This window comes from Hypomesus nipponensis, chromosome 28 (genome assembly GCF_054491055.1).
Source record: "Hypomesus nipponensis isolate SF chromosome 28, ASM5449105v1, whole genome shotgun sequence".
NCBI classification, from domain to species: Eukaryota; Metazoa; Chordata; class Actinopteri; order Osmeriformes; family Osmeridae; genus Hypomesus; species Hypomesus nipponensis.
In genome coordinates, this window is record NC_140388.1 from 2,211,655 (window position 1) to 2,350,570 (window position 138,916).

The window sequence follows — 138,916 nt, forward strand, 5'->3', positions numbered from 1 at the left end:
TTAAAGTTACAGACAAGCTGAAGAACCTAGGAGTTACCCTTCCAAAGGATCCTAAATTAATATTTGAACTGAATTTCCATGAAAAGGTGGACAAACTAAAAGGAGATATTGGCAAGTGGCGCACGCTCCCGCTCTCTATGGTAGGTCGTATAAATGCTATCAAAATGGTTTCACTGGCAAGATTCCTCCTCTTTCAGAACCTTCCTATTTTCCTCAGAAAGTCATTCTTTAAGTTACTAGACTCAATAATCGTGCCTTTTATCTGGGGTTTTAAAGCTCATAGAATATCAAAAACTCATTTACAAAAACCCAGAGAGAAAGGTGGATTTGGGCTGCCATGCTTTCAGCATTACTACTGGGTGGCAAATCTTAGAGCTCTTGCCTTCTGGGGTGATGGCTACAACCTGGAGATTTCAACAAGCACCCCTGCATGGGTAGCCATTGAAAAGAAAGACATCAAAGACAGTTCACTCCCAGCTCTTCTTTTTTCAACACCTGGGCTGCCCAACACAAAAGTGAAAAATCGAATAATTATTAATTGTTTGAAAATATGGCAGCAAATTAAGAAGTGCTGCAAGTTACCTGGTACCTGTATCTATGCTCCAGTGTGTCATAATCATGCATTTCCCCCTGCTCTCTCAGATGCAACTTTTTATAGTTGGAGTCAAAAAGGCATCGTAGTTTTAAAAGATTTGTACATTGACAAACATTTTGCCTCATTTACTCAACTAAAAGACAAGTTTGCCCTTCCACAAACACACTTCTTTAGATACCTTCAGGTTAGAAACTATGTCCGCCAAAACCTGACTAAATTTGAATCCTTCCCTGACACAAATAGGATTTACAGTTTCTGGCATGGCCCGCCGGATTCAAAATGCTTGATTTCAGGGTATTCTCTGAACAAGTGAACAATGCCACCCACTCTTTGAAAAAGGCTTGGTAGGAGGAACTGGGTCTCCAGATTGATGACATGGTTCGGCAGGAGGGCCTCAGCAGAATCCAATATTGTTCTATTAATGCCAGACATCACTTAATCCAGTTTAAGGTTATGTATAGACTCCATTATTCGAAAACCAAACTACATAGAATATATCCTACTGTCTCCCCTTTGTGTGATTGATGTTAAGCTGCTGACGGATCCTTAACCCACCTTTTCTGGACATGTCCAAAGCTGTACGTCTTCTGGTGTGGAATATTTAAGTGGTTTTCTGAAATGTACAACTGTGTTCAAGCCCGCGCCAGAGGTGGCACTGTTTGGCTACTCCCTGTCTCTATTGCCTCAAAGTATCCCAGTACAGAACACCATCATGTACGGAATGTGAATTGCAAAGAGACTGATTCTAATGCTGTGGAAGTCAGAAACAGTGCCACTCTTCAAGACGTGGCTATCAGAACTTACTTCTCTATTACATATGGAGAAAATCCAATACAGTTTGACAAACAATCTTAAACTATTCTACAAGATCAGGCAGCCATTCTTAGACCATCTTGCTCAATTTGATGGAGATCTTGTGCAGCTATGAGACCCACAATAGGCCACTCACCTCTTCTTCGATGTATTTTGTGTACTAGTGATGCATCAATACATTTCATTGTCTTGAGTTGTACGCCCTGTCTGTTAGTTTTGTTTGTTTTTTGTTTTGTTTTTATGCCATTATTTTATTTGATTTCAATTGTCTTATTTTTCTTTCTCTTTTAATTTCATTTTGGTATAATTTCTTACTTACTGCTAGTATTTGTGTGTTTGTACTTAATTACCTGAAAAAAACGAATACATATATTGTAAAAAATAAAATAAAAAATACTGCTCGCTCAACCTACTTCACCACCAGCAAATGCAACTCATTTATATCCTTCTTCAATGACAAAATCACTGAAATTCACAACCAGCTGGCTGCCTCCTCCCTCCCCACTACCCCCCCCCCCCCCCAAGCCCTCAACATGACCCTCCCCTACTCCCAAGCCATACACTCTCATCCTTTAGTTTAATCACTGAAACGGACCTCTCCTCAACATTATCCAGCTTGAAGACCTCCACCTGTGCCCTTGACGCCCTCCCCTCTTCCTTAGTCAAGGCCTGCCTCCCCTCACTCTCACCTCTCATCGTCAACATCGTCAACTCTTCACTGTCCTCTGGTCTTGTACCCCCCCCCCACTCAAGCTCACTGCTGTCACCCCCGCACTGAGAAAACCTGGTCTTGACCCCGACATCCCCAACAACTACCGGCCCATCTCCAACCTCCCCTTCCTGTCCAAAGTCCTTGAGAGAGCTGTTGGCTTACAACTCAAGTCCTACCTCAACCTTCATAACCTCTATGAACCCTTCCAGTCTGGCTTCCGTTCCAAACACAGTACAGAAACTGCCCTACTGAAAGTCACAAACGACATACAGTACTCCTCTCTGCTGACTCTGGCTACCTCACCATCCTCATCCTCCTTGACCTCAGCGCCGCATTTGACACCATCAACCACTCCATCCTCCTCTCGCGTCCTCCAGCACTCCCTTGGCATAACTGGCACTCCCCTCTCCTGGTTCACCTTCTATCTCTCAGACCGACATCAATTCATTTCCATAAACAACTGTAAATCCTCCACCTCCCCAGTCATCCACGGTGTTCCCTAAGGTTCCGTGCTTGGTCCCCTTCTCTTTATCATTAAAATCCTTCCCCTTGGACAAATCATCCGTCGCCACGGTCTCGACATTCACAGCTACGCTGATGAAAACCAACTCTACCTCTCTTCTAAGACCATCACCTCAGTCACCCACTCCACTCTCACCATCTGCCTTGCTGATATAAAATCATGGATGCAACATTTTCTCAAACTAAACTGCAATAAATCTGAAATACTCATTATCGGCCCTAAACACCTCACCCGTTCAGCCCAGACTGTCTCCCTCAACATTGACGGCTCCACCATCATCCCCTCCACCGAGGTCCGTAACCTTGGTATCATTTTAAATCCCACCCTCTCTTTCTTACCCCACGCCAATCACATCACCAAAACTGCCTTTGTCCCTGTCCTTTGCCACCACCCAAACTCTAATTCACGCCCTCATAACCTCCTGACTGGACTACTGCAACAGCATTTTATATGGCTCTCCAAACACTGTCCTCAACAAACTCCAATATGTCCAGAACTCTGCTGCTCGTCTGCTCACCGCCACCCAACGCCACGAACACATCACCCCGCAAACGCCCTAAAAACCATCAGGACTAAGCACCGGACCTGAGGTCACAGGGCTTTCTCTGCTGCCGCACCCTCCCTCTGGAATGACCTCCCTCTCCCTATCCGTCTGGCTCCCAAATAGCACTATTTAAACAATCCCTCAAAACTCACCTTTTTAACCTTGCCTTCAACTGAACATCCCCTGCTCCCTCCCCTCCACTTCAACACATATGTTAGTTTTCTTTATAATATTCTGTTTGTCTGTTTTGTTTAATCCTTTGTCTTTATGTTTTACTGTCTTGTTTTGCTTGTCTTCATCCATGTAAAGCAACTTTGAGTATTAGAAAAGCGCTATAAAAAACGAATTATTATTAACTAAGAAGTTGGAATAATAAGAAAGAGAAACAGGAAAACAATAGTGAGAATGCTTAACAGTAGTGTTGGGTAACGTTACTTTTTAAAGTAACTAATTACAGTTACTAGTTACATTCCTTGTAAAGTAACTAGTTACGTTACTTAGTTACTTGCTGTAGAAAGTAAGACGTTAAGTTACTTTTGCGTTACATTAAGAAAAGTATTTTATTTCTAAGACAATTCACCTTGGTCACTCTTATGCCCAGAAGGCGCATTTAAAGGGTTGAGCTCAGCAATAGCACATATTGTACTAAATATTCAGTGTCACTCGCATATAACATGATCAATCCTCATTATTAGGGTTGCAAAGGGGCGGAAAGCTTCCAGTAAATTTCCGGAAAGCTTCCACTGGAATTTTGGCTCGGAAATTTAGAAAAAACAAAATGTGCCAAAGTTTTTTTTGCAAAACTATAACTTCAATGTATTTGAGAACAAGACTATGCATGCCAAGCTCACCTGGACCCTGAATGCAGCTGGTTGGGAACATTGTCTGCCAGAAACATAAACCTAAACGCATAGGCGGAAATCCCAGGGGGAACAGGGGGACATGAATGCCTGCATCCTGGGAAAAATAGGATTTGTCCCCCTCAATAAATCACTGTAAACATAAGGAAATTTAAATAATAATAATAATAGACATTTAACTTATTACAATGTAGTCTATGTGTTACAGCAGTAATTTTGGTGTCCCCCCTCAGAAATTGCTCTTGAGAAAATGTCTTATAATTGTACCCCCCAAAATTGATAGCAGATTTTGGACACTGCCTACAAGTAAAAAGTTCTGTTGTTTTTGAACGTCTTAGTCATCAGTGTTGCTTCTGAACGTTTTAGCCCTATGCCTGGCAAGTGTGAGAGCACCGAATTGCGTAGAGGCCAAGAGCGGTATTGCAGACAGATAGAGATTTCAGTTATAGCTGCAACATATCATTTTTGGAGCTGTGAATTTAGTTGAAAATGTTGAATTATGGACTGTGAATTTAACTAATTCATTTTAAAATTTGTGAATTATGAACTGAACTAGTTCATGTAGAAAGTGAACTTTCCCAACACTGTTTGTCATTACCTAGCACAGTAGTTCTCAACCCTGGTCATGAAGTACCCCCTGTCCTGCACGTTTTAGATGTTTCCCTGCTCCAACACACCTGATTCAAATGAATGGTTGTTAACAGGCTTCTGCATAACTAGATAACGACCCATTCATTTGAATCCTGTGTGTTGGAGCAGGGAAACAACTAAAACGTGCAGGACAGGGGGTATTTGAGGACCAGGGTTGAGAACCACTGACCGAGCATATTGATTACTTGGTAAACTGAAGCCATGTTCATTTTAATACCACGTTTTTTTGTATACAGTAGACTAACATTTTACAGCAGTGAGAGTAGGATGGATGTATGTCCACACAAAAGTTGTATTGTAAATGTTTGCATGTATTTCTGCTTATGACAAGGTAAATACAGTTAAATTACCCCAAAATGTCCCGTATATTCCCGTGAAATCACGTAAATTCCCATTAATTCCCGTGGAAAGTTTCCAACTTTGAATATTCCCAGAATTTTGCAACCCTACTTATTATACAGCAATACGGATCAAGGTAATAATCCACTATAATAATGAAAAGCAATATTTGCATGAAGTTCTTCAATCAAGAAACTCTTTAATCAATAAAAAATTTCAGGCAGAAGTCTAGTAGTTAACTAGCTCTACAAGGGCTAGCTTTGAATCTAGGAGCAAAATGAAGCTAAGTTATAGCTAGGTATATGGTAGCAAAATGGTGTTCACTAATGTACTGAACCAGACTATTTTACTTACTGTAATATAATCCTAAATCAAAACCACTGAACGATACAGCAACACAAGTACACAAGCTTGAGTTCAATACATTTTTTTAATGTAACATTACGTAGGGCTGTACATGCAAGTCTTAAATAACTATTTAGCTGGTGGGCTCCATGACGCTGGGTAAATTGGGCTTGTGAGACTGCGCACCAAAAGAATGAAGGTAACCCACCTGTCTAGCAGATTAAGACGTTTTCGTAGGTACCTAGCAAAAATTTGCCTCAACTTTCCTAGACTTTTTTAATTGAATTAATCGTTACCTAACAAAAGTAGTCTGACTACTGTACCCTACCCTACTACCCAACACTGCTTAACAGCATTCTCATAATAATAAATATATATGAGAGAGAACAATGGTTTGTGCTCGACGAAGGCAAGCACAATCCAATTACAGAAACTGCATGTGTAATGGTGATAAACGTTGGGGTTGATGTTGGGATTTGAGTTTGGTGGTCGATTGCTTTGGCTTTTGACTAGAATAAATGGGAGCGACATGTAAATATGTTGGACGGAAATTGTGTGTTCAAAAAGAAACTTAAAGTGGTTTGCCTGTAACATTTGATGCATTTGAAATAGCATTTTTGCAATCTTTCTAATTTCCTAAGGTTTACACTTGTTTTCAGTTTTGTATCTGTTTCTGATTGCTAATGCCTCGTTTTGCCTGTAGGATAGACAGCGTGTAGCTTGCGTTCGTCCATTGCAACATTGGACTTGACAAAGCAACATCGTGTCCGTTGTCTGCTTTCTATAATTCTCCTTTACAGGTATGAACGGAGGTTGTGATGTGTTTTGACTTGAATGTTTTATACTGAAATTAATATTTACCGTATTGTTTGTTTGTGTCACAGTTTAAGTATTTTAATTTGTCAGTCCGGAAAAGTTCAGTTGTATATTAGCCTACTTGCTAGCTAAGTCGCGTGAAGCTGTGTTAAACGGAGGTGGCCTACAGTTGTCACGTTTCCGAAATGTGTATCGCTCATTTCTTGTTGGTATGTTTATTACATAATGCTTTCAGTATTAGTATATATAGATTTCAAGTTGAAATGCCAAAAGTTTGAGATGCATTTAAATCCATTGCAACATTGGACTTGACAAAGCAACATCGTGTCCGTTGTCTGCTTTCTATAATTCTCCTTTACAGGGGCACAACATTTGGAGGCTCCGCTGAGATTGTGTGCAGCATGGTCCAGCATCTACCAGAGATGTCCCCAGCCGTCACACATCTCTATTAAACAACTCAGACCAGATCAGGAGCAGGTGGATCAGAGGCAGTGGAGTTTGACTGTTTTGGGGGCAGATTGCATGTGATCTGAGGTATTTCTAAATATTAGGAGCGCTCCTACTACCACCCAAATAGTAAAATATAGAGTCGACAGAGTTAGAAAAACTACAGCTCGAAGTAATAAGAGAATTGTGTCTGCTGCCCAGAGAAGATTTGGTTGAGCTATGTGACTATCTTATCATTGCTGGAGCTAAGTTTGAACATGTAACTTACAAGGGCCGAACGGCTCTCATCACACTGATTTCAAACCACATCCAGAGAGGAGAGTAAGAAGAGCTTGAGGATGAGGGAATGTCTGAATTACTCCACCTTCAAGACAACATTTCTGAACTCCAGGTAGCTTGCAAAGCTGGCACACGAGAACAGGTAGACGAGCAACAGGAAAAACAGAATAAAGAGGAAAAATTAGTGGAAGAAATTGAAGCATTGAAGCTTCGGTTGGAAAACACACAAAAACAGAATAGAGAAATGAAAAGTGCAGCTTCCACAGGGCAGCCACAGCAGAGCACAGTCTACAGTGCGGCACCTCACCCATGGCACAAGGACTTTAAAATCGCTGGCCAAATTGGTGAGCCTGGTCAGAAAGACAAACTGACTTTTTCAAGCCTAGCACGACAAATTGAACATGGTTTAAGCAAGGGTTTTCCTGAACTTGAGATTATAGATGTAGTGATCAGAGCGATATCCCCTGGCATGCAGCTTCGAAGTTATTTAGAGGGCAAAGCCAACTTGACCTTACCCACATTGAGGCGAATACTCGTCACTATCAAGAGAAAAGTGCAACCGAACTTTATAAGCAGCTGACTTCAGAGGTGCAGGGCATTAAAGAAACACCACAGAACTTCCTTATTCGCACTTTTGACCTGAGACAAAAGATCTTGTTCGCTTCACAGGAATCTGAGTCGGGTCTCCAATATGACCCTGGATTAGTGCAGAAAATGTTTCTTCACACTGTTTTAACTGGCCTGCGGAATGACAACATCAGGCAGTATCTTCAGCCTTCTTTGGAGCAAACGGACGTTTCTGATGAACTGTTGCTCGAGCGGATGAATACAGCATGTGCCTATGAGACAGAAAGGCAGAACAAGAAAAAATTGTCGGGACAACATAAGCCGGTGACCACACACTCAGTCCAGTCGAGCGATGCTCCTGCTGAAAAGAAGGAAAAACTGCCAACTCAACATAGTCCTAAAGTTTCCCCAGTTGTTCTTTCCCAGCTTGAGGAAATTAAAGCGGAGATGGCTCTGTTGAAAAATCTTAAAGTTGAAGTGTCTCAAATTAGGGAGTCCATGCAACAGCCAAAACTCATGGCAAGACAGCCACCATCAGCAGGAGTGGCTGATGGTACATTGGGACCACAATTCTCGGGTCAGCAGATGCAGGATCCATCACAGGGATACTGGTTCACTCCAGACCCCAGATACCAAGGAGGAACTGTGCAGTATCAGCAAAGGTTTGCCCCACAACGCAGCTTTTCCCAAGCAAATTGTGGACAAAGGAGAAAATGTTTTGGCTGTCAACAGAGCGGGGCTGGAGATTATTGCACACACTGTTACAGGTGTGGCAGCAGTGAGCATTTCTGGGCGGGCTGTCGAGCAAGGGAACAGAGACAGTTTGGAAGTGAGCATTTAAATGGGGAAAGGTCACTCGCACGGGACAGGGAGTGACTGAAAAAGAAGCGAGGTCCCATCAATGTACATATTGTGGACTAAAGGGGGAAGAAGCAATCTTGAAGCAATGTGCATCTTGTAAGAAAGTACTTTACTGTTCGAGGTCATGTCAAGTTGATAACTGGGCTGAACACAAAATCAAGTGTGAACCTTCCTCATGTATGATCACGAATACCACCCCTAAAAGAGGAAGAATGTCTAACAGGGTGCCGTTGATAGGGGAAAAGCACATTGTTGACTGCTTCATCCAAGAACAAAGGGTTCAGGCTTTGTGGGACTCAGGCTCCCAAGTCACCATAATTGATGAGCTGTGGAAAGAAGCGCACCTCCCAGACGCAAGACTAAGAGACATTTTAGAAATTCTAGACATTACCCCAGATTTTGACATAAAGGCAGCAAATGGGGAAAGCATGCCATATATAGGTTGGGTTGAGGCAACTTTCAGATTGGGTTCAGGGGCTGCATCCAATACAGAAGTTATTGTCCCCATACTTGTAATGAAGGGCGGCCAGCTTATTCAACCAATCATTGGGTCTAATGTAATTAAGATCATCATAGACAGTGAACTGAAACAATTCAACGATACTGACCAAGGACAGCTGAGTAGGACAGTAAGGGCAGCCTTCCCAGGCCAAGCAAGGGCTTTTGTAGAGCAAGTAACTGCTGTTGTAGAGCAAGTCAGTACCAACCAAGTGGATGAGTATGTCTTCAAGACAAAAGGGGAGAGGATCATCATACCCAAACACATGTCTGTCAGGGTTGAGTGTCATGTAAATATGGACTTCCCAAATGAAGATAAAACACTTATCTTCGAGCCTGAGGTGAACCCCAGCTGGACTGAGGGACTTGAACTGTGTAACATGCTCGTAAGAGTAAGTAAGGGTAGCAAAAAACCCTCCATTACTGTTAGTGTGCAGAATCCTACAGCTCATGAGATAGTACTAGCAGGGAGAAGTGTAATCGGGACTGTCCAGCAGGTTCAGGCAATCTACCCGGCCACCACACTGGAGGAGCCCCGCCCTTTATCACCAGCTACAACAATTCACATCAGAATTGAAAAAGATAAAGCTACTGGTAAGGTTTGGGATCCACCTGTGGATCTGAACCACCTCAACGAGTCAAAACGGGAGATTGTTTCCAAGATGTTAAGAGAGGAGTGTACCTCCTTTTCAAGAACAGATGACGATATTGGCTGCATAGAAAACCTGCAACTCCGTATCTCCCTGAAAGACACAGAGCCTGTAGCCAAATCGTATCTCTCCGTGCCTAGGCCTCTTTATCAGGAAATGAAGGATTACTTGAGTGACCTTATCGTTCAAGGTTGGGTGGAGGAGTCTCACTCACCATACGCATCACCAGTCGTGTGTGTACAGAAAAAAGATGGGAGTATGCAGCTTTGTATTGATTTCCGCGAAGTAAACAAAAGGACTCTCCCTGATCGCCAGCCTATACCCAGAGTGCTAGAGATAATGGATGGCCTTGGAGGAAATTCGTGGTTCTCTCTTCTGGATCAAGGGAAGGCCTACCATCAGGGTTTCATGGCAAAGGAGAGTAGACCCATAACCGCTTTTGTGACACCATGGGGTCTCTATGAATGGATCAGAATCCCCTTTGGCCTGATGAACGCTCCAGCTGCCTTTCAGCACTGCATGGAAGAATGTTTCGAGGGGCTAAGAGATTAAATCTGTATTCCATACTTGGATGACACCCTGGTCTTCAGTAGTACCTTCGAGGATCACGTTGAGCATGTGAGGACGGTGCTACAGCGGCTACGACGGCACGGGATGAAATTGAAACCAAGTAAGTGTGGAGTATTTAAGCGTGAAGTCCGCTACTTGGGGCGCATCGTATCGGCTGAGGGCAGTAAAATGGACCCTGCTGATACTACGGCTGTGAGGGCTTTAAAGGAGAAGATGCCACGGACTGTGGGAGAATTGAGGACAGTTATGGGGCTCCTGAGCTACTACCGACAGTACATCAAGGACTTTTCCCGGATCGCCGGCCCTCTTTATGCCCTGTTGGAGTTGGACCCTGGAGCGGACAAGCAGAGGGATCGCAGCTCAATGACAAGGAAATTGAAAGGAAAGTCTAAAGGAACACCTTCACACAGGCCGATCACATGGACCGACAAACATCAAAACATACTGGAGAGATTGATTGAGCCACCGATACTTGGATTTCCAGACTTCAACAAATCATTCATTTTACACACAGACGCTTCACAGCAAGGCTTAGGTGCAGTATTGTATCAGGAGCAGGAGGGTAAGCTTCGTGTAATAGCCTACGCATCTCGCACACTGACCAAAGCAGAAAAAAACTACCATCTTCATTCAGGAAAACTTGAATTTCTGGCTTTGAAGTGGTCAGTTGCTGAGCGCTTCAGAGATTACCTAATCAGCTCATCTTGCACTATATATACGGACAACAACCCACTCACTTGTGTTATCGACGGCTAAGCTCAATGCTACAGGACATAGGTGGGTTGCCGAGTTAGCAGACTTTGACCTGACAATCAAATATCGTCCAGGTAGGGAGAATGGTGATGCTGACGGTCTTTCGAGAATGCCCTGTGATATAGGAACGATGATTGGATTATGCTCAGAGGAAATGTCCTCCCCTTCAGTGCAAACCACGGTACAAGCTGCAGAATTGAATGTTTCACACACAGTGTGGTCTGTGTTGGCTACGGAGTGTGTGGGAACAGATGGAGATCTGCCTATACCCCTTTCGAGAACAGCTATCTGTCAAGCTCAGAGAAATGATCAGGATATTGGCCCAATTATCGCCTGCAAACAGTCAAATGAGAAGCCTGTGGGACAGCAGCTTAAATCATTTGGGGCACGGAGTAAGTGTCTCCTCCGTGACTGGGATAAGCTTAGCTTTGATGAGGATGGAGTACTTCACTGAAAGACTGTACCTAGGACACAACTTGTTCTACCTGAAATATACAAATCAACAGTATTAAAGCAGCTCCACGACAAAATGGGACACCAAGGAGTGGAACGCACAACATCACTGGTTCGGGATCGCTTCTTCTGGCCACACATGCAAAGGGAGATAATGCATTATGTCACTCAAAGCTGTAACTGCCTTAAGCAGAAAAAGCCCTGTCGAGAAACCAAAACTCCACTTACATCAATTGTCACCACTCAGCCATTTGAGTTAATATCCATAGACTTCTTGCATCTCGACAAGTGTAAAGGTGGATATGAATACATCTTGGTGATAGTAGATCATTATACACGTTTTGCCCAAGCCTATCCCACCACATCAAAATCGGCCAAAACTGTTGCGGATAATATATTTAATGATTATGCGCTGAAGTTTGGGTTCCCCCTGAGGATTCATCATGACCAGGGAGGGGAATTTGAGAACCAGTTGTTTGCACAGTTGAAAAAGAACTGTGGGGTGATGGGCTCAAGAACGACGCCGTAACATCCTCAAGGCAACGGTCAGACAGAGCGCCTAAATCGAACAATACTACAAATGCTGAGAACGCTTACTGGGCGGCAGAAGTCGGATTGGCGAGAGTTGTTGCCCAATTTCATTTATGCTTATAACAGCACTCGGTGTGAAGTCACAGGTTTCTCACCCTTCTACCTCCTCTTTGGGAGGTCACCAAGATTACCTGTGGACTTGCTGTTTGGATTGACCCCTGAGACGGGAACTGCTGATCATAAGGAGTACATGAGAAAGTGGAAAGAGCAGATGCAAGAGGCATACGAGATCACAACGGCCAATGCAAATAAATGTGGTGAGAGGAGCAAGAGAAATCATGACAGCAAAGTTAGGAGTTCAGTATTGCATGCGGGTGATCGTGTTCTCGTCAGGAATATGACACCCAGAGGGGGAACAGGGGAGCTCAGAAACCACTGGGAAGATTGCATTCATAAAGTCCTCCGTCAGGTGGGAAAAGACATGCCCATATATGAGGTGATACCAGAGCAAGGCAAGGCAAGAGGACGCAGGATCCTGCACCGGAACCTTCTGTTGCCATGTGACCACCTGCCTCTCGAAATTCAACTGAAACCAGCTAAAGCACAGAGACAGACCACAGCTCGGACTTACAAGGGCAGGGAGCAACCAAACCCTGAAGCAGAAGTTGATAGCGATGATGATGATGATGATGATGATGAGGATGATGGTTATGGATACTATCAGCTCAGAGATCAGCCTCTCCCTGGGATGCAGCCGCATGTGAGCACAGGCAGGGAGGATGCTGACAGGGGTGTCACAAAACTCGCACAAGATGTTCACCCTCAGCAAAAGGACATTCCCCAGCAGGAGCAGGATAGGGAAGAAACACAGACTGAGGGGGACACCTTGGAACAACAGGAGATGATTGCTCAAGAGGAAATTATTTTGGAGAGTACGCCAGTAGCGCCGTCACCTGTTCAGAGTGGAAACAACAGTAGAGAAGAACGATACCATCGACCTGTACAAGAGAGACAACCTCCAAGAGTCTTCACATATGACCAGCTGAGAAATCCTGGTTGTTGTAGCACTGTATTTTCCAGTGACGCCATGCACTGGTGCCCCCCAGCGCCCTATGGAGCCATGCTAGCGACGAGTGCATGGATGACTCGGGCACAGCACTTTGACTACCAGCCTGTTGTTGTTCCAGGATACTGACTGTGATCATCACTTGCATACACACACACACTTCACACAATCACATTTATGACACTCACAACTGGACTGTTGACGAACATAAGTATTCACGCCCATTATACACCCACATGAATGGACTGTTGGACATGTTGAGTGTGAAAACACACGTACATTCATGATACACTCATTGATGGACAGTATGAGTACTGACATGCACGCTGCACAGCCTCCTGGACTCTTGTATGAGTTGAGTGTTTGTGTCTGCACTGTTGCAGTTGTAATGTGATGATATGTCCGCTTTTGAACTGCTTTGCCCATTACCTGCCTGATAGTTGGGATGTCGGGGACGACATCTGTAATGAGGGGGAGTGTGTAATGGTGATAAACGTTGGGGTTGATGTTGGGATTTGAGTTTGGTGGTCGATTGCTTTGGATTTTGGCTAGAATAAATGGGAGCGACATGTAAATATGTTGGATGGAAATTGTGTGTTCAAAAAGAAACTGAAAGTGGTTTGCCTGTAACATTTGAAGCATTTGAAATAGCATTTTTGCAATCTTTCTAATTTCCTCAGGTTTTCACTTGTTTTCTGTTTTGTATCTGTTTCTGATTGCTAATGCCTCGTTTTGCCTGTAGGATAGACAGCGTGTAGCTTGCGTTCGTCCATTGCAACATTGGACTTGACAAAGCAACATCGTGTCCGTTGTCTGCTTTCTATAATTCTCCTTTACAGGGGCACAACACATTACTGTGCAGGTCTCAAAGTATATACATTATAGATTGTGTTTGCAATGCAGTTTCTTTTGAAGCCTCTCTACATTTTAGTTTTGTTGGGTTTTGTCAATGCATGCATTTTGTTTCTTTTGCTGCAGAAATTCAGAACAAAAAAGAATGACCAATCTCAGAGTAGCATAATAGAATGTATGGTTACTGTATTGAAAAAAGAAGACAGAAACATAATTGCTGCAGTAAAGTATTCATTTGCAACAGGACATTACTGCAAGAAATATGCAATATAGCTGCCATTTAGAGTATTACCTTAGCTCTAGCCCTTCTCTGAGTGCCACCACAAATTCTAACTTCTCTCCCTCTCCCATGTTCCACTCCTCTCCCTTGTCCTGGTACTTGTCTCCCTCGTGCAGGCATTACTGTATTCTTACTTTCTTCGTGTTGCTCTATATTGTTCTTTCCACACAAGATCAGCCCAAAGAGGTCCTCTTTATATACCATATGGTTATGCGATTGAAAGACCCTCAATTTTGATTTTGTGTTCACTCAACTCAAAAAGTTTGATCCTTGTGGCAAAAATCCTTTGCCTATGTCTTCGTCTTGCTCGGGATACTGCTGCCATTTCAACAGTAGACATATGCGCATCCTGGTTTACACCTGCTTTTACATTTACATTTAGTCATTTAGCAGACGCTCTTATCCAGAGCGACTTACAGTAAGTACAGGGACATTCCCCCGAGGCAAGTGGGATGAAGTGCCTTGCCCAAGGACACAACGTCATTTGGCTCGGCCAGGAATCGATCTTGATTGGTTACACACATTTTCTGAAAGCATGTCTCATACACTTAAAACTCTACACACAAATCAAAAAACACATACACAGAGGGCAAAACCCCTAAATTCTCCTGCAAAATGAAACAACATGCACATTTTTTTTTCTTTCTCTAAATTGTATTTTGTTTTCAAATGACACACACAAACCATCATATGAATAGACATGCATAAGAACGAGTTGAACACTGATGTGCTCAATGTAAAACACTATGATGAATGGAAAACACTTGTTCATTCATCATAATGACTTAGGCCTTTTTTTGTTCAGTGTTACACTTACTACAGACAGTACATACACAAGTGTGTTGTAAAATACACACAAAGTTGCACATACAGTGGTCTACATACAAAACAACAGAAGTATTTATAGTTACATTAGTTTCACGATTGCTAAAACACATTTCTTGAAACAATCAACCAATTTCTCAAAACTGTAAACACAAAACCAAATATTCAAACTCAATTTCCAAAACCTCTGACTCTTCTGTCAAAATCAAACACTCGCCCCTAAACCATGTAACCTGTGCTCAAAATCAAACTAGGCTGTCAGATCATAAACAGATCACTGGATTTTGGTGTTTCAACACACTTTCCTGATGAATGAATATGTTTAGCCTGTGTTCTGCACCTCTGTTTTGCCAACCGTCTCTGGAGGAGGGGATCCCTCACTCAAATGCTCCTCCCAAGGGTTCTTCAACTTTTTCTCCTCTAGTTAGTTTTTCTAAGAGTTTTCCCCTACCTCCCTTGAGGGATGAGGTTGGCTGGGTGGCAGTTCTATCAGCGTATGTGAAGCCCTCTATGACATTTATTGTAAAAAGGGTTATACAAATATTGTGCATTTGATTTGGTTTGAAAATATTACAGTAACCATCACAACTTACAGTAGTACTGTCAACAAAGAACAACGAAAACCTTTCACCGCCACACAGAGAAAAAGGCTGTATGGTGGAAGGTAAACATTAGTTTTTCACAATTGCTAAAACACGAAACCCCATTATCTGAATCAAATGTTCAGTGAACTAATCCAATTTGTCAAATCAGACACTCTTTTGGCAAAACTCTAAACACATTCTCATTCACTAAACACATTTTGCACTGTGATGCATTTGTGCTGCAAAATGGTAAACACAAGTGGCAAACAGTAAACACAACTACAACACAGTTGTCACCTGTAAAACACAATGACTCAAAATTGTTCACACTTGTTTCTATTGCTGGTTTGGGACAATGTCAGTTTTCACCGTGGTGTCCAAATACAAGAATAGTTCAACATCAACCAGCATTTTTTACTGTAAATGGTTGATTTCCATCATACAGCCCTTTTCTCAACCCAAATGAAGAGTTTTTCTCTGTGGCGGTGGAAGTTGTATGACTGAAACCCATATACCAGGGTAAATATCCTACAGTCAATGGAATTGGCCTGTGGTGACATAGGTGTGGAGTGTTTTCATGGCTGGATCCAGCACACCAGAGGGTTTTTTATTGTTCTTTGTTGACAGTACTAAGTTGTGATTGTTACTGTAATATTTTCAAATCAAACCAAAGGTACAGTATTTGTATAGCCCTTTTTACAAGCAATGTCACAGAGGGCTTCACATACACCGATAGAACTGCCCCTCAACCAACCTCAACCATCAAGGAAAAGTCTCAGAACAACTCACTAGAGGAGAAAAAAATGCAAGAAACCTTGGGAGGAGCAATTCAGTGAGGGATCCCCTCCTCCAGAGATGGTTGGCAAAAGAGAGGTGCAGAACACAGCCTAAACATAGTCATACGTCAGGAAAGTGTCAACGGGTGTTGAAACACCAGAATTTAGTGTTTCACAAATCCTAAATGCATTTTCTTTATTGCTACGTAAATGTATTTACTGTTTATACATGAACAAATTTGTCTTTACAAATAACTACATGGCCTGGATTCTGTGTTCTCCATTTTTTTGTGTTGTGTCTAATGATTGATCCATAGTGTTTATATATTGATTGGTTGTGTTTATGATATGAAAGCATAATTTGATTTTTAACACAGGTTACATGGTTTAGGAGCGAGTGTTTGATTTTGCCAGAAGAGTCAGAGATTTGGGAAATTGAGTTTGAATATTTGGTTTTGTGTTTACAGTTTTGAGAAATTGATTGACTGTTTCAAGAAATGTGTTTTAGCAATCGTGAAAAACTGTAACAGTAAAAAATGCTGGTTAATGTTGAACTATTCTTGTATATAGACACCACGGTGAAAGCTGACATTTTCCCAAACCACCATTAGAAACAAGTGTGAACAATTTTGAGTCATTGTGTTTTACAGATATCAACTGTGTTGTAGTTGTGTTTACTGTTTGCCCCCTGTGTTTACCATTTTGCAGCACAAATGCATCACAGTGCAAAATGTGTTAAGTGAATGAGAATTTGAATGAGTTTTGCTAAAAGAGTGTCTGATTTGACAAATTGGGTTAGTTCAGTAAACGTTTGTTTCAGAGAATGGGGTTTAATGTTTTAGCAATTGAGAAAAACCATCATTATTTTTCTTTGTATTTGCCGTAATGTTATGGCGTTATTTTCTAGGACCATGTTCATGATTTCAGTTTCCTGTTCAGGAGACAGAAGACGTTCCAGACCACCTTGTGTTGCTAATCTTCCAGTTCCACCAAACAAATAGTAAAATACTGTAAATACTGTGTAGGAATACAAGGTAGGAATACATTTCCCAAATACTTGAAACATATTTTATTTTTACAGTACTACAGAACAGTCCACAGTCAATACTGTACTACTGTACTCATTGAGTACTGTATTGATATGTAGTGCTGCAAATTTCAAGTGAAAGTAGATTTCTTACCTATTCTAATTTTGGAAAGTCTGGGTGATGGAGTGTACCTGCTAAGGAGGTTAGTGTGAGGCACTGATGAATTAGTGTGGCATTTTGATTTTGGTTGTGTTTGAAAAAGCATATCAAGATGCTTCCTGTTAGAATTGTGTGTGTTACGTGGAGAATTGTGTGTTGTGTTTTGCAAAAAATGTTTATTGAAATTTAAATATTAAAGGCCAAAAATGTGCGTATGGTTTTGCAGATTTGAGGTTTGGTTCTGGTGTAGGAGTGTCAGGTTTTAGAAATTGTGTGAAAAGTAAGGAATTTGTGTGTAAGCATTTGGAGAAAAGATTTTTTCGCTGTATGTACCTGCCCACCAAAGTAAATTCCTTGTTTGGGACCACTTACTTGATGATTAAACACGATTCTGATTCTGATGATATTACTGACTAGGAACACACAAAATCTATACCAAAACACCTTTACCATGTAAAAACCACTGATAGAAACATGTCAGAGTAATGAGGAACCATTCGGCCATTAGTTAAATACAAAACAATGCAAATGCATTGAAAATGCTATTCAGGAGCTGAAAAGCACTTTAATCAGCCATTGTTTCCATTTATTCCTGCCTGTTAGAAGTGTGAAATCTAAATCTTTTAAGGGCTGCTAGTTGATTTCAAGCTTACCAACATTCAATTAAGCATATCTTCTCCAAATATTTGTTGTGCTAATATATTTAAATGTCTGACAAATCATTTGATTACAATCTGTACTTTTATAATCTGTAAATGACAGATAATTGACCTTGACCTATTTCAGGAACAAAATACCAGCACCTCTCACACACTACACAACCATACACATGCACACAACCACACGCTGACACACAATTACTTTCTCATTCTGGAATTAAAATGTATAACATATTGTATTCATTTAGCATATTTTCATTCAAAGGAACATCATCGAGTATTTGAACCTGCAACCTTTCGATCTGCAGTCAAATGTCCTACCCCTCAACAAAACCCATTTCTATAAAAATGTGATGAATAAAATTTGCTTTCCACAAGGGGGCAGAATTTGTCATTACAGCAGCAGATCATATGGAATCTAAATGTGGTACATAATCTAACTTTAGCCTGACATGATCTAGCCGTAACAACAAATAATTGAACTCTAACCCAACATTACTAATTCCTAACCTTAAACCAACATGATATAACCAACATGATCCTATTTTAACACTAATCCAACATGGATTAACCCTAACCCAACAGGATTCAATCCAAACCCTAATTGAACACCATCTAACCCTAACTCAACATGATCGAACTATAGCCAAACATGATCTAACCCTAAATAAACATGATCAAACCCTCGTCCAACATGATTTACTGTTACCCAACATGATTTACTGTTACCCCAACATGATTTAAAGTCGTGAGTGAATGGATAGATAGATTATTCTAAATGGTGGGAGAGTAAGAGGTTTTCTGACAGTGAAATTATAGATGCGGAAAGTTAAATAACACACACAACGGTTAAAGATGAGGAAGATGACAATCCCTTCTCCTCACTGGACTTCTCATCTCCTATCCTATCCTCCCCCTCTCCTTTCCCCTCATCCTCCCCTCTTATACCTCCTCTGCCCATATCTTTCTTTCCTCTCTTCGCCCCCTCTCCTCCTTTCCGTTCTCTACTCTCCAGGATAAACGTGTTTCAATCCCTGTCCTCTATATTATCGAGTTTATTGACAAGAACAAGGTATATACTTACCATGAAACATACGGCAAGCTTCCCATTAAAGAGAGATGAAACGACAACACAGACAGGACAGAAAGAGAGAGAGAGATAGAGCGAGCTAGAGAGAGATGTCCAGGATCCCATGACGCCCACACTGACATCACTAGGCGCAAAGGAGAAGAGGAGAGGAAAAGCGCTTAGGTTATTAGGCTGATGCTCGCAGTCCGGCTCACTCTTGGAGATGCGTGCGGTGCAACGGGTCCCACCAACATGCACAACGTGTGCGGTGGTTATGCATTGAACTTTTAAGAGATACTACTTTAACGTAGCGCTTATCAAAGAATTTCATGAGAGTTGGAAAGACTGATCGAGGGTCCTCGAGCTCCAACATGACTACACATGAAGAACTCAACTCAGACTCCTCCGACTCTTACATCTGTAAAACCGTCAACTGGACTAACCGAGGATCCTGGTATTCGCTCAAGTAGCCTATAAAAGAGCTGCCTGTGGCAGTAGTTCTGTGTCCTGCCTCCTGACTTCAGAGAGCAACGTTTGCAGCAGTTAAAAACAACAAACAAACAAAGACGTATACATTTGAAGCACACATCGTTGGACGGCTCATGCAACTTCTCCAAGGACAAGATAAGAACATTTTATAAATCTCTGAACTTTTAGCCAACTATTGCGTTGGTGAAGTACAGTGGCTATATGTTCATTGGTCTTCACAGATGGAACTTTTGGGAGCAAGATAGCAAGACCATTATGTAAACAAATCACTTTAAATAGGCTATCTATTTATAAGTAAATGAAAAGAGAGGTGTTGTGCACCAGGAGCTCTTTCGGAAATATAAAAGTAAGGCGCATTCCCGGCCCAGGACGCACAGATGGCGCACACATTTTCCCACCTAACATGGGCAGACTGCTCGTTAGTTTCCCACAATCTCGCCTGTGTGGCCATGTATTAATCTTACATTAGATTAGAGTTTTTGGTGTCTAGTGAGCAGGAACATCCAAAAAGAGAGATGGTTAACTGAGATAATAGAATTAGATGGTCAAGAATGGACCGAACTGTATTTTATTAACAACTAATCTTTTCAATGAAACGTTTTAAAATGATGACCGGCAAGGATTTTTGGGGGAATTGTTTTCTATAATATTTAAAGAAGGCAACCAAACTGACTTAATTGTGAGTTCCTTCTTTCTTCTGAAAGCCAACTGAAGGGGAGAGCAGTTATGTCGTTGCCTGTGGACGGCAGTTGTTCCATCAGACTGGACGGATGGAACAGCAGCACTCACGCAGGCGGGTCTCTGCCTTGCAACCAGAGCCTCAAGCTGACACCTTACTCCCACGAGGCCACAGCGGCCTTTGCCACAGCTATCACTCTCATGGTCATCTTCACAATAGTGGGCAATATCCTGGTCATCATGGCGGTGCTGACCAGCCGGTCTCTCCGAGGGCCACAGAACCTGTTCCTAGTGTCTCTTGCTGCGGCGGACATCCTCGTAGCCACCCTCATCATCCCATTCTCTCTGGCCAATGAGCTGCTGGGCTATTGGTACTTCAAGTCTCTGTGGTGTGAGATCTACCTGGCACTAGACGTTCTCTTCTGCACCTCTTCCATCGTCCACCTGTGTGCCATCTCTCTGGACCGCTACCTGTCCATCTCCCGTGTCACCTATGGCCGTCAGCGCACGCCCATGCGCATCAAGGCGGCCATTGTGGTGGTGTGGCTGATCTCGTCCATCATCTCCTTCCCTCCTCTCCTGTCTCTCAACAAGAGTGAGGGAGGGGCTGAGGGCAGCGAGAAAGGACCCCAGTGCCAGCTGAACGACGAGCGCTGGTACATCCTGTACTCCACTATCGGCTCATTCTTCGCGCCCTGCCTCATCATGATCCTGGTGTACATGAGGATCTACCAGATCGCCAAGCAGAGGACGCGCTGCCCACCAGGCGAGCCCCGTAAGGATGGCCTTGCCACACCCAGCCAGACTCTCTGCCAGGTGCATGCCAACGGGGGGAAGGCGGGAGACAGCACACCATCGACACAGCAGAAAACCTCCAATACCAGACCTCCCACTCTGGCAGTCACCATTTCTCCCTATTCCATTAAACTGGAGAGAGAATCCCCTTCTTCCCCTTCTCCCCCCCCCCTACCCACAACAATCTCCTCCACCCACCTTCTCCTTCTTTAGGTCCCACGCCCACCACCATATCCCCTCCTTCCTCCCCCCTCACCCCTTCTCCCTCCATCACACCCCCTCTCTCCACACCTACCAGACCCAAAGAGAGGGGGGGTAAGAAGGGCAAGAGTCGAGGGGCAAGAAGGCTGACAATAACATCGACACCTCCAGTTCAGAGAGTGACCCGGAGCCTGGGCAGAGAGGGGGTCGAGGGGCCAGTGGGGTGGGGTCACTCATGGGGGGGGCATCCACTCCCCCGCCACCTTGCAGCGCTATAGGGACATGATCACAACCTCCAAAGGGCCCAGGCTGGTGGTGGGGCGAAGGTCCAAGCCCGAAACCACCCCAAGTGCTTCCCGGCGTAAGGCCATGGTGAACCGGGAGAAGAGGTTCACGTTTGTGCTGGCGGTGGTGATTGGCGTGTTTGTGGTGTGCTGGTTCCCCTTCTTCTTCTCCTACTCACTGCAGGCGGTGTGTCCTCAAGCTTGCGCTCTCCCAGAGCCCCTTTTCAAGTTCTTCTTCTGGATTGGCTACTGCAACTCTTGTCTCAACCCTGTCATCTACACCATATTCAACAAGGACTTCCGGAAGGCCTTCAAGAAAATTATTTGTCAGAACTGCAAGGGGACCTTCCTCTAGAGTGGATGCTCCATAAGCAGCCCCCTCCCTACCCCAGTACTCCCCTCTGTTTCAGGAGAGGGCCTTAAATGAGATCTAAACATATTTTTCCAGCCGTATAAACTGAGAAAAGTGAAGTGAACTGAAAAGTAAAGTATTCTTTGTGGACTATGTTCTTTTGGTTTGATTATGGAATCCAGAACATTCATACTTCTTGAATAGTGCATTCCTAGGTCTCATCCCTGTTACATTCAGCACTGTGGTAGAAGCCAGCCATAAAGACACTTTTTAGAACAACGCTGTGCCAATAAAATGTTGACGTGTCATGTGAAGAGTTTTAGGCAAACAGACTAAGAAACCAGACACCTCCCAGAAGCTGAGAGGAACAGAGGTAGAATAACATATTGTTCTTAGTGGCAGAGGGAGAGAGAAAAAGAGAAGGAGGTAGAGAGAGAAATGGAGGGAGAGACAGTGAGAGATCTGTCCTGTTATCACAAGCACATCCAGATATCTGATAGCTCAAGGCAGCACAGCAGACCACAAGGAAGGCACCTGACTGATTCTTGTTAGGGTCTGACTTCCTGCTCAGCCCACTGTCAGCCTGGCCAGCCCTACTCCACCCTGGCTTGCCCCACTCGACCCCTGCTAGCCCTAGCCCCCTGGCAAGCACTACTTCATCCTGGCCAGCCCCATCCTGGCTAGGTCCACCCCAACAGGCTCAACTTGTGTTGCTCACTGTTTGATCCACATGAGAGGGAATGGAGGAGGAGTGGAGGAGGAGAAACAGAACTACGAACATGCAAAAGCATAGACAACAGTTTGGGGGGAGGGGCTACCTTCAGCAGCACCCTCAGCTAGGCATGGACAGTGGGCTTATCTCAACACTGACAAGACCCTTCCTTTCTCCACTCTCTCAACTTTTGATTTTCAGCACAGCAGGAAAGTACACTGTACTTTAAAGTAACCTGATCTGGATTATCAACGATTGTATTTCAAAGAGATTTTTCAGCCAAAAGCACTGTGGGGGCACATACACAAGAAATGCAGATCAGCTGTACACTGGGAGTCAGGATGAACCAGCCAGTACGATGGGCTGTCAGCACAAAACTGACGCCTTGCTGCAACATTGCCTGTGCTCTACATGCTTCAGTACAGATGTGAAAAGGAATCTGACATTTATTTAAAAATGAATTAATTCCTCTGTTTCCATGGTTTGGGGCTTTATAATGAACACTGTACACAGCCAATAGCAAGCCATAGGACCTGATTCCCAGACCCATGAGCTAGGGGGACCTGGACTGAATCAGGTTCTAGTTCTGGTGGACCTGGACTGAGCTGGGTTCTGATGGTCATAGAGCACCCAATTGTGGATATCTCTGGTGGACCTGAAATGAGTTTGGTTCTGGTTATGATGGGCTTCAATGATGGGTTCAAGTTGGATTGGTTGTGGTGGACTTGATTGGTTCTAGTTGACTGAGTCTGGTGTGACTGAGTCTGTTCAAATCAGAAACTGTACTGAGTGAGCAAATTTGAAACAGCAGGACGTCCTGTTTCTAATGTCTGACATGACTGTTTTTGACTGTCTGACTAATGACTGTCTCTTTAGGAACACAGGAATGTGTTTTATTGTATGTGTGGTTAAAGGGGAGGATTCACCAAGGTCTACAGCACAGCAGTGGGTTTGTGTGTGTGTGTGTCTCAGCTGTCTGAACTACCACCTTAGAAAGTGGTCTAGTATGATGGGGCTGTGGGGAAAGCACAGACTACAGACATAGACCAAGGGATGCAGTAAGAGTGTGTGTGACAGTGTGTAATAGAGTGTGTGAGAGAGAGTGTGGAATGTTCTGCAACAGGCCATTTTAAGTACTCTATGGGATCAAAAACGGCTGACCTGTGTTTGTGGGAGTGTGCAAGAGAGTGTGTGAAGTTGTCTGTGTGAGAAGGTGAGAGTGTGTGAAGATGTGAGAGGACGTAAGGAGGACGCTTGAGAGGACGCTGGCGTGGCTTGTTTGCCGCTTCTCTAAACAAAATCCTAATTCCTTTGCAGTTAGCTCTTTGAGATTTCTTTCAAATGTAAAGTGTGTTATAAATAAAATCCATTATTATTATTACATTTTTTTCCAATTGCTTAAGCACAATTTTGAAAACAGGGCTCACTTTGTCAAAACACAACACACGATTCACACAACTAGACACACAAGTAGCAGAAAACCTCTAATCTTTTGCAAAATCATACACTCATTAAAAACTATACAATCATGTATACAAAGACATTTCTGTCACTGTATGCAACACACCTGGTTCATAAATTTGGACTATGTTTGAACCAGTTACACACTGTTGTGCAAAATATAAAACACTTTTACACTAACTATTATTTTCTAATGATATAACCTGCTTGATTTTGTCAGAGATATTGTAACAATAGAGTATGTACAAGTACATGAATATGTTGACCAAACAAAATTCAAGTTCAAGTGTTTTATTGTCAGGTACACAGAACTGTAAATTCTTAAGACAAGACAATGCAAGCACCTGGAATGTACACAGAACATAATTTACATCTATGCTAAGCTTAAATAAGTAAAACTTCCTAAATATACAGATAATAATAAATACTACAGTATACTAACCCTAAATACAAACAATTCCTAAATATACAGATAACAATAAATAATACACTTTACTAACTCAAAATACACATAAAACCTATTGCAACCCTATAACCTATTCTAACCTAGGTGGAGTACAGTGAGTGCAATAGTGCAAAATTACAGATAGACAGAACACACAAGACCAGGGCCCCGTTCGTCGTAAGGGTTGAAGCTAAGTTAATCAATTGTCCCTTTAGTTCATTAACATTAGTGAGCTAACTGAGAACCGCAAATATCGGTTTGTCGACGGCTGATCCGCATCCAAATCATGTGGTTAATTTCAATCAGGCTAAACTTATCAGGGCAAGTGCACGAGCATGTCCTACTTCAAAAGGCAGGAAAGGTCGATCACCAAAACCGCGATTTTCTAACAGTATGATGGCGGAAAAGACGAAAGAGAGAGCGGTGATATTCTCGCCATCCGAGCAAACTATTATAATGAGTCTCTACGAAGACAAGAAGCATATTATCATGGCTAAGTCAAACACCGCTACTGCTGCCAGGGCAAGACAGGCAGCTTGGCAAAAAATTGCAGATAAGCTAAATGCGTATGTTGGTAAAATGTAGGCTATAGGCTCATCTTAAGTGCCTTATTACCCCAATCAATCAGATCACATTTCTTTAAATGTGCCTGCTGGCAGTAGGCTTAATGGAAATTAATCATTGAATGAGATCTTGGCAGTGAAAATAATGATATCAACTCTTTCAGAATAAGTAGGCCTAGTATAAAATTAAGGCCAAAGAGTATCTAATTGATACAAATTCATAGACACTTATGAGGATATATGTAGGCCTACTTAAAGCGCTTATATCATGTACTATTATTGTGTAGGCTATATGCATGTAGGTCTATGTGTAAATCAATCTTTGTTTTTATTGACTGGGACATGGCCAGGGAATATGATGAATTGATTAATCAGCTGGTTAAACGCCAATAGCCTACACTTTTCTTACAGCAACGCATGCTGCGGCTTTGCCAATGTTTTCTGTAGGCTATAAAAATGTACCTGACGTAATAAACCTCAAGGCTATGCAGAGAGTCTGAAGCACAGTAAAGCTTTATTGTCAATTTCTTCACGTCAAGACATAAAAAGGAATAGATATGACGTTTCCCACTCTCCCACAGAGAAACATAAAAAGCACAGGCACAACAGACAAGACATTTCTTAAAACATAGCTTTACATATTCACATACAGCAGCATAAGCTCATAAAGCATAAAGCTTGCTGCGGCGTGTGACATTTGCAATGTACGGCCCAAGAAAGTCTTGCAAATAAATGAGTCCTTTTCGGCTGAATCGATATCGCTCAAACAAGAACTCATCCGTGTGAAATAAAGGATCTTGGCTATTGCGAAGAAATAAGCGCAGCTAGTTCTGGCAGGGCAATCGGGCAGCGCGCGTCAGCCAGTTATAGGGGACGTAAGGCGTCTTACTCCACCTTCCTTACTCCACCCACTACCACACCCATGTAGCAGCGCATATCCATTGGGCCACATCCGATAAGGCGTCTTTAAAAGACGCGCGGATATGCACACACTCACCCCGGTCGTTGTATGATCAGTGCTGCTGCCAATGTGTTTGTATTCCTGCGTTGTCGGTTGTTGCTTTCGCCTGTGTTGCTGTGTCCGGCTCTTGCAATCCGGGGGTGGCCTGTTGTTGTTGGGGGTGTTTGCGGGAGGTTTCGGGCATTCGCCTGGATTCGCAGCCTCTGAGAACCGCCCCGACGGCGGTTGCGACAATACAGGTAGCCAGGCCCGGCGTAACTCGCGTCGGCTCAAAGATCGCCTACTACCAGGATTGGCGGGTCAACGCATCCTGGACTCTACTATGTCTTGGTCGTGTCTCTTTCCTTGAGTGTATCATGATGAACTGCACGTTCGTGGAGTGCTGCAAGGCCGCTCTTTCTCCTTCCTTCTCTTCCCGACCGGTGCCCGCTGAGAATGCTCTGGTCCAGGGAGGAAGACCCGGTCCTGTTGGCCCCTCTGGACGTCGAGGTCTCTGGCGGAAACGAGTGCTCGGGTCGTCGCGCTGGAGGAGGGGTCGACGACAGCGGTGGATCCGCCGATCCCCGGTACTGCTTCGGAGGCGCTCCCGTGGCCTTCGATTTCGCATTGACTGTAGGGGAGGAATGACGTGGTACCGTGTCTTAGGACACCACCGGCTGGTAATCAGGAATGGCGTACCCGAATGAAAGGGTTTGTGTATCTGCGGTTCTTTAACTCGATTGTATTGTTTGATTGCCATGGCATTCAGTAGGCTTAGTATAGCCTACGCTGTGCAAACGGAATACTCGGATTTCGGGAATGTATTAGCCGGTGCTTACGTAACAGCTTGTCAATATTGTTCATTGTAATATTCTTTATTTCAGGGGTGCGCACTGATCAATAGAAAGTGTAAATGAGCAGTCAGCCAGAGACGCTAATTTCGTCTGCTGTCTCCGGGCAGATGTTAGGGCAGCCAAATTAATTCAAACGTCAAATACATCCTTAAGTGAAATATGGTATCCCTATATTATCGGTTAACCAGTTGAGTAGCGTCACAGTATCTGTCTGTCGTCGTGTGTGGGCCCACAGCGTAGACTACCATCTCGGATGTGTGACTTCGGACATTTCAGATGAACGTCCAATAGACATACGGTTATCTAGCTCTATGCACTACGCTGGTGTGGCAAAACATGTACTGGCAAGAGGGTGCCGTAACGGTAAACACCAGCGTCTAGCGTTGCTAGCTAAGAGTGTCATGCTAGGTACTTGACGGAAGGAACAAGCTAGCAAGCTGTGGGCCCCAACCGTACTCATGCTGTGGGAGCGTGGGGATAATTGGACTCACGCATCTAAGTGTGCGGAGTGTGGCTATGCAAATCGTTGCGGGTGTAATTGACGTGTGATGGGCCGTCAGAGTGCCCCTACCCTGTGGCTAGTATAGGCTAGTGGGTCGATGGGTACTCGCATGAAGGTACGTCTATCTGCATACATGCTTCGAAACTTTCAATACAGACATTCCACGTCTCCCGGGAGTTCCGGGTGGGAGAAGCCAATATTTAAATCCACCGCGTGTACAAATGCACTACTATATTGAATTGTATTTGATTTAAAAAACTGAATGAGATTAACCCCACCTTCCTGAGGTAGTTTGGGAAGAACCCTTGGACCAAGTGTTGATTTAGTGTTACTAGTGGTAGTGCTGAAAATAATACGCAAATACCTTGTATAATTCTGGGATTTTTTGGGAGGTAAAACATATATACTGTACATTTAAATTTACAAACTAAGTCGAACCATCTTTTTAGGTGTCTGAATCCAATAGTACTCAATATATTTAGGCAATTCCGATACATAGGGCCTACATTCCACGTCTCCCGGGAGTTCCGGGTGGGAGAAGCACCACCCGGAAATGGGTCTCTGCAGGTTGGGATGACTGACACCATCAGTGTTAATGTGACTGCGTTACATTGGTCATTTAGCAGACGCTTTATTCTGAGTGCCAATATTTAGATTCACCGCAAGTTCATAGGTTATCAGTTACGAGAAGCCAAACGATTGCAACGGTCCCTCTTGTCGTCTGTTCTGAGGGACTGGATTTAACTCTGGCATTCACATCTCAAGTAGACAGCTTTCTCAGGCTGCCTGCATGTCAACGACCGGTGGTCCGCGCATTTTGCTGCATGCCTCTCAGTGGCACCTAATTGGCGTCGGTGGGCAGCAGCTGTAGCCTACTCTCGGTGGTATCGGCCGCCGTAGCGGCCCGCACACATCGACACACTGTCGGTGGCTCCATGTTGGATCCTGGTAATGAGCACCAGTCGGCATCGTGCACCTGCTGGACGATTTGTTGGGATGTTCCGTGATCTCCACCCGCGCTGCCTCTAGGTGTTCGGACGCGTCTGATTGCATGCACATTTCTCTGTCCTTGAGTTGACCGTAGGCCCGTCACCTTGGTTCTCTGCATTTCCTGATAGTGTTTAATGCGGGCGTCGTTACCCTCGGAGTGTGTCCTCTGCGTCGTGGTGGCCGCTCGGGCACCGCTTCTATGCATGCATCGTGCCCCAGAGTTCGTGTCCCGTCTGTTGGACTTCTCAATGCGTGCTAGTTTTCGTGATGGCGTACACGACTGGTGCGGTCGGATATACGTTCTGGGTGGGCTGTGCGGCCTTTGGCGCGGCGTCAGTTCTTCTATCACGGTTCCGTGGAGTCGTCCTCCGCCTCGATTTTCGTACCGACACGGCTGCCTCTTTAGGTTGGGGGGTTATCGAGCTCTCCGGACAAGGCCCTGTGGCCACGGGGCTGCTTCCTGGCTCTTGAGACGTATCTCACGGCTTTACACGAATTGCATTCCATCGTGATGCTTGTTATTGCGTAGGGAAAAGTTTACTGTTGTAATATCGAAGCAAGGTCCACATCATAAGGAGGTCTGTGCATATTAATCTAGTCAGACTGCTCACTTGGACCAGAGTGTGGGAATCTCATTGCGCACCGCAGTCTTTCAGGCTATAGAGACGGTGTGGCGCACTGTCTTGTTCATTTCAGGAGTTCTGATAGGCAAGCATGCCGCCGTTTCTCGGACGGTGCTAGAACATAGGCCCGGGTGCGTGCGCGGTGCACATGTAGGCCTATGTTTGTCTGCCGGCGAATACATGAGGATGGTTTTCAATCCACATTGGTGGATGAAGGATGCAACTTTGTGGTCTAAGCAGAGGCAATGAGCGCACAGCGCAGACGTGTTAAACACGGGTTAGGGGTATTCAATTAAGGTGTTTGGAGCCCTCAGCAAGCTGCTGAACGGGCCAAGAGAGCAGAATTCAGATCAAGATTACGTCTACTATCATCCACCCATCTTGCACATAGGCCACTGAGGGTTAGGTTGGTTGAGGGCCACTTATGTGAGCCCTCTGTGACATTGCTTGTCAAAGGGCTATGCTCTTCAAATTACTGGTGTCCAACTGAACAAGGGTACTCGGGCCTATACAGCGATAATACTCGAGTCAGTGTTTTCACAACCTTTTAATGTTTCACGGTGTGGGGAATTCACCACCATTGTGCAGTGAACGTTTAGTGTCCTGAACATTCCAACCTGATACTTTGCAAGGTGCCTCTATTGTGATTTCTCGATCTAACTGCGTTTTGTCCACTCTCCTATGTCACGCCGTGTCGCCCGGGGTGACGCTTTCCGAGTCCCGCCTTCCGAGTCCCTGTTGTCACCAATGCCGGCAAGGCCATGACGAAATCCTGGTTTGCTCAACGATACACTGTGGGCTGTCCCAGGATTGGTATACATCGCAAAGCTTCCGGATTGGGGCTGCCACCTGGGCATCTTCAAGTGCCTAGCCACGCTGGAATGATGGGGACTGGTCATCCTCGGCTTACGAGCACCATGTACGCCCCAATGCCCTGGACATCGTTAGAGTCCAGAGATCTATGAGCTTGACGTGAACAAGCTTGCGGCCATGTGGTCAAAGGACTAATTGTTGTGTGTCAATACACAAGCCTGCATTACAGATGGTGGCTGGGTCGGCTTGTTAACCCATAACAGTAGAATATCTCTTTAGATCTCGGTTTAGGCGTGGTGATCCGCAGACGTGCTCTGATCTGGTAGCTATCAATCAGAATCCATAGTCTGAATCGAGATATCTCTGGAGATGCCCTGGACTCCAGGGAACGGCGGGTGCTCTGCCGACACATTTGTTTCTCATTCTCACATAGGGACATTGATGGTACACCATGCGCCTCGCGTACATCTTTGGGGTTGCCGACGGGCGCTAGAGGAATGGGTCTCTAGAGACAGCTGTAACTCTGCCCTGTATGGATGAGAGGTTACCGGATCACAAGCATTGTAGAATGTCTCCGTAGATCTTGTCTCAGCACTGGTGATCCGCAGACGTGCTCTGATTCGGTAGCAATCGATCAGAATCCAGCGTCCGAGTCAAGATATCTGCGGAGACACCCTGGATACCGGCCAGGGAACGGCAGGTGCTCTGCTGACACTAGTTATTCTCACTAGATAAGCATATCTTCGTGTTCCGGCGTACATGCTGCCTTTGTGTACATCCTGATGAGTTCGCTGACGGGCGCAAAGAGGGGCAGCTCTCTGGAGGTAGCTATCTGCCCGATGTCGGATTAGAAGGGTACCGGGGAGATGGTCGGTGTATTTGGCTTGTCGCGGGTTCACCTTCCGTCCAGCACTGGGTCTGGACGGGATGTGCGCGTGGGACGGCTCGGTAAACCGCACATCAGATGGTATGTAACACGATGGATATGCACACATAGTCTTAGTCATCGTTAATGCTAGCATGACCCCCGCATCCAGAAAACGCTTGTTTTCGCCACTAGTACGTACGTAGTGGGATGTAAGGGGGTCCTCCTGTGGCTCAGGAGCAGCGGCGCTCCGCTCTACACATAGTCTGCATGGCGGAGTGGTGGCGTGTGTTGGGGGATTATATCTCTATTGCTCCCTGCCTCATATGTCATGTATGTATGTGTTGCATCGAGGAGGCAGGGAGTGCTTCCCTTAGATCATCCACTCCGCCAAAGTAAATCTACATGTCCATGTCATGTAACAATAAATGCTCAAATCTAATACGTGATTGTCTTGACTGAAATAAGCGCAGCTAGTTCTGGCAGGGCAATCGGGCAGCGCGCGTCAGCCAGTTATAGGGGACGTAAGGCGTCTTACTCCACCTTCCTTACTCCACCCACTACCACACCCATGTAGCAGCGCATATCCATTGGGCCACATCCGATAAGGCGTCTTTAAAAGACGCGCGGATATGCACACACTCACCCCGGTCGTTGTATGATCAGTGCTGCTGCCACCCTCCACCGTCCCCTTCTCCCCCATGCTGTCTGTATCTGTCCAACAGGGGGATTATATCTCTATTGCTCCCTGCCTCATATGTCATGTATGTATGTGTTGCATCGAGGAGGCAGGGAGTGCTTCCCTTAGATCATCCACTCCGCCAAAGTAAATCTACATGTCCATGTCATGTAACAATAAATGCTCAAATCTAATACGTGATTGTCTTGACTGAACTCTATTGGTATGGAAAGTGAACTAAGCGGCGATGCATATATGCGACGTTACGCTATGAGACCCGCACTCAAACGATCATATATGTGCGAAAAGTGTTTCTTAGTTGTTTTGTTATAAAAACCTCGTTTTTATTTCTGAAAAATACGTTATGTGTGAAGTGTAAAAATTGTAAAAATAAAAAAGAGAATGTGTGAAATTATGTAAGTTAATGTGTGTGTGACAAAGAGAAAGAGTGTGTATGAGGTCTGATATGTGTATAAAGTGTATCAGGATGTGTGGTAGCTCCTTGTTCCTGGCCTTCACACTGTGACCTCTTATCTCTAAGCTCCTTTTTAAAGGCGGCTCTAATTTGATGGACTATATATAGCAGAAGGCTCTGATTGGATGGACTATGTAAAGCACTGCAATAAAAGATTATGATTGGACAGGTTATTTTATTTATGTGTGAATCGTGTTAAAAAAGTGGTCTTTTCCATATTTATTACCAGTCTTATCCTTTCCTTTCCGACTGTGCGTTTATTTCAAAAGTAAAAGCTGAACTAATTCTAAGGGGCGGGTTGGAATTCATTTCAACATGTTCCAGTATGGTGTTTTTTCTTCAGGTTGCTTAGGGGTGGTACAATGTCCATTCATACTGAAACAAACGTGCAAATACACATAGACGCACACAGATACAAAAAACAATAATGACCACCAAATACTTATATATATTAAAAAATATATTAAAAAATATTTGGTATTTTGTATTGGAATTTGGACAGTGCTTCGTAAAATACCTTTCAGTGAAAGGTGTAAATTACTCATATTGGATAGTAACATTAGCACTCACAGTTTGTAAATATAGTCAGTGAACCATTCTGGATTCCCTCTCCACTATCATTTGATCTTTCCACCTTCCGTCCTCCATACTCCCTTTTCCTTTATGTGGAAATAAAGGTGTTATAGAAGAACAGCATGGTATCACTGTAATCGTGATATGTTTTATAAAGATCAGCAGAAGAACGAGGGCGGAGCTATTTAGCCTGGCACTATCCCCAAGAGACACACTAAGCTGTGGGTCTGTGATGCTGTGGAGTATGTGCATGTGTGGGCTGTAATGCTGTGGAGAGCTTGTGTTCGGTAAGAACAGTGTAGTACCAGCTGGTTAAAGGATAAGTAGGGCACTGTAGAGACCGCTTAACACTCCACACACTGAGATCCTATTTAGCATATTCCCATAAACTCTCCCGTTACAGCACTACAACACACCCACACTAGTAATGACACCTTGTATGAGACCTGTCTATATGCACACTGATTGTGACAAAAGGAGTGAGGGGTTCAGGCTTGGTCAGGGCACCCTTGCCAGAAGGCTTTGGATGTTTGTGTGTTGCCCAAAGCTAGCGCGTGTATGTGTCAAGGGCCTGGATGTGTCAGTGAGAACTTGGAGCGCAAGCGAACTGTGGAGCAAGGGAGACCAGTGTTGTAGTCATGACCACCTAAACCAAGACCAAGTCATGACCAAGACCAGAGTGTATCACGACTGAGACAAGACTTAGACTTTGAGGGGTCGAGATCAAGTTGAAACCAAAACCAAGGCAGGGTGAGACCGGGTTAAGACTAAGACCAAGACCAAGGCAGGGCAAGACTGGGTCAAAACCAGACCACTCAAGATACACAAACAGTATGGTTTGACTATATCATAAATAACCTGTTTTTGAACTCAAAATTAGCACTCGTAATGCTGTGTGCTTATGGCACACAGGGTTTCTTTTCTTCTTTTTCTTAGAGGCGCATTAGTACTTGGTCTCTGATTTCACATCTCTCTCTCACCAAAGTGAAGGAGCGTGGTACCGCAGCGTTTAATTTAACATTATGAAGTCGGGAGAGGTATGCAGCTGACATAAGTTAACGTTGATGTAACATACAGTAACTTTATATTCATCATTAGCTACATTGCTTTAGGTGGCCTGGCTCAGTGTCACAAACCAAATTTGGCAAACAACTGAAACTAATGCCTTGAAACATACAGTATGTTACATAGCTAATACTAGCTAAATCTCTATTTCTGAAGAGTTTTGGTACAGAGACACATTGCAAATGTTAGGTCAGCTTTGCTAGCGTCACTTACGCCTAGTTTACCTTTTAAAATGTTTTCTTTCTAAATTCCGGTAAATGTTTGATTCAGGCCTAGTGCCAGCCGTCTCAGTGAGTCTCTTTACAGAATTATTTTTTCTTTTGGACGTTATTGTAAACTCTTTGTGGTTCAGGTAGCCAAATCTAATTGGGGTGTGCTTGCCTTCAGCAGCACAAACCATTGTTATCTCACATAAATACATTTTTTTTTTTGCCCCCCTAAGGCTCAGTCAATATTTGGACTACATAGACAACGCCTGTGTCAAAATGTTCGTCTTGGTCTCGATTGCGTTGCTTGTATTTGGATTTACGTTCCGTTGCACAGTTTAGGAGGTTACAACGTTTTTGTGGGGACAAAGGGCCTTTTGTCGACAAAGGGTAACCTGTGCTAGCTACGTCACCACGTCAACACACGTTAGCAACGACGCATGGATACAACGTGATAGACTTTCTAGCTCACAAATTGGAGCTTGGATTACGAGTGAAAAATACCACCCCCAAAAAATCACAACCATTTGGTTTTGTAGAAAAAGCGATTTCGAGTGGAACTGCAATCTCACATTTTTTATTTAGGTCGTGACAGTCTTTGAAATTTGAGCGAGTGCAGGTCGCCTGTGAGACCGCCTAGTCTTTTAGTCGGCAGCCATGCTAGAAAGCGTCATAGTAGTATTTTTTGTAGCTAATTTTATAGTTCAATTTAACACGAAAAAACTGAAAGAGGGAAATGTTATGACGATATGACTATTGTGAAAACAGCCAGGTGGTGAGATTTTAATGTAGGTTGCTGTAAAACCGACTCGGTCTTTCTACGAGTCTTTGGATCATTTTTCACGTGACCTGCATAGGCTCTGTAGTTAGAGGAAACGAACGATTTGTTCATTTCCCGACTCGGTCTTTCTACAAGTCTTTGGATCCTATTTTCACGTGACCCGCATTGTATTTTTTAGTAGAGGGAACCGTTTCCTTATTCCCTTTCGCGTGGCCGCTGTTTTAGTAAGATGTGAATGATATTCGCCAAGTCATCATACTGACTGGTTTTGTTATTATCACTCTAATTTACACTTACAGTTTAGTGCAGTGTAATTGTTTGACGTTATAATTAAATGCTAGTGTGATAATACATGACCAAATCATACAAACTCATGATACATCATTTTAATGCAGGAATTTATTTTGAAATAGTATCTGCTGGTGCACATGTCATGCACTAACCTACATGAGAATATGATACGTGTTTGCAGTGGACGTATAACGCCCCCCCCCCCCCCCCCCGGTTGAAATGAACGAATGACTCGAAAAAAGATTCATTCATTTTACTGAACGAGATTCAAAGAACCGAATCAGTAAAATGAACCGAACTTCCCATCACTACTATGATCGTCTCATCTCCACTCACACAGTGCCTGCGCAGCCAGTCTGACTAGATAACAGCAATTGGGTATTAGCATTTTGGATTAGGCTATTGTTCAATAAATACATCGAAACATATTTTAGCTTTTATCTGGCTGACAAATGTGTTGATCACTAAAATCGCATTGACTTGGCATGCAGCTACTAATGTATCAAGCTACTTTTGACAGATTTTTGTAACTTTGCTTGCTACATTTTTAACCCTCGTGCTGCCTTCGGGTCACATGACCAAAAGGTTCATAACGAACCATCGTTGTGCTTACCCAATTTTACCCAATACAAAAGCTTTTTTTTTTTTCTTTTAACCTTCGCAATGTGGGGGGTCTGAGACAGCCCAACGGTTAAAAGAAAATGCTTCACTTTGTTTTTGAATGCAATAAAGTTGTTGCAAACGACGGTGGGTCACAACGACTGATGGGTCAGAATGACCCGAGGAGAACACAAGGGTTAACTGTAGTAGCTTCTGAGTAGTGAAGCTGAATTTATTGTTGAGTAGCTAGTAGCTTAACTCACTACACATATCAAGTAGCTTGCCCATCACTGAGTGTAGTCAACTGTGTTGACACTCAGTCAACTGTCGATCTGCGTCTGGTGAGTATTTTCTTAATTTCGTACCAGGGTCAATTCTACATCTAAATGGACAGCAGTGTTTTAAAGATATGGAGATTGCGAAGACAGCCAGCGGGTCAGCATAGTTTGTTATTTGTGTAAAACTTGGAATTTGAGTGAGACCGCGTCTTGTTTTGATGTTAGCGTAACAGACTCGGCTCGCCCACTGGCAATGTAGTAGTAGGCTACAGTACTGTCTTCAATGCCACAGCTATGGCTAAACTTTATTAACTACTTACTAACCGAGAGTGAGGTCATGCCGTGAAATATCAAACTGAGGCTGGAACGGCAAAGCCGAGGTTTGATATTTCCCGGCATGACCGAACAGTCGAGGTTAGTAAGTAGTTAATTATATGGCCTTTTTAGCTTCTTTTCATTTAGTAAACAAAAATAAATGGTACCTCTAGGGTAATTGTAGCTAGCTCTCAAGTCTTCTCACGGTGTGTTTCATGTGTTGCCTTGCAACTCATTACTTTTGATAGAAAACAGACAACTTTGTTCTGCTAAAATGGCTTTAATTTCAACACAAAATAACGACACAAGTGATTCAAAGAGTCTAGTCTTCATCCTCACTTTTGATGAAATCTTTTCAGCATCATCTGGATATTAAAACTCAGCGCTGACTCGTCGATATCGCTCATTTTGAAGCTGACGTCAGATTGTGATTTTTTTATTTGTCACATACACAATACATTGCAGTGAAATGTTCACAGTCGGCTCCATGCTAAATATACGCATAACAAACATAACCAAAACAGTAAATACATTCAATATGTCAGGGGGTTATTGCACATAGTCTAAAGAGCGGCGGCGGGGGGGGGGGGGGGGGGTTACTTAAATAAATATAGATATATATAGATATATGTAAGTGCAGTTGCTCAAAGTGCTTTAATCAGTGCCATTTAGATACCTGACAGCTTGGGGGTAGAAACTCTTCCCGAGTCTCTCAGTCCTTGCTGCCAGTGAGCGGTATCTCTTTTCAGAGCGGAGCAGAGAGAAAAGTCCGTAGCCTGGATGGCTGGGGTCTTTCAGAATACTGCTGGTCTTGCCTTTGCACCGCTTGCTGTAAATGTCTGCTAGATTAGGGAGTTTCTCCCCTATGGTACGCTCAGCTAAACGCACCACTTTCTGCAGAGCCTTACGGTCCTGAATGGTGGTGTTCCCATACCAAGCGGTGATGTTCCCAGTCAGCATGCTCTCAATGGTGCATGTGTAGAAGCTCTGCAGGACTGGTTTGGAGGCTCTGAATTTCTTCAGCCTCCTGAGATGGAACAGTCTCTGTCTCGCTTTCTTTCCCACGGTGTCCAGGTGGGTTGACCACGTCAGATAATCGGTGATCTGGACACCGAGGTATTTAAATGTATCCACCCTCTCCACAGGGGTCCCATTGATGGATACAGGCGTGTAGTCCCGTACCTGTGTCCTCCCGAAGTCCACCAGCATCTCCTTAGTCTTGCTGGCGTTGAGGTGCAGATTGTTTGTCAGACACCATTTTGTCAGGCACCTCACCTCCTCCAGGTAGGCCTTCTCGTCGTTGTTTTGGATTAGGCCTACCACTACGGTGTCGTCAGCAAACTTTATGATGGTATTTGAGTCTGCGGTGGCTGCACAATCGTGTGTGTACAGGGAGTACAGTAGTGGGGACAGAACACAGCCCTGGGGGGCCCCTGTGTTGAGGGTGAGGGGGGATGAGGTGTGTCGGCCTGCTTTCACCACCTGAGGTCTCTCTGTTAAAAAGTCCAGGATCCACCTGCAGAGGGCGTCGTTCAGCCCCAGGCTCCTGAGCTTTATGATAAGGGTGGAGGGGAGGATGGTATTAAAGGCTGAACTATAGTCAACAAATAAGTCTCACATAGTTCAACACTTTCCCCTTACTCTTGTCCAGGTGTGATAGGACAGTGTGTAACATATGAGCAATGGCATCCTCAGTGGATCTGTTGGGCCGGTACGCGAATTGTAGAGGGTCCACGGATCCATATTGACCAAGCCCCCACCCCTCGGCTTGAAGCAACGACCCCGGTGGATGTAGGTGGTATTGCATTTCCGATTTGCTATCCGACTCGTCCGATCGTTTTTATTCTATTAACTCCATTCAACACATCTAAAACTATCTCCCTCAATACATTTCTTTCGATTCTCGAACCTGGCTCACACTACTAGCTTTTTCATAGAATCATTTTTCCTGATTTTTGCTAAGTTTGAAACCAATCCGAAATGGGTAAACTAGTGCCCCATTTATTTGCTTACGTCAAGAAAAGTTGCCTGGAAACGTGATCGCGGATATAAACAGGGGACGAGCACAAAAAGGAACATCAACAAATCTCTGATTTACCTGAGCTGAATGAGAAGAACATGGAGAAATGACTTGATAATCTACAGGTGCTTGGCTTTAATGTAGCACGTTTTACAAATGGTTGCACACATACGTGACGGTTGTTTGTTGAGTTTATTTCGAAGATGAATAAATCATGTCTGATAATCCTATTGTTACGGTTGTTATATTGTTAGACCTTTATGTAACCCAGGTAAAATAATGGACCAATTAAAAGTAAAACTATATAAAAGTAAATATGTACATAACGGGTAAAAATATTATAAATTTGTCCAAATTGATAAATTAGTAATAATATTAAATTTGAATAAAATACAGAAAACGGACAGGTTCACCGGAAGTCATGTGACTGATCTGTGGTGTGTCTGAACTGACGTGCAGACACCTGTCAGAGATTGATTGAGAGAACCAAGAGAGGCACGCAAGACGGTGATCTCTGAAACATTTGGAAAATTAACAAAAATACTTAATAAATTGTTTAAGAACATCAAAAAACTATTAAGTTTTAAATGAATATCAATCGTAGAGTAACAATCCATGTTGGTTACTTTTATTGATGTGGATGGACCGGATTACAGAAATTGTTGCCATGCGGACTTTAGTGTTGTAGCCTAATTATCCAACTTGGTGAGTCAACATACATATGTATTTTATTTTTCAAATTAATGTACTTTGTTTTGGTTGAAAATATTGTAATTGGTGTTAGAAATAACGTTTCAATTGTTTAGTGAAATGTAAATCTGTGAACATGTGGAGTTTAGCTACACAGCTAATTTAATGTGTTCTAAGCTAGCGGGTGAATGTCTGAAATCAGAAACTTATTATTTCGATTGGAAAGTTTAATACATTTTTATGGTTTAAATAAATAACAGGCCAGGTTTTGGATCTTGGATCGAAATAGAAGAAAAGCTTCTTAAAACATCGAATGAAGACCTTGCTAGAAACCAACGGTTTCTTTGAACCTGAGATGGCGAGCCTAGCCTGGTCCTAACCAGACCCTCGTACGTTTCATTTGTACAGAGGGTCTGGGATGGCTCCATTGACAAACGTTAACTTCCTTAAGGGCGGGTACTCGGTGGAAGTTTAAAACTATTGGATCTGCCCAAAGCCACTCAGGATCTGCCATAACCAATCGCTAACGTTTGGTTGTGACGCAAGTTATGCGCCCGAACCGGCCTGAAACCACGTAGGAGCGCAGGCTGTAAACAACCATCCCCCATTGGAATGAGCATAGGAGTACGTAAAGATGTCTGTTAACGACAGCTGCAGGTTATGTTTTTTTCGAATTTAAGTATTAATGGAACAATTATGCATTCTAAATGTATATTTGACACTAAGAGCAGTGATAACATATACAGTCAACTGTCGAAGCTGGGTATAATAATTCACAATACGCCGCTTCGGTCGTTTCGGATCTGCCACAAATGCTGTGCAATGATTACCAGGCTACAGCGCGATACGGACATTTTTCAGAAGTGGAAGAACGAGGAGACGACGGAGACGACGAAAACATGCCAAGGGGAAGATACCAGTTCCACTGACAAGAGAGAAAGAGACCCCACTCCTTCTAAAACTCCAAGGCTCGTAAAAAAGTCCAGGAAGTCCACTGAAATGCCATCGAGAAGCAGTGTGACCAAGGTAGGGAAAAAATGTTGTTTAGCTATCTGTAACTTTTTGTCATGCTGTACTGTCTTTCGATGTATTGCTTCAGATAAGCATCCATGTACATTTACATTTACATTTATTCATTTAGCAGACGCTTTTATCCAAAGCGACTTCCAAGAGAGAGCTTTACAAAAGAGCATAGGTCACTGATCATAACAACGAGATTGTCCCAAACATTGCAAGTAGCCAAAAACATGAAGCATACATTGTGAAAAAGCTAAACAAGTGCCAAAAGGGAAGACCCATAAGAGAATGCAGTTATACAAGTTACAAATTAAAACAACATGAACCAAAAAAGTGCAGGACTGTACCTGTAGAAGACAATCAACAGTAACATATTTCACAGGAAGTACAAGACATAGCTTCGTTGTATCTAACCTAAAAGAGCAATGAGTCACTTAATAAGAGTCATTGTGATCCTGGAGGAAACTAACTAACAAGTCCAGCCAAGCATTCTTAAGTGCCGTTGTACTCCCGGAACAAGTGCGTCTTGAGCCTTTTCTTGAAGGTGGGGAGACAGTCAGTGTCCCTGATGGAGGTGGGGAGCTGGTTCCACCATTGGGGGGCCAGGCAGGAGAAGAGCTTGTGTTGGGACGGGGCAGTCTTTTTTTTAATTTATATATATATAATTCTTTTTATTTGGAAATGTTTATGAACACATTCAGATTCTGAGCGTACATTTTAGCAGACATTTCTATAGTGTTTTGTTGTTTTTGTTTACATACACATACAAACAACAGTATCCCACCCACCCCACCCACTTGAACATGTAGTACACACACTTAGACTAACAAAAAGAAAATAGAAAAATAGATACAGTAAAAATAAATAAAACAGTAAGCAAGGTCATCATACTTAGTCGCGCCAAATGTCACCATGTACTTGTTCACATGCATATTCACGAACACTCTACATTGTAGGCTGATATGCCAGCATCAATCCACATCGTAATTACACAGACAATGCATCATGCATACATATGCTACACTATACATGATATAGGGCCCTGATGCAAGAAATATTGCTATGGGGTGTCAGGTATAGTTTTGAGTTTCCCTATGTATTTCAAAACCGGATCCCAGGTGGAGTAGAATTTGTCCCTTGACCCCCTAAGCGAGTATTTAATTTTCTGTAATTGTATAAAGTGCATCAGGTCACACATCCACAAAGACGCTTTGGGAGGGTTTTTTGATGTCCAATGTAATAATATTCTTCTGCGTGCAAGCAGAGTCACAAAGGCCAATATGTTTTTATAACTATTTCTTACTTTAGAATGTCTACGATCCGTGATACCAAATATAGCTGCTGCTGCATTTGGTTGGAAATCAGTATCGAGCGCCTCAGATAATGTTTTAAAAATCATAGACCAGTAAGTGACCAGAGCAGGGCATGACCAGAACATATGGGTTAAATTGGCAGGGGTGTGTTGGCATCTGTTACAACTAGCATCAGAACCAGGATATATTTTAGCTAATCTTGCTTTGGAAAAGTGAGACCGGTGTAAAATTTTAAATTGTATTATACTTAATTTTGCACAAGAAGTGCTGTCATTCACTCTTAGTAAAGCACAGTTCCACATGTCATCTTCCATGTCTTCCCCCAATTCATCCGCCCAGTCCGCCCTTATCTTCGCGATGGTTATGGTTTTAAGAGAAGCTATACAATCATGTATTCTAGAAATTAGCCTTTTCAAATTGAATGGGGATTCTAGCAGATCATCTAAGCCTGACACTGAAGATATGTTTGGAAAGTTGGGGTCCTGGCTCATAAGGAAGTGGCGTACTTGAAAATATCGAAACAGGCTAGATCGAGGAAGACCACATTTTTGTGATAAGCAATTAAAGCTGGCAAATACACAATTTATGTACTTATCTTTAAATTTAGAAATGCCTCGTCTCCGCCAAAAAGAGAATGTAGCATCTAATTTAGCTGGGGGGAAAAGATGGTTGTTGCACATAGGGCTTAAGCTAAGAGTTTGTTTGAAATCAAAGAACCGTCTCATTTGAAACCAGATCTTCAACGTATTGATGACAATTGGGTTGTTTGTGAACTGGGTAGTAGAAACGGGAAGACTGGAAGTGACCAGAGCCGTGAGAGATGTTGAGATGCATGATGTAGCTTCATACTGGCACCAGTCTGTATCCGGAGTATGAAGCCAAAACATTATTTTTTGAACATTTGCAGCCCAGTAGTAGAAGAGAAGATTAGGAAGAGCTAGGCCTCCCTGCAATTTAGGCCTCTGTAGAAGCTCTAAACGTACCCTAGGGTTCTTGCCATTCCAAATAAAAGAAATAAAAGCGCTATCAATACCTTTAAAGAAAGACCTAGGAAGGTAAAGTGGGATGCATTGAAACAGGTAGAGGAATTTTGGGAGCACACTCATCTTGATGCAATTCACTTTACCTGCTAAGGACAAGTGGAGTTTTCTCAATTTCTTTAGATCTAGTTTGACTTTATCAAGTAGAGGAGCAAAGTTTTCCTGGTAAAGGTTGTCCATATCTCTTGTGATGTTAATGCCCAAATATTTAAAACCTTTTCTAGACATTTTAAACGGTAAAACATTATCCTGGATTTGAAGAGCCAAGTTGTTAACAGGGTAGCATTCACTTTTACTAAAGTTCAGTTAATACCCGGAAAATTTACCAAATCTTAACAGAGCTTGGATGATATGAGGTACATTAAGAATAGGGTCCGAAACAAATAATAAAAAATCATCGGCAAATAACTTAGTCTACGCTCATCTCCCCATTCCAGGCCCATTTAAGCCATTTAAGTTCCATCTAATAAACCTTACATCAGCCTTTCTTACATTAGTTCTTTGTTCCATGTTCAGATCGGAAAAAGGATAAAATTGTTATGATAACTGTAAAGCAAATAAATGGTCGCAACAAATGTGTACAGCTCCATGGATAACCTCATTAAGAAGGAGTGAGAAAGAAATAAAAAACATAAAAAATAAAAAGTAAATTCTAGTGGTGTACCATCCCATAACCCTGTCCCATACCCCAGACATAGACACAGAAATAACTAACACTAAGCCTATACTTGTTCCTCTCCCTGAGGCAAGCTGCAGGCACAACACTATTTCCAAAAACTTCTGGTAGAACATCATCTTCTTGCTTCTAGCTAAGAAGGCTCCCAGTAATAATATATAAACAAGCTTTACACAAGGGCCATGAAGGCAAAAGCAGGCCGGAGGGGACAAAAATATTATGAAGTAATAATCGGGTAGAAAGACTGGAGGGCTGTAACAATTTAATCAGTTACTTGCCTGCTTTGTAATGGTCAAGCTATGTCATAGAATGCCTACTTGGAATGTTATTTGTATAGTTTATCGTTGTATGTACAGACAATGGGTCAATATTTAAATAACGTCTATACACATTGTACATGTATATAATGATGTTAGTACTTTTTGGTAAAATTGAGTTTGTAATTAATATTCTTACAACATTTGCAGAGATATAATAAACACATGTTTATAGTATGTCTTATGGCTTCTTTTATACCTTAATTATGGTCTTACAAGTATCTGATTACACACTTTTATGTACAGTTTTGTAGAAAAGCACAAATAACAAACACATTTACAACAATATGTACAACTAACACACCAACCATGTACACAAAGGGCTTCAAAGTGTTCAGTTAATCACAACTGAATTTACAGTTCGGACTCTGAGCTACTGACATGCCTTCTGAGTACATCTTCAACAACAACAGCATCATCGTCAAAGAAATTACTGTAATAGAGATCTGGTTCAGTTAAATACCCCCCTGAATCATATTGCAGATCCACATCAATATCCCCAAAAACATCACTAATGATCATTAAAATCTCCTTTGCATGGTCCAATCTAAACACAGGAAGGTTAGCAATAATGTAAGACAGGTCAAATATGTATTGACAATGGGTCAACACTGCATCCACCAGTTGCTGACTGAATCCAGTGGAAGCTGCATGTCAGGTGTACAGTCGATTCGTGGAATTTATCAGACTACCACTGTAGTCATTCAGCAAATCTGCAATCAAAGATTTGTCATTTGCATCCACATGCCTAGATCTCTGATTAATTGGTTCATCTTCAATCCGTTCATAATTTGGCGTGGGTTCTGTACATGTGCCAGATGAACAAGAGCACACAGTCTGACAGTATGTACAACAGAGATGGCGTGGCTCTACATGGCTGGGTTCTGCTTCAAAATGTGCATAGAGAGATTTCCTAAAACATGTGTCGTTTCCAACATCAAGCAGTTGTTTTACCTCATCTTCCACCATGAAATAATGTCCAGTGTTGTAGAGGATGGCATGTGAGGGCTGACCATGCCTTCCAGCCCTGCCCACCTGTTGTACAATAGCCTCTAAGTCCCCTGGAGCCCCGTACATTACCACATGTGAAACATTAGGGAAATTCTACCCCATCCCCAAAGCTGTAGTTGCAACAACTACCCGACACTTTCCTTCCCCCCTCAGTGAAGCCAACACTCTCTCCTTGTTTTGGGGGAGGGTTTTGCTGTGGAACATGCCAATCAGGAGGTTGTCACTTCTACAGTCTGGATCACAGCCTACCCAGGCATGTCCTTGCAGTTCTGCCTGTAGGTATGAGAAAACTCTTCCCACCGATTTCAGCGTTTGGCAGTAAATTAATACAGGTTGCATGGTTGAGCCCTTGTCTTTTGCATGTTGAACTATCCAGTCCAGGCAGTTCATATTATGGCTGGGCACCTTGCACAAGCCAAGACGGATGTTTGTCTTGTTGGGACTAGCGATGACTTGAACGGCATTGTCCATATGGAATAGTCTGATGACTCTGCTTCTAGACTTGATGTCAGCTGAGGCAGTGAGCGCCAAAATAGGTGTACCTGGGAGTATGAAAAATTAACAAAATAAACACTTGGCCCATTTTATAACATACTGAACAAGTTGTCAAGTGTTTGTGTTATAGGCTATGGCAGGGAGGACTTAATGAACAGCACCATGAACATGAATGCACTAAATCCAGGTAATCACGCAATTATGTTCCATGATAGGGACAGTAACTAATCCTTGCAACAGATATAATCTATCCAGAATATTGACGTTATAATAGCATACAATTAAAATATTCCACAACACGTTAGGTAGGAGGAACACCGACGACAGTGCATTCAACTTACCCTCCTTGGTGATAGATCTCAGCTCTCCGAGCTTGGCAAAACTGTCTCTGAATGCCGACTCGCTTTTGGAAGCCTCACCCCTGAGTGAAAAGACATGGGGGAGTACAATATTCCTCATGAATCTTAGCTATATCATAAATTCGAATGACAAATTACAACATTAGCCTAAGATATCGAATATGCAAAATAGCCCCTACTTATGTTGTTTAACCGTATTAAGTGCTAACTTACCATTTGTATGTAACATGGACCTCGTCCACAACGATACCAATGAGGTTGTCCTGGTATATGGTCGAGGCTAGCATTCGTCGTCATTTGTTGTTTAGCAGCCAGGACTCAGGGCTCCCAAACACCAGGCTCAAGCGTCCATCCAAATGTCACGGTCATCGTGCACGCCGAGCTGCCCAGCACAAACTCCCAAATTTTCAGCCTCCCTTACTTGGTCCTCCATTAGTGCAACAAGAGGGGAGACGACAACAACTATCGGCTTAGCATCGCTAGCGTTCGCCTTACCCAACTCCTTCACCACTAACGGAGCTAGCTGGAAAATCAAACTTTTCCCGAACCCTGTGGGGAGGAGGGCCACAACGTTATGGCCACCAACAAAACTCAGCAAGGATTGTTCTTGCTCCGACTTTAATTTATGGATATTCGGCAGCTTTGCCACAAAGGACCGAATAGCTTCGCTCACATCTTTCTCCGCCGCCATGACTGAACTACAACTCAAACTAGCGCACGACATCAACGTCATCGTTCTCAGCCACTCCCTAGTTCGCTGATTGGACCTACAAAAAATGTGCTTCTAGAAACCGACTTCAGAGCCGACGTCCCAGACCTAGTACAGAAGCGAAATCCAAATTGAGCGGAAGTACGTAGGAGGGCAGAGCCAGGCTATGGCGAGCCACCCACGCGAGTGAAATCTTCTGGAGCAAGAGAGCAAACTAGACGACGATAAGTGAACTTTGTGCCAGAACCAATCATACAGAAAAGAAGGTGGTTTGATGGTTGATGGTTTTGAGGACCAGTTGGTTGATGTAATGTTTTTTATTTTTTATATTGTATATTCTACTGTGTACCTTTAAGGGAAACTAAATACAGTAGTGTGGTTTAAACATATTCCAGGGTTTACTGAATAACCAAGCTAAACCAAACAATCTTAATTGAAGTAAGATTTAAAAAATAAATAGGAAATCTACATTTAAAATTAATTTCTTTGATGAATAAATGATAAGTAAACTAAAAGTATACAGTTAAATATCATTCTAAATTAGGAAAACCATGGTAAATAAATAGATATCAAATTAAGAAATTCCAAGTTAATTTACATTCATAACTTAACAGATATATAGCAGGATATAAAAAAATAACCACATTTACTTTAAACAAAATTCATTGGATTTATAATTTTTATTTTTCAAAGTACTAAGTTGTAGTAAATTTCAGAGTATTTGGTTTGCTACAGAAAATAAATCTTTAATCATCCACTGTATCAAATCTGTTCTCTCAGGAACCTAGAGACCTGGTCCTTCTACTTGTTACATTTATGTCATGTAACACCATAACGATGGCATTAACAATAAACTAGTAATAGTAAGCAACACTCATCATCATTATAACATATGCTTAATTTAGCTTGTTTTGCCGTCCGAGCTAGAACAACGACGGAGCCAGATATTCAAGTTTACAGTTTCTTTAATCAGACACAATACTTAAGCAGTCAAACTAAAAACACAAAGCAAATAGAACAACGTATAGGCAGTGCACGTATAGCTAATACTTCAGTACTAATAGTATTCATTTTCGTAAAGTTCACATGTATCTGCTTCTTGATCGGACCACATTCTGACAGTTTTCTGCAATGCCTTAGCTCCAGTTCACAAGCTCGCGACTGGTTGTCGCAAAGTATGATGTGTACAGCTAGATGCAAGCATGCACGAGTTTCGGAGGTAGGAACAAGCTTCTGCGCAAGACTGGACGAGTCGGTCTGGAAAGATGGCGCGGTCCATTTGGTGCTCCGCTTGCCTCACTGCGCCACTGAGCACTTTTCATAGAAATGAATGGGGACGCCATCTTGGAAGACAGAAGTAGCTGTCTTTAGTTTTATTAACTCAATGGTATTGAATGGCGAGGAGGGCAATACGCGGCTGGTATGACTACCCATTAGCCAATCAGAAAGCTTGTATCGTCGTTGCCATATAATAATATGTCTTATTACACGGCTGTTCTTAATGCTGTAGAATGCTCCATTCACTTGAATGGGGCTTCCCAACGTTGTGCGGTGAACAATTTTCTCATATTTGACCGTTGCTATGCATATTTGACCACTGTCAAGCAAAGTGGCCTTTTTTGCCTCAGATTCACGTCTTTCATAGCACTCCGCAAGTAGTCCGGTAACTTTTCAACCCCAGCGTACTCTGTTGCTTAGCGACGTCAGCTGATTTCAAGCCTAAATAATGCTCAAAGTCTATGAAGTTCAACGTCTTTGGCGAACTATTTCTCTGCTGATCAACAATACGAATGGTAACAAATACATTTCTCCGACGCTCCGCCTTCCCACAATGCCCTACGCGAGCGTCAACGCCTGGTTTAATTGAAAATGAATTGGAAGACGACGCTCTGAGCGTCACACGACGCTCGGCTACTGCCGCTGCAGTGTGAACGCACCGTTACAGTAGCTTGTTTCAAAGGGGGTTCTTTATTTCAAAGGGTGTTCTTAATGAATTATGCAATATGAGTGGGCTAAATGCTTGAAATATCACTAGAAGGGAAAACGGACCCACCTGCAACTGAAGCAAGCAAGCACACCCTACAATTTCCCCAGAAATTGTACCCTCTCTAGTTATAGCTGATTTTGCTAACAACTTCTGACAGCCACTGTTTTGCCTATCTTCCTTATTCACTTTTTGGGTGCGAGGAGGGGTGACGGGTAATTTCAATTATTGCTGTTCGTTTTCTGGCTATTTTTCAGAAGCTTCCCTTCTAATGCCGACTACAGCTAGTCTAGCTAGAGTCATTTGATGTGTGTAGAAACTTATTTAGCATTCTACCTGGTATGCTATATTATACAGGAAACGTTAGCATTGCTAATAACTGTTAGCACAACATCATACTGTCCTTATAGGCGGTTGCAATGAGCATGCGGTCGGAACAGCACCTCTTTCCAGGTTCAGCTTCCTAGCAAATCCTGCTTGCAATTGTCCAAGGTTGTCAAAACTGTCTTGGGTGAAATGTTCAGAGCAAATGAATGATTAAGTGTCGAACTTCGCCGGGATCTTCTCATAAGACAACAGTAGCCATGCCTGTTGAATGTTTGGCTCCTTGGGAAGACTGTGAGTGTTAGCCTGGAACACAGCATTTATGACCATGGTCCATTTTCAATATCCTTGTTATAATTCAAAAGGTTCTTCTTTGTAATTCCTTAAGTAGCTTACACAGAGCAGGGCGCAGCTAAACAAGTATCGGAGATGGACGCTACCTCGGGCTGGTCTGGATGTAAATTCTGGGGCGTGACAAAGATACAGACCAGAGCCAATAAGAGGGCGATCACCGGTCCTACGTAGGACCGGTAGCTTTGTTGAAAAGCTAGCGTTTTACAGCCAATTTTTTTCTTTTTGAGATTTGAATAGGAAAGAGGTGTCAATGGACTTTGATATTCACGGTATGTTCATTTTACCCACCGAACTGTTGTTATTCAACTATGACAAGGTAAAATCGGTTTTGCAGTCAATTGCCCCTTTAAGAAACTCACTAAAACGCTCCGAACAAATTTGAACTGTTTTAGAATGACAAGGCATCATATACCTGTTAAGGCAGCCTTACTGTTTTTTCATGCCATGATACTGTCTCACTTGTCTTACTGCATCACCGTATGGAGCCAAGCCTCCCAGACATCAATTAAACCTATTTTATCATTATACAAACAGGCATTAAAGATATTGGATCAGAAACCAATAAGGTGGCACCACTGCCTCATAGTAAAGAAATATAATCTCTTGAGGTTTGAGAATTATATGAAGTTCTCTTCTCTTAAACTAATTTTTTAATGCGCAAATAATCTTGGTCCTGCTGTATTATGTCCGTTTGTAACAAAAATAAGTACAAGAAGGGTGGCCACCAGAGGAGCAGTGAACGGCAACTGCATAGCAGAGGTGCGCAAAACTTCTTTTGGCCAGTCGAGTTTCTCAGTTATTGGAACTCAAATGTGGAACAATTTACCAACTATAATAAAAACTGAGTTTAAAACATTTAACAGACAACTGAAACACTGGCTGAAGGAAAACCAAAAATGTAATCATGACAACACACAATAGATAACACACATACATGCACACACAACATATATAGGTCACGCTGTTCATACTGTTTCTTCTTTCTGCACAAGGTTTTAATGTTATAGGAAGTATGTTTTAAGATGGCATATATATTTGTATAATTGTATACTGTAGGCCTATATATTGTTAAATTGTATAATTGTATATTTTAGATGACTTATATATTTTATTAGAATAGGTAGCCTGATCAGGGAGGTTGCAAATTAGTTATCTAGCTACAAACCTTTTATGTATTCACATGCAAGTTGTGTCATGGCCTTGCCATGTCATATTTGTAATAATGTGCACTGCTTTGTCCCTGCTAAATAAACTACAAACAACAAAAGATTTGGCAGAGCCAAGGATTGAACATACGACTTTTGACTTGGGGTGCTTTTACACCTATAGTCTGTTTGCTTGGTTCCGAACAATGAATGTAAAAAGAATGGACATCCCCTCAAAATTGAAGCAAAAACATCTTGATCGCCCCCTGGTGGCTGACTGTAGTATAGGTCATAAGTCCCGCCCCCTCCAAGTTAGCGGAGCATGAGCTTAACTAAAAAGTGCACGATTAATATTATTGGTGGCCAAGCCGCTAAGCGTTCAGTGCCGCCGCTCCCATAACGCGCACTACGCGCTGTGCGTAGGGCACAAAGGCCTGAGGGGGCACCAAAAAATTGCCAACTGAAAAATCATCATAGTTATTATAATTATAATGCCGATATTATTTCAGTAGGCCTATATAAATACTACGCACCTTTTAGGCATGTATATCACAAAACATACAAAACAAGAGATATATTTAATTGCTCAAAAAACGTTACGATGGTGCCCCCCCCCCTCCACCCACCCCATAAAAAAAAAATACACACTCAACTTTCCAAGCTCGCCGTGGGTGCCCTTTCCTATCTCAGTGGCCTGACGAACTTTGACAGTAGGCTAGGTAAACCTTTCGAAAATGGCCTCAAAAAGACAACAGGAGTCAGGGGCAGAAAAAGAAATCAACTGCAAGATGATGCCCGTGCATCACTTTCAGGTAAGTCCATGTTTAATTATTGTTAAATACGGGAAATGTGCTGCTAACTTATAGTTAGCCTATGCATACACCTCGAACTAGCTGACGTTATTGCTAATTTTAGCACACTCAAATATGTTAGGTGCAAACTAAATTTAGATTTTACTGTTAAACATTATCTATGCATTTGAAATAACTGACGCCAGCTATATGTTACTTTACTGTACATTCTATGATGCTTTTATATTCGATTGATCAAATAGTTTTAAATGAGTAATAAAGGTGGAGAGCTCCTTGGCTGCATGCTTTCAGTTTTAAATGTTTATAATTAATTTGGAAAACCATGCTAAGAAACGTAATGGTGGGGCTGAAAAATTTAGAGACAAAAATACATCATCTACACTAGACAAGGTTTTACCAATTGAAAAACGGCTGTTAATTTTACATATTTTGTTTATGCTCCAAAAACTATTATGCACTCAAATAAAGGCCCCAAAATTTCGCTGGCGTGCATTGCGCGCTCGCATTAACTCCGTAACCAGCATCATATCAAACACAGAATGTGGATGCATTGACAGGGCAGCTGTGGTGGTGGTGGAGGGGGGGGGGGGGGGGCATCATAAAGGAATTATGCGTAGGGCACCAAAATGGCTAGCGGCGGCACTGGGTGCGTTCACACTGCAGCGGGGCGGGCAGAGCGGGGCGTCGGCTTCCCATTCATTTTCAATGAAACCAGGCGTTGACGCCCGCGTAGGGCAAATTATGTCCATACTTTGGCACTCTAGCGCCACCAACGGGTCAAAGTTGGAGTTGTGTTTACACACGCAACTTTTGAACCGTATGTCCCATTTTCAAAAATGAGGTACCATTGGATTCCCTGGATCAAGCCGAGTGCATTGCACACCATGGCGTCAATTTCCGGTTATATAGATTTTCCGCTATTTCCTGGTATATCAAAAACCTTTAAAAGCCTACTGCTCCTACAAATTTTGTCAAATCTTCTACAAAATTACCAGATATGATCTTCAGACCAAGCCTCACAAAAGTCGAAGGATATTTGATTTTCAAAAGCGTTTGTCCGGTACAGCCAATCAAATTCATCAGGAAAGCCACTAAACAGGAAATGAAGTCATATCTCAGCAGTTCTTTGAGGTAGTGAAACCAAAGTTGGTACGCCTTCTCGGAACTTTATTCTAAGGATGTCCTCCAAAAATGGTGTCATGTGACTAAAAGGGGGCGTGGCCGGAAGCATAAACGTGTTTTGGCTAATATCTTTTGAAATGTTTACCTTAATAAAGTAATTTGATTTAATCTGTTGATGTCTTGTGAGATACCAAGCTTGACCATCGATAATATTTCATAACAACCGAATTGACGCGTCCGCCATTTTGGATTTCATGGAAAAGTGTAAAAACCTTTTACACGCCCCAAATTTTGTCCAATATTTACTAAAATTGGCTCAGATGATCGTCAGAACAAGCTTCACAAAGGTTTCAGATGGATTTTCCATTTTAAAAACGGTTTGTTCGGTACAGCCGATCAAAGGCTGCGGCGAAGCCGCAAAAGACACGTGAGAGCGTAACTCAGCAACCATTTGTGCGATCGTCACCGAACTTGGGTTCCATCGTTCCCACGAGGAGCAGAGGAGGCCTGTGGTGTTATACCAGAAAAAAAACAGTTTGAACACTCAGTACTTTGGAACGCAAACAGATATTTCAACCAAACTTGGTGTGTTGCAAAGAGTACAACAGGTTATTGTGACTTAATTGTTGCGCAAGTGCTATGGAGGTCATGTCCTGCTCTGGACTGCTTGGCCCCTCCATTGCTGCTTGCAGCTATATTTAGGGGCCAAGCAGCGAAGCTGCGAGGCACCTATTGTTATTGTTAGTATTATTAGGATTCCTCCGTAAGGAGGAAACCTATTGTTATTGGTGGTTTTATTATTTGTAATTCTTGTACCATGGGAGTCAATGGCAGCCCCTAGACCCCATCGACAACTTTTTGTGAAATTTGGCACACTCATTAAGGACAGTTTCTTCTATACCTACACCAAGTTTCATGTCTCCCATTAGACCACTCTAGCGCCACCAATGGGTCAAAGTTGGACTTGTGTTTACACACGCAACTTTTGAACCGTATGACTCATTTTCAAAAATGAAGTACCATTGGATTCCCTGGATCAAGCCGAGTTCAACGCACACCATGGCGTTAATTTTTGGTTATATAGATTTCCCGCCATTTCCGGTTTTATCAAAAACCTTTGAAAGCCTACTCCTCCTACAATTTTTGTCATATCGTCTTCACAATTACCAGAGATGATATTCAGACCAAGCCTCACAAAAGTTATCAAAGGAATTTTGATCCTCATAACCGTCTGTCCGGTACAGCCAATCAAATTCATCAGAAAAGCCGCCAAACAGGATGTGAAGTCATGTCTCAGCAAATCTTTGAGATATCAACACTAAACTTGGTAGATCGGAGGACGACACTACAACATGTTACCATGTCTCGTCTCGTCTCGTCTCGTCATCTTCCGCTTGTCCGGGGATCGGGTCGCGGGGGCAACGACCTAAGCAGGGAGGCCCAGGCTTCCCTCTCCCCGGCCACTTCCACCACCTCTTACTGGGGGACCCCGAGGCGTTCCCAGGCCAGCCGAGTGACATAGTCCCTCCAGCGTGTCCTGGGTCTTCCCCGGGGCCTCTTCCCAGTGGGACGTGCCCGGAACACCTCACCAGGGAGGCGTCCAGGAGGCATCCTAATCAGATGCCCGATCCACCTCAGCTGGCTCCTCTCGACGCGGAGGAGCAGCGGTTCTACTCTGAGCCCCTCCCGGATGACCGAGCTTCTCACCCTATCTCTAAGGGAGAGCCCGGACACCCTGCGGAGAAAGCTCATTTCGGCCGCTTGTATTCGCGATCTCGTTCTTTCGGTCACTACCCATAGTTCGTGACCATAGGTGAGGGTAGGAACGTAGATCGACTGGTAAATAGAGAGCTTCGCCTTTCGACTCAGCTCCTTCTTCACCACGACGGACCGATGCAGAGCCCGCATCACTGCGGACGCCGCACCGATCCGCCTGTCGACCTCGCGCTCCATTCTTCCCTCACTCGTGAACAAGACCCCGAGATACTTGAACTCCTCCACTTGGTTCAGGATCTCCTCCCCGACCCGGAGATGGCACTCCACCCTTTTCCGGTCGATAACCATGGCCTCAGATTTGGAGGTGCTGATTCGCATCCCAGCCGCTTCACATTCGGTTGCGAACCGCTCCAGTGAGAGCTGAAGGTCACGGCCCGATGAAGCCAACAGGACCACATCATCTGCAAAAAGCAGCGACCCGATCCTGAGGTCACCAAACCGGACCCCCTCAACACCCTGGCTGCGCCTAGAAATCCTGTCCATATAGGTAATGAACAGAATCGGTGACATAGGGCAGCCCTGGCGGAGTCCAACCCTCACCGGAAACAAGTTCGACTTACTATCGGCAATGCGGACCAAACTCTGGCACCGGTCGTACAGGGACCGGACAGCCCCGATCAGGGAATCCGGTACCCCGTACTCTCGGAGCACCCCCCACATGAGCCCCCGAGGGACACGGTCGAACGCCTTTTCCAAATCCACAAAACATGTGTAGACTGGTTGGGCGAACTCCCATGTACCCTCCAGGACTCCGCGGAGGGTATAGAGCTGGTCCACTGTTCCACGGCCAGGACGAAAACCACATTGCTCCTCCTGAATCCGAGGTTCGACAATCCGGCGGACCCTCCTCTCCAGGACCCCTGAATAGACTTTCCCAGGGAGGCTGAGGAGTGTGATCCCCCTAAAGTTGGAGCACACCCTCCGGTCCCCCTTTTTAAGAGGGGAACCACCACCCCGGTCTGCCAGTCCAGAGGCACTGTCCCCGATGTCCACGCGATGTTGCAGAGTCGTGTCAACCAAGACAGCCCTACAACATCCAGAGCCTTAAGGAACTCCGGGCGGACCTCGTCCACCCCAGGGGCCCTGCCACCGCGGAGCTTTTCAACCACCTCGGCGACCTCGGCCCCAGAGATAGAAGGGCCCCCCCCGATGTCCCCAGACTCTGCCTCCACGTCGGAAAGCGTGTTGGTGGAATTAAGGAGGTCTTCAAAGTATTCCTTCCACCGATCCAGGACGTCCCCCGTCGAAGTCAGCAGCGCACCGTCCCTACCGTATACAGTGTTGACAGAGCACTGCTTCCCCCTCCTGAGTCGCCGGATGGTGGTCCAGAACCTTTTTGAAGCCGTTCGGAAGTCATTCTCCATGGCCTCGCCGAACTCCTCCCATGCCCGGGTTTTTGCCTCCGCGACCGCCAGAGCCGCGTTCCGCTTGGCCTGCCGGTACACATCAGCTGCCTCAGGAGTCCTACCAGCCAATAAAGCCCGATAGGCCTCCTTCTTCAGCTTGACGGCATCCCTCACCTCCGGAGTCCACCACCGGGTCCGAGGGTTACCGCCGCGACATGCACCGACCGCCTTGCGGCCGCAGCTCCGGTCAGCCGCTTCAACAATGGAGGCCCGGAACATGGCCCATTCGGACTCAATGTCCCCGGCCCCCCCCGAGACATGATCGAAGCTCTCCCGGAGGTGGGAGTTGAAGCTCCTTCTGACAGAGGGTTCCGCCAGCCGTTCCCAGCAGACCCTCACATTACGTTTGGGCCTGCCAGGCCTGACCGGCGTCCTCCCCCACCATCGGAGCCAACTCACCACCAGGTGGTGATCAGTTGACAGCTCCGCCCCTCTCCTCACCCGAGTGTCCAAGACATGCGTCCTCAAGTCCGACGACACGACTACGAAGTCGATCATCGAACTGAGACCTCGGGTGTCCTGGTGCCAGGTGCACATATGGACACCCTTATGCTTGAACATGGTGTTCGTTATGGACAAGCCGTGTTTAGCACAGAAGTCCAACAACAGAACACCACTCGGGTTCAGATCGGGGGGGCCGTTCCTCCCAATCACGCCCCTCCAGGTCTCACTGTCATTGCCCACATGAGCATTGAAGTCCCCCAGGAGGACGAGGGAATCCCCGGGAGGAGCGCTTTCCAGCACCCCCTCCAGAGACTCCAAAAAGGGTGGGTACTCTGAGCTGCCGTTTGGTGCATAAGCACAAACGACAGTGAGGACCCGTCCCCCCACCCGAAGGCGGAGGGAGGCTACCCTCTCATCCACCGGGGTGAACCCCAATGTACAGGCACCGAACCGAGGGGAAACAAGTATTCCCACCCCAGCTCGACGCCTCTCACCAAGGGCAACTCCAGAGTGGAAGAGAGTCCAGCCCCAGCTAGCTTCTGCAGCCGAGGATCGGACCGCCAAGGCCCCCGCCTTCGGCCGCCGCCCGTCTCACACTGCACCCGACCCCCATGACCCCTCCTGCGGATGGTGAGCCCACTGGAAGAGGGTCCCACGTTGTCTCTTCGGGCTGTGCCCGACCGGGCCCCATGAGAAAAGGCCCGGCCACCAGGCGCTCGCCATCGAGCCCCACCCCTGGGCCTGGCTCCAGGGGGGGGCCCCGGTGACCCGCTTCCGGGCAGGGGCAACTGAGAACCATTGTTGTGTTTCTTCATGGTTGGTTTTTTGAGCCACGCTTTGTCTGGTCTTTCACCTGGAACCTGTTTGCCTTGGGAGACCCTACCAGGGGCATAAAGCCCCCGACAACATAGCTTCCAGGATCACTAGGACACGCAAACCCCTCCACCGCGGTAAGGTGGTGACTCATGGAGGGGCTGCCACGAGGTATGAAGGCAAACAGAACAGAACATTTAAGTTGTGTGCATAATTTGTGATGACTTACCTTGATTTAGTAGCTGCTTCTCTTAGATGCTTGTTTGCCTTCCTGCCACGAGGTATGAAGGCAAACAAGCATCTAAGAGAAGCAGCTACTAAATCAAGGTAAGTCATCACAAATTATGCACACAACTTAAATATTATATATATATATATATATATATAGTGAATGAGTTTGTTAGGCTACTAGCGTAAAGTAAAGTTTGATAATAATTTCAGTAGACCCTAACCGTTGTTTGGCGAGAACGAACGTTATGAGCTAGCCTAGCCTAGCTGTTGTTAGGTTCAGTTTTTCATGTTTTTTCCGCAAGATGATACAATCTCAACGTTTCATATGTTAAAGATATAATTGATAGAGGCACATAGTAGTACTATACACATTTATTTGAAGGGTAGTGAGTTAGGTAGTCTGCGTTAGTCATTAAACTGAGTAGGATACCTGTTTAGTAGGCTTTGCATACGCATGTCCCATCGAAACCCAGAAACCACAGAGCCCCCCGATATATCAAACCCCAATTTACCCCCTGATTGTAACTTATGTCATAGAGTTATATCCGTGATTCAGACTGTAGCCTATTGCAACATTTCTTAAACGGTCTTAACAGCAGAGGTATTCTAGTCGAAAGGGAATAGGTCTTAATTGTTTCGTTACCTGGGGTTGCATGATTAAGTTAATGACTCGTGTATAGCGTTAGCTAGCTTGTAGCCGTGAGTGCATTTCATTAACACAGTGAATGAACTAGTTAGTACTGTTTAACCAACACGGTTGAATATAGTAGGTTTAGTTTGATTTGTTGCCAACGTGGGACAACTGCACGAGACTTCTCAGACATCACTCATGGTTCCCAACAGTTGGTGTGTAGCAGAGAGGATAGTAGGGTTGCCAACTTCCTTAACCCCAAATGCGGGACTTTCTCTCCCCCCCCCCCTGCTAATGTATGCAAATGTTGTGCCTGATGTGATGCTAGTTAGGGACTTCCTTGGTTAATGCGAACGAGCGCCGCGCACACGCGAATTTTTTTCCCAGATTTTCAGCAAAAAATTGTTTTTTGGAGCTTGAAACAAACAAACAAACAGTCATTTGTCCAATTGGTATAACGTTGTCTAGTGAAGGTAATTACGTTCACGTTTCTTAGCCATCTTTTTATTGTCTCAAATTAGTTTTCGATCAGTCAGTGTCACTGTTGTGTGTAAGCGGCACTCAGGGCTACATACGTTCATTTGGAATTTTCCACTGGAGCTTTAGCTACCTGGCTAACATTGCGTTCTCTCCTCCTGTGTTCAAGGACTCAATTCATCAAGCTGTAGCTAACGTTAGCTAAGTATATGTCAACAGAGCTCCTGGGTAACTTAACTTAGATATACCAGAAAATATAAATGACAAATTGTTTTCTAATCTGAAGGAAACACTGCATAACTTGACATAAGTACCCAGAACCTAAGTTACACCTATGATAAGCTTTTCATTTTGTAAACGAAAATAAATGGTACCTCTAGGCTACTTGTAGCTAGCTCTCAAGTCTTCTCACGCTGTTTCATGTGTTGCCTAGCAACTCATTACTTTTGATTGAAAGCGGACAACATGGTTCTGCAAAAATGGCTTTAATTTCAACACAAAATAACGACACAAGTGATTAAAAGAGTCTAGTCTTCATCCTCACTTTCGATGACAAATCTTTTCAGCATCATCTGGATAGTAAAACTCAGCAGCTGACTCGTCGCTCATTTTGCAGATGACGTCAGAGGGCAATATGGAGCCGTATTGACCGCTGAGAGGGCAATACGCGTCTGTCATGACTACCCATTAGCCAATCAGAAAGCTTGTACCGTTATGCCATATAATAAAGTGTAATAAACCTATAATACATAATATCCTATACTTATATACCTTATAACCTATAATAACCTAGAGATAAATACACATTGGATCCTAACTTTCGGAAACGCAAAGCTCATCCGTCAACCGCACGTCCTTGAGATGGACACCTGCAAAATTACAACTTTGCACAGTGCCCAGTTTACAAGCTAATCATTTCCCCCCCCCAAAAAAACACTATCAACTTGCACAGACAGACAGAAATTCCTTGCATTATTGTATAGAAACTGTCAGCTACTGTGTCTTCAAGAAAAGCAGACCTGCGTGTTATGTCCAGGGTATCCGTGGATGCTTAAAAAGTCTTAAATTCCGTTATGTCAAAATAAGGCCTTTATTAGCATTAAAATGTGGGAGTCAGGTCGCTGAGCAGTTAGGGAATTGGGCTAGTAATCCAAAGCTTGCCGATTCAATTCATGGCTGTGACAAATGACGTTGTGTCATTGGGCAAGGGACTTCACCCTACTTGCCTCGGGGAGAATGTCCCTGTACTTACTGTAAGTCGCTCTGGATAAGAGCGTCTGCTAAATGACTAAATGTAAGTGTTAAATATCTTGCCTTTCAAAGGCCTTAAAAATGCAGCTAAGCTGATACCGTAACAAAGATTATTTTGTTTCTGTTTTCAAACGTGTTACAAAAATGTGTTCTTCTGTTTTTTTTTTTTTTTTAAATGGGCAACCAACAACAGTTCGAATATTGTCAATGTCCACGAAGAAGTGCACATTTAATAAACTGGCTGCATAGGCCTAATCCTAGTTTTGCACCATGTTTAGAACATGTTAGTGGCAGTGTGTACAAGTTCCAGTGTACATTTTGTAAGAACATTTTCAAACTCTGAACGATGGGGATCAAAGCTTTCAGTGGAGTTATTGTCACTGCCTAATGTTTAGTCAGTTGCTCTTACATTGCAATTTCTTTTTACATCAATACTGGGCTCTACAGTGCGAGCATTTCACTCGCATTTGGCCTAAAAATAGGTATGTGCGAACTTGAAAAATAATTTACGCGCACAGTGCACGAGTGACGGGCTGTTGTCAATACACGGAACAACAGCGCGATGAAGTGAAGCATACCACTGATTTCACATGGAAAGCAAGTGACAGTTGCGACTGCACGATGTGAACATAGCATAATGACGCGCGAGCGACAATTCGCAACCAAAGGGCCAGAGCTGACACGTGATCACTTGGTTCAAGTAGCTCCCAAAAAAAACACTGCTGGCAACATGTTTGAATGGTTTTCAACGGGACAGACAGTAGCAGCATCTCGATTTACAGACATTTTCAGTAAATTTACACATAATACAACACACCAGTAACCAATTGATATTATGTACATGTCTGATACTTTATTAACATTTGTTTCACATTATAACATTGGGCAGCAATATTGTCAAGCAGAGCTAGAAATGGCTATGCTAGCTACCATACAGTAGCTCACACCAGCTCAATTTTAGACAAGAAAGGAGTTTGGTAAATAGAACAGAATATACAAGGCAACCAATTGCATTCAATAAAACATTTTATCATGCAATATGTCCAGTGAGAGGGTCAAGTTTGTTTTTAGTGAGTGGACCCTGAAATTCTTGTCGAGTGTCGACAGCTAGCTGGACAATAGGGGACCCCTTAATCTGCAATTCATTGTTGCTAGCTCTAATCAGATGTGCATTTAGAATCTAACAAGCTGTATCTTACAATAAACTTGAAGTAAAGCTGGCAAATGTTTTCCACATATTAGAAAGCTATTTGTGGCGGGGGGGGTTAGCGTTGTTTCATGTCAGAAGGGGGGGGGTTCCATATAATTCCTTTGTTAATATTATAATATTTTGTTATAATAATTTGTTACACAGAACTTCATCATATTAAATATGAATCAAAAATTATTCACACCTTCACAAAATAAAAAACAACAAACAAATAATTTCTGCATATGTTGGTAGCAACTCTAGAGATAAATAACTATTTAACTGGTCGGCTCCATGACGCCGGGTAAGTAGCTAGTTCCTGAGACTTCTCATTAAAAGAACGAAGGGAAACCTTCGATTAAGACGTCATGTTCGTAGGTACGTAGCGAAAGGTAGCCTCAACTTTCCTAGATCTTTATCTACGGCACTAATGCTGAAGGCTCGCTGATATAGCTGTTGGTCTTACTAGAACGGCGTATGTATGCATCGTTGCTAACGTGTAAGACGCATGAGTGACAAAGATACAGAGGGATAGCAGGGAAAGGAAATGCAGCTGAACGAATACGCTGCGTGTTTTAACCTAAATAGTGTAAAAAAAAAAGAAATTACGAAACGCAATACATGGCAAGCCGGTGTTGATTCTGCGGCGCACCGCCATAAATTAGTCTGTGTGGGAAACACTGTTGGCTATATAAAATTTGGGTGATCAGACGTCCTCTTTCACCCGAACATGTCCTCTTTTCGAAACCTAAAAAAAGTGTCTGGCAGGGATTCCAAAAATGTCCGGGATTTTGCCTCGTCTGAAATGTGTGTTTCTCTGGGTCTGTCACAAACTATTACACCATTCATGTTCAATGTTACGAAGCAAGTTAGCTGGTAAATTGATCAAATAACTGCATTATTTTCAAAATCAGCTAGCTTGATTCTAATACTGAACCTGAATGGGGTTGAACGTTGCAAAATACAATGTTCGGGACTATAGGTCGTAAATGACGCGCTTTACTTCTGCCTTCTTCGATTAGGCTACAATGGAAGTCTATGGAAGTGTCCCAACTCTCTTTTTATATGGCTCTGGGTCTACCTAGCTTTGAATACCAAGCCTTTTAATCCGTGGCGTGCTTACATAGTTTATAATGTCCCAGTATTTTAAGAAAATATTAACTATACTATATACATGTTTCTTAAACTTTTTTCTAGTTTTATCATAGTGAAAGTTTCTATCTAGCATTAACTGTTAAGTCAGTGGCGTTAGGCTATAGAAACTCCCCTCGCTTAACCCACGTTTTAACAGTTCAGGGACGCAAGTTTGATATCAGCTTAGGCAGGGACATTTATAGTTAATGCAAGCTTTGTGTTTTCGGTTTGTTAAAACTCAAACTTGGGGCACAGCAGATTTTTACTGGGCATGTGCCCCTGTGTTAAGTTATGTTTAATAAACGGATTTTAAAAAAAGACACTGTGCTCCTAAATGTTTTCATTTAAGAGCACATGTACTCTTAAAACATTAGCATCTAAATTTTTTCATTTAGGAGCACATGTACTCCTAAAACATTAGCATAGAGCCCTGAAATAATGTTCCATAAGGATGGTAATTGGTGGTATTGTGTGCTCTTTACAAAATTGTTAAAATGAAATAATTTAATTCTGCGTGGTATTAAAAAGGTCTGAAAAAATCCCTGATTCTAACTGTCCTAAACCTATATACCCTGGATGTAATGCCTGTGCTCTGCTACATGTGGCTGGTGTTCGGATTTCGGAGAATTAAGTTCCTCATTCCACACGAAACAAGTACGTTTTCTGCTGTTGCTAGGTTGAGCTGTATGTGGGTATCAACGCGTTTGTAAGCAATTTCACATACAGGCTTTAAGGTAGCCTATATAAGGTATTTTTTCAGAGGTTTTATTGCTCAATTGTTAGTCAGATGTACGCCAATTCTAGCTTTCTAGCTTTAGTCTGTAACACACCTAATGCAGGACTCGGGTCTCACGCATTTGCTGTGAGTCTCATGCATTTCAACCAGTTCACACGCTCTCACGCAACACCTTGTATTTGTCATGCTGAGAAGTAAGTAGGGGTGTCACAATACCAAAAATTCAGTAGTTGGTGCCAAAAACCAGTGAAATAACAAGAATCTCGATGCCGATTTCGATTCCACGTAAAAAAAAGTTTTTTTAACAAGATTCCATGTACTTAAACCTGAAACATGAACTTCTTTAATAATCCGTCAAGGAGTAGCGTCGCACATGTGACCATTCGAATGCGGGTCTCACACATAGAGTTAATATAACTAGAGGAAGTTACTGTCTTCCAAGATGGCGTCCCCATTAATTTCTATAAAAGGTGCTCAGTGGCGCAGTGAGGCAAGCGAGAGCGCCAAATGGACCGCGGCATCTTTCCAGACCGACTCGTCCGGTCTTGCGCAGCTTGTTCCTACCTCCGAAACTCGTGCATGCTTGCCAAGCCCCTCGGCTTGAAGCAACGGCCCCGGTGGATGTAGGTGGTATTGCATTACGGTTAGGTTTCCGACCCTTCCGGTTGTTTTTATTCTATTAACTCCAGTCAACATTTACAAAACTATCTCTCCCAATAATTTTTGTTCGATTCTCGAACCTGGCTCATACTACTAGCTTTTTCATAGAATAATTTATCCTGATTTTTGCTAAGTTTGAGACTTAATCCGAAATGGATAAACTAGCACCCCATTTATTTGCTTACGTCAATAAAAGTTGCCTGCAAATGTGCTTGCGGATACTAACAGGGCACGAGCACAATAGTTCACATTGGCCGATAGCCGATTTACATGGAGCTGAATGAGCCATAGACTTATACTGAATGAGCACAGGGAGAACTGGCTTGAATTGCCTGCCCTGTTTCAGCAAGTTAAGCAAATGTCACACATACATGAAATGTTGTTAATATAGTTTATTCCCGTTATTTTAAAACAGATTTGATTTTTCGTAAGAACGTTCATGACATGATGGCAAATATAATATGTTAAGCGCGAGCATAGGTTGTTGATGTCTATCTGGAGCAAAGACGAAGATTAATACTTAATACCAGTAACCACAATAGGAAATTATATAGGCCTATATTTAAATAATATTAGTCTTGCCTTCAGAAGCTTTTGTTAAACACACCCATTATTCTTTTGTTGATCGTATGATCAAGCCAGACTGCTTTTGTGGGACAATGAAGGTCCTCAGTGACTATGTTTCACCCCCACTTACATCTGATGGAAACATCTTGTAGCCTATATGGTTCTTCGAATATTCCCCTTTCAAAGGCAAATGTCCAATAAAATATATTTTTGACACAGTTCTCAAGCTTTTATTTATTACATTATTACCAAGTCTTGTTAGATCACGTTATATCCATTAATAGGCATTTGGTTTTGTAGGATGAACATATAAAACACATGGCCATATTTCTACACTGATGTTAAATTGAAGGCAGTGTGAAGAAAGTAAGCTATGCTACGTCTGCATTATGGAAGAATAACTATAAAGCTTTCTTTACCTGGCGAGAACAAAGACGGAGCTGTTCATGCTAACAGTTTATTTCATCCGATACAATGCGTTGGAAATCATACTCATATCACAAAGAAAAAAAGGTACCTATGTGATGAGTACCTATGTGATGAGTTCCATCTAAAATAGCCCTATATTTAGCCCTATAGCCTATTTCTAAAAAACAAGTGAAAGGAATACTATACAGTGACAGAATACATTTCCGTTAAGTTTGCATCATGTGTCTGATTCTTATCGGACTTGTACCCCATTCTGCCACTGCAATGCCTTGGCTCACACGCTCGTAACATAGGCTCGTTACCATATCAATCTATGCTCGCGACTGATTGTCGCAAAGTATGACGTGTACAGCTAGTTGCAAGCGTGCATGAGGCGGCACGAGGTCTCGGAGCTAGGGAAAAAAAGAGCCACTGTTTAAAGCTAGACCGGAAGACACGGAAGTGGAAAGATGGCTGCGTCCAGTCTCGCGCTCTCGCTTGCCTCACTGCACCACTGAGCACTTTTCATAGAAATGAATGGGGACGCCATCTTGGAAGACAGAAGTAGCTGTCTCTAGTTACATTAACTCTATGATGCTTGCAACTAGCTGTACACGTCATACTTTGCGACAACCAGTCGCGAGCTTGTGAGATGGAGCTAAGGCATTGCAGAAAACTGTCAGAATGTGGTCCGATCAAGAAGCAGACACATGTGAACTTTACGAAAATTAATACTATTAGTAGGCTACTGTATTATTAGCTATACGTGCACTGCATATACGTTGTTCTATTTGCTTCGTGTTTTTTGTTTGACTGCTTAAGTATTGTGTCGGATTAAAGAAACTGTAAACTTGAATATCTGGCTCCGTCGTTGTTCTATCTAGCTCGGACGGCAAAGCAAGCTAAATTAAGCCTATGTTATAATGATGATGAGTGTTGCTTACTATTACTAGTTTATTGTTAATGCCATCGTTATGGTGTTACCTGACAAAGTTCCAACAATATAACGACCATAACAATAGGGTTATCAGACATTCATCTTCGTCTTTGCTCCAGAATAACATGTCAACAATCTATATTGACACCGTAACATGCCACGATATTATAACTAATTATTTTAGGCTACGTTTGTCATGTCATGAGCATGACCATAATAGCATTCCTTAGCCTATAACATGGTTAAATCTGCTTTAAAATAATGGAAATAAACTCAACAAACAACCGTCACGTATGTGTGCAACCATTTGTAAAACGTGCCACAATAAAGGCAGGCAACTGTAGATTATCAAGTCATTTCTCCATGTTCTTCTCATTCAGCTCAGGTAAATCAGAGATTTGCTGATGTTCCCTTTTGTGCTTGTGCCCTGTTTATATCTGCGATCATGTTTCCAGGCAACCTTTCTTGACGTAAGCAAATAAATGGGGTAATGGTTTACCCATTTCGGATTGGTTTCAAATTTAGCTAAAATCAGGAAAAATTATTCTATGAAAAAGCTAGTAGTATGAGCCAGGTTCAAGAATCGAAATCAATTTATTGGGGGAGATAGTTTTAGATATGTTGACTGGAGTTAATAGAATAAAATCGACCGGACGAGTCGGGTAGCAAATCGGAAATGCAATACCACCTACATCCACCGGGGCCGTTGCTTCAAGCCGAGGGGTGGGGGCTCGATCTCACAGCGTAACGTCTCACATGCGATTTCGAACATTGCAACTGAATGTTTTCTGATAGACAAAAACTAGGCGACTAACGCTTTAGTATGGCTTCAAAATGTACTGAGAAGGCTAACAAGTAACACTAGTATGGTAGTAGCATTGCTACGAGTATTATGCTATCTAATTTAGCCCAGAAGTTTACAAAAGCTATAGCTAGCTATCGTTTTGGAAAAATTACTTGCGCTGTGGGACTGTCGGAAATATTTAGAACTCACACTTCTAAAATACTTGAAAAATATAAATATGTCATAAGACATAACAGCATGTGCAATATAGCATAGAACAACATAAAAGTGCAATTAATGCTCATAGTGCAACAAGTACTGGAACACTGAAGCATATGCTGCCCCCAGTAGTTCCGGACGAGGCGCAGCACCGTTGCTGCCAACACTGGCGTCGTCGCTAATGGTGCTTCAAAAAAAACTGGCATTGTCGATGTTTTGTCATTTTATAACCGGAAGGTGTCTGTGGTATCGGTACTCATGACATCCCTAGAGGTAAGGGATAACTTGATCTGCTGTACAATTAATGGACAAGGTTCAGGCATACAGAGGTAAGTTTTCAACCTAGTTGATAGCTGTCTGTGAATTATCTGCTACCTACTAGCCAATCAAAACAACAGCAGCAACACCTCCCCCCCCCTATACAATATGTATTTATCTATACATATTGTTATTGTAAAGAATGTCACAAATGTTAAGGGTTAAACTGCAGCTGGTCTGGTCTATAAATGAGTGGCCCGACATTATCAGCATTCTATTGTCGAGAGTCAAAGTATAAACACACGGGGACATGATACACATGCAATGGTCTGATAGATGGAAGTGTTACTTCTCAAAGTATTTTCATTTTTTTATTATTATTACTTATTTTTATTACTGCAACATTGGGACTCCAGGTCCCAGTGTGGATCTCTGGTTAGCAGTTGCACTTTGTGTGCAAAACTAAATTTGCATTAGATCCAGTTGGCAACCTATCAACCTAATAAATGGAAAGACTGATAATAGACAGTGAACATTGTGTTATAAAAGCAACAAATTCTACCCCTAATTCCCAACTCCATTCAGTAGACTATCTTTCTAGCGCAGTTCCCATAGTAGTCGATCAGCCTATAATAGTTTAAATTATTTGTATGTAGGCCAGGCTGTGTTTGCCTGTACAAAGTGAGAAATCCCATTCCCCCTCCTTATCACCAAGTGAATTGGCAGATTTGGTCTTGAGTCAAGTACCCTTAAATCTTAAACCCTTCAGGCTGTTCTCTTCAAAGTGTAGTCTAAAGTCAAGTTACTGTCAACATTCCAAGCATTCCAATGCTTTTCACCACTTCAAGAATAGACATACATTTCGTTTAGCTTTGATGTTGTACAAAAACATGTTCAATTATTGTGGCCGCTAATCTAATGTCATAACACAAGAATTGTGCATAACTGTCATAACCTGTCTGGCTATGTAGTGAAGCAAATGCACTTCATAGAATTACATTGTCAATGTAGCATAGGCTATCCATGCACTCAATGGCCACTCGGCCATTAGGTACACCTGTTCAATTGTTTAACACAAATAGCTGATCAGCCAATCACATGGAAGCATCTTAATGGATTTAGGCATGTAGACGTGGTAAAGACAACTTGCTGAATTTCAAACATCAGAATGATGAAGAAAGGGGATTTAAGAAACAGCGACCGGTCCCCCAAAAAACAGTCAATCGACCCTTTAAAGTTAAGAATGTAAAGATTACGTTTAATTGGTTATTTAATGTTGGATCAAATGGTGGACCGGTCCCTATCAGGCCACAGCAGGCACCTACTATGCAGTAGGTAGAAATACATTAAGACAGGTTGTACCATAACAATTATTTGCACTTCCACAAATGCTCCCAAATACATTTTGAGGTCGCACAGATATATATTTTCGCGAGCACATGCAACCGAAATGGTTGTAATTTTGAGCCTTGTCTTTTCCATTTCAAGGGTGTTGACACCTGATGGCAGTTTGATTTGTTTGTTTCTTTTTCAAAATGTTCCAAAGAGGATTTTTGGGGGCCAAGCTGCGATGCCTCTTATTGTGCCAAGCAGCGAACTTGCAAAGGCCCCTATTGTTTTTGTTAGTATTATTGGGTGTTCTACCTATATTTTCTCTCATATATATTTACTATTTTCCCATCCTAACTATCCAATTGCGTTGCATACATGTTCGCGAACGAGGGATGGAAATTAAAAATGTTGTCCACCGTCCACTGACGTCAGTCCGGGGACTGCCTTTTTTGGCTCTGGTCTGTATCTTTGTCATGCCCCAAAATGTACATCCAGACCAGCCCACTCACTGGTGTTATTGCCCAGTCCGGTAGATCTCCGATGCTACTTTAGCTGCGTGCTGCTCTGTGTAGGCTATTTCTAAGCAATTACAAAAAATAACATTTTGAAATATGACAAGGATATTGAAAATGGACCACGGTCCTAAATGCTGTGTTCCAGGCTGTACAGGGAAGGCTAACACTCAGGGCCTCATGTACTAATGCTTTTGCACCTACTTCAGGCGTATTTGTTTTGCAATGTGGGCGTAAAAGCATGGCGAGGGATGTACAAACATGGCACACTGAGGTAAAAACGCAGACTGCCTGTCGCGGAAACTGAAAATGGCAGACTGGAAATGCATTAAGTGCGCCTAATTATGTATTCCGCGGTACAAAAACCGCCTGTGAAAGGACACCTCTGTTTTGCGTTGAAAATTCTAAGCTTTTTAAAAGTAGGCGTAAACCAGGATGTGCATATGCTTCCAGGTGAAATGGCTGCCGTAACCGAGCAAGACGAAGAAAAAGGCCCAAGGATTTTTGCCACAAGGATCACACTTTTTGAATTGAGTGAACACTAAATCATTACGCGTTACAGATTAAGCAGTCATGCAATATTACAGTTACTGGAAGAAATCAAAGATTACATCAAATTTCCGACTCAGCGTTCACATTCCATTCCAGCAGTTGTTAAACTCCCCGCTACATTACAAATATTGGCATCAGGATCATTTCAAACAGTCATCGCTGTTTCGACTTTGGTGGCTTATCCATGATAGAAAGAGAGAAGTAGGCCCATTCAATTACACCTGTAAATGCTCGCAATGTGCGTTATAGTGGGTGGAGAAAGGTGCTGATTACCCGATGACTTGCATGTTTCGTAAATACAACGTAAACTGAAGAATCACAGCGTGCGCAATCTGCGGGTTGGCCATGGCGCTAATTTGCGAATGTACGTACATGAGGCCCTCAGTCTTCCCAAGGAGCCAAACATTTGACAGGCATGGATGCTGTTTGTCTATGAGAAGATCCCGGCGAAGTTTGACACTCAATTATTCATTTGCTCTGAACATTTCATTCAAGAGAGTTTTGACAACCTTGGACAATTTCAAGTAGGATTTGCTGAGAAGCTGAACCTGAAAAGATGTTCTGACCGTACACACATCGCAACCGCAAGCTTTTAGTACAGTATGATTTTGTCACTAACAGTTATTAGTAGGGCTGTGAAATGATAAAAAAAAATTGTAATCAAATTAATCACAGGTTTCTGTGGATTAATCATGATTAATGACATATTACCGATTTTCCGAATTTTTGTCATTAGTGTGCGTCTTTGATTTTGCGGTACCTTGATGCTCGAGTCACCCGTTGCCACTAGCAAAACTTTGGTGAACAACAATATCAACAATGCAAAGGCATGTCCTCAACAATATCAATCGGTCTACAGCTTTTTGCAATATATTTGGCAACTGTGCTAGTCACGTTGCCACAGGCAGACTTAGTGAGGGCCCTAGGCTGGTTTGGCGCATTCTACTTGAACTCACCTTGCCGACCAACGCATGCTTTGCGTTGAGCTGGTATAGGTTACTTTAGGCTGGTATTGCTTTTGTGAAACGATAACATCAGTCATTTAGCAGAAGCTCTTATCTAGAGCGATAACATCTTCCCGCAGAGTGTGCATGACTTTGGTTTTATTGGATGTTCCATCTTAGTTTTTTTGGAACACAAACTTCTCATCCAGAAGTTGCAGATTGGGTGGAATTGTGGGTATATTACGTTAAATGCGTTAAATGCTAATTCGTTACAAAAATAACGAATTAGTCCTGTAATTTAATCATAACGCGTTATTTTTCACAGCCCTAGTTATTAGCAATGCTAACGTCTCCTGTATCTAGCATAGGTAGAATGCTAAATACGTTTCTAAACACATCAACATACTTTACTTAGCAAATGAAATCAAATAAAATATATCTCAAATGTTTATGATATTCAATATATATATCTCGATATTTACATTTAGTCATTTAGCAGACGCTCTTATCCAGAGCGACTTACTGTAATTACAGGGACATTCCCCCCGAGGCAAGTAGAGTGAAGTGCCTTGCCCAAGGACACGTCATTTTGGCACGGCGGGGAATCAATCCGCCAACATTCTGATTACTAGCCCGACTCCCTCACCGCTCAGCCCTCTGACGCCATCTGATGCCATCTGATTTTAATGCAACCGTTTCAACTATGTGAGGCTGCCATATAGCCTATCACCATTCCGTCTTGCACTAAGCGAAATGAGAAGAGAACAGTTTCATTGTACACTTAACTCTTAGTGTAAATGAGCAGCAGCAAATGTATGCTTTTTAATATGTATAATAATAAGTAGAATATACAAGAAAAATATGTGTTGAAGGATTTCAATACATCATGAGAATTTTCCAAATGTTAAGTCGTTTAATATTCTTGTTTTACTATATCCCGTCGTAACCTACCTTTTGAGGGGATATAGTAAAACAAGAATTCAAGAAAAACTTCCCCATCTGTGCCCAATGCAAGCACACCGAACAGTTTCCACTGAAGTTGTACCCTCTCTAGTTTCTTTCAGTTTATTCTGATAGGCCTTTGTAAAGCAGTGCTGGACTGAGAAGGATGTGTACTAGGGGTAGGGCTGCACAGTTAATCAAATTGTAATCACAATCACGATTTCGGCTTCCCACGATCAAATTCATGTTGATTGAGCGACATTTTAAATGCGTCATTCCGTTCATAGAACACTCCGTATCAAAGTTCTTTTTTGTAAAGCCAATCTAGCCTCCGTAAACCAATAGGTGCTTTCGACATTGAATGCGGCTGCATGAAACAACCAGCGAGAGTTGCCGCTAGCAGTCGTGGAAGAGTTATAAACAGCTCTGTAGAGTCGGAAAATTCGTCATTTTATGTATTGGGCTATGGTAAACTCTTTCTCCAATCTGCAGGCTGCAGCCGGCTGCGGCGCTGCATGGAGTCAAATACACCTAATGTTTGATCACGTGCCTCCATGAGGCAATCAGAGTTGTTCCCCGCACCACGCAGCTTAGTTTCTAGATGTTGAAGGTAACAGAGGACAGAGTAATGTGAGGAAAATTCCGCAACAGATAGCAATCGGTCATAAGGCTACTATCTCAACAAATGAAACAAAAAATGTCTAACGTAGCAGAAGGCGAGGCCGAGGACCTTGTCCCGAGAATTGGATCGTCATCCATAGTGTGGAAGCATTTTGGGTTCAAGGCAAGTGACACAAAACAAGAACAGGTAATATGCCAAGAGTGCCATAAATTTGTGTTGGCGCCACAAAGCAACACAACAAACCTTTTTAACTACTAAAACACATCATAAAGTTCAATACGATGAATGTTTGAGGGCCAGAAAATGTTGACAGGCTAGTGTCTCGTCTTGTCATCTACCGCTTGTCCGGGGGTCGGGTCGCGGGGCAGCAACCTAAGCAGGGAGGCCAAGACTTCCCTCTCCCCAGCCACTTCCACCAGCTCTTCCTGGGGGACCCCGAGGCGTTCCCAGAGGTGTTCTGGGACGTGCCCAGAACACCTAACTAGTGAGGCGTCCAGGAGGCATCCTGATCAGATGCCCGAGCCACCTCAGCTGGCTCCTCTCGACGCGGATGAGCAGCGGTTCTACTCTGAGCCCCTCCCGGATGACCGAGTTTCTCACCCTATCTCTAAGGGAGAGCCCGGACACCCTGGCGTTCCCAGCGGTGTTCTGGGACGTGCCCAGAACACCTAACCAGGGAGGCGTTCAGGAGGCATCCTGATCAGATGCCCGAGCCACCTCAGCTGGCTCCTCTCGACGCGGATGAGCAGCGGTTCTACTCTGAGCCCCTCCCGGATGACCGAGCTTCTCACCCTATCTCTAAGGGAGAGCCCGGGCCCGGACACCATGCGGAGAAAGCTCATTTCGGCCGCTTGTAATCGCAATCTCGTTCTTTCGGTCACTACCCATAGTTTGTGACCATAGGTGAGGGTAGGAACGTAGATCGACTGGTCAATACAGAGCTTTGCCTTTCGACTCAGCTCCTACTTCAGCACGACGGACCGATGCAGAGCCCGCATCACTGCGGACGCGGCACCGATCCGCCAGTCGATCTCGCGCTCCATTCTTCCTTCACTCGTGAACAAGACCCCGAGATACTTGAACTCCTCCGCTTGGGTCAAAATCTCCTTGGCAAAGGATGGCACTCCACCCTTTTCCGGTCGATAACCATGGCCTCAGATTTGGAGGTACTGATTCGCATCCCAGCCACTTCACATTCGGTTGCGAACCGCTCCAGTGAGAGCTGAAGGTCGCGGCCCGATGAAGCCAACAGGACCACATCATCTGCAAAAAGCAGCGACCCGATCCTGAGGTCACCAAACCGGACCCCCTCAACACCCTGGCTACGCCTAGAAATTCTGTCCATATAGGTAATGAACAGAATCGGTGACATAGGGCACCCCTGGCGGAGTCCAACCCTCACCGGAAACACGTTCGACTTACTACCGGTAATGCGGACCAAACTCTGGCACCGGTCGTACAGGGAGTGGACAGCCCCGATCAGGGAATCCGGTACCCCGTACTCTCGGAGCACCCCACACATGAGCCTCCGAGGGACACGGTCGAACGCCTTTTCCAAATCCAAAACATGTGTAGACTGGTTAGGCGAACTCCCATGCACCCTCCAGGACTCTGTGGAGGGTATAGAGCTGGTCCACTGTTCCATGGCCGGGACGAAAACCACATTGCTCCTCTTTAATCTGAGGTTCGACAATCCGACGGACCCTCCTCTCCAGGACCCCTAAATAGACTTTCCCAGGGAGGCTGAGGAGTGTGATCCCCCTAAAGTTGGAGCACACCCTCTGGTCCCCCTTTTTAAAGAGGGGAACCACCACCCCGGTCTGCCAGTCCAGAGGCACTGTCCCCAATGTCCACGCGATGTTACAGAGTCGTGTCAACCAAGACAGCCCTACAACATCCAGAGCCTTAAGGAACTCCGGGTGGACCTCATCCACCCCAGGGGCCCTGCTACCGCGGAGCTTTTCAACCAACTCGGCGACCTCAGCCCCAGAGATAGAAGGCCCCCCCCCGATGTCCCCAGACTCTGCCTCAACGTCGGAAAGCGTGTTGGTGGAATTAAGGAGGTCTTCGAAGTATTCCTTCCACCGATCCAGGACGTCCCCCGTCGAGGTCAGCAGCGCACCATCCCCACCGTATACAGTGTTGACAGAGCACTGCTTCCCACTCCTGAGTCGCCGGATGGTGGTCCAGAACCTTTTTGAAGCCGTTCAGAAGTCATTCTCCATGGCCTTGCCGAACTCCTCCCATGCCCAGGTTTTTGCCTCCGCGACCGCCAAACCCGCGTTCCGCTAGGCCTGCCGGTACACATCAGCTGCCTCTGGAGTCCTACCAGCCAATAAAGTCTGATAGGCATCCTTCTTCAGCTTGATTGAAGTCCACCACCGGGTTCGAGGGTTACCACTGCGACATGCACCGACCGCCTTACGGCCGCAGCTCCAGTCAGCCGCTTCAACAATGGAGGCCCGGAACAGGGCCCATTCGGACTCAATGTCCCCGGCCCCCCCCCGAGACATGATCAAAGCTCTCCTGGAGGTGGAAGTTGTAGCTCCTTCTGACAGAGGGTTCTGCCAGCCGTTCCCAGCAGACCCTCACATTACGTTTGGGCCTGCCAGGCCTGACCGGCGTCCTCCCCCACCATCAAATCCAACTCGTTCACCAGGTGGCGATCAGTTGACAATTCCGCCCCTCTCCTCACCTGAGTGTCCAAGACATGCGGCCCCAAGTCCGACGACACGACTACAAAGTCGATCATCGAACTGAGACCTTGGGTGTCCTGGTGCCAGGTGCACATATTGACACCCTTATGCTTGAACATGGTGTTTGTTATGGACAAGCCAGGTCTAGCACAGAAGTCCAACAACAAGACACCACTCGGGTTCAGATTGGGGGGGCCGTTCCTCCCAATCACGCCCCTCCAGGTCTCACTGTCATTGCCCACATGAGCATTGAAGTCCCCCAGGAGGACGAGGGAATTTCCAGCACCCCCCCACCGGAGACTCCAAAAAGGGTGGGTACTCTGAGCTGCCGTTTGGTGTGTAAGCACAAACAACAGTAAGGACCCGTTCCCCCACCCAAAGGCGGAGGGAGGCTACCCTCTCATCCACCGGGGTGAACCCCAATGTACCGGCGCCGAACCGAGGGAAAACAAGTATTCCCACCCCAGCTCGACGCCTCTCCCCAAGGGCAACTCCAGAGTGGAAGAGAGTCCAGCCGCCAAGGCCCCCGCCTTCGGCCGCCGCCCGTCTCACACTGCACCCGACCCCCATGACCCCTCCTGCAGATGGTGAGCCCACTGGAAGAGGGTCCCGCGTTGTCTCTTTGGGCTGTGCCCAACCGGGCCCCATGGGAAAAGGCCCGGCCACCAGATGCTCGCCATCGAGCCCCACCCCCGGGCCTGGCTCCAGGGGGGGCCCCGGTGACCTGCTTCTGGGCAGGGGCAACTGAGAACCATTGTTGTTTTTCTTAATGGTAGGTTTTTGAGACACGCTTTGTCTGGTCCTTTGCCTGGAACCTGTTTGCCTTGGGTGACCCTACCAGGGGCATAAAGCCCCCGACAACATAGCTTCCAGGATCACTAGGACACGCAAACCGCTCCACCGCGGTAAGGTGGTGACTCAGGGAGGGAACAGGAGGTCCCCGAGGCTAGTGTTTCTTTCCAAAAACCTGTAAACTAGTCTTTTCTGCATAGTTCTGAAATGTTCTCATTTGGTTACATTCTGTTATGGAATATATTTTTTTTATTGATTGTATTTTTTGAGTTTTATTTACATCCATTATGCAGGTACAATGCATTGAGACAATAACATTTGATTTTGTTAAAATAAAAAAAGAAAGAAGATAATTAATCGTGATCTCAATATTGATCAAAATAATCGTCATGATCATTTCTGCCATAATCGTGCAGCCCTAGCTAGGGGTCAACTGATTTATTTGTCTTAGAACCAGCTGGCACAAGGGTCTCTATTTAGGGTAAAGGCTGCAAGAGCTTCAAATTGAAGGGTTCATTTAGTGCTTGAATAAAATAAAAAGGAATGTATTTTCTGGATGTCCAGCAGTTATGGGAATTTACCCAATTCTGTGTGACACTTTTCCCTTTAGATGTTGAGTATATTTCTACAGAATTCAGCATGGAAAGTTTGTACTGGGTGCTTATCCCATCTGCTATAGGTATGAAGTGGTCTGGGTCAGTCTCGAGAAGTTTGCTAGCCCATTCTATTTCAGGCCTGTCTCTGGGCTGTTTATGTGTGGCGTCAGACCATGTGTCTGGAAAGAGCTACCAGCTCAAAGCTTCTTCAGTGCGCCCTCTCAGTCCCTCTCCCTCTCGGTTCCCCTCCCTTTCTGCTCCTCACCCCTATCTTCTGAGGTGTTACAGACTCTGTTTGTGCCACAAGACTAGACCAGAGGCACCACATCTGACTGGCTCGTTTCATTTTCCTCTCTGCAGTCTTTTTCTTCTCCCCTCCAAATGCAGATACAAAGCTGGCATTCTCTTCCTCCAATGCTCGCTGTGTCACCCTCCTTTCTGCCTGTTGCAGATGCCGCCTGTAGACAAGCTTTTGGGTAGAAGTGTTCCCATCTGCCTCAGCATGTCAGGATTATTGTGTAGTCCTGTTTTATAGGGTTCATATGGGTTTTTATAGTTTGGGTCTGTGTTGTGGGTTAGGCTTAGTGTTTTGTCTTGGCTAGGTAGGGTTGAAGTAAAAAAAAAGTGCATACACTTAGTCTTGACACAATGATCAATTATACAATAATAATACACAATAATAATGATGATGACAGTAATGATCATTTATTTTCAGCTGTAACTATGTACTCGTACAATTTCTGTGGACCAATCAAACGACAGATCCAGCTATAGAGCTTCTTTTCGCAGCTAAAAATACAATTTAGTTAACGGTATTCCAACATGACTGAACCAGCTCTCACAAGCTTTAAAAACATGACTGAAAACCCTCCAACTCAGTGTAAAATGTTTAAAATGCAACAATCTCATGATACAAACAAATGTAAATATGTGTCTGGATTCCTCAAGCTGGGTCAGGTGTTTAGTGTACTGGGACTAAAAGACAATTGTAACTTTGTTCTGAAATGGCTCTGTAAGTCTCCATAGCAACCTGCAGAGACTGTGGACACAGTAATGTTTTTTTCTATTTTAAATGAATGGAATTGTTAGGCAAATGATTAACATTTTTTTTTTATGAGGACAAAACAATTCTCTAACAAGCATTCCTTCTCTCTATCATACAATACATTTTTTGTTGGTGTACTGGTCTGCCATTAATTGGTCCACTTACGGTTGTAGTAGCCTGCGTGTGTGTGCATCATGCTTCTGCACTGTATAGAGGCTGTGTTATTCATCTGAGCAGTGCTCAAAAATGTTGGGTCAAAGAGGAGAGGTCTCCTGCAAATGATATGGACACTTTGGTCTTGTAGGGGGTTTAATATCAGAAATGTTTTCCTAGCTCAAAAATAGTCTTAGGTGGTGGGTGTGTAACACCACTGCCCCCATCCTACTTTTAAAATGCAATTTGCAATCGTGACAATCTATATTTTGATGGTGTTTTACCCGTACTGTCACCTTGCTACTTTTTGTAAGGCTCATTTTTGAAGTAAGAAGTCATTTTCCCTTTTCTCTTGTCAATGATCTGTCAACAACAAGAACAATGAGTCACCTCCAAACAATCTTTTGGTGGCTAATAGTTTTTGCTGCTGTGGCGTTTCTGCAGCTGTTTTGCAGTTTTAGGTTGCTATCTATCTCCCAGAAGTTAGTGTGCGGGTTTGTGACGTTGTGATGTTAGTGACGTTAGTGAGTGTAGCTTGCAAGTTAGCTTGCCTTGTCTCCACAAAAACTTAAATTGAACCTAAACCGTGCAACGGAATATAAAGTCGACATTGTCCATGTATTGCAACCAAAAATTGAGAGACGAGTTGGTGAGGGAAAAATAAATAATATTACAAATAAACATATGAGAGAATAAAGGTTGTGCCTTGTCAGAGGCAGGCACATCCAATTACAATGGCTGCTTGAACCTATCTGTTAGGACTGGGGTCGGCAACCCGAAATGTTGAAAGAGCCATATTGGACCAAAAAAAAACAAATCTTGTCTGGAGCCGCAAAAAAAAAAAAGCCTCATATAAGCCTTATAATGAAGGCAACACATGCTGTAAGTGTCTATAGTAGTTATATTAGTCTACTATTTTCCATGCTTCATTTGGGGCTGCCAACTTGTGCAAAAACCTTGGAGTGAAAGATTTGGTATTTGGCCCCACTCGTTATGCGGGCGCGCGAGTGAATTTTTGTTGCCATTATTTGAGCGCTAAATAGTTTAATTGAGCTTTATGTAAAATAAACATAGACGTTTATCAAAAAACCTTGTCTAGTGATGCCATCACTCCGGCCCTGCTCCCATCCATCCTCGCTGACGCGTATTGCTATTGGTAGCCTATCTGAGAAAACTTTTTGGAAAAGACGGGCTATGGACCCAACCAACTCTATTTGGGAGGGGAGAACTCCCTCACATGGTACAACCCATGCAGAGGCTGATGTGTCAGAATGCGAAAAGTGTGTAGCCTACTTTAAGAGAAGATAATACAAACGTGACAAATGTCAAATGGTTGAAATGCGTGTCGCGTTCCCTGTAATTTATTATCTCCTGGGTTGCAACAAAACTAGCAGCAGTAGTGGAGTTTGGAGATGCAATCCACTTCTTAGATCTATCTTTGCGCTCGTCTAATTTCTCCTGAAGTAATGCAATCCCCCTTTATTCTCACTCCCAACTGGGTACTCGGCTGCAAATGTAGCATGCATTCCATGGAAATGTCTTTCCACGTTACTCTTTTGTTATTTGACAACTTCTTATTACAAAGCAAACATTCAGGCAATCCTTCCGCATTGGCAATGAAAGCAAATGATTCGGTGCAAGAACTGTTGAATCCTTTGTTCTCCTCAGCTATCTTTCTCTTTTTCCCTTTGGGGCCCATGACACACCCGCCGGTTTGTTTGCAACAGCCACCTGTCTGGCACTACGCCAAACTGAAAGAAACGTGTGTCGCAGGCTATGACGTAAATCTTTGTTAACAGAACGAAGCAGACAGACGAAGCAGACAGAACAATATTAAAACATTTCTGTTTTAATAATTAAAACAAAAAATAAGTTCACACCATCTTTTTTCATATTTTTGAAAAAGCTCCAGGGAGCCACTAGGGCGGCGCTAAAGAGTGGCATGCGGCTTTGGAGCCGCGGGTTGCCGACCCCTGTGCTAGGAGCTGCACCAACATTGATCTACTGATAGTAGCTGCAGCAGCAATCCTCATCTGTCCATCTCAAGCCCCCACACCTAGCTCATCGGCTTGAGGTAAAGGCCCAGGTGGATCTTGGTGGTACTGTGTTTCCAATTAGGTACCCAACTCGTTATGCAGGGCTAGGGTTGGGTAGGTTACTTTTTAAATGTAATCCGTTACAGCTACCCACAGTCAGGTCGAGACCCCAACCTGATGAGGACGGCCCGATGAGAACGATGAGCATGCAGATGAGCTTCCCTGAGACGGTTTCTGACAGTTTGTGCAGAAATTCTCACACTAACCCTAACCGACTAGTTTTCAGTCCCCCCACTCGCTTTAGCCACACTTAACTAATTAAAGTAATTCAAGTCAGGTTTGGGACTTTAAGTCCAGCTTTTTTCAGCGGCCTTCATGGAACAGGCCTCATAAACTGTTGCAGCAGGACATACACTAGCACTCCAAAATAAATAGAAAGGTCACCCCAATCTGTCAATAAGGGAAATACACTTTAGGTAAATTGATGGCCAGTGGTAGTTTACCAAAATAAAAAAAAGGATATAGAGGGTCCAATAATTGCAGTTGACAGAACAATTAACCAATTATGTTATTCACTTATTGTGGCCACTGGCCACTAAATGGCAGAGATATAAACCATAATCTTGGACATCCAATGCGCCTAGAGATCGAGAGCTCCGCAAAAACCTAGCTTTTGTTTGTCATGTTAGTGTTCGTTACTTGTTTTGTCACTGTTATATTGTCGAGTGAGAGCTCGGACTGTAGCTGGCCATTTGTTGTTCCGCCGCTCTGTTTACCTGCGAGATGGAGGAAGAAGAAACGAGGCCGGCCTGCTGGAGTTCTTGTTTGAACTCTGAAACGGTGCTTCAAACCTGCTTTTCCAACCATCTTACTTGCTAACGTTCATTCCATCGACAACAACATGGATGAACTTAATGCTCGTGTCAAATTCCAACGGGACATCAGGAACTGCTGTGTACTGGCGTTCGTCGAGACCTGGCTGTCTCCGTTGATCTCCGACACAGCGGTTACACCGTTGGGATTCACCATATACCGCCAGGACAGAACAGCTGATTCAGGGAAGTGCAGGGGCGCAGGTGTCTGTGTTATGGTTAACTCTCTCTGGGCTACGGATGTAGCAGTACTAGCATCTCACTGCTCTCCGGTCCTTGAGCTGCTAACTGTAAAAATCAGACCCTTCTATCTGCCTCGGGAATTCACTGCGGTCGTCATGAGTGCAGTCTACATCCCCCCCAGGCAGACAAGGCCGCTGCTTTGGATGAACTGTATGGGATTATCAACGGTCTGGAAAATGTGCACCCAGAGGTAGCCTTCATTGTTGTTGGTGATTTCAACAGAGCCAACATGAAGAAAGTCCTGCCCAAGTACTATCAGCACATTGACTTCTTCACACGTGGAGACCAGATTCTTGACCATTGTTATACAGCATTCAAGGGCAGTTACAAACCCCTCCCCCCGCCCCGCTTTTGGGAAGGCTGATCACACCTCCATTCTTCTCCTCCCCTATATGAACAAAAGCTTAAACAGGTCAGACCGGTTGAGAGGTCAATTAACCTATGGAGTGACGAGAGTGTGGTGACCCTCCCAGGACTGCTTTGACACCACTGACTGGCTGATGTTCAAGGAGACAGACACTGTTTCCAGCTACATCCAACACTGCATTGATGACGTTGTCCCCAAGAAGGTTGTCCGGTCTTTCCCAAATCAGAAGCCCTGGGTTGATGCCGCTGTCCGGGCCAAGCTGAGAGCCCGCACTGTCGCCTTTAACTCTGGCAACCCTGATGAGTAAAGGAAGGCCAGATACGACCTTCTGAAGGCAATCAAAGCAGCGAAAAGGGCTTACAGGACCCAGGTGGAGTCCAGCTACCATGGCTCTGACCCCAGGCGCATGTGGAGTGGACTTAAAGCCATTACTGTCTACAAAGGGAGAGGCTATAATGAGACCCAGTCCTCTGTCCTACTGCCAGATGAGCTGAATTCCTTCTACCCTCGCTTTGAGAGGGACAGTGACCCCCCTGCAGTGGAGCTACCTGAAGGTTTTGGTTGAAAGAAACCCCGATTTCTGATATGGAAATCACTAGAAAATGAGTCAAAGCAACCCAAGGACAAAAGGGTTAAGGGGAGACACCCCAGTGAATAGGGATAACATATTATCAACATGAAACATCCCAAGTTGATAACTAATGTTTTCATTACTAGTTTCCTGTAAATGTAGCGTTAGGCCTATGTTTAAATTAGCAAATGATTAAGTTGTCAAATATGATATTCTTTGCATACATTTCCAGACCGGAAATCAGAACATTGAGTGAAAAACCTTGTTTCATTTTGTCAACATATTCTCCGCATCACCCACTATAAAACTACCCATAGCGAAATAACGAAACGCTATACCCCGTTGCCTTCTGGCAGGCGTTACCGCAGCATCCGGTCGCGCACACGCATACTGGACAACAGTTTCTACCCAAGGGCCATCAGGCTTCTGAATGGACACTGATATAGATTCACTGCACACTATAGGGGTGCAACTAATGATTATTTTAATAATCGATTAATCTGTCGATTCTTTTTCGATTCATCAACGAATTGAATAACAAATAAAATGTTTAAAAAGCATTAATTTCCAACCCATTATTCAAAAACACAACTGACAGTGCAAATTCACAGTGAAAAAAATCTTCGAAATGTGCACAAACAGGCACACAATTTTGAAAAAGTTATTAATATTAGCATGGATTTTATGCTATTTTGTTTAAAACTATTGAAAATTCAAAGGTTGCAAGACCAAGGAGATGATTGTGGACTATAGAAGGCGGCAGGAGGAGGAGCATGCACCCCTACTCATCAATAGATCTGAAGTGGAGAAGGTCAGCTGCTTCAAGTTCCTCGGGGTGAACATCAGCAACGACCTCACCTGGGGCCTGTACTACGAATCAAGATCAACATGCTCTGGATTACTTTCAGTTGCCCGGCTACGCGAAGCCTAACAATCGCAGTCACGATAAGCGGTACTACGACGGCGGTTATCAACTCTCTAACTCAACCCAGATCTTTCCAATCTTGAGACATGCGCGTTCACATAAAGGGGCGGTGTTTGCATCGTATGTCCAATCGCAAACTTGGACGAAACAAGAGCCGCATATTTCACGCGGGAGGAGCAGACAATAATCTTACAAACTTTGTCTACTCTTCCTGCGTGAAATATTGTAATACAAGCATATCAGGAATACAGACATAATACAGGCAAAATTCAACAAAGTCGCTGCTGCCAAGCTGGCAAAAAATAGCATACGCTGTAAATGCATAAGCTACATGACTTATTGAAGATGTGACCATAATTACACGGGTGCATTCCACAATGTTAAACTTTTGTTGCCGTTTTATTTTAGGTGCAACCCTGCAGTGGCAAACGATCGTGGGAGCAAATGCAAAATAAATATAAAACCATAATTTAAAACGGTAAGTAGCAGTAGGCAATACTTGCACATATTTTAAGGCCAACAAGTACAAGGCTGAATTGCCTGAATTAGTCCATTTTGTAGGATATTGTATAGCTACAAAAGGCCTATAGAACAATGAAATTACCTGCAGCCAACAGGAAGACAAATTAGGCAACTGGTGGCAGCAGGTTGGAAGCCCAGGCATATGTATGTTTCAAGTAATCTATGTGACCATGTTCATTCAACAATTATTTAGGAATATTGTAGGTATGAAATGTATTACTGTTCTCTGCAGTGACAGGAAATACAGTGGTGTTGCTGCCACCACCCACTGACCTCCCACTGTGCCATACAGAGGTAACAGTGAAACTAATAGTCATACGCCAGTATGTATGCCATATGTGGTTGCTGAATATTGATCAAATATACCATTTACTTTCTCAAGTGGAGGTCCTAGATAATCAGGAAACTGTGTCTGCCTGCTCATTTTGGGGGTACACTTTTGAGTTTTATTGACCACTTGCAACACAGATGGGGATAGTGTGTGAATGTGTTGCTGTGATTGAAGTGTCTGTAATGACTTACTAATGGTGGTGGTCTCAACATAAGACACAAGTCCTTAAAGTGCTCATTTCAAATATGACTCAATTGATAACATTTCTATGGTGTTAAACTCAGCAGGAAGAGGAACTTCTTCCTCCCCCTGAGCCTAGGGCCTCCACTTTAAGGCCAAGACAAAGACACAAGGTATAAGCAATGAACCACAGTAGTCAAATGGACACCTTCAACTTTCTCCAAGTGTGCCTTGCAAAGGGACAATGTTCTTCATTCGTTTCAGGTTGGAGCAGACAATGTGAGGGCCCTGTATAAAAGAACCCTGGAGCTCGATTATAAGTGGCTTTTAATTAAAAAAACAAGGCTGGAGACAGAAGAACTGGAATAAGAGAAGAGATAATACATGACTGAATGAATGACACTAAACTTAGTTACACTGACACATCTTTTTCCTGTTCCCAGGGGAGGGATAACACGTGAGGATGTATTTGTTAAACTTTTGTCTACATTTTTATCTTTTTATACTTTTTTGTTGTGCCTTTGGAATTTTTTGTCCTCTCTTTCAATTTATTATTTTTGAAAAATGCTATAAAAGTGAATGAAACATCAAAATTCAATGAAAGTAGTGAAATTATCATTTATGTATCACTTGTAAAGAGCTTTGTACAGATACCCACTGTTTCTTTTGGTTGAAAGGTTTTGGTTGAAAGAAACCCCGATTTCTGATATGGAAATCACTAGAAAATGAGTCAAAGCAACCCAAGGACAAAAGGGTTAAGGGGAGACACCCCAGTGAATAGGGATAACATATTATCAACATGAAACATCCCAAGTTGATAACTAATGTTTTCATTACTAGTTTCCTGTAAATGTAGCGTTAGGCCTATGTTTAAATTAGCAAATGATTAAGTTGTCAAATATGATATTCTTTGCATACATTTCCAGACCGGAAATCAGAACATTGAGTGAAAAACCTTGTTTCATTTTGTCAACATATTCTCCGCATCACCCACTATAAAACTACCCATAGCGAAATAACGAAACGCTATACCCCGTTGCCTTCTGGCAGGCGTTACCGCAGCATCCGGTCGCGCACACGCATACTGGACAACAGTTTCTACCCAAGGGCCATCAGGCTTCTGAATGGACACTGATATAGATTCACTGCACACTATAGGGGTGCAACTAATGATTATTTTAATAATCGATTAATCTGTCGATTCTTTTTCGATTCATCAACGAATTGAATAACAAATAAAATGTTTAAAAAGCATTAATTACCAACCCATTATTCAAAAACACAACTGACAGTGCAAATTCACAGTGCAAAAAATCTTCGAAATGTGCACAAACAGGCACACAATTTTGAAAAAGTTATTAATATTAGCATGGATTTTATGCTATTTTGTTTAAAACTATTGAAAATTCAAAGGTTGTGAGGCCAGACTTTATTAGAATAATCTGGTGTATATTTCAGATTTTTTTTGACACAATTTTGAAAAAAGTATAGATTTGTGAGGATTAAGCTATTTTCAAAGACTTGTGATTTTCTATCAATTTGTTCATTTTGAACAAATCCTTATAAGGACTCGGGAGTAACGAGTCCTCTCAACGAGTGATTCGTTCATCCCCCCCCCCCCGTTGAAAGGGGGCATTAACTCCGTAACTAGCATCATATCAAACACAGAATGTGGATGCATTGACAGGGCAGCTGTGGTGGAGGGGGAGGGGGGCATCATAAAGGAATTATGCGTAGGGCACCAAAATGGCTAGCGGCGGCACTGTCAACAACGTCTCTCCGATGGTTTTTCCTCTACCTCCGCTTTGCTCTGTGCTCAACTAAACTTTTTTTACTCAAACATCTGCGACTTATTGAGTGGCATAATAGTCACACAACACAACAAATAATGACATTCGTTGCCAACGCTTTTAATAATCGATTTTAATCGATCCGTTGTTGCAGCCCTACTGTGTAGTCTCAGTTACACTATCAGGGCTTGGAAATACAGTGACTTGCTCAAGTAGGCAAATGGCTAGTAGAACTTTAACATTTCATAATAATTTCAGTTAATCAAACAGCTGCAAGATCCAGTGAAATGTTAGAGACTAGCTAGCAAAATAACACTAGCATCGCTAACAAAATTACTAATTCAACTTTGGTAGTGTAACCGAGTTGTTAAGTTTTAGATATATTTGTATATGATTGAGTGGACAATAAGACACGGATGCTGTCTTTTTTCATAACTTGTATTTTACCACTGCTCTTCTTGACATCGACATTCGAACAGCCCTCACTGATTTCACGTAGTGCTTTCAGTATCAAGCCTACGGCAACTCCGGAGGGAAAAAACATGGGGAATGTTGTCTAGTTAGATCGATATCCAAGCTGTCCGCTACGATAGCGTGTACTGGCCAAGTAATCAATCTTGAGCATTGGTCCGCTCAACGTTAGCTGGTGCAACAGAAATTTTTCGGAAGTATCTGTAATCCAATATTTTTTTGTTGTTGCCAGTAATGTAACGGATTGGTTACAATTATTTTGAAATCAGATTACAGTTCTCCAATTACTTGTAATCCGTTACTCCCCAACCCTGTGCAGGGCTCAATGAAAACTTTTCTTTAGCAAGAGCACAGTCAGTTTGGGGCACAGTCAGTTTCTGTTTTTAAAAACTTTAAACATTGCATCATTATTAGACTATTGAACAAATTACACAAAATTCAGGGAGGGCCCCTCTGTACTGATCCGAAAGAGGTCCTCTGTGGTGGATGGGTTCAAACTACTCATTAATGGGAAATGAGTTTTTATGTTGTATTCGCACCAGTGTTCATGTACGGTCCCAACTGCGCTGTTGGTTTTCAGCATAGCTTGCAGCAGGACAGAAGGGGACTCAGTTGGGGGGTTAATTTGGTTCACAGAAGCATTGTTTAAGTTTCTATTGTTGAACGTGTTTATTTTTGTGTTGGATGTTAGTTTGCTTAGTTCACACTGAAGGTGAAGGTTAGCTACCTAGATCGCTAGCCAGGTTTTTACAATTACATTTAGTCATTTAGCAGACGCTCTTTTCCAGAGCGACTTACAGTAAGTACAGGGGCATTACCCCCGAGGCAAGTAGGGTGAAGTGCCTTGCCCAAGGACAATGTAATTTTTCACGGCCGGGAATCGAACCAGCAACCTTCTGATCACTAGCCAGATTCCCTAACTGCTCAGCCACCTGACTTCCTGAGGTTGTTACAGCGCAGGACAGATGCAGTAGGCTATTGCAGGATGCAGCCTATGAAGTCAGGATTATTAGTAGTTGAAATCTCTCTCCCCCAAAAAAGGAATAAACATTTTCTGTTGCAAATAATGGTTTGAGCATTTTCGGGTTCCATCATCTCTTCATATAACTGACAGCTGCAATAGGTTAAAAACATAGACTGTAGGTCTATGGTTAAAACTCGCTCGCACCCCTGCGCTCAAATACTTTTCCATGCTTGCACACATATTTTTTACTTGCATATGCGAGTAAAATGGGCGCACTGTAGAGCCCTGATTTGTGTGGGCTAAAATTGTGCTTGAATATTAGTTTCCAGTATAGAAGGACCTGTTGGTGGAAAGTCTAAAGTTTCAAAGGCAGCTAAGAAATTTCAATAAAGTCACATTGTAAAATAAATGTATGTAAATTTAATCCAAATATTGTAATGTCTCTTTGGAGCTTGTTAGGCTTTTTCATAATTAACTTAAATGTATTTAGATTGCTATCAAAGTTTAGATTTAAGTTTTCTAAATTCAAAATAATCAAGTTGAATAAATGACAGAATTATGTAGTCCAATGTTCTTCATTTTTGTCATTTATGTAATCAAATAAATATTTATGCAGGTTATATAGGCCTAAATAATAGTTAAACATTTTATTTCATTAGACATTAAATATATGGCGATACATTATTGATAATTTTGTTTACATCGATATGGCTATTTGTTGCAGTGACGTTTTACTGAATTCACAATCCAAAATGGCGGATGTGTAGGACGGCTGCTGGGCGCAGATGTTGCAATGGGACATTCTTATGAGCTTGGCCTCTTGTCTTATTCTTTGCCTTTACTACTTCGCTTCTGGGTTTGTTTGCATTATTTGCATATTACTAGACAGCCATTGGCTTGAATTTGTGACAGAATACATTTTATTTCCACAGGACTTTCTCAGATTTTTCAGCAGTGCTTGTAGACTTCAAATGTTTGTACATTATCATGAAAAATCCTTTATTGACAATCTTTGCACAGTTACCAGTTAGTTTTAGTCAAGGTCAGACATTTTAGGGCACATTTAAGAAAAACAAAATGGTATTATTGAATACAGAGAACCATGTACTCATTGTGAGCTTTAGGGTCCTGATAAGGGTGGCTGTTAGTGTCACCCGTACACCAGTAATCAATGTCTATTGTTTCTGTTCATTCAATTAACTTTAATTCAATCCTATATTTAATTGCCATATCCACAAAGTTTATAGGAATTAGTTACAGAGCATATCAACAAAAAACCCTACCACTGGTGCTTGTTCTCTCAATCCCATCCCTCTTTATCTATCCATCATCCCTCGACCTCCATCTCTCTCCAACAATCTCTCTTGTATGTTGTATACAAATTGTATGTTCAGGGTTTGAAATTGCAACCATTTTGGTTGCATATGCTCCTGGAATTTTATCTTAAATACTTTTGGGAGCATTTGTGCAAGTGCAAATAACCATTATATAACATCCTGGTTGAATTTATTTACAAAATTCTCACTAAATAGCCTACTGCACTGTATGTGCCTGCTGTGAGCTGATATAGTGACCGGTTCTCTCTAACGTTACATAAACAAAACAAATTCATCTTTGTTAACTTTAATGCAGATTTTAGATTAGTTCATATTAGCCACCATCACTCCTTCATCCACTCGTGCAAAATTTGAGCTGAAAAGACAATGTGAAAGTTTTCGGTGGGAGTAGAGTGCTACAAAGTAAAAAAGTTTATTTTGAGCCCTGATGTAGTACACATCACACATGCATTGATGCATATGCTTGGCCATACTACGTACACACTATGTACAGACACACACGCACACCCACAAATGCACTCTTAGCCTATAGATAGTACACACATGCTTACTCACACACACATGCACAGCCCACAGGCTCCTCATTGGATCTAATGACCCTCACATGCCTCTCTTTTTCACACACACACACACAGTCCCTAGCTCTGATTGTATTAGATTCATCAGCTTTTATAGCCTTCCCTGGATCATAAGACCTCAATAAATTACCCACTTTCCCTGAAGAAGTCTGGCCCTCGTGGTACAGACACATACCACCTCACATTACTTTCTAAACACACACTTGGCATGGGCCTCTATCTAAATAACAGCTTTGTGTGTGTGTGCGCATCCGTTTTTTGTGTGCGTTTGTGTGAACATGTTTGTGTGCAGTTCAGGTGTGTTTGGTGATCCTTGACCATCCTTGACACATTCTTGTACACCCACTCTCACATATTGCTCTCCAGCCTAACCCAGACGCTGCCAAACTACAATGATTTAATAAGCCCTATCCTATCCATCACCCCTTGTTCCCTGACCATGGTGTATTTGTGTGTGCATCAAAAGGTGACAAAAATTAACAAAACTTATGTATTGACTTAGTAGTGAAGTTTTATTATTCGAGCTATGTAAACATGCTGATAGTGTGCTTGACTAACAACTTAATGATTCAATTATAGAAACATCTATTTCAATATCCATTGAGTCTATTTTGTCCTGAGTGTGTGTAAATAAGTGTGTGGGTGTGTATTTGGTGCTGATACACACACCCACAACATTTAAAGCTTATAGCTGTATGACCACCATGTCATGTTAATAATTTGTTACACAGAACTTTATTATATTAATCCAAATTGATTCACACCTTCACAAAATTAACAACAACAAACAAATAATTTCTGCATATGCAGGTAACAACGCTAGTGCTAAATAACTATTTAACGGGTCAACCATGACGTCGGGTAAGTAGCTAGCTCCTGAGACTTCTCACCAATAGAACAAAGGGGAACCTTCGATTAAGACATGTTGGTAGGTACTAGAGCTGCAACAAACGATTATTTTGATAATCGACTAATCTAACGTTTATTAGATCGATTATTTGAATAATCATCTATTTTTTCATTAATTAATCAGAATGCTTTGAACGATTATTCAGCTTTTGCAATGTGTTAAAACATTGAGTTATACTTATTCTAACTAATAAATAAAACCAAGAAATCACTTCAATATATATATAAAAGATAAATAAACAAAAATAAGTCAGTTGTATTACAGACAAAAAAAAGGAAGAATGTAAACATATCTATATAGGAGATGGCGCAAGTCCAAAGACGGTCTGGACCTTGATAAGTATCACTCCCTCCTTAAATCCTTCTCTTCTCACATAACTGGTGCTAAAACCCTCTACTTTCTTAACAAAATTAACTCTGCTTCTAACCCCCACAAACTTTTCTCTACCTTCTCCACCCTTCTTAACCCACCTCCCCCACCCCCCCCCTCCACTCTGACAGCAGACGACTTCTCCTCCTTCTTTGAGGAAAAAGTCTCCGACATTAGCAGTCGGTTCCCTAAACCCACCTTTCCTACCCCCTCACCTTTCATGACTGACCCAACTAAATGTCTAAACTCTTTCTCTCCCCTGTCCGAGTCAGAGCTCTCTGACCTCATTCTCTCTCATCGCCCCACCTCCTGCCCCCTTGACCCTGTCCCCTCCCCTCTCTTTCAAACTATCTCCCCCTCTATCATAACTTTTCTGCTCCATGTCCTAAACTCCTCTCTTACCTCTGGCACCTTCCCCTCTGCCTTCAAACAGGCCAGAGTTGTTCCTCTACTCAAAAAACCCTCCCTTAACCCTGCCGTCCTCCAGAACTACAGACCGGTATCACTGCTACCCTTCTTTTCTAAAACAATTGAACGTGCTGTATCTAACCAACTGTCTAACTTTCTCTCTCAGAACAACCTGCTTGACCCCAACCAATCGGGCTTCAAGACCGGCCACTCCACAGAGACTGCCCTCCTTTCAGTCACCACTGCCCTCCAGTCTGCCAGAGCGGCTTCGAGGTCATCCGTCATCATTCTGCTGGACCTTTCTGCAGCGTTTGACACGGTTAACCACCAGATCCTGCTCTACAGACTTGGAGAGATGGGCATCACTGGCACTGCACTCCAGTGGATCTCATCCTACCTCTCGGGAAGATCCTACCAGGTCTCCTGGGGAGGCAAACTGTCAGACCCCCGCCAGCTCTCCACCGGTGTCCCACAGGGCTCCGTCCTTGGACCCCTCCTCTTCTCTCTGTACACCACCTCACTTGGACCAATCATCACCTCCCATGGCTTCTCCTACCACTGCTACGCTGACGACACCCAGCTGTACCTGTCGTTCCCCCCGACCGATCCGGGGATCTCTGCTAGGATTGAGGCCTGCCTCGCAGACATCTCCGCCTGGATGACCGAGCACCACCTCCAGCTGAACCTCGCCAAAACAGAACTTCTCATCATCCCGGCAAAACCCTCCATCTCCCACGACCTGTCAATCACCCTGGGATCTGCGACGGTGACCCCCTCATCCTCTGCCAGGAACCTTGGGGTTACAATGGATGACGAGCTCTCCTTCACGGCCCACATCGCCGCAGTCTCCCGGTCTTGTAGATTCACCCTCTACAACATCCGAAAGATCAGGAGATACCTGTCTGAGCACTCCACCCAGCTGCTAGTCCAAGCACTGGTCCTCTCCAAGTTGGACTACTGCAACTCGCTGCTTGCTGGTCTCCCAGCATGTGCAACCCGCCCTCTTCAGAGGATTCAGAATGCAGCGGCCCGCCTGGTCTACAATCTACCCAGACGCTCCCATGTTACCCCGCTCCTCATCTCCCTCCACTGGCTACCCATCAACGCCCGTATCAGATTCAAGACCCTGGTACTGACCTTCCGAGCAGTGAACGGGACTGCACCCATCTACATCAAGTCTCTCCTGCAACCTTACACCCCCACCCGTCACCTACGGTCTTCTTCAGACAACCGCCTGGTGGTCCCACCGCTCAAGACTGCCCGGTCCCAACACAAGCTCTTCTCCTGCCTGGCGCCCCAATGGTGGAACCAGCTCCCCACCTCCATCAGGGACACTGACTGTCTCCCCACCTTCAAGAAAAGGCTCAAGACGCACTTGTTCCGGGAGTACAACGGCACTTAGGAATGCTTGGCTGGACTTGTTAGTTTCCTCCAGGATCACTATGACTCTTATTGAGTGACTTGTTGCTATTGTAGGTTAGATATAACGAAGATAAGTCTTGTACTTGCTGTGTAATATTTTACTGTTGATTGTTCTTTTACAGGTACAGTCCTGCACTTTTGTGGTTCATGTTGTTTTAATTTGTAACTTGTATAACTACATGCTCTTATGGGTCTTCCCTTTTGGCACTTGTTTAGCTTTTTCACAATTTATGCTTCATGTTTTGGCTGCTTGCAATGTTTGGGACTATCTCGTTGTTATGATCAGTGACCTATGCTCTTTTGCTCTCTCTTGGAAGTCGCTTTGGATAAAAGCGTCTGCTAAATGAATAAATGTAAATGTAAATATATCTTGTGAGACAACAGGGTTCTGTTCAACAGTGTCATTTCTGGACTGGCTTTTTGTTTGTCTCGATGGAGGGAGAGCAGGGAAAAGAAAAGCAGCTGAACGAATAAGCTGCGTGTCTTAACCTAAATTGTGATTGGGATAGTGGCATGCCTGCTGGTGGCTTCACCTGATGAGGATGACTGAGGATCAGTGGGTGTCTTGGTTGAACACCTTGTCATATCTGGCCAAACTCTTGTGTCCTTTTCTGTCAATTTGTCTCATTCTACTCTCCCTATCTATCCCTCTCCCCCAGCTCTCTACTCCCCTCATTCCCCCCTCCAGCAGAATCTTAGCATGGCCATGACCTCCACACTGGACGCTTCATAGATCTTTGTCAGTTCAGCCAGTCAGGTCTCCTCTTACCCTCCACTGTAGCATAGTACATACTCCAAACAGCTGAGATATGGCACCTCCATAACCTGGCTGGTTAGCAGTCAGCTTGGGTAGGTATTAGGGCTGTCAAAATTGCTCAAAAATGACGTTCAAATATTCCCTTAAAAAATACACATTCGAATATATTAGAATTTCTGGTTGCGCATTAGGTACGTCAATAACAGGACTACTTGAATACTGTAGGTTGGTAGGCCTAATTTATTTAAGTTTAAACATCTTTGACAAATTACCTACACAAAAATAGGTAAATTAACTAATGGCCAAGACCGCAGACCTTGGCCTCTCGATCGCACACACGCACTCTTTCTTTTTCTCTCTCTCTCTCGCACCGTCGCGCTCTCTGAGCATAGCGGTGTAAAATGGACAACAACAATAAACAAATGCTGAGTTCTGAGCAAGCAATTTAAGGTCGCAATTCTTCTCCCAAATATGGCAATTCAGTGATTGAAACAAATATTATTAACATTAGTTTTACAGTATACTGACATTGAACGCGCCAAGCGAGCTGTGCTGTGGTAAACATGGAGATGTAGCCTCAAGTTGCTAGTTGTTGAGCTAACTCCAGCTTACATAGTTTACACACTACTTTAGCTGCAGGCTCAACAAGTTACCATCAACTGACCAAAATCCGAAATATTTCCAGACATCACTCTTTAGATTTTTTGGGGTTACAATCACTTTCTCTGCTGCGGTCAAGCTGGGTTCTGCACTTTCTGCCCTCTTCCACGCAAGTCAACTGTCAGCAGTTGACTTGCGTTGATCAGCGGGCGCCCAGATAAAAAAAAGCAGAAAGATGCACTGCCTGTTCCGGTTGTGTTTTTTTCATTTTTTAACCACTATTCGAATATATAAACGAATTTAGAATATTCGTTGACAGCCCTAGTAGGTATTGGGCTCATAGCTGGAGATGTCTCTAAACTACTACTGACCTGGGTTGGGGAGACCCGGGGAGGGGGACACACAAACATGCACCTTGAATAGTAGATTTACATGACAACACAGGTTATTTATTTGAATGAAACAGTTGGGAACATGAAATAATGTTGTCCCCATTGCCAATAAACTTATCACACATTCTACCTATGCATGCTAGATGCAGGCAGGATATGTTTGGATTACTAATAACCGTTAGCGAGAACAACATACTTGCTGTTGTGATGAACATAAGGTCGAACAGCACCTCTTTTCAGCAACAGATTCATAGCAAATCCTGCTTTACATTGTCCCAGTTTTCTTAAAACTGTCTTCTGTTAAATAGGTCGAGCAAATGTGTAATAGAGGGTCGAACTGCACAGGGATCTTCTCATAGACAAACATCACAGCCTGTCGAGTGTTTGGTTCTTTGGGAAGACTGAAAAGTGTCAGCATTCCCTGTACAGCCTGGAACACTGCATTTACGACTGTAGTCCATTTTCAATATCTTTGAAAAACGTTCTTCTTTGTAATTCCATGGAAGTAAAGAGAGCAGCGCGCAGCAAATTTTGGGGCTTGACAAAGGTGCAGACCAGAGCCAAAAAGTTCAGTTTGGTGGCTTTTTTGAAACCGACCATTTTACAGCAAAAAAAAAATTATTGAGCTAGTTCTTCAAGTTAAACACTGAACAGAATGTGCTTTCTCGTTTTCATTTTCCTATTTCATTCCATTTAACTACAGTATTTTTCGGACTATAAGTCGCATCAGTCAAAAAATGCGTCATTTAGAGGAAAAAAGGCACTGAACTATATGTCGCATTTATTTCGAAATGTATTTCACAAAATCCAAGAACAGACATTTAATCTGGAAAGGCAAGTTATTCAACTACACCAGTGGTTCTCAAACTTTTTACACCCCCGTACCACCTCAGAAAATATTTGACTCTCCAAGTACCACCATTATGACCAACGTTAAAATGCATTATTACATGGCTGTTAACGCTGTAGAATGCTCCATTCACTTGAATGGGGCTTCCCAACGTTCTACGGTGAATTTTTTTTTCATATTTGACCTTTGCTATACATATTTGACCGCTGTCAAGGGAAATGGCCTTTATGCCTCGGATTCATGTCTTTTGTAGCACTTCGCAAGTCGTCCGGTAACTTTTCAATCCCAGCGTACTCCGTTGCTTAGCGACATCAGCTGATATGTTCATCTTTGGCGAACTATTCTCTGCTGATCAACACTACAAATGGTAACAAATAAATTGTAGAAAGATACACTGTGTTAAGTCATTTTTTCGGCAAGTAGCCATGTAATAAGCGGGATAAAGTATATAACGCCGGTCATTATCGGGAAAATAAGCCCCAACAGGGCGAACAGCACTGAAAAACGATCGAAAGACTCGTACCCGGCAGATGAACAAATCGTTCACTTCCCAACCGTGTCAACGGATCAGTGTTTCGTTCTTCTGACAATTGAGTCTGCGGATCAATGTTTTGTTTTTCTGCCAACCGAGTCTTCGGATCAATGTTTCGTTCTTCTGCCAACCGAGTCTTCGGATCAATGATTCGTTCATCTACCGGTTATGAGTCTTTGGGTCATTTGTCACGTGACTTGCATAGGCTCAGAAGAGGATACTAAGTATTTGTTTACTTCATTCACTTTCGCGTGACTAGGTTTAGTAAGACGTGAATGATATTCGTTCACAAGTGATAAATATAGGTTTTGTTATTTTTACTTTTTTTCTCGGACACGAGAAAATTAACGAATCGCTCTCTGAGACTACTTGTTGCTCCCGAGTCATACTCATTTGTTCAAAATGAACGAATCATTCACAAATGACACATCACTACTGAATAGTATAGGGCCCATGTTGCTTTTCTTCTAGTTAGACAGATCTCTCATACATTCACTTTTTTACGTTCTCTATTTCTAATCAAATAGCTCAAATAATTTGCTGAATAGTTAGCCACTACTACTGTTTGTCATGTGGCTAGCTATCTAGCTAATGGTAGCTGCTGAAAGCCTGACAAGCCTATTTCTAATGAAATGTTTGCTGAATAGTAAATCCACTACAGTTACAGTGCGTGTCCACTGCAACGACGCTATGCGAGCAACAACATGTTTTCCATTCATTTTCTATGGAGCCAGGCGAATCGCTTGTGTGGTGCATTGTGGGTAGCGACGCGACAGAGTTGAGATTTTCTCAACTTTATGCAAATGAGGAGCGATTTTTGCTAGCGATGGCCAATAGGAGTGTTTTCTTGTTTCTCGTAACGTAGCAACCATGGTAAACATTTCTAGGTTTCAAGGTGGAGGAGATACTAATTGTTTGTGTGGCTGCTTACCCAGTCCTGTACGATGCATAGCTGTATTTGTACTGAGATGTTAATAATAAAAAAACGATGCATGGCGCAAGGTTGCCAAAGTTGTTGGTGCTTGTACTTTCTAATTCAGTCTAGTGACATTACGTAACTTCGTTCTGTAGTTACTAGCTAGCCCGGCTGGAACTCACTATCGTATCGACAGATTAGCAGAGACTGAGGAATATAGTCAGGGCTCGACAATAACGATGGCCTGGGGCCAGTAAAAAGTAACGTCGGGACAGTTAAACTAGCAACTCACTGGCTCGATCGGGCCACTGCAAATTAATGATTGAAATGTTTTTTTTGCATTGTAAAAGTTAGCATCCTTCATATGTTTTGCTATCTGCAAAATGCATCAATAACTTTGCAGTTCGTGGGGCGCACAGTTGGCAAATCAAGAGTTGAGGAGTGACAAGTTGTTGTCAAATTGTAATTCTCTAATCCCGATAAAAATTTAACAACTGACGCAAGACTGGCGCGAGACAATAAAGTGAATATGGCAGCAAAGTAGAGCTACGAGCTCAAACGGAAGCAACTTTTTTTATAGAACGAAGATGCACTGTCAGACAAAAGTGGATATTTTTACATTTTACGGAGGCACCGACAATTTTCGAAAACAATACCTGACCAGTCATGCTAGCAGTAGCAGACATCACCTGGTTTGAGTGACAGCTAAGCGGATGGTTGACAATCCATCTTCCAGGCCGTTGACCATCTGGTCAGGAATTTCAATGTAGATGCCCATCGTGTTATTGCACGACTTCTAACAACGGCATATCACGTAATTAAGACGGGCCAGCCGTTCTCCTCGTTTCCCCAGGCATATTGAACTGCAGCGGAAGAATGGTGTCGACTTCGGTACTTAATATCATACTGATGAAATGCTATGGAAGCTTTTATATATTAGCATTGAGGGACCAGAGGTTTCAGTTGTGCAGAGAGATGGCTGTCAGCAGGGAAGAGAGGACGTCACGTTTGAGGTTAAAAGTGAATTGTTTTGATGATTATTTTTCTTTATATTATCACTAGAAATGTGATTTCATTTTTGTTCTTTTTGAATCCAGGATGTGTTTAATAAATGGTTAAACATGTTAACAGAATAACACAACTTATAAGTCTTTGGTTTTGTTGTAACAATGATAAATTACAACTTTGAGGGGGGGCCAGTAAAAATTGTCTTGGGGCCAGTAAGTTTCAAACCCAATTTTTTAAAATGTTGAGCCCTGATAGTAAAACGTTTTTTACACATGTCAACGTGTATGTCTATTAAGCAGTTTTGTATTTTGTATACAAGTTGTATTTTGATCGATGTTGCAACTACGTAAACCCAAGTCTGCACACTTGGCCATGACAACTACAACAGTGATTTTAGAGAACTACATTCTACATTCATCTGTTTGAAACGCCCCCGAGCGTGGTGAACTGTGGGAAGGCGAGCGATGGCAAGCAATTTGCGTCGCTGCAGTGGACACGCACTGTTAGTGATGTGGGTAACGAGGTAACGTCAGCTGCTGAAAGCCAGACTGTAATGCTATGTGGTGATAGTAAATACAATACATTAATATAGCGCTTTTCTACCTTAACAGCCCCTGATGGATATAGAGCTAACCCAAGCTTTCTCTCGATGGGCTCCTACTAAGACATTCTTGGCCAAGTAAGAAAATAAATATTCAGTGATGAAGTGGAATCTGTGCCAGTCTTTGTTTTTTTTCAACTAACTGAAGTTACAGTGCCTGTGGGATGAAAGCAAGACATTTGTTGCGTATGTAACCCTAGTCTTCAGGCCGCTAAGCCCCAGCAAAGTTTCTGCGTTGAGAAGATAAACAAACTCTAGCTGCCTCTATTGGCGGTAACCGCTAGCTACTTGCCGAGTTTAACAAGCTAATCACACGTTCGGCTGCTAGCACTGACAGCACATTCATCAAACATCAAGTCGCGCTGCTACTTATTCGGCTCAACCCTTTACACAACATTGTTAACAGGTGAACTAAACATTTTCGTTGTACAAACCAACACACTTACAATCAAATAATAGTTCTAGTGTTACAGCGCTCTGGGGCTCAGCCTACCTTTTTGACATGAAAACAAAGTATGATTCCCAATACTGCAGAGTGTCAAAAAGGCGGTTCACTACGGCAAGCCCAAAAGGCCAAAGAGAAAAGAGCACCCTCTGCGGGCCATTATAGAACACTCTCTTACAATCACCCCCTCTTTGCTTGATGGCGTCTCAGCCATCAGCGAACAACAAAAGTTACATAACATGGATGCGAAAATATAACCACAAACAATGGTATCAAAAAAAACAAGAAAGGGGGGCTAATGTGTCAGCACATGCTTGTTACAGTGTGAATCAGTATGTGTTGTTACAGTGTGAATCAGTGTGTGATTGTGCTTGACACTCTCCGCCCTTGCTACCCCCTAATCAGCTTCTCTTTGGCTCTCCGCCATATCTCCCGGCCTCGATCAATCTTCTGTTGGGCTGAGTCAAAGTCCACAGCTCTCAGCTGATAGGACAGCCTTTTAGGGGGTCGTCTCTTCCTAGGTGGATTTCTCCTGACAGACCCTGCTTCTGCTGGTTCGACACCATTCCATGGAGGACAGCCATTTTTCGTGTTGTCCTCAGTGATGTATTTCTGAGCTTCCCGCTCTCCCTGTTCTCCTTCACTATCCTGCTCAGTCCTTTCCTCAAGTGGCTCATGGTTGCACTCTTCCTCTCCATTTCCTCTTTCCCAGTTTTCTGCATCTGACGCACTGCCCAATGTCCTTGCCTCCTCATCAGACTCTTCCCTTGCCCCAGCCTGTTTGCCCCCCATTGGGAAAAACATGCATTGGGTGAGAAGGTTACGATGGACAACTCTTTCTTTCTCCCCATGCTCCAAATGAACCACATACACTGGAACCCCGGGCTGTTTCTTTAAAACAATGTAAGGCTGTGCTTCCCATCTGTCCCCCAACTTCTGTCTGCCCTCAACATGGCAAATTTTGATCAGGACTCTGTCTCCCGACTCAAATGCGTGGCTCTTTACCCTGCAGTCATAGTGTTTCTTTTGTTGTTCCTTGGCATGTCTTGAGCTCCGATTAGCCTGGTCGTAGGCATATTTCAGACAGTCCTGAAGCCGTTGGACATACTTGTTATATTCGCAAGGAGGGTCATCTGCTGCCAGACCAAACACAAGATCGACTGGAAGCCTAGGATGTCTGCCATACATCAGGTAGTAAGGGCTATAACCAGTGGAGTCATATTGGGTGCAGTTATAGGCGTGTCATTGTGTCCACGTACTCGTGCCAGCGAGGTTTCAGGTTGGGGTTCAAAGTGCCCAGCATGTTCATCAGTGTACGATTGAACCTCTCCGTGATTCCATTCCCTTGAGGGTGATATGGGGTGGTGCGTGTTTTGGTAATGCCAATAATCTTGCATAGGTCTCTTACCACTGCACTCTCAAAGTTGCGCCCCTGATCTGCATGGAGCCTTGCCGGTAATCCAAAACGACAAAAAAAGTTCTTCCACAACACCCTGGCCACTGTAGTCGCCTTCTGGTCCTTTGTAGGGTAGGCCTGCGAAAACTGGGAGAAGTGGTCAGTGACCACCAGCACATTTTCAACTCCTCCAACTGACTTTTCCAGTGTCAGGAAATCAATACAAACAAGCTCCATAGGGGCATTGGTATGTATGCTGACAAGAGGAGCTTTAAGGCCTGCTGTGGGGGTCTTCCGGAGACAGCAACGCTCGCACTGCTCACACCACACTTTTACCTCTTGAAACATCTTAGGCCAGTAGAAGCGCTCTCGAACTAGAGTAAATGTCTGTTCAAATCCAAAATGGCCCGATTCATCATGTAGAGCTGTTTTTACCGTTCTCTGTAGCTTCTGGGGCAGGACTAACTGTTTAATGATTCCATACTGACCATCCCGAACTTTGCGATATAGGGTACCTTCTTTTACCACCAATCTCCTCCACTCTTTTAGGAGAAGAGAGCACGCTCTTACCAGGTTTGGTGTTCAGCGTCCTGTAATGCAGAACTGGTCCTATGTCCGGGTCCTCTTTCTGTCCCGCTCTGATCTCCTGCTTGGTCGTTGCAGGAAGGGATTCAGTTCCGATGCCTGTGTAAGGTTCACGTTGGGATTCGGGTTCGCAAGTCAGAGATGCTTCCCCAGCCCGACTTCCCTTGTCACCAACCCGCACCTGACCTGGTTCTACCAGGTCGCCGGCGGCCTGCCTCAGCTTTACTCTCTGAGGGCATGACTGAAGTGCTTTACAAACGTCTTAGTTGGACATTCTGGACAGAGCATCCGCATTGGCATTGCATCTCCCTTGACAATACTGAATATCAAAGTCCAACCCAGACAGCTGCGAGACCCACCGCTGCCCAGTGGCATCCAGTTTGGCAGTGGTCATAACATACTTCAGCGGGTTGTTATCCGTGAACACTGAAAACTTGTGCTCATACAGATGATCATAAAACGTTCCTGTCGCTGCCCACTTAAGCGCTAGAAACTCCAGCTTGTGGGCTGGGTAGCGAGTTTCAGCTGGACTCAAACCCCTACTGTTATATGCTATGACCCTCTCAGTCCCACTTTGAACCTGTGCCAGAACCGCGCCGAGACCTTCCCCTGAGACATCTGTCTGTAACACAAAAGGCAATGTGTAGTCCGGATAGCCCAACAACGGAGCCGATGTGAGCTTCTCTTTCAGCATGCAAAATGCCTCTGTGCAGTCCTCGGTCCAGAGAAAAGGCGTTTGAGGAGCAGGAGGCATCTTCTTCCCCCTTGTCTTCTTTTTAGGGTCGCCAGAGGTCAGACGATACAGGGGTGCCGCCAGCTTAGCATAACCCTCCACAAACCGCCTGTAATATCCTGTGAAGCCCAGAAACTGCAGAACCTCCTTGCGGCTTGTGGGCTGTGGCCAGTCTTGAACCTTGTCCATTTTGCTGGGTCCGTCCGAATCCCCTCCGCAGACACCAGGTGTCCAAGGTACTGGACTTCCTTCCTCATGAGGTGGCACTTCGAAGGTTTCAGCTTCAGCCCATGTTCGCGCAGCCTGTCAAATACCAGCTGAAGCCGTTCCAGATGTTCCTCAAACGTTTTTGAAAAGATAATAATATCATCAAGGTAAATCAGGAGATGCGAGCAGTTCAGATCCCCGAAACAACAGGTCATTAACCTCTGGAACGTTGAGGGAGCATTGTGCAGAACGAACGGCATCCTGTTAGCTTCATAGAGACCCATTGGGGTGACAAATGCTGTTTTATGCTTGTCCTGTTCTGCCAGTTCCACTTGCCAGTACCCAGACGTCAAGTCAAGGGTCGAGAGATATTTAGCCTGACCTGACAGGGCCTCAAGTGCGTCCTCGATTCTTGGGAGCGGGAACGCATCTCTGGTGCTGCAAGAGTTTAATCTCCTGTAATCAACACATATCCTCGTTGACCCATCCTTCTTCGTCACAACCACAATGGATCAGGACTTTTGCTGGGGCGGATGACGCCAGATTCCTCCATGTCCTTCAGAAGGCTATGAACCTCCTGCCACTGGGCAGGTGGTAACTTGCGGTAGGGGAGGCGAAAAGGCCTCACATCAATCAGGGGAATCTCATGTTGAACAGTCTTTGTGTGTCCAAAATCCGTTGAGTGTTGTATGAAAATATCGGCATTCTTCTCCACCAGCTGCCTTAGTCTGACTCTTTGTTCCTCCCCACCAACGGCAGCTTCACTGAGATCCACACACCAAGGTATGGTGTGTCCCTCTGGATTCGAGTGGACAACCTGGCCCTGGCTTTGACACACTTCAATCTCTGTGCGATGTACCTGTCACTCTTCATCTGACTGTTCTCTGCCTTGTGAATGCTGCTTTTCATTATTCCTGTAGCAGAGTCGACAGACAAAGCATGGTGCAATCCACACCTTCCTCCTTCCCCCGAAAGGGAAGGGTCTTTCCCCCTTTGTCCTTATCTGCCAGAGCAGGAGCGTCAAAGTCCTGACCCAGCATGGGGTCAGGAACAGAGACCACATGGTCTCACATTATCAGAACAAAGGGAATTACTTGGAGGAACTTTGTTGCGTGGACTTTTTAAAGGACTACATGGCTCATGGACACTAATTCAAGGACAGTAGTCGATGTGTTATAATGTGTTTGTCTCATTTACCTAGAACGTTGTTTAATTGATGTTTGATTATAACTTCCCTTCAGGTATAGTTAAATCAGTCAATCTTGGTATCAAAATAATTGTATCATACTAACAAAACCAGTTATGAATGTTGTATTGTTATATTCTGAAGTTTAAGCATTCCATGGACATTTGAGATAATGGAACTCAAAGCTATCAGCCACTTCACACCTCTGGGCAGGTCCCAGGACAACGCCCAGGTGGAAGTAACTGACCAATGAGAGAGGTCACCTTCACAGGGATGACCCCTGTTCTTTGGGGTATTTAACCCCCATACGTACAATCACCTCCGCTCGTTCGTAGGATCAACTGGAGGTGCACACTCTAGTCTATTTCCTCATAACCTGCACATTCACTTTGCGCCCGGAACTTTGACGAGAGATTCCGTTTTTATTCGTTGGACATAACGAACCATTGACTCCGTTCTTCAAACCGACAAAAGCAACTGCGATTTGCAATATTTCTTACTTGTGACATATTGGCATGTTGTGTTTGAATTGTTGATGTTTGATTGTATGTTACAAATGATTTAACTTAATCATCGTTAGTTCAATTTCCATTGATCGTCCATTGTTACTATAGAAGCCTCTTCCTCTCTAACTCTTCCTCTCTACCTCTTCCTCAACTTCTCCCCCTCCTTCTTCACACGCGCTCGACGCAACCATTGTGCAGTGCGCTCGCATTAGAATCTAGGCCTACTGTACTGCTTTAGCCCAACTAACCCATAACTTACCTGGTATGTGTTCACTATAATGACATTCTCTTAAATAAATCATTGTGTATAATACTTGCTCATCTCTCACGTTATATGATCGGCTCTACTTTCATATAATTCACCACTTATGATTAGACTGATTATTACGAGTGCTATTTTATTAAACAAGGTTTCCTCTGTCTCTTCCACGAATCAGAGGTGGTGCCCCAAGAACTACTATACTTTATTATAAACTAAGTATTGCTAATCTTAACCGTGCAAACCACGCTACATTCCCCTGCAACACATCCCACACAGGAATGCATCTGCCAGATGAGCATGTGGCTTGATCAGCACTGGTCGTGCAGATAAGTTCATTATTCTGACTGGGACCCGGCCCCTTTTCACATAAGCAGCAACCCGGCCAACTACAAGGCCTTCTGGCAGCTGCGAGCCTGCCTGACTCTTGACGAACGCAGTGAAAGTTTTTTTTCTGGGACCTCCTGTCACATTGCACATGACATCCACTTCTTTGCCTGTCGGCATTTACAGTTTGCGGCCAGCGTAGTGCGCAGCGCCCACCCGACCATCCTGACTTCCAGGCTCAGCATCACTCACCTCCAACAGGGCAGCAAACCATTCAGGGTGTTTCTCTTTTACCACAACGAGGAACTGCCGGCCGTATGTTGCTTCAAGGTGGGATCTGGAAGCACGTATAACATTAGTCCCCACCAGCAATGGAATCTCTGACCTGTATTCCGTAACAGGAACAACGAAAGCAGGCACATCGGTAAACTCTTTACCCAGAACTTCAAGGTTAATGTACAATACGCCATATTGGGGTATAGCTTGACCACCCGCTCCTTCTATTGGGATACTGGATCTCCGCAGCTCCTGTAAACTGTGCCATTTACTTCCACCTGACCCTCATTTAAGGGTCCGACCAGAGGGGTGTATAATCCTGTTGAGGCTCCCTTTCCCTGCTTATCCTGTTGGGGACTTTGGTATGTGCCCATGGTTGCCCCAGCGACCACAGGCCCTAGAAGTTTAAAGGCTGGCCAGCTGTGACAGCATTTTCATCCTGTACGCCAGCGCTAAAAGATTCAAGTCCAATTCAATTCAATTTTATTTGCCATGAAAGTTTGCACAGACACGGAATTTACTTTGGCAGGAGAGCCTACCTAGGCAGCCATTAGCGGCGCCAATCAGAAAGGTTACAGCAAAGCATAACATGAGGAGAGAGGAGGAGAGAAAAACGCAACCCCCAGACAATGTTCCTGCAGGAGTACAGTGTGGGAGTTGTTTTACAGCAGCAGCCTTGGCCAGGGCCCGTGCTGGTTACGGGGCCAAAAGTAGATAAGATTGGTGTAGTTGTTTAGACGAGTAGACGCGACTCAATTTTCACGTCCACCCTTCAGGAAGGCCTCCAGATCCTCGAACCTTCTTTGCTGAGCCGCGAACTTATCCCTGTTGTACTCTCTATTCTGCATTGAGAGACCAGCTAATTAATTCCATGCTTCTAGTTTCGGAGAGTGATGGTGAGAGAGTATCTTGAGACAGACAAGACAAGACAGAGCGAAGCAGGGAAGGTCAGGGAGGGGAGGAGAGAAAAATGCGACCGCCTTCGTCGAGAGCCAAAGTCGATCCAGGGGTACGAGCCTGCTCACCGTCAGGCAACACAGATCTGCACACCCTTGCTGCATGCCCAGGCTTGCCACACCGATAGCACACAAATGTGGCTCCTCCGCTCACGTTCCCCGTACCCTGGCGAGACCGGAACGGAGATGGAGCTGGGGGGGTGTTAAGCCTTGACTCCAATTGGGACAGTTTTTGACTCTGTACTTCCTGATTTAGGGCTATGTCTTTCACTAGCGCTGTTAGCTCAGAAAGCCCAGAGTTGTGCTTCCCTGTGTTGGCCCTGTCGGTCGGACCACTTTGACTTTTGCTCCCGACAAGTTGGACCTGGTTTAAGGCCTTCTTCTGTTTGTGCGGGAGATTAAGGCCGAATACCAATACTCCCCCTTACCCCTTACCCCTTCCCCTTCGTTTTGCGCGTTCCCGTGAGAGCTAGTGGTGTCCCAATACTCTTTTTGAGCTAGGGGAAGGGCTAAGACTAAGGGGTATACACCCCTTAAAACCAAGTGAGGTCGGGAGCTTACTTGAAACCGAGGGCTATGTGAAAACTGCGCAACCGGCAACAATGGCGGCCAGATCATCCAGAGAGTCCGCTAAATATAATATTTTCGGCTTAATTAATTGATAAAAAAATTATGACAGTCTTGTTTTGTGTTATATGCAGTCATGAACATATATATTTGCAACCATTTTCCTAATTGAAACGTTTCTAAAAATCGCTAGTTTGGTACGCTAATATTACAGTGCTGAATTGCAAAACAGTCCCGCATTTCTTTGACTAGCATGTCTACAGTTTAAAGTAAACTCCATTAGCAGCGAATTTCGTTTAAATCAGTGCATAACACTACTTGCTTTGGAGATATCGATACGTGGTGTCCCATTTCCTAGGGCTATGTAGCCCTTACCCCTTACTTTCGAGGGCCAAGGGGAAGGGGTAAGTTAAGGGGAAGGGCTAAGGGGAAGGGGTAAGGGGGAGTATTGGGATTCGGCCTTAATCTCTTTGTTTCCCTGGCAAGGTTTCCGAGCTCGATTTGCAGCTCTCGAAAGCTCAGTAATCTTGGTTTCATAGGTGCAATTCGCATATACACTTCCTCGTCAATCAGTCCTCTCATGAACTGCCTAGCCAGTTTAACATCACGATCTGGAAAATGCTTGCCACCATTCGGAACCTCTTCCACCTCCGTCAAAATCGCCTCCAAGGCAATGGCATAGGACCCCGCCGACTCCCCTGTGCGTTGGCTCCTCTCATAAAAGTCTGCTAGGGGGTCCAGGGATCTTTGCGTGTCACCGTATTCTGCTCTCAGCTCTTCAAAAGCTATCTCCGGACCCTGTTCCAGCGGGGGAAGATTTAAGACCAACCTCCTAGCCTCACCACTCAGGTGCCTCACAATGGTTGCAAAACTGAGGTGTGATGGTAGCCCCCCAGCGTCAAGAAGATACTGCATGTCTCGGATCCAGTCGTCAATCAGGATCCTGCAGTCAGAGCCTCCACTGAACACTGGAACATTTTTCACCTGATGGGTCTGGGTGAAACCACCATGGATGGGTTGGACAGGAGACAACCTAGTCAATCCGTGAGAAGCCATGTGGGGGAATGCATGGGGTGGTCTAGCGGCCTGCATGTGATAAGATGAGGGTTGAGCAGCGAAAGCTGGTGAGGGTTGTCCTACTGCCTGGGGTTGGCGCACTGAGGTTGGCGATGTGTACGTCCCATACGATGAGTGGGGGGGTATGGGATAGTTGGTGGAAAAGGGGGTGAACTTTGTAGGTGGGGCAGGCACTATTGTAGCACTCTGAATGCCCACTTGGAGGTCATGCCTGGTAGCCTGTGAGGCCGAGGTTGAAGGTTGTAATTGGCTTCTTAGTGGCACAAAGGCCTGTGATGGGGTTGGTGGTGGCTGTACACTAGTCACAGGGCCCTGAACATTCAGCTGGTTATGGTGTGTGGGGACGTAGCTTGTTGCTGGAGGGGTGAGTGCACTGGGATGTAAGAAGTGATCAGCAGCTGGAGGTGTAGGCCCATAGCTTGGGTGGGGTATGTTGTTCGAGGTGGCATTCCATGGTGTCGACCTCACAAGGGGCTGGGGGTGGCGTTGCAGGGACTCCTGGGGGCCGTTCACCTCTCCCATGTTAATTACTGTCTGGTTTTGGGCATGCAGGGCCTCATTGGTGCCAGCCGTTGGTCCAGGTGAGTGGTACAGTGTCTGTCTTACTGCAGAGGGAAAAGTAGACAAGGGCCGGCGAGGGGTGTTTTCATTCTGTCTTTGCATGTTTAACTTTTGAGGGAGCGTAGTGATGAAAGTGTGTGAGAGGATGTATCAGTGTTGTGTTATGAGTTGGCTTGGAGGGACACAACCAGATGCGTTATAAAACACCAACAAGCACCACAGCGTATACACATTAATTCACATTCCCATTTACACAAAATGCTTGCAATAATTCAAAAGCAGTCTAAATACCTTTCTGTTACAATATTCAAAACATGAAAAAAATAAAAACAAGACCTGAGCGTGTTGAGGTGATGTAAATGGTCTGCTCGTCCTACTGGGAACCACCATCCGGGTCACGGCACCAAAGATGTAACCCTAGTCTTCAGGCCGCTAAGCCCCAGCAAAGTTTCTGCATTGTGTTGTGTGGTTTGTGCCAGGGTGCGTGGAATGAACAAGGAAATCTGAGTCCAGATGGCGGTTGAGGCAGAGTAGACCTTTCCTCCTTCAATTCTCTTTTTGACATGAAAACAAGGTATCATTCGTCAGTTTCACAAAATAACCCCCAAATCAAATATAGAGAAGATAAACAAACTGTAGCTGCCTCTATTGGCGGTAACCGCTAGCTACTTGCCAAGTTTAACTAGCTAATCACACGTTCGGCTGCTAGCACTGACAGCACATTCATCAAACATCAAGTCGCGCTGCTACATATTCGGCTCAAACCTCTACACAACATTGTTAAAAGGTGAACTAAACATTTTCGTTGTACAAACCAACACATTTACAATCAAATAATAGTTCTAGTGTTACAGCGCTCTGGGGCTCAGCCTACCTTTTTGACATGAAAACAAAGTATGATTCCCAATACTGCGGAGGGTCCAAAAGGCGGTTCACTACGGCAAGCCCAAAAGGCCAAAGAGAAAAGAGCACCCTCTGCGGGCCATTATACAACACTCCCTTACACATACATCTGCAAGATTCCTGCCATAATAGGATGACATTAATACAGTTTACAATTTACAATTTACTGCAACATATGTTACTGGAATGAATCAGACAGGATTGGAGTATGCTTCAATATATTGGATGTCTTTTTTTAATTTTTCCACGGATCCAGAATGCAAGAATTTGAATCCTTCTATATACAACATCCACTGATACAACATAATTTGTATCCACAACATCCACCTGATACAACAGCTACTCTACTCGGTCTTCTGCATTTGGCCACAGGTTCTCAGGTCTTCTGGCATGCCTGATCCATCCCTGGCAATCTTCTGCTGAAATGTCCTGACATGTCCAGCATTCATTGCATCCAGAAGGGACATCTGATTATGTGGATGGTGGTCATAAACCTTCCACCTCCATGAGGAAATTAATTCCTCTGAGGTTGAGGAATGGAGAGTAGGGTGGAGGAAAAGGGACACCATTCTGGGATGGGCTGCAAACCACTCGGTGACTGCATGGGAGTGGTGAAATGCCACATTGTCCCATACAATTACAAATGTTTGCTGGTTTCTTCTCTCATCATCCCTTTCCTCACCTAGCATAACCCTTCCATAGAGCAGTGGTTCTCAATCCAGGTCCTTGGGACCCCCTGCCCTGCATGTTCTATGCCGTGTTTAGGCCAAGTTGAAACCCACCTCATCCACAAACATGAACATGTGGGGTGTTTGCCTGCCTTCAATCTCCATGACTCTCTAAAATAAATCCACAAGGCAACATAAGAGTTGGGCTATTACAGTAGTAACACCCAAAAATGTGTCAGTGTTTGGTTTTATTCAAAAACAGTTCTGTATTTATTGGGATCTTACCTGGACATATTGGTTCCTGAGTTGCTTGACACGTTCAGAGTTTATCTCAAAAGGCACAGTGTACAACTGCTTCATCCTGATCTGATGTTTTTTCAGGACTATAGAAATTGTTGTTAGGCTTACACTGTGGATGTTTGCAAAAGTCACGTTGTCTGCCAAGACTGCGTCTCGAATCTGTGAGTCTTATGCCATTGTTTCTGATGACCATATCAACAATGGCAGTTTCCTGCACATCGGTGAACATCCTACCTCTCCCACCTGTGTGAGGTAACCGTTGAGTCCAAAGCAGAAATGCAAAGGTAATTACACACAAGTGGGTTTGGAAGCCTGTTGGTTTGCTAGAAAAACTCTTAACAATAGATGCCACTGTTGAGCGTTGCAGATTTGGCTGCACTCTCTGACCAGCCTCTCTCATCAAGAGACCATGATTTACTACATGATCAATTACAGTGGCTCTGATCTCATCTGAGACTACATCTCTTGATCTTCCTCTCATTCTTCTTCCACCGCGCATACGTACTCCCTGCCCCTTCCCAGCCACTCTTCTTCCTCTTTCAGTCACTTCTCTATCTGGGTCCATGTTTACATCACAATACAAAACTATTCTGAAATTGTCTCCTTTTGTAATGAAATTGAAAGAGTAACACCTGTGTAGGTGTTCAGCTACAATTCTAAATGTATTTCATTACAATTTTACTGTAGAAATTTAGCAAATTTCTGTCTTATTCAGTTTTGTATTATGTCATGATTTTGAACTGAAGTTTAACAGTTTTGAAAACAGCATGTTAGTTAGCATGTGCAAATTGGCTTGTAGGTACATAGAGTTTTGGCAGTTGTTGTGTCAAAGTGAGAAAAGAATGAATGTAATTTGAAAGATGTAGTCATTGAATGCATTTTGTTCCAAAGCCATGAGGATGGTAAATCAGGGAAGGAAAATAACTGCGAAGAAGCAGAGGAGCATGGCCCAGAGAAAGGCAGGTGTTGGAAAAACCAATAGTGTATTGACAGATTATTCCCACCCCCATGCACCATGAGTTTCATCTTGTTCCCTCTGGTATTCGTTTTAGAACCCTTATCAGTGAGACTAATCATTTTATATCCCCTCAGCTATAAAGCATTTAAATTTTAGGTAATGTTAGTAGGAATAAATGTAAATATAGCTGCAAGCAGCGATGCGGGTTCCTCCTCAAAATGGTAAAATATTATAAAAATGTACAATGTAGAAGCAAAACAATTTCATGTTTGGCCAACAACAATAGGCTGAATGGGGATTTGAACTCATGAGCGTAAGGTTACAAGTCAGTCTCTCTATCCTCTCTGCTACACACCAACTGTTGGGAACCATGAGTGATGTCTGAGAAGTCTTGTGCAGTTGTTCCACGTTGGAAACAAATCAAACTAAACCTACTATATTCAACCGTGTTGGTTAAACAGTACTAACTAGTTCATTCACTGTGTTAATGAAATGCACTCCACGGCTACAAGCTAGCTAACGCTATACACGAGTCATTAACTTAATCACGCAAGCCCAGGTAACGAAACAATTGAGACCCATTACCTTTTGACTACAATACCTCTGCTGTTAAGACCGTTTAAGAAATGTTGCAACAGGCTACAGTCTGAATCACGGATATAGTTCTATGACATAAGTTACAATCAGGGGGTAAATTGGGGTTTGATATATCAGGGGGCTCTGTGGTTTCTGGGTTTCGATGGCACATGTGTATGCAAAGCCTACTAAACAGGTATCCTACTCAGTTTAATGACTAACGCAGACTACCTAACTCACTACCCTTCCAATAAATTTGTATAGTACTACTATGTGCCTCTTTCAATTATATCTTTAACATATAAAATGTTGAGATTGTATCATCTTGCAGAAAAAACATGAAAAACTGAACCTAACAACAGCTAGGCTAGGCTAGCTCATAACGTTCAGTTCTCGTTCTCGCCAAACAACTGGTAGGGTCTACTGAAATTATTACCAAACTTTACTTTACGCTAGTAGCCTAACAAACTCATTCACTGTTGACTATATATATATATATATATATAATATATTTAAGTTGTATGCATAATTTGTGATGACTTACTTTGATTTAGTAGTTGCTTCTCTTAGATGCTTGTTTGCCTTCATACCTCGTGGCAGAAAATAACAGGAAATGACCAGGCTTCACACCTGTTTTTAGGTCACTTAATGATTTAATCATAGACATTCTTTATTATATCTATGGATTTAATGGCCAGACATGGTAAAACAACAACACTTTATTATTCATCAAATGCATACATTACATTTTTCTTTGGCATGTGGCAGCACAGTAAGAAAAAAAGGGCGTTAACACATAACTGATAGCACACAAGCCTATAATACCAACAGTAGACTACATAGTAAATGGCAAACCAAAAGGGTAGACAAGCAACAAGTGAAACCAACGATCAATTGTGTTGACTTTCTATTAGGGATGTGCATCTCCATCACTGAGGACGATGCGATACACATCTCGATGCACTGCCAACGATCCGATACATTAAAGATACATAAAAGCAACTACTAATGCGATACGATACAATTCACCCCTATTGCGATGCAGTGCGATTCGACACGATGCGATGCAAAGGGAATATGATGCCATGCAATTTAATATGGTACATATTGATTTACATTTATGCTATTATTTATTTATTTGTCAGACTGCAAATCATCAATTAACTAAACAAGTGAAAGTTTTATTTCACATGTTAAAAGTCTCTGACAATAGATAAAATAACATCAGGCCTGGACCTTGGCTTAAACCAGTCCTTCTTTCCTGTTGTATGTGTTCTCTGAATGTAAAAAAGGGTAAACTATTACAGGCAGTCACAAGCTGCTGTAAACACTGTCATAATACAACACACTAAATGGAACTCATACGTCCTACTTTTTCCCTAAACATTTTCTCAATGACTCAGCTATCTCTCGTCTTACTTTGTCATACACAACAGGGATTTGTTTTGTCGGAAAATAGCTTCCTATTCTTGCTTAGGGTACCGGTGGAGCTAGCCACTGACTGTAGCCATAGCTGAATCCGAGGGGGAGGCAGACGTCTCCACACAAATACCATGTAGCCTCTTCAAGTGACAACCTAAATTAGCCGTGCTGCCTGTGTACTTTATAGCAGTCCGATATCTTGCCAATTGCATGGGTCTTGTCAAATTGCCCAGCTTTCTTGTAAAATCCGAAGTGTTGCCAAACCTTGGATTTATTGCAATTTGTAGTAACATGTAACTCTTCCTCCGCCATGATAACACTCGCCCGAACACGCCTCCAACTCGCGCGAAACTTTGCAGAGAGACTTCACGATAATCGGCCACTGACAGCAGTGGAGATAAGAGCGTGCTTAAGAAACTAACTAATTATAAAATTATTGGTCACAAATCATTAGTCAAATTTCTAAATTTGAAAAAATCCCCTCCATGAGTCACCACCTTACCGCGGTGGAGGGGTTTGCGTGTCCTAGTGATCCTGGAAGCTATGTTGTCGGGGGCTTTATGCCCCTGGTAGGGTCTCCCAAGGCAAACAGGTTCCAGGTGAAAGACCAGACAAAGCGTGGCTCAAAAAACCAACCATGAAGAAACACAACAATGGTTCCCAGTTGCCCCTGCCCGGAAGCGGGTCACCGGGGCCCCCCCCTGGAGCCAGGCCCGGGGGTGGGGCTCGATGGCGAGCGCCTGGTGGCCGGGCCTTTTCCCATGGGGCCCGGTCGGGCACAGCCCGAAGAGACAACGTGGGACCCTCTTCCAGTGGGCTCACCATCCGCAGGAGGGGTCATGGGGGTCGGGTGCAGTGTGAGACGGGCGGCGGCCGAAGGCGGGGGCCTTGGCGGTCCGATCCTCGGCTGCAGAAGCTAGCTTTAGGGACGTGGAACGTCACCTCGCTGGCGGGAAAGGAGCCTGAGCTGGTGCGCGAGGTAGAGAGTTTCCGGCTAGATATAGTCGGCCTCGCCTCGACGCACAGCACGGGCTCCGGAACCAGTCTCCTTGAGAGGGGCTGGACTCTCTTCCACTCTGGAGTTGCCCTTGGTGAGAGGCGTCGAGCTGGGGTGGGAATACTTGTTTCCCCTCGGTTCGGTGCCTGTACATTGGGGTTCACCCCGGTGGATGAGAGGGTAGCCTCCCTCCGCCTTCGGGTGGGGGGACGGGTCCTCACTGTCGTTTGTGCTTATGCACCAAACGGCAGCTCAGAGTACCCACCCTTTTTGGAGTCTCTGGAGGGGGTGCTGGAAAGCGCTCCTCCCGGGGATTCCCTCGTCCTCCTGGGGGACTTCAATGCTCATGTGGGCAATGACAGTGAGACCTGGAGGGGCGTGATTGGGAGGAACGGCCCCCCCGATCTGAACCCGAGTGGTGTTCTGTTGTTGGACTTCTGTGCTAAACACGGTTTGTCCATAACGAACACCATGTTCAAGCATAAGGGTGTCCATATGTGCACCTGGCACATGGACACCCGAGGTCTCAGTTCGATGATCGACTTCGTAGTCGTGTCGTCGGACTTGAGGCCGCATGTCTTGGACACTCGGGTGAGGAGAGGGGCGGAGCTGTCAACTGATCACCACCTGGTGGTGAGTTGGCTCCGATGGTGGGGGAGGACGCCGGTCAGGCCTGGCAGGCCCAAACGTAATGTGAGGGTCTGCTGGGAACGGCTGGCAGAACCCTCTGTCAGAAGGAGCTTCAACTCCCACCTCCGGGAGAGCTTCGATCATGTCTCGGGGGGGGCCGGGGACATTGAGTCCGAATGGGCCATGTTCCGGGCCTCCGTTGTTGAAGCGGCTGACCGGAGCTGCGGCCGCAAGGCGGTCGGTGCATGTCGCGGCGGTAACCCTCGGACCTGGTGGTGGACTCCGGAGGTGAGGGATGCCGTCAAGCTGAAGAAGGAGGCCTATCGGGCTTTATTGGCTGGTAGGACTCCTGAGGCAGCTGATGTGTACCGGCAGGCCAAGCGGAACGCGGCTCTGGCGGTCGCGGAGGCAAAAACCCGGGCATGGGAGGAGTTCGGCGAGGCCATGGAGAATGACTTCCGAACGGCTTCAAAAAGGTTGGATCGTCCTGGATCGGTGGAAGGAATACTTCGAAGACCTCCTTAATTCCACCAACACGCTTTCCGACGTGGAGGCAGAGTCTGGGGACATCGGGGGGGGCCCTTCTATCTCTGGGGCTGAGGTCGCCGAGGTGGTTAAAAAGCTCCGCGGTGGCAGGGCCCCTGGGGTGGATGAGGTCCGCCCGGAGTTCCTTAAGGCTCTGGATGTTGTAGGGCTGTCACGACTCTGCAACATCGCGTGGACATCGGGGACAGTGCCTCTGGACTGGCAGACCGGGGTGGTGGTTCCCCTCTTTAAAAAGGGGGACCGGAGGATGTGCTCCAACTTTAGGGGGATCACACTCCTCAGCCTCCCTGGGAAAGTCTATTCAGGGGTCCTGGAGAGGAGGGTCCGTCGGATTATCGTACCTCGGATTCAGGAGGAGCAATGTGGTTTTCATCCTGGCCATGGAACAGTGGACCAGCTCTATACCCTCCGCGTAATCCTGGAGGGTACATGGGAGTTCGCCCAACCAGTCTACACATGTTTTGTGGATTTGGAAAAGGCGTTCGACCGTGTCCCTCGGGGGCTCATGTGGGGGGTGCTCCGAGAGTATGGGGTACCGGATTCCCTGATCGGGGCTGTCCGGTCCCTGTACGACCGGTGCCAGAGTTTGGTCCGCATTGCCGGTAGTAAGTCGAACGTGTTTCCGGTGAGGGTTGGACTCCGCCAGGGGTGCCCTATGTCACCGATTCTGTTCATTACCTATATGGACAGAATTTCTAGGCGTAGCCAGGGTGTTGAGGGGGTCCGGTTTGGTGACCTCAGGATCGGGTCGCTGCTTTTTGCAGATGATGTGGTCCTGTTGGCTTCATCGGGCCGCGACCTTCAGCTCTCACTGGAGCAGTTCGCAACCGAATGTGAAGTGGCTGGGATGCGAATCAGCACCTCCAAATCTGAGGCCATGGTGAGTGCCGGAAAAGGGTGGAGTGCCATCTCCGGGTCGGTGAGGAGATCCTGAACCAAGCGGAGGAGTTCAAGTATCTCGGGGTCTTGTTCACGAGTGAGGGAAGAATGGAGCGCGAGGTCGACAGGCGGATCGGTGCGGCGTCCGCAGTGATGCGGGCTCTGCATCGGTCCGTCGTGGTGAAGAAGGAGCTGAGTCGAAAGGCGAAGCTCTCTATTTACCAGTCGATCTACGTTCCTACCCTCACCTATGGTCACGAACTATGGGTAGTGACCGAAAGAACGAGATCGCGAATACAAGCGGCCGAAATGAGCTTTCTCCGCAGGGTGTCCGGGCTCTCCCTTAGAGATAGGGTGAGAAGCTCGGTCATCCGGGAGGGGCTCAGAGTAGAACCGCTGCTCCTCCGCGTCGAGAGGAGCCAGCTGAAGTGGCTCTGGCATCTGATTAGGATGCCTCCTGGACGCCTCCCTGGTGAGGTGTTCCGGGCACGTCCCACTGGGAAGAGGCCCCGGGGAAGACCCAGGACACGCTGGAGGGACTATGTCTCTCGGCTGGCCTGGGAGCGACTCGGGGTCCCCCAGGAAGAGCTGGTGGAAGTGGCCGGGGAGAGGGAAGTCTGGGCCTCCCTGCTTAGGTCGCTGCCCCGCGACCCGATCCCCGGACAAGCGGCAGATGATGGATGGATGGATGGCGGAAGAACCCGCATCATAGCTTGCAGCTGTATTTACTTGATGTGTTTGTTTTTGTCTTGGTTTTATGGGAGTACAACGGTACTTAGGAATGATTTGCTGGCCCTGATGGTAATTTCCTCCAGGAACACAATTACTTTTATTGAGGGACTTGTTGCTCTTGTTTAGTTGTAACTGATTTTACTTCTTGTCCTCGCTGTGAATTATATTATTTTCGCTTACTTTTCTACAGGTACACTCATGCACTTTTAAAGTTCATGTTGTTTAATTGTAACTTGTTTAACTGCATGCTCTTATGGTTCTTCCCATTGGCACTTATTTGGTTTTCACAATGTATGCTTCATGTTTTGGCTACCCGCAATGTTTTGGGGGCTATCTAGTTGTTATGATCAGTGACCTATGCACTTTTGTAAAGCTCTCTCTTGGAAGTTGCTTTGGATAGAAGCGTCTGCTAAATGAATAAATGTAAATGTATGGAATTGATTGTTGTTTTTCGTGTTATTTGCATGTATGCTGCAACCAGGATGCCCTCTGGAAATTAAAGATGAACTGCACTGAATTAAAGTTTCAGTTTGTTCCTCCTACCAGTGTGGGAGGAAAAAATTCAGCAATATATAGGGGAAGTCCTTTGTAATACATGAAAGTTGGCAACCATAGCACACTTATTGTGTTTCTGCTTTTGATAAGGCACAACCTATATATTTTTATTTTTTTCCCACCCTCAAAAAAAGTTAATCACCCAGTATTTTAACATTTTCAAAATCACATTGTGAAAAACCCTAACCCAAATTTAAGGCTATGTTGCGTGTGTTTTGGTTTTGTTTCCTGCCTAAGCCAAAATTCTAAACATTCCATGCTGTTGAAATATTATATTCATATGCATATTCATATTTTATGAATTTTCATATTAAACCATACACCTTAACTGTTTATACCATATTGAAGAGGCGAACTAGGGGATTCTTATGATGTGAATAAATATATGATTACTTAAGGCAAATCATCCTTTATCAAGGTGATTTCAGGCAGCCATTTTTATATACAAAAATCTTCTCCATCCAAGCAAAGTGAAGTTGGTTTCATATTCGACATTCGTCTCACATTCGGAAGACGCAACTTTGCAGCTTTGCAACTTTGCAGCGACCGTAGGGACTAAATCATAAAATTTTGAAAATGTATGTGTTTCATAATATTTCTATGGCTCTAAAACCTCGAACTGTCACCATGTTATTTTAATGTCCTGTGTACTTCGACAACCTTCCCAGCAAACACATGACGTTGCGGCAATGTTGCCAGTAGGTGGTCAGTTGGTAACCCGCGACGTTATCTTCTGGCAACGTTGTGGCAACGTTGTAGCATCGTTATAAAGGGAATGTTGCCAGTTGGTCCCATGGACAACGTTGCCTCAACGTCGTACCTTGGTCGGCTGGTTACGTTATTGTTAGACCTGTGGCCAACGTTGCCGCGACGTTGTACCTTGGTCGGCTGGTTACGTTATTTTTTGGTCCCATGGACAACGTTGCCGCGACGTTGTACCTTGGTCGGCTGGTTACGTTATTTTTAGGTCCGAGGGCAACGTTGCCGCGACGTTGTACCTTGGTCGGCTGATTACGTTATTTTTTGGTTCCATGGACGACGTTGCCGCGACGTTGTACCTTGGTCGGCCGGTTACGTTATTTTGTAGTCCCATGGACCACCTTGCCGCGACGTCGTACCTTGGTCGGTTGGATACTGTTATTTTGGTCCCGTGGACAACGTTGCCGTGACGTTTTCCCTTGGTCGGCTGGATACATTCATTTTGGTACCATGGGTTAAGTTGCCGTTAAGTCGTTCATTGGTCGCAGGACAACGGATTTCGAGTGCAGTGGTTTATCCATGGAGAGATCACACTGGACTGCTCTCAGTTCTGACACTTTTGTAATGTAGCCATAGTCTACATGAATTTCAATCACACAATATGAAATGTTGCACCCAGCACGTATAAATGTAGACAATGTATGTAATTCATGTGCAGCTCAGCCCCAGCATGGTCATCAATTTTCTCATATGCAGGAACATAGCTTTAATAAATAAAAGACTGCATTTGGAATATTATTCTTATATTCTTAGCCTTAGGCCTATATTAACATATAATTATTTCATTCTTTAAATGTACAAAAGCAATCAATGTGTGATGTGTAACATGATTAAGCACACATTCTTTGTCCAGCACACCAAAGCTGTATGACACAATGCAAATTTGAGCTGCAATAATTTTGTAATACAAAATTGTTAAATGTGACCAAAAAGTAAGCGATTCTTAAGTTTCATTTCCAAAGACAAGTCATCACAGAATATTGCGCATGCCCATTTCAACGCATCTCTGAAACTAGGATTTCAGAAAAGAGTTTGCAGGGATTCAAACGCCTTGAACACATGGATTTCAACTGGAAATTAGCTACTTCAAAGGTGAGTTTCTTTACAGAAATAGATTTAAATATATAAACACATTTTCAGAAATTGGATGGAGCATGCTATTACGTATAGATTTGAAATTTAGGCTATTTCGTCTGGTTATCTGTTTCAGATTCACATTGTTTACAGGATTTCGCTAGCTACATTAGTAAAGCTAGTATAATGTCAGTGTTTCCCCTAGGATTTTTTTTTGCAGTGGGGGCAGGTCTGTCCGTAAAGCAATACAGTATGTTCTAAATGGCAGAAATATGCTGCCAATTAATAATTGACGTAACAACTTATTGTAAATGGTTAATAGCCTAGCCTTGATCAAGGTACTCAAAAGCATGTACACTGTTGGCTTCATTTGATCTTGATAGGCTAAGCATTCTTTAGCAAATAATAACAATATACCCACTATTAATTAAAACTAGTTCAGCATAATAATGCACTTAAAATACAAACGTGAGCAAGGGCAGCAATTGCTATCGAATCAACAGGCATGCAATTATGCTAGCAGGGGAATAATACAAACAACGAAAATCACCAGTTAACTTAAATTTGCAATAACTGTAGACTAATACAATAACAGGCTTTAATGAACTGAAAACATAAGTTATTACACTTACAGTTCTCAAAGACGCACACACGGAATCTCAACTGCGCTGTGAAGCGCGTCCTTCCTATTCTTCGACATGCACTCAAACAATCACTGCTGATACGGCCTAAAATCTTGTACAGCCCTATTTCTGATACGGTGGCGGCAGAAATTTAGCCGTGATGGGCCGCCACGACAAAATCAACATAGGGGAAACACTGAATGTACTGTAGAGGTAAGGCTAAACCCTCCAGAAAGTTATGTTTAAATACTGAAAATACATACATCAAAGTTTAGCGTCTCACAAATCACCCACAAAAGAATCAGTTAACGTTCAGAACTGTTGGAAAAAACCTTGTCCGAAAATAGTTTATTTAGCCCTGGATTTTCAAAGACTGTGGAGCTAGCGCGTGGCTGATCACATATTGATCAGTCGGTTATGGCATGCACAGCAATGGCGTCTATAAAAGTATAATGTCACTAATTCTTCCAATTTGTAAATGACATCTGTTTTTGGATAAGTTTATCCGTTTTAACCTTAAGATGTGTGAGTTCTAAATATTTCCGACGCTTCCACGAGTGAGTTTTTTCCAAAACAGCAGCTAGGTAGCTTTAATTAGCTTCCGTTACCTAGTAACCTAGCATAATACCCGTAGCAATGCTCCTATACCTGCTAGTGTAACTTTTTAACCTACTTATTGTAAATTTTGAAGCCTACTATAGCGTTTGTCACATTGTTTGTCTATCGGAAAATGGTCGGTTGTAATGTTCAGAATCACACGTGCGACGCTACGCTGTGGGGCCCTGCTTTCGAACGATCACACATGTGCGATGCTACTCTTTTTATATCAATATCAAAATGCTAATACTATGTACTTTAACTAACCTACATTCCACTTTCATTTCTGTACAGAGTATCCTACCACCGTCACACGGCCTAGCACCGTGTCCCTGGGAAATTATGGTAAAGTAATGAATGACCGTTTTTAACAGTGACAATAATTGTATGAACGACGGCAACCCTAAAGGGAGGCATGACTTAAAACTTTTGCATCACCAGACCCCAAGGTGTCAACTCTGGTCTGGTGGAGGAGAACCCATACAGGGTCCAGGAAAACAGCTGGCAGCCAGGCAAGTGCAAATATAAGACACTCAAAGCTTCTCAATAGCATTGCCCACTCATTGTAAGGCATACTTAAGTTGTTCTGATCGTGGCAGGGGGATACATATTTGTCAAAACAACAAATGTTGTCTTACTAATGCTTTGCATACAACCATTCAAGGTAACATGTGTTATTTACATCAATGTTACAGCTAATCTAAAAGAACCACAGTGTATGCCAATCATGTTAACTCTTCTAAACTTGTTTTACTTGTCTTTACTGACAGACACATTACAGTTTATGTTCCAGAAGATGGAGACATTGGAGGAGAAGCAGCAAGAGGGTCTCCTATTCAGGCGACGACAGGGCAGACACGCTGAAGAGGTGCCAGTGATGGTCCTACAGGTGGCCCAAACACAGGCTGAACTCCAAGACCTTGAGGAGCGCATTAAGGCGCTGGAGTTCCAAAAGAGTGGTAGGTGTTTTGAGATGCCGTGAACTATGGCTTACACGAAGCGTTCAATGTTTAAATTGGTGCTAACAATAACTTCATTCAGATGCTGTGATGAAGTGGAAGACAGGACTAGGAGAGAAGGCTGTGGAGCTCCTCACAGCGTAGACACTCAAACACGCCCCGGCAGCCCATTCAAAACAAGTCAGGTGAATGAATCATGATTGCAACTTCCCAATCCAACCTTTCACATGGCTATGTGACCAAAAACTAGAATCCCATAATATTTTTTTGATGATGTATATTATTCTAGATGTGATTTTTTTATGACTTTATGACTTGTATAGCCCCTTTCATACGTGCGATTATGTTGATAGGACACTAATTTATTTTGTGCTTCATTGTCAGGGCCAACAGACAGGACCTGTAGCGGGGACTGGCAGAAGATGTTCATTCACTGTTTGGCACTTTGTTTGAAATAAAATGACTGAATGTTACATGGAAATGCTGCCTTGTTTATGATTAGCTTGAGTTAGGCTACACACCACACAAACATAGTCCTCCTGAAGTTGGCTATGTAGCCTATTATACAAGAACAAGTAGCATTTGTGGCAAATGAGGTCTGCATATGAACCGCCCAAATATAAGCAATAGAATTGAGAAATATAGGTTAGTAATTAACGTTGCACTTACGAGGAAACCCATTTTAGCAACCTGTACTCGCGAACTAGTTCTTTTGGTTTTGACCCAACTTTCATGACCGTAGGTGAGGGTAGGAACTAAACTTGACTGGTAGATTGAGAGCTTTGCCTTCCAGCTCAATGGTGTGATAGTGCAAATGCAATATTGCCCCCGCTGCACCAATTCTCCAGCTAACCTCCCGCTCCATGCTCCTGTGGAAGAAATTTAGATTTCCTGTGTGCTTACATTATTCACTAATCAAGAGAACTAGTCATTGGATACTAGTTAGTATGTTCTCATGTAAGCTTGCTATTAATAATAGTAGATTGTGTCTATGTGTCAGGATTAATAGATGTTTGAGATCAGGAGAAAGTACTAGCTAAATGGTCCTTGTCATGACTACAAGGAGAGCTCCAACTATGTGTTGGGAGCTGTGAATCTCTTTCTCTGAGACGTTGTAACGTCATTTCTGCCTGACTGTCACTATCTATGTTTACATTCGTGTGCCCTATAAAAGATGGTCCTCTGTCCTTCAGAGCGTAGAGAGACTTGATTGAGACCTAAGCCTGGTGCTGTGTTGTCATTTATTGTCAGAGGTCTGGTTTTCTCTCCCAATCTGCAGATTGATAAATACTTATTAAAATCCAGAACTCAACTGAACTTAGTCACTCTGTTTATGAAGAGACGGACAAAACACTTTCTTCATCAATTGGCGTTGTCGAGCAGCAGGATCGCAGAACCAGATCCAGGAGAGACCCACGGCGGCACCAGTATAAAGCAGAACCCGTGGTGCACAAAACAAAATGGTAAGGGGATCCTTTTCCAAAACCCCATTCATGGACTGCTTTATGCTTGGTGCGCCTGCTGTCCCTCTGCGATGCTGGTAACGTAAACAATTTAAGAACCTTTTATTGTGACGTTCAGTTGGGAGCCTGGTCTTAGCAGACCAGAGTCTGCTAGGCCTCAACAGGAGGAAGATAATATTAGGTTTAGTTTAGGTAGAGTTTTGGTTTAGTAAATTTGGGTCATTATGTTGACTTGCTATTTTTACTTTGTCTAGGTCAGAGTTGACAAACTCTGATAGCGTACAAGAACCCTGGTCGCGGGAAGTATTGAAAAAGTATGTAAACAGAATCTGTATTCTCGATCTGAGGTAAAGGATCTGTTAACAGAGAATACGGACCATATACTCTTGATCTGAGGTAAAGGATCTGTTAACAGAGAGTTATGGTTTTACAGATACAGACCAGGGGTGAACCAAACAAGGAAAGGTATGTGTTATTTTTTATGCATGTTTACAGCTGAAAATCTTAGTTGAACAGAGATATTATGTTTGTTTGAATTGTATTAAGTTGAACTGGATTGTATAACGTTTTGTGTTGGGCTTTTCTCTTTTGAACAGAGATCTTATTGGGACTTTTATTTTTGTTTATATTGTAACTGTATTAAGTTTTGTTTTGGGCTATTCTTAAGACCAAGCACAGTAGGTGGGCGGTCATAATGTATTAGGGTCAAAGGCTTTATGCGAGAGACCAACTTTAAGGGTAAAGTGGTTTTATACAAGTTAGGGATACTTTGACAATGTAAAGGGACAGTTAGGCATTTAACTGACAAGCTTGGCATTTAATGATCAGCGAGGGACACAATCAAATACTAAGGGAAAGACAGACAGGCAGTTTATGAATTAACTCGTCTCTTTTAAGCACAAATTGTGTTTTTTTGTTACTTATGAGGTAACGGAGTTGTGGAGATTATTGTATGCGCGTTCCTAAAGAGTTGGGTCTCTGTAGGCGCGTCCCATGATGGAGTGCCCGGAGGGTGAGGATAGCTTGGCTTGAAAAGGGCCATATTTGTAGTTCACAACCACATGATGTTGTAGTTCTCTGTTTTACAGTGCTACCAGATTGTGCGACTATTCTAAAGTGCTGTGTGATTCTTGTTGCAGTAAATCATAAAAGTTGGTGACATAGCCTACAGTTATGAGATTTGTTACAGATACTTTGTATTCAGATACATTGTAATTCAGTATGGGTAATCTAGCTTCCAGTATGGGAGCGATAGAGACGTTGTTAGTCCAGCCCGATATATGTGTGATTTACATGGAATTCAAGCAGTTTCAAGTATTGAGAGATTGCATGCGTGGATTAATCATGACTCGAGACATTGTTTTCCGCTGGAGGAAACGTTTGATGTAAATATATTGGAGTTTAAAAGGCCATTCTGAAAGACAAGGAAACAAGTCGGACGTGTAAACAATATTAAAGCTGGCAAATGTTGATATGGTTAACTGAATCTAAGAGACAATGTGGCATTTTCTTGAGAAAGTAAGGTCAGATCAAGCTAAAACTGATTCTGATAGAATGCTAGTCTATTCAGACAGAGACGAGATGAACAGAAAAGTCATTATTAAAAGATGATCAGACTGAACAAAGTCATAGAGTGAGGGAACTCAAGACATTGCTTGAACATGTTAGCATGAAGTTGCTTGAACAGACAAACAGGGCCAAAACTAATTGTGAGAAGTCAGTAGTTGTGAAACAGGCTGAAGGTAGTTTAATTCTCAAGTGAAACAAGAGAGTCTGCCTAAGATTTGTAGCCTATTTACCGACAATGAAGATGATGCTGTTGCTATAGCTGTGGCTATACAGAGGAGAGCCAGAGACAGGGAAAATGCATTATTAGGGGAAGCAGCGGGTCAGGTACAGCCAGAACAGTACTTACAAGAGAAGGTCGAGGTTCATATCATAACAAATATGATTGGTGAGGTTATTCAGGAAGGCCTGTAACTATCAATTGAACCCCCAGGTATCAATGAACCCTATGGTTCATCCAGGCCCTGATGTATGACAGCTTCTGTACCTTTATCGCCCATGGTCAGTGACTGAGCTGAGGGAGCTAGGAAAGGGATTTCCTGACATGAGAGGACTCAGCAACATTTTCTAAGAGATTTAAAAATAGCTATCAATGCTAACATACCTACTTTTATTGATTTGAATCAAGGGTTATAGGGTGAACTCCAGCCTGGTATGTTGAGAAAACATAAAGCATACATTTCTGTTGGTGTTTAATGGTAGTAATACTGGAGGAGTGTTGCTTGACTGGAGCAAAGTGTATGATCGCAAACAGAGAAAATATGAGGATCCTAAAGATTATCTGGAAAGACTTACTAGAATGTAAAAAAAAAAAACTTTCTGATATTACAGCAGCTGCTTCCCCGTGCCACTTTGTCAAGTGTTCATATGTGGATTGTTTCCTGAACTCCAGGTAGAAGTTAAGAAACAGGTTCTACATTGGGAGAACAAAAACTGTTGATATGGTTATGGATTATGTCAAACATAATTGTACATTGATGCAGGAGAATGCAGGAAAGAAAGTTGAGAAATTAATGACATTGCAAATGAATTTCTTACGGAAAGAAAATAATATGTTTAAAAAAAAATAGGGTTGAAGTCCCTGAAGTTAGAGTCCTCTAAAAAATAGGGTTAGAGTCCCTGAGGTTAGAGTCCTCTAAAAAATAGGGTTAGAGTCCCTGAGGTTAGAGTCCTCAAAAAAATAGGGTTAGAGGCCCTGAGGTTAGAGTCCTCTAAAAAATAGGGTTAGAGGCCCTGAGGTTAGAATCCTCTAATGCAGGGGTTTTCAAAGTGTAAGACAGTGAGCCTCCCTTGAGAGAACATCAAGTCACCGGGGCCTCCCCCATTTTAACAAGGTAATATAATTATTTTTATAGGGTATTTCACACTGTTCTTTAAGGTCTCCAAATAGGGTATGTAACATTGGTTGGGCTGAAAATGTCCCGGCTGCTGTTCTATGCGCCCTAATGCACCCTGTGAAATTGAATAAAACGAGAGGGTTTCTTCTTTCCATGGTACGCTCATGAATATATAGATGAGCTGCGCGCTGATTGGTTGGTTTACAACGAGTGAAGCTGCGGATCAAAGCGCAACATGGCCAACAGTAGGCCTACTCACTGAAACATCGAAGGTGGAGACTTGAAATAAAAACGTATAAATAAACCTATTGTGTCTGCACAACACTGTTTTCAACAGACTGACTAGACATTATTTGAAATGATAACGTTAGTTGTTTCCACTTCTGTTGTCGAGCAAACGGGATCAACATAGGCAGTGCCCACCACGCGCATTATGCGTAGGGCACAAAGTGCTGAGGGGGCACCAAAAATAGCCTAATGAAAAATCATCATAGTCATAATAATTATAAAATGCCTACATATATTATTTTAGTATAGAAACATTAAGCTCTTTTTAGGCATGTATATCACAAAACAGCCAGAACAAGAGATATATTTAATTGCTCAAGAAAGTGACGAGGGTGCCCCCCCCAAAAAAACACTCAACTTCCCACGCTCCCCGTGGGTGCTCTTCCAGTGGTCATCAGTGGTCTGTTGGATTGCGCCTGACGAGGTTTGACAGTAGGCAAAAAGTCAACTATTTGGAAAATGGCCTCGAAAAGACAGCAGGAGTAAGGAGCAGAGAAAAGACAAAATAAACTGTGAGATGATGCCCATGCATCACTTGCAGGTAAGTCCGTTTAATCCTTCTTAAATACGGGAACTGTGCTGCTAATGTAATGCTACACTTCGAACTAGCTGACGTTATTGCTAATGTTAGCAAACTCAAATAGGCCTGTTATAACTGAGTGAATGAGATTTTACTCCTAAACATTATATATGCATTTTACAAGTAACTGACGCCAGCTAGCTGTTACTTTACGTTATATTAGGCTTTTATATAAGACATATCAAATAGTTTATAAATAGCCCCTAAGAAATAAAGATGGAGAGCACCTTGGCTGCATGCTTTTAGTTTTGAATGTTTATAATTGTTTTCGGTATAAGATTCTTTGTTTGAATTTTTTGTCTCTTTCTATACTGATCCTTTTTCTTCGTATTTCTAAATTAATGCAGGGTCATATTGTGAGATATTTAGGCTACAAGGAAGAGCACGTGGCCAAGGTAAATACAGTATAGCAACCAAACTATCGTGATTAGATATGGATATTAATTTCATTAATAATAAGAACACTGTGTTAAAAAAAAATAGTTGCAAAGGGTTTGAAAAAGTTTATTTTGAACACAAGTCCTAATACATTTAGCCTACATTTAGTCATTTAGGAGCCACTACTCTCTTAAGCTCAGATTCTCTTTATACGATCTCTCATTTTAATACAAATCAATAGGCTAATATGATTGATAATTAATTAGCCTACACGTCTATGCTACTTGTGCATGTTTCTGAAGTAAAAAAAAAAAACGAACAAAAAGAACATTTATCTCATATCTATCACTTTAACGGAGAACATGTTAATGTTCCACCTCTAGGCTGGCTCTCTCTACCTAGGATAGGCTAATGGGAGCAGTGAGTCTGCGTCTTCGCTGCACACAGCCGGTGGATGCGGGGCTGTAGTGACGAAAGGAACAAGCGCATGTCGCCCTCGACCTGCAGCCTCGACCGGTACTTGGTTTTGATCATGGTCAAGGCAGAAAACCCGCACTCACACAAGTAAGTGGACGTGAATGGGATAAGTACTTGCATAGCCTTTATGGAAAGTGACGGGAACTCTGTCTCCACAGACAGCCAAAAGTGTGCAAGCGACACTTCACGGATCTTCTGTTGCAACTCCATGTTAGAGCTCAGGTCAAGTAGGGCCTCCTCCTCTTGGATGCTTAATCTATCACAGAGCTCTGCTGGGAAGATGAATGGATTTCTAACCCATTGATTCCCCTTGGTGTCCTCTCCAAAATATTCCCGAAACTGCTCGCGCAACCCCTTCAAATGCACAGTGGCAACCTGCTGCACAGAGGCAACGGCCAGTCCTGCCTTCTCCAAAACGTACGCCAAGGTTGGAAACACTTCCACTGAGCCCTGTTCCACGCGAGCACACCACAGGTCCAGCTTTTTCCTGAATGCAGAGACTTTATCATGTACCAAAAAGACATGGCACTCCTTTCCCTGCAGAGAAGTGTTGAGCACATTTATCTTTTCAAAGATATCCGACAAATAGGCCAACCTTGCCACCCAGTTCATGTCCTCCATGTGTTTCACCAATGGAGAGTTGATTTCGGTGAGAAATAGGAGGACTTCCTCACGCAAGTCACACAGGCGGGTGAGGACCTTGCCCCGGGACAACCAGCGGACTTCAGAGTGCAGGAGTAGTTGGCGAAAGTGTGCGCCCATCTCATCGCAAAGGATGGAAAACAGACGCGCATTCAGGGCGCGGGATTTGATCACGTTGACTATTTTGACTGCCTCACCCAGGACCGCACGCAGCTCCTTGGGCATCTTCTTGGCCGCTAAGGCCTGTCGATGGATGATGCAGTGACTCCAAACAGCAGCGGGAGCAACATCTTGCACCCGTTTCACCAGATCACTGTGGCTACCCGTCATTGCCCTTGCCTCGCTACATATACCACAGCACCGCTTCCAATCAATGGTGTTATTCTCAATGAAATCATTCAAGGCCTTGAATAATTCTTCTGCCGTGGTGTGAGCTGTCAGAGAATGACAAAACAGAAACTCCTCCTGGACGTTGAGCTCTCTGATGTAGCGCACGTAAGTCATCAACTGTGCACAGTTAGCAACATCGGTGGACTCGTCAATTTGAATGGAGAAGTAAGGACTCTCACGAATACCGTCCAGCACCTGCTCCTTCACATCCAATGCCATGTCAGAGATACGGCGCTGGACAGTGTTGTCAGACAAGAAGACATTCAATTTGGCCGCAGCAGCTTCTCCCATCATCACCGAGCACATATCCTTTGCAGCAGGTAGGAGTAAGGTTTCGCCGATGCTGTGGGGCTTACCCGCCTTTGCAATACGTAATGCTACCAGATATGATGCCTCAGTTGCCTTGCTATTGGTGGTGCTGAATGTTTCGACTGTCTTCTTCTGTTTGTTCAGTTCCTTCAACCTATTTGAAAAAAACTCCAGCGGCTTTAACACCAAACCTTTGTACTTCGTTTCCAGATGCCTGCGGAGTTTGCAGGGTCTCATGCTATCATTAGCCAGAACCTCTTTGCAAACCACACATTGTGGTTTTTGAATATCGGCTGGCCCTATCCAAGAAAATCCCAACTTTAAATATTCCTCATCATATTTCCTGCGCTTTCTGCTGGGTTCAGACATTTTTTTATCTGTAAAGTTGTTGTCACTGCTAGCTAAAAATGTTTCGTGTCAAGTATATGTCAGGACTGAGAGATTGATTAAATGACATTAAAATATGTATATATATTTGTGTATTCTATTCCATACATCTACAAAATGATTATTTTCCAGAAAGCTATTTTTTTTTATTTTATATAATTTTAAAAATATATATTTGCCGCCTCCCCTGAAACGCATTGGCGCGCCTCCCCTGAAACTCTCTAGCGCCCCCTAGGGGAGGCGCGCCTCACACTTTGAAAACCCCTGCTCTAAAGTAAAGAAAAAATAGGTTGAAATCCTTGAGGTTAGAGTTCTATTTCTTTCAACTATGGGGTGTCGAATAAATCAGTTCGAAAGAAATTTGTTGTGCAAACTATACCGAAATGATATGCACTACTGATGTTTCTTGTCTATTCCTTAGGATAAAGAACACTTGGCCTAGCAATTCCATACACATCCCCCAGCAGTGGAATGCAGAGATTTTAGCGACCGCAGATGTGGCCTTGCTAGAAGCTGGGCCTGAGCTCCTGTGGTCCACACAAGCTAATCATATTGTTATCATTGTTTGTAGTACGACTCTTGAGAACCGGACCTCAGTATGCTAGTGATAGAGAAGAAGGGAAAGGTATTGTCCCAGTTATTGATGCTTTGTTGAAACAAGGAGTCATAGGTAGACTTAGGTCAATTTGATCCCTTAAGGCTAATCAAATACTTGGAAGTTTATTATGGGTTTATAAGATGGTAATGCCTGTGTTATCCATCCTGTTGTGCCTAACTCTGTTACGATACTTAGCAAGTAACCCTGTTACTTTCTAGCTCTGTAAATGACTATTGGTTGCTTTTCTTCTTTGTTCCCATTGCAGAAGAGAGCCAGTAACTGTTTGCATTCACGTTTCGCCAGGTCTACTATACATTTCAGTTGTACCGCAGGAGTACACTGAATCACCTACGTTGTTTAGTCAAGCATTACGAGAGGAGCTCCAGGATGTCACCTTAGCAGCCGGCTCTACTCTGGTGCAGTATATTTATGACCTTTTTTGATATGTTCTAAGAATCTTGCCTCCTGCCAACAGGACACTATTGATGTGCTACAGGCACTGGTTGAGAAGGGCCACAAGGCCTCAAAGGCAAAACTGCAGTTATGGTCTTAGGAGGTCAAGTATCTGGGCCATACACTCAAAGGTACAGAGCGTCTATTGACGCCTGATAGAGTGGAGGCCATCCGATGGATACCGAAGCCTAGAACACCAAAACAACTCTAGGTTCAGTCGGGTATTGTCGTTAGTAGATCCCTGATTATGCTGTGTTGGCTAGACCTCTCCTTGATAAAAGGAAGGAGACTGATACTCATTTGTTGTGGAAAACTGAAGCTGATAAATCATTTGTATCTCTTAAGCAGGCCTTGGCCAAAGCGCTAGCTCTCGGTCTGCCAGAATACACCAGGGTGTACTGACCCTGCAGCATGGTAATCTTAAGAGGCCTATCGCCTATGTGAGTTTCTTCTTTAAATACTGTGGCAGCAGGTTTCCCCCCGTGCTTACGAGCAGTCTGTGCTGCGGCAACATGTGTGGAAGCAACTTCAGATATAGTGCTGGGGTCGCCCTTGGCAGTGATGGTTCCTCATGCAGTAAGTGTTTTTCTGTTACGCACCAAAACTCAACACCTGTCAGCCACTAGAGCTACAAAGTATGAACTGTAATTCTTGACTCAAAGTAACATTACATTCCATAGATGCCCCACATTGAATCCAGTTTCATTGTTGCCCACCCCTGATGATGGTGAACCACATGACTGTGAGATGGTTGTCGATAAAGTGCTAACACCCAGACCTGATATGTTGTGACAAACTTAGGGATAATGCTGAACTTGTGTTGTACGTAGATGGATCTTCGTCCTGAGCATGGGATGGCTCTCTAAACTCCGGATAAGCGGTCTGCACGGACAGTGAGACATTCAAATCTGGTAAACTGTCTGCACAGCAGGAAGAGTTTTGCTTTGACAAGGGCATGTTGTTTGTCAGAGAAGGCAAGGTCGTAAATATTCACACTGACTCGAGGTATGGATTTAGAGTTACTCACAATTTTGGTGCCATATGGCCAGAAAGAGGTTTAATCAACTCCTTAGGTGGAGCAATTAAGAATGGAAAGATGATTTCATAATTTAATGCTATTACCGAGAAAGCCAACTATTGTTAAGTGTGAAGCTCATACTAACAATAGCAGAAAACATGTTTCAAGAGGAAATACTAGAGCTGATGTTGCAGCAAAGGCTGCGGCCCTCTGATGTGTCCCAGGTCTGTATTTGTTTTTTTGTGTCTCAGCAACCAGAAACGCGCATTCCCTCTCTTCATGTTGTGGTGGACCTTCAAGTCGCTGCTGATAACACTGAGAGGGATGGTTGGTTATCTGTTGGCTGTGTGAAAGATTCCACGTGCATTGTTCCCTTGGTTGGCTCGCATGGCGCACGGATGTGCCCATACGAGCAAGGGGGGTATGGTCTCAATAGTAAATACAGATTGGTTTTGCACCTGTTTTTTTTTCCACAAAGGCTGAGCAACATTGTGCTCAGTGTCATACTTACCAGCAGCAAAACCCCAGAAAGGGACCAAAGAGAAGACACCCAGCCCACCCACCACCAAGTGGTCCTTTTATTAATTTACAAATTGATTTTATGCAGATGAGCAAGTGTTGTAATTTTGAGTGTGTACTTGTAATTGTTGTCATGTTCTCTAAATGGGTAGAAGCCTACCCATGTCGGAAAGTTGATGCTACCACGGTAGCCAAGATTTTATTATAAGAGATGTGATCTGTAGATAAGGGATCCTCACAAGACTGTCCAGTGATAGAGGTTCACATTTCACAAGTCAAAACAATTTTTTTTCAGGAACTTTGATAAGCGCTCCAGATCAACCATCATTTCCACTGTCCCTACCACCCACAGTCAGTGGGGGCAGTGGAGAGGCAACATGGAACTTTGAAAAGAAAAAAAAACTAGCCAAGATATGTGGAGACAGGCCTGAAGTGGCCTGTTGCACTTCCACTAGCTCTTATGGCCATGAGGTCCACTCCCCAGAGGAGAAATGTACTTTCCCCACACAAGGTAGTTGAAGGGAGACCAATGAGATTGCCTGTCTCTCCCACTATCATTGACACAGATGGATATCCATCAAATGGATGATACAATGTTAAACTTTTGTTACGCCCTAACTAGAGCAGCCAGGGTTGTGCATTCACAGGTGAAAAGCTGCCCTGCCTGGGGAGCCATGTCATCCCTATCAACCGGGAGACTACGTGCACATGAAAGTGCACAAATGGAGGACTGCCTCTCACCGAGATGGAGCTGTCCATAGCTGTTTATCTTGGTGACTCACACAGCTGTGAAAGTGGAGGGTCGTCCAACATGGAGCCATGCGACACACTGCGAAACAGCCCCGCCACCGAACAACACGGTGGAGGGTTCCAACGGAGAGTCAGGGGCCGGTGGAGGAGCTGGTGCACCTCCAAATGGTGCCTGCTCCAACTTGTCATTGGCCTCATCCCCACTGGGTTACTCTTCCAGGAGTACACCAAGGGGGGTGGAGACCCGTTTGCAGCAGCTGATCTGGGAGCAGGTTCCAGTCCAGCGGACCGATTTGAGCCAGAACCAGGACCCTGCCATCCAGAACTCCAATCCAGGGGTGCTGAGAAGGAGGTCCCAAAGAACACCCACCCGGAGGTGTTGAAGACGTCGAAAGGTGAGTCACATGTGGAGAAAGCCAGAGAGGGGCTGCTGTTGCTACCATGCCTCTCTCCCCCATATGTGATTCATGAAGCAGATGACAGCACCCAGACGGGAAACCAGAGAGAGGAGCCAGGAGAGGGGAAGACACTTTCAGTCTTCCTCCGGCCTCTACATGAAGCAGATGACAGAACCCAGAACGGGGATGAGAAGATACTGAGGCAGAGGCCCTCGGTTGTTTCAAGGAAACCGAGGCCGCTGCCTGAGCTACGATGCAAGATGAGATCCAGACATACTGACGCACACACCTGACAGACTTTTACTGATACTGGACGCACGAGTCCACAGACATCGCATACATGAGCCACACCGAGAGTCACTATTGCACGCTCCCAATTATACTGATGTGACATTGCGATTCATCATAAAGCACACATGAAGAACAATCTGTACAACAACACCTTACCGTGGACGAAAAAAATGACTAGACCAGTATTAGAGGGGACAGACCTTGCAGAGTTTGTGGTTAGAGTCCCAAGCACCCTGGAAGTTATCCAGGGATATCTGTCCCTCTGTCAATGGCTGATATGTGTAAGGTTAAGAAGTGGTTTTGTGTAAGGTTGGATGTAACAAATGTGACTGTTCTTTGGAACGAATCAGTCATCTCTTGAATATTCCCCATCTGCATGGTTATGGTGTATGGCAGAGTGGTACAGTGAGAGTGTTGGGGAATAATACATGTAAGGATACGGTTTCTATGTATGCTCACCCTCTACTGGATGATTTGAAAGTTCCATTGTATCTGATTTCAATGTTACTTGTCTTGTATACCATTTGGATGGGTGACATTAATTCCTGATGTTGCTGACTATGCTATTCATACACCTTTAGCATACTACAGAAGATGTAGTATATGGTTGATTGAATGTTCAAATAATTATGGGAAGTTAGTTGAAAAAAATACATTTAACCACACTGTGTTTAGGTATGCTAACAGCCTGTTGCATGATTGCCTGTTGCAGATGGACCTGTAAGTACTGTATAAGGACATCACCATGTTAGCTTCCTCATGTAGTTAACAAGGGCACCATGTGGGGATGTGGTAAGAGTGCTTATTATTTCCTGCGGCCGACTGGTCAGGAACGGGTTACCTTGGGTTTATTGTAGGAGCCCTCAGACCTATAGATGGGTTGCCCCTGCAACCCTTGCTCAAACATTGGTGGCACCGCCACAAAAGAAGTATTATTAAAGCAGATGCTAAGAATCTGGGATCACATCACGGGGATTCAATAGTACCTCAGTCACTTGTCATGTTTTCAGCTGCTATTTTCCCTGTGTATGGTGTTATCACTGCCTTTACAGATATTAGGAGCTTAGCACTAGGGTTGGAGTCTATTGGTAATGAGACAGCCAACGCCTTAACTGCGGTTGCTTCTGAGATGAAGGCCATGAGGCAGGTAGTGCTACAGAACCCTATGGCATTGGATTATCTGTTGTCAGCTCTGTGATAGGTCATGACTGATGTACTTTTATCCCAGATGAATCTGCTAATATCACAAATATGCTCACATTAAAGAGATCATTTCAGCTTTGGGGGAACTTGAAGCTTGGAATTGTGCTGACTGACCTCCTCGGGTGGGGTTTCTTTTTCGACTATATTTCAAATGGGAATCACTGGATTGGGCGAGTTAATCGTTGTTGTGCTGATTGTGGTTTGTGCTTGGAAGATGTGTACTTTCTGCTGTGTACAGTGCTGTGCAGTAGGCTCTCGGAGGCATGCCAGTAAAATTATGGTAGCCCAAATCAAGCCACAGAAAAAAAAGCAAGCAAAACTGATGATTACTGTATTGCCCTGAGAATGATGGACTTGTCTGATATGTAATCTCAAGTACCACGTGACTACTTTGCCAATGTAATAAAGATGGCCATTTGCCTCCTTCTATTTTTCAATTGATATACAATATTGTATGCAATCTGAAGAGATCTGTCTTTAACCACAGATCAGTTTACAATAATTAAAGATAATGGTTACTTTATTGCTTGTATACTGTTTGAAATGCTCTGAATTTACATGTAATGAACAATGTTTGGTCTATACCCTGCTGTGTTGAGCTCACGAGAGCACGACCCTTGGTTATGTCCAGGAGAGAAATATGCTTATGTTTCTAGAATCGTTTATAAACTGTCATTATGCTGTTTGCTTATGAAGTGAATAGCTGTAAGCTGGTTCTTTTGTAAGGTCCTAGGAAATGCCTGTGTTACTAGGATGAATCAGAGGTTACAATATCACCAAAGTGTATAATGCCATGCAACTTTGAACAAGGAAAATAGAAGGAGGGTTAAGGTCATTTCTGGGAGCCCTATCTAGAGAACTAAACAAAAGCTATTCAATTCATTGACTTTGTACTTTTTCACCTGATTGGGTACTACCTAATACTTCTTCAAATCCTATAATCATGTATGCTGTAATGAGTAGTAACAGATACTGTATTGTTTGATTGTTAAGGTATTGGGGTATAGGGAGTCAGATGGCTGAGCGGTGAGGGAACCGGGCTAGTAATCTGAAGGTTGCTAGCTCGATTCCCGGCTGTGCCAAATGACGTTGTGTCCTTAGGCAAGGCACTTCACCCTACTTGCCTCGGGGGGAATGTCCCTGTACCTACTGTAAGTCGCTCTGGATAAGAGCGTCTGCTAAATGACTAAAATGTAAAATGTAAAATGTAATGTATTGAAATGTTATGAAACTTGTGAAATGTAAGGCACTACAGCAGGTCCCAGGTAAACAGTTGATGAATGATTGTTGTGTTGACGTTAAACATCAAAAGAAAGTGGAAGAAATTTAGATTTCCTGTGTGCTTACATTATTCACTAATCAAGAGAACTAGTCATTGGATACTAGTTAGTATGTTCTCATGTAAGCTTGCTATTAATAAGAGTAGATTGTGTCTATGTGTCAGGGTTAATAGATGTTTGAGATCAGGAGAAAGTACTGGCTAAATGGTCCTTGTCATGACTACAAGGAGAGCTCCAACTATGTGTTGGGAGCTGTGAATCTCTTTCTCTGAGACTGTTGTAATGTCATTTCTGCCTGACTGTTACTATCTATGTTTACATTCTTGTGCCCTATAAAAGATGGTCCTCTGTCCTTCAGAGCGGAGAGAGACTTGATTGAGACCTAAGCCTGGTGTTGTGTTGTCATTTATTGTCAGAGGTCTGGTTTTCTCTCCCAATCTGCAGATTAATAAATACTTATTAAAATCCAGAACTCAACTGAACTTAGTCACTCCGTTTATGAAGAGACGGACAAAACACTTTCTTCATCACTCCCCTTACTTGCAAACAAGACCCTGAGGTACTTGAACTCCTTCAATCCGGAAGCACTCAATCGGTTTCCTGAGAATCATGGCCTCAGATTTAGATTAACCTTATCCGAGCCGCTTCACACTCAACTGCGAAATGATCCAGTGAGTGCTGAAGGTCACGGGCCGATGATGACAGGAAGACCACATCATCCGCAAAAGTAGCGATGGAATCCCCAGCCCACCGAACTGCAACCCTTCCCCACCCCAACTACGGCTCAATATCCTGTCCAGAAAATATCACAAACAGGATTGGTGACAAAGCACAGCCCTTGCGTAGGTCAACCCCCACACGAAACAAATTCAACTTTGTGCCGAGGACCTGGACACAACAGGGATGTACAGGGATTAAATCGCCCAAGAAGAGCAAAAATCCCCGGGCTTTGCCACTGTGGAGTTGTTTGACTACCTCAGTGACTACCTCAGAGGCTGCATTTCTCCACCGCGGCTTCAGCAATGGAGGCTTTGAACATTGCCCACTCTGTTCAATACCCCCAACCTCCGCAGGGATACCTGAAAAACTCAGCTGGAGGTGTCAGTTGAAGATCTCGCGAACAGGGGCCTCCTCCAAACGGTCCCATCTCACCCGCACTACTCGCTTGGGTTTAACAGGTCTGTCCAGAGTCTTCCCCCTCCCCCTGACCTAACTCACCACAACATGGTGATAGGTTGAAAACTCCAAAACATACAACCTCAGATCCGACAACATAATTACAAAATCTATCATCGACCTTTGGCCTCGGGTGCTCTGGTACCACGTACACTTATGAGCATCCTTATGTCCAACCATGGTGTTTATTTTAGATAATCCATGACTAGCACAGAAATACAACAACAAACACCCATTTGGGTTCAGATCATGGAGGCCTTTCCTCCCAATCATGCCTCTCCGGGTGTCCCGGTCATTTTCCACGTACTCGTTGAAGTCTCCCAGCAGCACTATGGAGTCCCCTACTGGGGCCCTAAAAAGGCAAAATACTCCGATCTTCTGTTTGGTCCATATGCACAGACAACAGTCAGAATTTTCCCCCTCACAACCCATAGGCGTAGGGAGGCGACCTTATTGTCCACCGGGGTCGCCTGCCGCCTCCTCCAACTCCAACAAATGCATCAGGTTACTGAGCATTCCTGTATACAGTTTCTCTTCCCTGGAACATACTTCATTTTCTAATCTAGGGTGGCTGGTGCTGTCTTGACCTTTAGGGCTACATCAAAAACTCTTTAGTTTGCTTAACTAAGCACTAAATCACACTTGACTGGTGGGGACCTCACCCATACTGTCATTGTAACTTATTTGTCGCTTTGCATTCTCTAATTATACTTTCTTCTCACTGTTGCCCATCTAACCTCCTCTGTGGTGTGGGGGGTTGAGCTGTCAACATTAGCCTGGTTGCTGGTGTGACAATGTTGCACCTAGTCCCCAAGTGGACTTTGGTTTCCTATGACAGACCACACAGAGTTCTTGGTCCCTTTCTGTCCATCTCCCTGGCTGTCCTATGATGCATTTGGTGGAAAGCATATTGGTGCAAATACACGTTGGTTATGCTGTCACAATCAAACCACAGAATAGCTCCTGGTAGACCTGCAGCTGTATGATCATTGATCAGAATTTTGTTTAGCACAGCTTTAATGCTGTTTTCAGAGATTAGCAATTTCTTAAACAAAAAAAAATAAAAAGATTGAAAAAAAGAGTGTGGAAGTAGACCAGACATTATTAGAATAATCTGGTGTATATTTGAAAATGTTCAGTACATTTTTTTAAAGGTTTTAAAGATGATCAAGGATTTCATGCTATTTTCAGAGATTAGCTATTTTCTACCATTCTTTTAAAAACATTATTGAAAAAGTAAAGGGTGTGGAAGTAGGTCAGACATGATTAGAATAATCTTGTGTATATTTGAGATTTTGACACAAATTTGAAAAAGTTATTGAGATTAGTGAGGATTTCATGCTATTTTCAGAGCATTTATATAATTTTTAAAAAGAAAGTAAAGGCTGTGGAAGTATACCAGACATTTTTGGAATACTCTGCTGTTCATTTGAGGTTTATATTCATAAAAATATTATAAAGTCACAATTTTCTAAAATGGTATGGGTAGTTTTAACCCGGTCCCTAACGCGACGCTGCAAAGTAGCGTCTTCCGAATGTGAGATGAATGTTGAATATGAAACCAACTTCACCTCGGTCTCCATACACCATACCTCATCAGATAACTACATTTTTAACCACTTTAATTACAAAATGGAGGAAAAAAATTGTAAAACAGAAGACAAATTAGAAATATCATATTTTTATTAAAATTACCATTCTAGTGATAAGTGTACATAATCTAGCTAGTTCATGTTGTTTTTGCAAGTTTAACATAAATCTGCTCAAATCGAGGCTAAACCGTCCGTGTACCTTGTGGCCATTGGTTTTTCTATTTTGCAACCCGTGTTGATCGTCACTAGCAGAAGAGTAATTTTCTTTCTAAGGACATTTTAAAATGGTGTGTGACAGGGTATGAATGCATTGATGTTGGCTAAAACGTGTTGTACATTGATGGGAAAATATTGTGTTTTTTTATGAATAAAAAGGGAAGATTTGCTCACTGATTGCCTCAATGCACTTCATTAAAACGAACAACAGAGCTGAAAGGTAATTTAGGTGAGGGGAGGGAGGGTTGGGGAGGGTTTCTTGCACAGGTGTGATTGTCTTTTTCAACTGATACCATCTGACACTTTTGGCCTTGTTTGAACACACACTGGAGCCCCGTCTTGTAATGTTTTCTAATATATATAAAAGAAACGTGGGTTCATCAAAGATTTGTTAACTAAGTAGCAACTAGCAAAGTCGGTCAACATGTGCCTCCAGTTTGGTGTGTGTCTTCAACTAAAGAACCTGCTACTAATTCGTCAAGATTGTAGGCCTATAAGATCACAGGAAAATGTTTTTAAAAGCTAGTCGTTGCTGCCCTCTGGTGTTCGATAGTAATAACACCCCCAATCATTACACGTCTCTCCCCCCAACCTCTCTCTCTCTCTCTCTCTCTCTCTCTCTCTCTCTCTCTCTCTCTCTCTCTCTCTCTCTCTCTCTGTCTCTCTCTCTGTCTCTCTCTCTGTCTCTCTCTCTCACTCTCTCTCTCTCACTCACTTGGGCCAGTATGCACAATACGGCCGATCAAACAAATGAGTAAATGGCTCGTTATACCGTTTGTGTTTGATGGTTATTCCGTAATTCCAAAATGAAACAAAACAACGGAAACCAAGCCATTCCCCATAATCTGGTTCTGACATCCAAAATGGATGAAATGATATTACGAGGCTATTTTGCATTTTTTGCAGATACCAGCATAAAGGATATGGAATAATTAAACAAACGAGTAAATGGCTCGTTATACTGTTTGGGTTATATGGTTTTTCTGTAATTCCAAAATGAAACAAAACAACGAAATCCATGCATTTCCTCATCATCTGGTTCTGACATCCGAAATGGACAAATCGATATTACGATCTTATTTTTCATCTTTTGCAGATATTAGCATAACGAATGGAATAATCAAAACAACGATTAATGGCTCGTTATACCATTTGTGTTATATGGTTATTTCATTATAATAAAAAAAAACGAAACAACCAAAAACAAGCCGTAATACTTCAATGTGTGTTTGAGTTACTAAAATGACAAAACGATATTACGGCCCTATTTTGCGTTTGTCAACACGGGTTGCAAAAACCAATGGCCACAAGGTACACGGACCACGCAAGTACATTCTTTTGAAGAACGTTCTTGCAAGCATTCTTGCGAGAATGGTCTTGCAAGGACGCAAGGACGGAGAATGAATTGAGATGGTTAGGGGTTTCCTGGACTCGCAGCATTATAACACTAACTAACTACAAAAACTAGATAACAAAGCTAAAAAATGGTCACTCTACCTGTAATTTTACGTTTTGTAGCCCTTGCTTACTTACAGTAATGTTAACGGTCCGTGTACGTGAGTTTAATTCCTTATATCCTTATAACGGAACACGCATGAATACGAAAAACGTTTGTCAGTCCGTTTTTGCGTTTTTCTGCAAAAACGGAAAAACGGATTTTGACGTGTTATTTTGTTTTCTCGTTTTTTAAACACAAACCATAAAACAACTTTATATTTGGATTTTTCTCACGTGGGTGGAGGTAAGCGTGAAATGCCTGTCATTGGCCGAATGTGTTGTCAGCACTACCTGTTCTTTCAAAGTAAAAGTTTCCCCCATCTAACTCGATTAGCCTAATATGGGTTATCTATCAGTTACATTTTAGGGTATTCACGTTTATAAACTTGCCAATTAATCTTTATTGACTTGGGAGTTCACCCTTCCAACTTCATTCAATGCATCTAATTTTTTTAGGGCCTACTGATATCTACAGGCTAAATAAACTAATGTCAAAATGCTGTAGGCTTAGTTGTGTTTTTCCATTTATATTTGTATTAGTAATATTATAAGATCACATCAATCAATTTTATTGGCCCCTCAGTGTGGTAGTGTAGCTGTGTAGCTGTAAATTGTTAGCTAACTGATAGTGCTTATAGATTCAACATTCCATTGAACTTTTTTCACACAACTGTAAAAATATAAATGTGCAGAGGAAAATGGAATGTGCAACTGAAATGCAGGGATAGCAGCATGTGAGGTTCTTATGCACTGATGATCCTGTGCACCCTGCTCAGACACAGTTTATGCATGCCGCTAGGCGCTTGACCTATAGGCGGCAGGAGGAGGAGCATGGACCCCTACTCATCAATGGATCGGAAGCGGAGAAGATCAGCTGCTTCAAGTTCCTCGGGGTGAACATCAGCAACGACCTCACCTGGTCTGTTCATACGGACAAGGTGGTCAAAGCGGCCCGTAAGCGCCTCTTCTTCCTGAGGAGACTGAAGAAGTTTGGTATGGACTCAGTCATCCTCATTAACTTTTACAGATGCACTATAGAGAGCATTCTGACTGGTTGCATTACAGTGTGGTATGGGAGCTGCACAGACAGGAACCGCAAGGCCCTACAAAGTGTGGTCCGTTCTGCTGAGTTCATCATCGGCAGGAAGCTCCCAGCCCTACAGGACACCTACCACACACGTTGCCTAAGGAAAGCCTGCAGGATTGTAAGAGACTGTTCCCACCCATCCTTCAGTCTCTTTACCCCGTTGCCTTCTGGCAGGCGTTACCGCAACATCCGGTCACGCACACGCAGACTGGACAACAGTTTCTACCCAAGGGCCATCAGGCTTCTGAATGGACACGGATGTGGACATTGATTTACTGCACACTAGTCACTTATACTCTGTCACTTTCAGCTACTGGTTGCACTATCAGTAACATTGCACTACTGTACCTCACTGTACCTCGCCACCAGGCTCCTGTATGGTCATTGACATAGTCACTGATCTGCAAATTTGCACTATTGTACTGTACTCCACTTAGGTCAAAATAGGTTATAGGGTTGAAACAGGTTTTATGTGCATTTAGGGTTAGTATAGTGTACTATTTATTGTTATCTGTAATTGAGGAAGTTTTAGTATTAGGATTAGTATAGTCAATTATTTATTGCTAGCTGTATATTTAGGAAGTTTCACTTATTTAAGCTCCGCATAGATGTAAATTATGTTACGTGTACTTATATGTTATGTTATGCCAGGTGTTTACGTTGTCTTGTCTTAAGAATTTCAGTGCCCAGTCTAACCTTGTGTTGTTCTGTGTACCTGACAAATAAAAGACTTGAACTTGACCTCCCTGTAGTCTGTCACTGACACAGAGTTTCATGCATTCAAATTTCCCCCCAGTCATCTACACACCATACTCCACTAATTGAATGGTTACTTTTAAGTGTCAAAAATAAGTTGCACTATTAATAATACAAAAGCTGTGTCAAGTTGCATGGGTAGTTTTGATGGAGAACAATCTTCAAGACATGCCACACATCTTTCATTGGATATAGGTTGGGGCTCTCACTGGGTCAAAGATATAGACCTTTTTATTCCTTAGACTAGTGGTCACCAATCCTGTTGCAGGAGAACTCCCTTTGTGTATAGGTTTATCTCCACATAACCTTAGCTGCCGTTACTGAGTGGTTGCACAACTAACTAGCACACACATGGTGTACTTTTCTCTGTTCCTTGTTGCCCTATTAAGTGTTGACATATACAGTTTGTATATAAAAAAGCTCCAAGTTTAACGCCATGTTGCCCTTTTTCATTTGTCCGTAATTAAATTGATTTGAAACCTGAAATGACCCTTCTTCAGAAATGACATTTTTTATAAAGTTTAAGTGCATGAATGTTTGTTTGGATTTCAGAGTTCCTAAATGAATGTAGTATAACTAACACATGTATCTGGATATATGTAAGATACAGTATTTCATGCAGAA

The 138,916-nt window shown here is 43.6% G+C and overlaps 3 protein-coding genes and 2 long non-coding RNA genes across 9 annotated transcripts; 4 read left to right on the forward strand and 1 right to left on the reverse strand.

The window, feature by feature from the left end:
* The first annotated feature begins 20,155 nt into the window (after nt 1-20,155).
* On the forward strand, nt 20,156-22,418 carry adra2b (adrenoceptor alpha 2B). The gene is given in 4 exon segments (XM_084694814.1): nt 20,156-21,226; nt 21,229-21,400; nt 21,403-21,489; nt 21,492-22,418. Coding segments are annotated over 4 exon segments (1,581 nt in total). The 5' UTR covers nt 20,156-20,320; the 3' UTR covers nt 21,908-22,418.
* Nucleotides 22,419-39,598: 17,180 nt separating this feature from the next.
* Nucleotides 39,599-118,122, forward strand: LOC146219472 (uncharacterized). Of its 5 annotated transcripts, none has more exons than XR_014751050.1 (6): nt 39,599-39,671; nt 116,977-117,027; nt 117,124-117,194; nt 117,453-117,641; nt 117,724-117,826; nt 118,026-118,122. It is a non-coding gene; the product is annotated as an uncharacterized LOC146219472 (long non-coding RNA). The 5 variants fall into 5 exon arrangements; XR_014751048.1 differs by lacking the exon at nt 39,599-39,671 and adding an exon at nt 115,263-115,480; XR_014751049.1 differs by lacking the exon at nt 39,599-39,671 and adding an exon at nt 116,109-116,298.
* On the forward strand, nt 80,874-81,935 carry LOC146219473 (uncharacterized). Its single transcript, XR_014751001.1, has 3 exons — nt 80,874-80,922; nt 81,582-81,650; nt 81,742-81,935. It is a non-coding gene; the product is annotated as an uncharacterized LOC146219473 (long non-coding RNA).
* Nucleotides 118,123-123,661: 5,539 nt separating the features above from the next.
* LOC146219474 (zinc finger BED domain-containing protein 5-like) lies at nt 123,662-124,597 on the reverse strand. Its single transcript, XM_084695273.1, has one exon. The coding sequence runs from the start codon at nt 124,595-124,597 to the stop codon at nt 123,662-123,664; it is 936 nt and encodes a 311-aa protein (XP_084551399.1).
* Nucleotides 124,598-128,727: 4,130 nt separating this feature from the next.
* LOC146219475 (uncharacterized) lies at nt 128,728-132,345 on the forward strand. Its single transcript, XM_084694928.1, has one exon. The coding sequence runs from the start codon at nt 128,792-128,794 to the stop codon at nt 129,485-129,487; it is 696 nt and encodes a 231-aa protein (XP_084551054.1). The 5' UTR covers nt 128,728-128,791; the 3' UTR covers nt 129,488-132,345.
* The last annotated feature ends 6,571 nt before the right edge of the window (nt 132,346-138,916 follow it).

Bases quoted from the DNA above. Each gene is read 5' to 3' on its own strand.
- LOC146219474 (XM_084695273.1), bottom strand. From the start codon at position 124,597: ATGCCCAAGGAGCTGCGTGCGGTCCTGGGTGAGGCAGTCAAAATAGTC.
- LOC146219475 (XM_084694928.1), top strand. From the start codon at position 128,792: ATGGAGCTGTCCATAGCTGTTTATCTTGGTGACTCACACAGCTGTGAA.